This window comes from Pelophylax lessonae (assembly GCF_965119305.1).
Source record: "Pelophylax lessonae genome assembly, chromosome: 7".
Classification (NCBI taxonomy): Eukaryota; Metazoa; Chordata; class Amphibia; order Anura; family Ranidae; genus Pelophylax; species Pelophylax lessonae.
Window position 1 is genome coordinate 104,217,524 of NC_138774.1, and position 144,179 is coordinate 104,361,702.

The following is a 144,179-nucleotide window of genomic DNA, read 5'->3' on the forward strand; positions in this document are numbered from 1 at the left end:
GTCCATAAGAAATGTACAGCCAAATGAGCCTTGAGTGTCCGTCTCCTTTAACCTAATGAAGCTTTCCATACCCTTAATGATGGTCCTGCATTGTTGCTTCCTAAATATTACTCCACATAAGTCATGGTTTTCATACCTTGCACTGATAAACTCCAAGTAAAAAAAAAAAATCAGCTTGAAGCCCCCGTTCACAATAGGTCGCTCCGACTTCGGGGGCGACCTGTGAAGTCGCGTGCACCGCGACTTCGGCGCGACTTGCACGGACTTCATAACATGAATGTCTATGCCTCCAGGTTCCCCCGAAGTAGTACAGGACCCTTTTTCTAAGTCGGACCGACTTGTGTCGCTCCTATTAGAACCAGTCCTGTACTACTCAATGGACCCGACGGTGCGCGACTTGCCAGGCGACCAAGTCGCCTGGCAAGTCGTATTAGTGTGAACCGAGTCTAAAGGGTAAGTTTACTTTAAAAAAAAAAAAAAAGAAAAAAGTAAATGCACATTTTTTGCAGGTAAAAACAAAATGTGCATTTTTTTTTTTTTTTTTTGAGCCTGGAAAGTATTGCACTAGCAATAAGTGGATCACTGGTGCCATGCAGGTCTTCTGCAGATCTTTCTGTTCATCTGTGTACCCGTACATTCCTTACGAGCAAGCAGATAAACTGACCAGAATTATCAAACTACCATGGCGCTCCACAGTGCTAGTGCTGTGGTAGTTCATTGAGAACAACAAGTTGACAGCCACAAAGGATGCCGGGGCTTGTAGTTTATGTCAGCAGAGTCCCGCACGGCCACACTCATTTTAAAAACTGACAGCTAGTATAGGGAACTTCTCCACATACTGCTATCACGGCATTGGGCAGCAGCTGCAGCATTGGGAACATTTTACATGTTTACCCTAAAAATGGGTGAAACATGTATCATGCTCCCAAATGTGAACTTACCCTTTAAGTTTGACAGTTAGCTGTTTTAAGCTATCAACTAGCAATTTTGGAAACACAGCTGACCACTAGGACAACAAAAAGGTACAATTTTAATTTCTGTCTGCTGTCCCATGTGGATTACCCCAACCACTTAGAATTGTGATGAAGTAAGGAGACAACTTTTTATCTTCACTCTGAATTAGATAAAAAAAACTTTTGATGTTGTTATCTGTATTAGAGTGCTAGACAACAAACAGCACTAGAAATGATGCTATGATTGCTGAAAATATCTGGATTTATGGTGGTATCATTTATAACTTTTAGAACCCAATCACAAGTCAGTGTTTAAAACCCCTTCATTTAAGACATCTGCACTTGCTTAATGCTTTTTAAACGTGCTCTTTTGCATTTTAATTAATTCCAACCACGTGTCGGTCAGAAATGTACAGCTGGAAAATTATTCACAGCGCTTACATATAAAAATTCAAACACGTACAGTAAAGAACAGCTGTTTACAAGAACATTAAAAAGAAAAGCTCCATGTGAAAGATGAGGAAACATTTCTATTTCATCATATTTACCTGTTATGTTACATATTAGGATTTTTAGTTGCTTAGAATCCACTATTGGGGGGGGGGGGGGGGGGGGCCAGGTGTACCATGCTTGCATGATCGTCTTACTCTCACTAAATAATTTCCGGGTCTTCAATGTTTTCTCTGTCCATCACAATAGCCATGTTACCAAGGGTCTGTAATAAACAGAAACAAGCACAGGAATTCTTACTCCTGCCATACTGTTCTAGTTGGAGATTGCCCTCATATAACATTTGGCAGGCCATTCTTTCAAGGAATGATACTCTACGCAAAGCCTATACAAGTCCATTTGTAATGATAACAGCATAGACAGATAAGAGTGAGCATGCTTCACTTTGACTTACTGAGGGGGGAAGTAGTGATATTATAGAGCCGTAGTGAAATCGATATCAGGCGAATGGCATGGACTTTACAGAGCAGTAAGCCGAATTATATTATGAGAATAAGATGATCAGAAAAGTGCCTCTTAGGCTAGGTTCACACCTGTGCGGGCATGAGAGCCCTTCATTTGAATAGGCTGCTGTGCCCCGCAACATGTAGGAAAGAATTTCCTGCACTATTTTTGAAATCGCAGCCAAACACGAGAACCTCGGTTCCCGGTACGGTTGCGATTTCTAGTGCGGGTAGCATGCTTTATTTTGATCCCACAGGTCCTGCGTTTCTCTGTGTGGGAGGTTGCGGCTGCCGCCATTTTTGGGATGGGTCCCACAACGGCACCACCCGCACAGATGTGAACCTAGCCTTATATTCTCTGGACCCTCAGGTGTCAGTGGCTTCAAGACAACAAAAAATAATTTAACACAAAACAAAAAGTTACGTATAGTAAAAGCTTCACATGGATCTTTTTTCTTTAACATTTTTATAGATAACTCCTCTTAAAGATTTGTTTATGTACATGATGTGCTCATGCATATAAAAGTCAGCATGTCTTAAAACCAGGCAAAACATGGAGCATAGATGTAGTTTAGTTGGGCATGTGAAAAAAGAATGAGAAATGTTTCATCTGAAAATGCAGGCACAGAGCACTGCTAAAAATGTGGGGTTACTATAAAACTGGCTTGATTCTTGGAAATCCTCTGGAGAGAAAAAAAAAAATCTTTTGGACCATTGTTATTGCTTGAGTCCTATCAGACAACTTCTGCCATATCCCATGACACTGACACTCATACATGTAAACATCCCTGAATGCCAAACATGCTTTGCACCTTTGCCCATCTTTGCAAACTTTATCTCTTGTGAGTTCTTTGGTGACGGATGAGGCAGGATTTCTGACTGAAGCGCTTATTGCATTGCTCACATTTAAAGGGACGCTCCCCAGTATGGATCCTTTGGTGTTGGATTAGCACAGAGTTCTGGATAAAGCTCTTGTCGCACTCATTACACTTATAAGGACGCTCTCCTGTGTGAGTGCGCTGGTGGGTGATCAAGTGCGAGTTACGACTGAAGCTTTTCGAACAGAGCGTGCACTTGTATGGACGTTCCCCTGTGTGAATACGGTGATGTTTAATCAGGTTAGACTTGACCGTAAAGCTTTTTTCGCACTCTGAGCATTTGTATGGCCTCAGCTCTCCTGGTTTACCCTGTTTGGGTTCCATGTTAGAGTTCAAGAATGATTTATTAAAGAAGAACCAACTATAAGGACTGTCAATCTGCTGCACAGCTGTGATCGGGCTTAATGCTTTCCCATCAGCGCTAGGTATTCCAAAACCATTGGGGGATGTATCTCTTGCTAGCCACATAGTTGCAGGATATAATTCGCCATTTATATTTTCATTGAAACACTGTGAGAGATTATAGGTCATAGAAACAGGTTCTTGAAGGTGCAGTTGCTCGTTCCATTTCCCCAGGTTTTCTTCTTCAATGTTAGTGCTGAGAGGGATATTATCTGTAAAAAGGAGCACATAGTGTGTAATCACAGAGACCAAAAAACAGTATAAAATTATCTTTCTTTTTCCCCCATAATGAATATTCTTGTCTGGTGCAACCAATGCATTTGAGGTACATTTCATGATTGTACATTTCTTCTATTTGCCTTGTCAACTAAATGCAAAGTAGCTCATCTCAGCATTAAAAAAAACTGCACTCTCATCCTGCTCCATGCATGCCAAAGTGTGCTGTGTTGTGTACACATTGCAGTCTACATATATCAAACAGATCAATGCAAGGGGAATTTCATATGCAACACCAAATACCCCATACACAATCTGCCCAAATACATGGCCCATACAAAGACCAAGATGAGCGCTTATCTGCCGACATGTGCTTTGTAGACATTCCTACTTATATTACCATAAGGATAACACAGTGCCTGTCAAGAGTTTATAATATCCACCATGGTAATCAAAGTGCTAAAACCACCAACTTCCCCATTAGGGTCCATACACACTAGGTAGCTGGAAATATTCCAGAACTTCTGGCAGAAAAAGAAGCATAAAAAACAAAAAACACTCCTAGCGGCTCACATTGAACAAGAGTTTATGTGCGTTTATGGGTATTTGCTTTTATAGGCGTTTTTCCCACCCCCCAAAAACATTCCTCTGCTTATTTTTCACTATAACCACTGTAAACTTGAAAATGCTGAACAGTCCTAAGCCCGGCATCAAGTATTTCTCTCTGCCTGAAAGCTTCCCTCAAAAAAGGCACATGTGATTTTTTTTTTTTTTTACCCTGAAAAACGCTCCTCTGCACATGTGCCTATAAACGGCCAAATGTGCATGAACAAATCAGCTAACAGAATTATAAAGAAAAAAAAAAAAAGCCAAAAGCCTGTAAAAGAAGCATTTTTTATGCCCACGTGCAAGAGGTTTTAAAGTAGAAGTTCAGCTAATATCTATCCAACTCGAAAATCTACTCACAGCCACATTTTAAAACGAATCCATCTAGCCCTGTATAGCAAAAAAATCGCTGTACTTACCTTTCCTGCAGCCACTCCGGTCTAGTCTCACGCTGAGCTGTCAGCAGTGGCTTCAGTGTGTGGGAGTGTGCAGGAGAGGCAGCCGACAATAAAGCCCCATAGTAAATCTATGGGTGACGCCACTTTCCAGGTATTTCACAACTGTTGTTGGTTCTCTCCTGCAGACAGCATCCATCGCTGGAGACAAGACCAAATCGGCTTCAGAAAAGAAATGTATAGAAATTTCTTCTTTACAGGGATAGATAGATTTGTTTTAAAATGTGGCTGCGAGTAAGTTTAGAGTTAATGAGGAAAATGATGCAGAGAGCTGTAATACCACCCAATAATTCATACACGATGCTCATGCGACAAGTCGCGTCCTATTAACGGCAATGGAACAAATCTAATTGGTGTGACTTAGACACTTGGAAAAAGGTTTCTGCACTACTTTGGGGCAACTTCAACATGACTTGCATTGACTTCTGTTAAAGAAATTGTATGCAAGCCGCGATGAAGTCACGCAGGGATGTCCGCAACAAAGCCACGCTGGTGTGGACAGGCACTTAGTCCCCAGCAGCACTAAGCAATGTATACATCTGCAGGACATTCACATCTACTAAATATACAATTCTTTTCCCTTTACTCCTCAAAACCAAAACCTTAAGTTCTCTTTTGTGCTTTGGGGAGCTAAACATAAATACAGTACCATCATAAATCCAGCACACAATTAATTACTCACATGAACTACGATAGCTATTGGTTTCTCCTTCTGAATCCGGGCTGGCCGATGAATATTGATCCTCATCCTGTTTTATTCTTGAAAGATTTGCATCCATCCCGGAATTATCTAGTAGAAATATGAGCAGGTAAGAACACAGCTTTTTATACTATTGTAAGTGAACTGAAGAGTGTAACAAGCTTCTTTTTGCAACCCATATGACAGCCTTAAGGTTTCATGGTGTTCCTTCTTGAATGAGAAGACCACTTAAAACACATCATGAAAGTATCCACATCTGTCCAACCTGTCTGGAAGTAAGAGTTAGTGCCCTTTAGAACGGAGAGAGGAAAGCTGAATTGGTTTAGACATAATGGAGCTCATGAGGTCCATAGGCTATATCGGGCGCAAGGGTATTCCTAAACAAATTCAAGACAAGCTAATAAAATATCTTCAACCTAACCTCAACAGGACTTGTAATTCTCCCAACAATTATTTTATTGAACGAACAAATCAAAACTTCTAGTTCTGCCATAGGAGGAGCCTGATGGGAAGAGTTAGTCTCTAGCTTCTTACATGTCTTGTATACTCCGACAGCGAGATCTACCGGCTGTAGTTCTCCTCTCTGCTCCTGTCCACCTGGAGCTTTGAGTATTTCTGCCTATCGTGGTATGCTCCAGCTCTTTCCATGGAATTCTCCAGAATATAAAATACATACAGTATATGATAGTTAAGTAGTTTAGGCAGTGCCAGGGGTAGCAAGCAACCACACTATTGGCGCTTTTCCACTGCATGGTACGGCTCGGTTTGGTACTTTCCACTACATGGTACCGCATGGTACGTGTTAAAACGGTTCGGTACGGTTTGGTACAGCGGCGCTTTTCCACTACATGGTATGGCTCGGTCACACTATTGGCGCTTTTCCACTGCATGGTACGGCTCGGTTTGGTACTTTCCACTACATGGTACCGCATGGTACGTTTTAAAACGGTTCGGTTTGGTACAGCGGCGCTTTTCCACTACATGGTATGGCTCGGTACGGTTCGCTTAAATAGTACCACATCGGTTGGGGTTCCAAGCGGGCCGTACGTATACTATATCCCACAATCCTTTGCATGCAGCCTTGATTGTTTGTCACTACTAGCCACTGATTTGTCAGAGAATTGTTGTAATCCCACCCACTTACTACTTTAGTGGAAAAGAAAACCGAGCCGAGTAGAACCTATACAGTGCGGAAACGTGCCGACTCGTACCACGCAGTAGAAAAGCAAACTGAGCCAAGCTGGGCCAAGCAGTGCCGAGTGAGCCGAGCCGGTACTTGCAGTGGAAAAGTGTCATATGTGTGAGGTAAATGCCCAAATTCTCATCCACATAAAAAAAAACAAAAACAAAAAAAGCACAACAGAGTTAGGTACCTGGTAACTTTTTTCTAAGAAATCTTCCAGGGCAGCTCCTGAGAGATAGGCTCCTCCCACCTGAAACAGGAAACAATAGTCCACCATTAAAAAACCTCAAGTCATACCTGTGTGCCTAAATAATAGAGAACCCTCAGTTCATGAATCTGCAAACCCCTTTTTGGTATTGTTGTTTAGGGTGGGAATGAGTGCTGCCCTGGAAGACTTCTTAGAAAAAGAGGTACCAGGTACCTAAGTGTTTTCTCTAATTGTCTTCCAGGGCAGCATACGAGAGGATGTAGCAAGCAATACTTACTAGGGAGGGGATAAAGTCTGGAGCACCTTGCGACCAAACATCTGGTCTTGATTGGACAGCTGGTCGATGCAGTAATGCCTTGCGAAGGCAACGAAGCTCAACCATGTCACTGCCCTGCAGATCTTCTCCGGCGTTGCCCTGGCTCTTTCTGTGCTTGATACCCAAGCTCTGGTCGATTGGGCTTTGACTCTGCTCAGCGGGACAAGGTTTTCTGCTTGGTAGGCTGTCTGAATAGCAAGCTTCATTCATCTGGCTATTGTACTTCGAGGCCGGCTTCCCCTTGTTGACTCCTGCATGGAGAATGAATAGCGTGGTAAATTTCCGCCAATCCTTAGTTCTCTCAAGGTAAGCTATCAGGATTTTTCTTACATCTAGCTTGTTGTATGGGTCTCTTTTCTTGCTATGCATCGAACTTGGAAAGGAGGGGATAAACACATCCTGTGTTCCATGGAAAGTTGGAGACTTTTGGTAGGAAAGCTGGGTGTGGTGCTAGGATAATTTTACCCACCTGAATTAATACTGACCGTAAGGTTCTATCATGGATAGAGCCTGAATTTCACCGACTCTCCTAGCTGACACAAGGGCCACTAGGAGTACTGTTTTTAGTTTAAGGTATTTATCTGAGCACTCCTCCAATGGTTCAAAGGGTGCCGAGGGGAATCCTTTAAGTACCATGGAGAGGTCCCATGTCAGGGTTCTGCTGAACTTTGTGGGTGTGGCTCTTTTTAACGAGAGAAGGCATCTTCTTATGAGCGTGTCTTTTGCCAGCCTGATATCTAGGTAGGAAGATAGGGCTGCCACTTGGACCTTCAAAGTGTTATGGGAAATGCAATTTTCCACTCCATCCTGTAAGAAATCTAAGAATACTGGAATAGTCCCCTTGTCGGGGGTCTCCTTTGTTCCCTTACCTTTTCGTAGATGGCTCTGGTCACGTGTTTTCTGCTGGCTAAAATGGTGTCAATCACCCTGTTTGACATACCCTTGCTCTGTAGCCTCACCCTTTCAGGAACTAGGCAGAGAGCTTCATGACCTTGTGGTTTGGGTGGTTGACTGGCCCCTGCGATAGGAGGCTCGGCATGTCTGGAAGTGTTAGATGCGGTCAAACACTGAGGTTTTCAAAGAGACGGAACCATGGCCTCTGGAGGCCAATGGGGTGCAAAAAGTATCACTATTGCCCTTTCTTCCTTGATCTTTTGTACCAGTCTTGGTATTAGAGCAGATGGAGGAAATGCATAACAGCTGGTGTGCCCAGCTTTGGTTGAACGCGTCCACACAATGTTTCCATCTGTGGGGGTTCAGGGAGAAGAATTTTGGAGCTTCGTATTTATTTTTGACGCAATCAGATCCACTTCGGGCACCCCCCAGACTCGGGTGATCTACAAGAAGGTTTCTCGATTTCAGAACCATTCCATCTGTTTTTTTACTTTAAAGACGTCTGCCAGTGTGTTGTCCGTTCCTTTCAGATGGATCTGAGGTTTCTCTCGCCCCATGACAGTGTCGTTTCTGTCAGACCCATTAGACGAGTCAATTTGGTTTCCCCTGGTCTGTTCAGGTATGCCACAGTTGTGCCGTTGTCTGACTGAATCTGGACATCTTTGCCCTGAATGGCCAGTTGGAACGCTTTTAGCGCCTCCTCTACGGCTTTTAAATTCCCTCATGTTTGAGGATGCTTGAGACCACTAGGGGTTCCATTTTCCTTGTACGCAGCGATCTGCCATATTTGCTTCCCAACCCAGAGTGCTGGCGTCCGTAGTGATCCACACTGGATTGGTCTGTGTCCACCTGCATCCCTTGAGGTAAATTACCGGGCTGAGCCACCACTGGAAGGTTCTTTTGATTGAACGAGGAACCAAAATATTTGTCTCTAGGGATGATGGGTTGCCATTACATCGAGCCAGAATGTGATTTTGTAGAGGTCTCATATGGAGCTTTGCCCAGGTGATGGCCGGGATTGAGGACGTCATTAGTCCCAACACTGCCATACCCAGTCTGATGGTCCTGAATTTGGCCCCTATCAGGAAAACTATCGCTTCTTTGATTTTCTTTACTTTTTCCTCTGTCAGGAAAATCTTGGTTATTTTGGCATCTAGTATGTAGCCCAAGTATATGACTTTCTGGCTTGGGGTTAATTGCAAATTTTCTTCGTTCACAATCCATCCTAAGTTTTTTTTTTTTTTTTTTTTTTTTTTTTTTTAGGCAAGAAATGCTCTCATGCAGATTGGCTTTCAGTCTGTCTGCTGATTCGGCAAAGAACAGTAGATCATCTAGGTATGGAACCACGCCTATGCCTTGCTGTCTTAGGTTTATTCGGGCTACTGCTGAAGAGATGCCGAAAGGTAGAGCTGTGTACTGAAAATATAGAGTGGAAGTCGGACCCTGGAACGCAAATCTTCGGTATCTGATGACTTTATCGGCACATGTAAATATGCATCTTGCAGATCAACTGTGGCCATGAATACTCCCGCCGGAAGGATATTCCTGACCTCCATCCTGAATCTCTTGTACCTTATCTTTCTGTTGAGTGGGTTGAGGTTCAGTATGGGCCTTAGCTTGCCTGATCTCTTCTTCCTCGCAAATATGTGCGAATAAACGCCTGTCTTTTCTTCTTCCCGCGGTACATGGCGCCAATCACTTTTTGTTTTATTAGGTTTTCTAATGCAGATAAAAAGGCCTCTGCTTGATTGGTGCCTTTCGGGAGTGTAGCCACCAAGTACTTAGTTGGGGGGGGGGATGAGTGAAAAATTCTATCGAGTAACTTTCTACTATTGTACCATGAACAAATCCGTTTTTGTGATTTTCTTCCACTGATGAGCAAAGGACACCAAACTGCCCCCCACCTGGAGACAGTCATTGCTTTCTGTTTCTTGGAATGGAAGGCTTGAGGATAAAATCTCCCTTGCCTTTTTTGTTTTGTTGTGTCCAGCCCTTCTTTGGTCCGGTTTTATTAAATCTCCTGGACTGACGAAAGGGCGCTTCCCTCTGCTTCAATTTGGTTTGAGGAAACCATTTATTTTTGGCTGCAGTTCTGTCCAGAACTGTTTCCAAGTAGGGTCGAAAAAGTAAATCGCCAGTGAAGGGGATGCCACATAATAAATTTTTGGAAGCGATGTCCCCTCCCAACGACTTCAGCCACAAGGCTCTCCTGGCCGAATTAATTAGGCCTGTGCGATACCCTCACCGATTGAGCCGAAGCATCCACGAGGAATGCTGCCATTCTGGTTAGTGTGGGTATGGTTTTTACTAGTGATCCACCGATATAGTTTTTTTTAACGCCGATACCAATATTTTGGTCATCGGATATCGGCCGATATTTTCGGACATTATATATATATATATATATATATATATATATATATATAAAATATATTATATATTTTTTTTTTTAATGTCTACAGGTACTGTGGTGGAGGGATCTGGGGGACTAAAAGACCCCAACCCCCTGCTCTACACTTAAAAGCATTCAAAACGCCAAGTTTGGCTGTTTTGAATGCTGTAAGTTTTTTAAATTCAGCGCCGCCAGTACCCGGAAGTGATGTCATATCATGACATCACTTGCGGGAACTCAGCACCAAATTAAAAAAAAAAATGGAGACCCGGTCAGACGGTGGCGGTGCAGGTAGGATGCCTGGGTCTCCCGGTGGGACGGGAGACGTGGGGCGAGCCGCGGAAGAGGGGATGTCTCCTCCCGCTCCTTGTAACAACAGCCGAGCCGCTTCTCAGCCACATCGGTTGTCATTACAAGTCAGATGACCGTCGCCTATGGACACCGGTACCAGGGTGATGCCTCTAGCTGCAGGCATTACCCCGGTACATGGACTTTCCCTAAATATCCGCAATATTGGTAAATCCAAAGGCCGATTCCGATATATCGGGGAAAGTGCATATATGCCACCGATATATCGGTGTTGCCGATAATCAGTCAATCTCTAGTTTTTATTAATTCTTCTCTTAGGGTATTTCCTTCTAGCCGCTCTTGCAGGTGCATTAGCCAGACTAACAAGGTCCTAGCCGTGCAGGTGGAAGCTTTAGCTGGATTTAGATTTGCTGCTCCAGCTTCCCAAGCTCTCTTTAGAAGTGCTTCTATCTTTTAATCCATGGGATCACGGAGGGTCCCAGAGTCCTCAAAGGCTAAGTCGGACTTGTTTGCAACTCTGGTGAGGGAGACATCTACTTAAGGGCATTTTGCCCAGAATTTTGTATCCTCTTCTGCAAAAGGATATCTGTGCTTAATCACAGCTGGAGTGAAGAGCTTCTTTTCCAGCTCTTCTCATTCTTTGACTACGTTTTTCAGAGTCTCATGTAACGGAAATGTTCTTGGTTTTCTTTTTAGTGTAAGGATTTGTACATCTTATTGTGTAAGGAAAGCGCTGCGTCTTTTTGCCCTTTCATACCCAGTGTATCTGCTATGGTTCTCAGTAAATTGTCCGTGTCTTCGGAGGGAAAAAGCATGCCTTCTGATGCTGTGTCTTCATCATCTGAGTCTGAGCATAGGCAATCTTTGGATCCTGATTTTGGGCTATCTGAATCAGTTTTCTGCTCCGCTGGGTCCACCTCTTCCCTGCTGCATGAGGGGATGGATGGCTTACCGGTAGATGGAGTTCTGGCCTGGCTGGAACTTGCTGGAACCTCCAGCTTCTCTATGGCCGGACGTAGTGGCCCAATCGTGCTTTTAATGTCCTTCTTGAAGGAGTTAAGCATTTCTTTAAAGAAACCCCTGTGATTCCTAGGCCACCATTTTGTTGATGCATTTTTGGCATAATGTCGTTTTTCCATTCTGGAGGAAACCTGTGACTGAAAGTGGCGCATGCCTTGCTGCTGGTCTTTGCCTATAAATAAGCACAAAGGACCCAGTGAGACAGGCGGTTGCCATACACAAACACGAATAACCATTTGTAGTGAGGTAAAGACAGAGGAGATTCCAGAATGCTCTTGCTTACCTTGGAGCTGTCCTGACCGGCAGGATCTGCAGGGCAGGATGGGGAAGCATCAGACATGGTCAGCCCCAGAACAAAACCTCTGCATATGGGCCTTTTAACTGCTTCCTGCACAGTTTCACCCCTCCCCCCGCCGACCCCATGCAGGTTGGTGGACATACCTGCACTGCCATCTGCTCTTTTGGTAACCTTATAGCCTGCTACTTCCTTGGGAAAGAGAGCCCATTTATCCTTTTCCTCATTTTTCTTTTCGGTTATTGTCTCCTAAAATTCGTGCCACCGCCCGGAAGTGACGTCAGTGGAAGTTCCCCACTCGGTCACGCAACTTCCGCTTTCACCAAGATGACTGTTGACCGGAAATGAGTCACCGAAAGTGCTGTGAGGTTTCGGAAATGATGCGCCCACCACCATCTTGCTCCTCCAGCAGTGTGGGACGCTTGTGTGCTCTGGCGGCCAGAGGGATAGTCGTAGACAGCCGGCACCGGTGCCCGGAGGATGCAGTGGCAGGATAGCTGGCTCAATCCAGGTGCAGACTTTTACCGGAAATGCCATTGACATCCTTTACAGCTGGTGGGATGGTTGAATAACCCTCCCAAAAGAGGGGAAACCTCAGGCAGGGGACAGCTTGCCCCAATATGCTGCCCCCGACCTGCCCTACCCAAAACCTGCAGAGCTGGATGGGAGGCTGGCCAGGGAGTCCCCTGCAATTAGCACAGAGAATAGGAAAATAATAAACAGTTGCAGCTCCTGTGGATCCAAGGGAAACACAATCAAACTGAGGCATGACTGGCGTTTTTATATAGTGGTGGACTATTGTGTTACCTGTTTCAGGTAGGAGGAGCGTATCTCTCAGATGCTGCCCTGGAAAACGATTAGAGAAAAATATCCATACAAATGCAAACCAAGTATAGAGGCAATTTACAGGTCTTGTGGCAGAGATAAATCAAAGCAACAGCATTTTATTGTTAATGTTTCTAGGGAGCACAGTCCATCGTTCTTAAGACAGAAAAACAACAGTATTTTACATATCCATGTATTAATGTCTTGAAAAAGACATCAAGCTCCCTCAAAACATTGACAAAAAAATTCTGTGAATTCCTATGAGTGCCTCTATACCTGTTATGGATTGCACTCTGACTTGTTAAAAACAGAAGCCATCAGAGGAAGAAAGTAATGCAGAAAACTTCCTCCACTGGATTCAGACAAGGCGCCTTCCCAACTAGGCTCGGGGCCGCGGTTCTCCTGCAGCCCTCGCTGGCACAGGGAACTTTTCCCAGGTAAGTAGTAGCGGCTCTTTTGCATCAGATCTCCTCGGTGTTCTTTTGTGGTGGGAAGGGGATGGGGGGGAGCTCTGTACTCAAGGTAAAGGTGGGAAGAAAGGGAGGGGGAGTGCTGTATTGGAAAGTAGGGGGATTAGCAGGAGAGCGGTGTAGTAAATTTTGGTTGTACACTGGCCTGTGTTACCCATTTCAGAGCCTTGCACCTCGTGTGATACCCACTTCTGAGCCCTGTGCAGGGAATTGGCAGGGGCGATGATGCAAGTACCGGAGCCTATTTCCTGAAGAAAAAAAGTAATGTATGTATCCAAGTTTAGCTGAGATAATACTACTTCTTTTGATAAAAAAAAATATTTCAAATATCCAAACACATGGCGGCAGCAGACCTAATAAATCCAACACATTTTGGGTATAATAGCAAGGGTAGTTAATTTGCTACATACAAACATGGTGCATGTGTAAGGTTACATACACAAAAGATAACTACCTGTACTGGGACTGTCCGGTTGCTCCAAATCATCTGAAGAACAAGCTGTGTAGCGCATAACTTCTTCCTGTTTGATTTTCCGTAAAATGTTTGGATTGACTGTGGGGTAACCTGAAAACATAAAAAGATTGCGTTATGGAAAATTACTTTCGAGGGCATGTTCATCATTAAAAGGATCTATATAAACATTAGTGTTACACTAAACAAGAAAAAAAAAATTGATTTTTGTAAGAACTTACCGTAAAATCCTTTTCTTTGAAGTCCACTTACAGACGCAGCTCTCATACTTCTTATCCATTGGGTTATACTGCCCCCTGCAGGAGTAGTTCTAGGCAGGAAAAAAAGCAATTCTCCATACCCACAGGGTTGTCCCCATAGGAATAACCCCACACCCTCTGCTCCAGCAAACCAGTTTAGTTGTAAGCAGTGAAGATACCCATATCAGAGGGGCGTGTGCTGCGTCTGTCAATGGATTCAAGAGAAAAGGATTTTATGGTAAGTTCTTACAAAAATCCAGTTCTCTCTATCGTTCATTGACAGACGCAGCCCTCATACTTATCAATTGGGACGTCCAAAAGCAGTGTAGGCATGAGGGGTGGGAAGAACGCAAGCAGATAGGAACGTAAACTCTAAAGGCTAAACTTAGCCAACTGGGTAACATGAAGCTCAACCAAGAACAACGAAAAAAAACATCTATGAGCGGTAAAGGAGGGCCCCTGCTTATTACAGTGTGCTTTACCTTTGGAGGATAGAGGAAGAAGAGTACTCTTCCCACCAGTCAGACCCTTGATCAACTCATCCAGGGAGTCGTCAAATAATCGCTCTCCCAGAAAAGGAAGATCTGTCAGGGCTTTATTGGAAGCCTGGTCAACCGACCAGCTCGTCAGCCACACCATGCTTCATAAGGCTGTTTATTTTGTTATTACTGTCTGCCTTTGCAGTTTTATCGGTTTCAATAAAGTACACATTTTTATTCACCATATGCCTTTGTTTGAGCCTCCCTGCAACTTCTTTTTCATTTTACTACATGTTTCCAGTTGCTCGGCTCACCGGCCATATGCCGTTAGGTATTTTGATGGTTAAACACATATATAGTGTCACATCCTCACACCTAATAATCTTCAAGATGTTTGAGTGATCTTACTGTGGTCCTCTTCCCATTCCCTATCCCCCATTTCTGTGTATACCCCTTCAGAACCTTAACCCATTCTGTAATTGTCTGCGATACGAAAACTAAAACAGTCACAAAAAACGGTTTTAGAAAAGAACCCTGCCGGCGTGGGCTCATCTGCCATTTTAAAGTTTCCCTTACTGAAACATCAAAGCGCATCCCCACACTGCAGCTGAAGACGACAGGTCCTCTTCACCATCTGATTGCGAGGACAGTGCAACCTCATGCCGGGGGGTGTCCGTAGCGACTATATCAGCCTCTGAATCAGAGGACCCCACCAATGATGGACAAGGTAGCGACTTGTTTTCAGCTAGCAAACATTTTTATTACAAAATCGATCTTGGTCACCAGGCTTTCAAGAGCTGCTGAAATCGCGGCCAGCGACTGCGATCCGGAAGGTCTCAGCGTCGCACTAAGGGGGTCTGAAGGTGAATTCACTGCCTGGGACTCCATATTCAATGCAACTGAATAAAGGAGTACTGTCACTTTAAAAACCCTGATCCCGGTTCTCACTGCCGATCGCCGCGGTATGTGGAGTCCCCCTTAAATATATACCGACAGCAGAGTGTGCAGGGATATGTCCACAAAGACACCCGTACTTTACCACCTTCAAAGGAAACCTCCAAAATTGGACTGTGCAGCAGGAAGTGGGAGTCACAGGATATGACCTTGGCCTGGAATGTGAAAGGTCACGCTGCCTGTGTAGCTCTATAGGGCTACACAAAAAAGGACTGCCAATGCAAATCAATAGGAAGCACAGGGAAAATGGCTGCCCCATACAAGCCAATGGGAAAAATATTTTACATTGCACACACTAAAGATGGCGGAGCCCACGGCGTGCCATGCGGTCAGATACCCCCAACAGGAAGGAAGGATCTGCAACCAGACCCAGCAGGAAAAAAAAAAAAAAAAAAAAAAAAAAAAAAAGGGCACGATTGCCCCCCCCCCCCCCAACAGGCGCCACAGCACCCCCGAGGGGACGGGAGAGGGGGACAGGGCACAAGGCTGGGTAACCAGACAGGCCAGGGGGGAATCTTTTAGGAAGTCCAGGTCATTATCCCCAGGAGAGGGCCCACATCCCCCCCCCCCCCCAAGACCACCGAGGGGCAAGGGGGGGGGCCACATTTAATCACCATACCTGGGTGGGCTCCGCTCCGGCAGAACCACCTCCCACCCACCTCCCACCCAGAGTGGGGGTGCTGCCAGCCGAGGGGTACGCTGTGACTCAGGGCGTTCCAGGTTGTCGCGTCCCTGCGAGGCATCCACTCGCAGGCTCGTCCCCATCCAGAAAGGAGCTCCGTTGTGGCGAGGCCTAGTGCGGGACTATAACCTGCGCAAGCTCAAAGGCAAGACTGGGGAGACCTTAAGGATCCAGATTATCCAGTGCAAAACCCCAGCCGGCATTGCTTGTAGATCACCAGGAGAATCCCCCTGAACACTAACTAGCGAAGTGAGTAAAGATAAACAAAAAAAATACTTTCAAAAGAATAAAAAAAAAAAAAAAAAAAAAAAAACTGAGACCGAAGTCCCAGCAGGAAACCTAGGTCCTTCTTCTCTAGGCAGAAACCAACTGGTTTGCTGGAGCAGCGGATGTGGGGTTATGACTATAGGGACAGCCCCACCCCGTGGGCGTGGAGAATTGCTTTTTTTTTCCTGCCTAGAACTACTTCTGCAGGGGGGAGCATAACCCAATGGATAAGAAGTATGAGAGCTGTGTCTGTCAATGGACGATAGAGAAAGATATTCTAGTCGAGTATGTATTCTTAACTCAGAAAAATATCTTCCAAATTCCCTTTTTCTCTGCAATAATCCAGCTTGCTGTTAAGAGGATTGCTATGTTCATTCTCCATGGTCCCACTGTAAGTGGGAACAGAGCCACCCTCTTACTCCCAGGATAGGGCATTGGTGCTCAACCTGTGGCCCTCCAGCTGTTGTGGAACTACAAGTGCCATGATACATTGCAAGCCACTGACAGTTACAAGGCACTTGTAGTCCTGCAACAGCTGGAGGGCCACAGGTTGAGCACCGATTTAACTTTCGTCTACGGGATGTTAGTGTGCATAGAGTAGCGCACATGACAAACTACTGTGCACTGCTTATTTCAAATAGATGGGAAAAAAAAAAGGAGAGGTTCAGGAGATCACTAGGGATGTTACAAGGAGACAGAAAAACAAAGTAATGAACTGTTTAATGAAAAACAGATAACAGGGCCATTAAGTAGTAAATGTGTATGGATTATTTTTGAAAAATAAGCATATCATTTAGATTCACTTTCAATAATAACAAACATTGTATAATACCAAAGTTTGGTGCTAAAGACTTTCTTATATTTAAATCCACTAAATTCTGAAACTGCTTGCTTATTTTACACAAACATTTGAATCATAAAATGTATACATACAAGGTTTCAATACACATACACAGTAAAACCCATGCTTATGGTGGGTTTCTCTTTGAATTGCAAACCCTCTCTCCCTGCTGCGACTACAGAAGGTTTTCATAGAAATTCAATGGGATGACCATTACTGATACGGACTGTCTACTGTTCTGTATGTGAAAAGGTATAGAAATCTATAAATATTTTTATGTACACTGTTACTATATGTACAGCAACAACAATATAGATTTCCTTTTTAGTGCTGTTATGCATTTAGAATTGCTGCCACCTAGTGGCTCTCCTATGGAAGGCTCTGGTTTTGAACTGGTAAACAAGTTGAGATCTTCCAATACAACAGGTTATTGCAAACACAAGTATAGAAACAAAGCATTCTATGAAATGGTCCTTTGAAACTATTCATATTTTCAGCGGTAAACAATGAGGATAGCTCCAATGCACATGTGAAAAGTTATGGACCATTTCTTTACCATGGGAAAAAAACAGTTCCGTAAAATCGCGCACTAAGCCCCACGCCTTTCCCAACTGTGACTGGCTGACTGGTGCCGAAAGCTGTTGCTCTATTTAATACATATGAAAACATATGTACAGTGCTACAGATTTTAATTGTTATTCTCACCAAGTGCTATTAAGGCTTCATAGTTCTCCTTCATGATTTTCTTGTAGAGCTCTTTCTGCCATTCCTCCAGCAATTCCCATTCTTCATCTGAGAAGTATACAGCTATTCGGTTTAGAGCTGTTGGTGTCTGAAAGACAAAAACAATATGATGCAAATAATTCCTGAACACAAACAACTAATACCAACACCCTGCCACCACGAAAAGACAAAAACAAAAATACAGATGACAGAAAAAAAAAATGGTAGGCTTTTTAATTTATCTAAATAAATAAAATCCCAGAGGAAGTAGGAGCGGGTACCTGACAGATTCCCAGATTCTGCACATCCATTGGTCTATTAGGTAAGCCCCTGTAGTTAGATCCCAGCCAAAAAAAAGTTAGGCGGGGCGGTAAGTAGGATTAGAAGAAACAGAGCTTCCCTTTTAGGGTGAAGTTCTGCTTAAAGTTAACCCTAAAGTTACATTACAGGTTTTGAACATGCAGTGGTCTACTGGGTAAACTCCTGCACCTACATCACAGGTTCTGGACATGCAGTGGTCTATTCAGTTGGCTCCTACAGTTACATCTTAGGTCTGGACAAGCAGTGGTCTACAGGGCATGCCCCTGAAGTTACATCCCATGTTGTTGACTTGCAGTGGTCTATTAAGCAAGCCCCTGCAGTTACATCCCAGGTTTAGGACATGCTATGGTCTACTGAGTAAGTCGCTGCAATTAAATCTCAGATTCTGGGTGGGCGTGGCTGCCATGCAGCGAGATGGCAGCTTAGCCAAGGAGCTCCGCAACGGTGCCTGGAGAAAGCAACAAAGGCAGTGAGCCACCTACTGCTCATATCGCTCATACTTGCATCCAGGAGGTTGCCCACACGCCCGAGCCATGCCCTGTAAAAGAAAAGACGTTCCTAGCCCTGCAAAAGAAAAGACGTTCCTAGCCCCCGCAAATTACAACACAGGAGAAGACCCAAGATGGCGGCGGCAGCCGCTCCCTGGGCATGTCTGCCGGCTCCTCTTCATTCTCTCCAGGCCCTAGCACACCGCAGAACGCATCACAGGGCTCTCAGAAACCCTCTCTGCAGGCCCCCACTCCTCTCCTGGGCAGCCCCGCTAAATCCAAGCCCAGGATAGACAACGATTCCCCGGCCTTAGAAACCCACAGAGGCCATATTACTCTGGATGACACCAGTGAACTGACTGCATCTATTAACTCTTTCCCCACCACAAATCAACCTAATCTGGATACTACAATGAAAGATGCAAGTCTCTCTCCGCAGTTCCCTCCACACTGACATGATGACCTGTGTCCAGAGTTTTAAGAAAGAGCTAGGGGACCTGGGTGACAGGGTGGATCATGTGGAGCAAAAGATGGGGGAATTTGACACTTCTTATAACTCCCATCTTGGACTCCCATAATGGTCAGATTGATGAAGCAGACTGGCTTAAAAGGCAAAGGTTGCCGACTTAGAAGATTGTTGCCGCAGGAACAACGTTAAATTGCGGGGAGCCCCTGAAACCGCTGGGCCTGACCACCTTCATCAATACGCAACAGATCTCATGACAGAATGCCATCCCAGAGTCCCGACTTAATGAGGTACTGTTTAAACTTTTTCCCCTTCCTGGACTATGGTGATTAGGTTTGTTTCATATAAGGTGAACGGACTATATTATCCGGCCAAACGTTCGGTAATGTGGAGAGAAGCCCTTAAGTTGGAGGCTGATGTCTTATGTTTTCAAGAATCACATTTTCAGGCCTCGGCCACACCACTCTATGCTCATAGACTGATCCCTCATGTGTTTCTAGCCTTGACGTCCACAAAACGAAGAGGTGTGGGAATAGCGATCAAAAACATAGTGGCTTTCTTACTGTTGGAGCATCATGAGGACCCAGAAGGCCGCTACTCAATTATTGTCTGAACTGCACAACGAACTGTTCACGATCGCCAACTTGTATGCCCCCAATGTTGGCCAGCTCTGCTTTCTCAGGAAACTGTTACACAAGATCACTTCCCTTCAGAAGGGTACTCTACTCATCTGTGGAGACTTTACCACCATATCAGATCCCAGTTTAGACACTACGTCTACTAAACGCACCGTGCCTTTAATTAAGTCTGTCTTGCATAGTAATGGTTTTGTATGATGTCTGGAGGTGTCAGCATGCTAGCGAGTGTGACTATTTGTTCTACTCCTCCAGACACCATACGTATTCTCGTATCGATGCTATTGTTGTAGATAGAATGTTGTTGCAGCAAGTGTCTTCCTCTTCTATCCATTCAATATCCTGGTCTGATCATGCACCTGTGTCCGCGTGGTGCGTGACGAGGTCAATACCCCCTCTGACTTTCCAACCTAAACAACTGACTGATTCTTTGATATCGATACTCTCTTTGTCTCCAGTCCCTCTACTCTTTGGTGTGCCCACAAGGCCTTTATACGTGGCATATTAATCCAAATTGGCTCTCGGGTTAAGAGACAGAAGACACAGAGATTGGATACCCAGCTTTCTGAAATCTGGCAGCTAGAAACTTAAATCGAAGCCGGATGCAATATTAAATGCAAAGACTTTCTAGCTTACGAATGAACTAAGACTTCTGCTGCTAGAACAATAGAGCAAACATTTGAACTACCTAAAATTGACCCACTATGCCTCTAGTAATAGGGCAGGAAATTTTTTGGCGTGCAGAGTCCAGACTTATAAATTCAAAGCCAAAATCAATTATCTACTCCACCCAATGACAAAATAAAAAATGATGAACCCCACAGATATTGCTAATTCTTCTGCTGAGTATTACCACTCCTTATATAACCTGTCTGCAGAAATGCACACCATTCAACCCTCTGACAGTGCAATTCAACAATTCCTGTCTAAGCTTAATCTCCTTAGCTTATCTGCCTCCCAATTGGAATCTTTGAATGCCCCTATTACAGTACAAGAGATCGCCAAAGTTATAAAGACGCTACCAAAATGACAAGGAGTCTGGCCCGGATGGCCTGACAAATGACTACTATAAAACGTTCCAAGCCCACCTGTGCCCAGCACAGGCCTCTTTGCGATCTCCGATACTTCCTTCCCATCTGAGATGCTTAAAGCCCATATTGTAGCTATTCCCAAAACTGGAAAAGATCCCACGACCCCGGCCAATTTTCGGCATATATCCCTGCTAAACACGGATGTTAAGCTTTATGCCAAGATTCGTGCCCTTAGGTTGCTCCCAATCATCCCCCTCCTGATCCATCCTTACCAAACGGGCTTCACAGCAGGTAGTCAGGCATCAGACACTACTCGCAGAATTATCAACATGATTCATCACTCCAGGGCCAACCGCATGCCTTCTCTGCTCTTGTCACATGACGCAGAGAAGGCATTTGATAGGGTCCACTGCGGTTATATGATTCAGACCCTGAAAAAGTTTGGCTTCTCCGGTCCCATTCTCTCAGCTATACTAGTCCTATACTCCCCCACACCAGCACAAGTTTATCTCTCCAACACTCTTTCAAAAACCCTACCCATCACTAATGGAACGAGGCAGGGATGCCCTCTATCCCCTACTATCTTTAATCTGCTTATCGAACCCTTCACGGCCCATGTCCGAGCGGATCCAAATATCTATGGTTTTCAATTCCATGGTACGGTGCACAAACTTAGTCTCTTTGCAGATGACGTCATTTTATGCTTCACTAGTCCTGCTTTATAATTAGCTAATGCCCATCTATTCTTGTCCGCCTTTAGTGAAGTCTCCTATTATAAACCTAATTTCAGTAAATCAATAATTTTGAGAATGAACATCCCCCCACCTCTAAAAACAACCCTTCAAGCGCAGTTTTCATATTCCTGGGCGGACTCCACTCTACCATATCTAGGATTACACTTGATATCTGACCCCCCTGGCTCTTGCAGAAGCCAATTACGGACCTTTAAAATCAAGAAAATTTCTCAAGAGACTAAGCGCTTGGCTAAGATGGAACTTTCGATACCCCTAAAAAGGACCTGACTGCCTTTCAAGACTTACTCAAACATTATTTGTGGAACTCCAAGAGACCTAGATGCGCTCATAAACTTCTAGTGAAACATAGATTAGCGGGGGGAGTATTGATCTTACCAATTACTATCGTGCCTCTATACTAGCACAACTCAGACACTGGTTTAGACCCACACCAGATATATTATGGCCACAGATAGAAGCTTCCCTTGGTTCTATGACTGACCTCAAATCTTTTCTACTTGCTGATCTCTGGAAGCCTCATTCTCTCCACCACCTGCCACTACACTTCAGGCATCGCTGCTTGCCTGGCGCAGATTGCATGACTCCAGTTTCTCCTTGGCCGCCCTGAAGAAAATCCCTATACCCGTTACAACTTTAGAAACCTTAATTCCTAACCTGTCTCTGGAGCGCTGGGGGGCAGGGGGTGCACGTCTGCTCTCGGATCTCTTGGTGGATGGACATATCAAACCGTTTTAGAATCTAGCTCTGAAATTTGACCTTTCCCACAAAGATTATTCTTCATATTTTCGAATCTCTAATTTCCTGAGATCCGTCAGGGTGGACGGCGCCTCTCTCCCTACGGTGGCTTGGAGATTCTATTATATTTCCCCCCCCACCCCCGAAAGGTATCTCCCTTTTTTACAATCTCCTCCAAGATGAAGATAAGGAGGTGATTTGTCAAAATTAAGTTAACGGGAAACGGACCTAGGGTCCCAATTTACTCACTTGCAATGGCAAACGGCCCTTGAATCTATTTACAAGGCATCACACTGTATAAACCACTGGGAATTGTCCCAAAAAAAAAAAAAAACTGCCTTGCGGTGGTACCTTACCCCTCTTCATATTTTCAAATTCCTGCCCTCATCGCCCCTTTGCTGGAGGGAGTGTGGGGAGGTTGGACATCTCTTACAAATGTTTTGGACTTGTAAAAGTCTGCAAAGTTTTTGGAGAAGCATGTTCTGCCTTATATCGGAGATCATGGGCATCCTCACCCACCTTACCCGGGGCTTGCAATATTGAGCTTCGGTATCGACAAGTTCCCCCTCTCTGGACAAACCATTGTCACCCATATCCTCTTGGCAGCCAGACTCATTCTGGCACGGAAGTGGAAGGAGCTCAATGCCCCAAAACTTGGGGAAGTCGTTGAGTTTGTCCTTATACACTCTAAATATGAATGTATGATAGCAACTAAGCAAGAAGCAAGGACGTAGAAAAAGTTTTGACTCCCAGTGGCAACTATAGACAAACAGATTCCCAATTAAATGAACCTGTATAAAATAGTGGTTAAATCATTATTGGAGCTAGACTTGCTCATTCCAAACTTCCAGTCAACCAGGAGCCCTACTTGGCTCCATCTTCCAATTCCCCCCCCCTTTTTTCTTCTCGTTTTCCCCCCATAGTTCTATATGTTTGTCTGTATATGTTCCAATACTATGTTTGCATTGACTAAATCCATGTTACTGTGTTATGCAATGTTCTGCTGTTCTGTTGGAACTTTTTGTATTGTTTTCTATTAAAATTATTAAAAAAAGAAATTGGGGGGGGGGGGGGGATTGCAGATCCAGGGCATATAAACTTCTGGAGGATTTATTTCACATGGCTTTTGTTTCTGTACACACAGTACAGGCGTCTATTTATCTATTCCACGTTGATCAAGGAAATGTCAAAAGGAAAAATGGACAGCTGCCAAAAAACACAAGCTGCTGGATACTGTATAATAGAAGAGAATCACAAAGCTCTTTTCATACCTTCCTTTGTAGTGCTCGGGGGACCTGGCTGTAGCTTTTCTTCAGAAATTGGGACTTGTGAGGGAGTAGTTTTCTTCTCCACAACTGAGGTTTCCTTGAACAATTGTTTACACCATCAGTATCCTAAGGGTTTATTGTAAAGAATATTATTGTCTATTTACAGGTCATAAAGCCTAGCCTAATTCATGAATCACACATTCTAAGCATTAGTTTTCAAGCTTTCATTTTACTACTGCACCTGAAAAGGCCTGGCCAGAGATGCATACAGTGGGGATCGAAAGTTTGGGCACCCCAGATAAAAATTTGTATTAAATGTGCATAAAGAAGCCAAGGAAAGATGGAAAAAAACTCCAAAAAGGCATCAAATTACAGATTAGGCATTCTTATAATAGGTCAACAAAAGTTAGATTTTATTTCCATCATTTACACTTTCAAAATAACAGAAAAAATGGTGTCTGCAAAAGTTTGGGCACCCTGCAGAGTTAATATCTTGTACTGCCCCCTTTGGCAAGTATCACAGCTTGTAAACGCTTTTTGTAGCCAGCCAAGAGTCTTTCAAATTCTTGTTTGAGGTATCTTTGCCCATTCCTCCTTACAAAAGTCTTCCAGTTTTGAGATTTCTGGGCTGTGTCATGCACTGCTCTTTTAAGGTCTATCCATAGATTTTCAATTATGTTGAGGTCAGGAGATTGTGAAGGCCATGGCAAAACCTTCAGTTTACACCTCTTGATGTAATCCCCGTGGATTTCAAGGTGTGTTTAGGATCATTATCCATTTGTAGAAGCCATCCTCTCTTTAACTTCAGCTTTTTCACAGATGGCATCAAGTTACCATCCAAATTTTGCTGAAAATTTTATTGAATCCATTTTTCCTTCTACTCGTGAGATGTTCCCTGTGCCACTGGCTGCAATACAACCCCAAAGCATGATTAATTCACCCCATGCTTAACAGTTGGGATGAGGTTCTTTTCATTAAATTCTGTGCCCCTTCTTCTCCAAACGTACCTTTGCTCATTTCGGCCAAAAAGTTAAATTTTAACCTCATCGGTCCACAGAACTTGTTTCCAAAATGCATCAGGCTTGTCATTTCATTTGCAAAGTTCAAATGCTGATTTTTGTGGTGAGGACGTAGAAGAGGTTTTCTTCTGATGACTCTTCCGTGAAAACCATATTTGTACAAGTATCTCTTTATAGTGGAATAGTGTACCACAACTCCAGTGTCTGCCAGATCTTTCTAGAGGGATCGTGCAGTCAAACGTGGGTTTTGAATTGTTTCTCTTACAATCCTGCGAGCGGTTCTGTCTGATATTTTTCTTGGTCTTCCAGATCTTGCTTTAACTTCCACTGTTCCTGATAACTGCCATTTCTTAATTACATTCCGAACAGAGGATATTGACATCTGAAAACTCTTTGCTATCTTCTTATAGCCTTCTCCAGCTTTGTGAGCGTCAACCATTTTCAGTTTCAGTTTTCTAGACAACTACTTAGAAGATCCCATGGTGCTGATTGTTGGGGCAAGGTCAGATGAGTCTGGGCATTTAAAACCTTTGAGATTGACATCACCTGGTCTTCCCAGACGATGATTGAGAACAATCCATGACACTGGCAGGTCTCAGCCTTGCAAAGGGGGCAGTGCATGCTATAAATTCTGAAGGGTGCCCAAACTTTTGCAGACGCCATTTTTTTTTGTTTTCTGTAATTTTGAAAGTGTCAATGATGGAAATAAAATCTAACTTTTATTGACCTATTATAAGAATGTCTAATCTGTAATTGATGCCTTTTGGAGATTTTTCCATCGTTCCTTGGCTTCTTTATGCACATTAATACAATTTTTTACCTGGGGTGCCTAAACTTTCGATCCCCACTGTATGTATTTAAAACAGAACTTGTACTTAAACAGTATTTAAACAGTCAAGTCTTCTATTCCTTTCTCTCCTACAGCACTCTGATCTTCTGCCAGGCTGCCTAGGGTCCTGTTCACACCAGCAATTTTTTGTGAGGTGTGTTTTTGCTCTCTTCTTCCATCCCCCCACCCCACAAATGTGAAATTATGGATATGTGACTCAAAACGCACCAATTAAAAACTGTATTGTATTTGAACGCATTACCAATGCATTACAATTGACTAAAATGTAATCTATCAGATATTTTTTAAGAACTACACAAAAGGATGCAGCAATGCACTGTACTGTAACACACCACACTATGGAAGAGTTGCTTTTCTTTTTAAAGTAAAGAGTTTCTAAGATTATGAAAAATGGGATTTTTGACTTGCCATAAAAATTATTTCCTTGCTTTCATTGACGGCCACCGCTTCTTAGGATTCTTGACCATTGGGTTAAACTGTCCCCTACAGGAGTAAGACACTAGGCAGAAAAAGAACTTGACTATGCCTATGGGCAGTTCATACTCCGTTTTGTTACAAGCGGTGTCAGAAGTATTACAACTCCATAGAGGGGTGGATGCTGTGTCCATCAATGAACGCAGAGAAATGGATTTTACGGTAAGTCAAAAATCCCATTTTATTTTTTTGTTCATTGACCGGTAGAGCTCCTTAGGATTCTTGACCATTGGGACGCACCAAAGCAGTGTCAAACATGTGTGGTGTGGGAACAGCAAAGAATTCCCAAGGCTAAACATTAGCCAAACAGGTAACAGGAGCTCAACAAAAACAACTGGAGCCCACCTAAACAAGACACCCCCAAAGAGGGAACAAACCCTCTAAACAGCAGCCTGCAAAACCTTGCGGCCAAAAGGAAACATCCGCAGATGCCAACTCATCCACTTTATAGAATTGATTGAAAGTGTGCATCGATGACCAAGTGGCTGCCTTACAAACCTGCATCACTGACGCCTGATGATGGAAAGCCCAAGAAGCATTAAGCGCCCAAGTAGAGTGCGTCTTGACAGTAGGGTTGAGCGAACACCTAGATGTCCGTGTTCGACGGGTTCGGCCGAACTTTAAAAAAAAGTCCGGGTCCGTGTCCCGGACTTTTACCGAACTTTTCCCGGACACCGAACCCCATTGAAGTCAATGGGGACCCGAACTTTAAGGCACTAAAATGGCTCTAAAACACCAAAGGAAAGGGCTAGAGTGCTGCAAATGGCAGCAAAACGTAATTAAGAGCATGGCAAGTGCTCTGCAAACAAATGTGGATAGGGAAATAACTTAAAACAACAAAAAAAAACAGAAAAATAAAACAATGTTCTTCTTCATCTCTGAAGGACGAGGCCCATATGGAGTAGGAGGGAGGTTGAGGTGGTGGTGGATGTGGCGGTGACTAGACATATGCCGGTTTTCGGTAATTCGATATATCGCGGTATTGCATAGCCACGGTATTGTTATTGTGGCATTTTTAAAATACCGAGTTTCTCTGTCAAGTCTGCCTGACTTGTGAATTGATACATTTCAGTGAGCTGGATGACTCATTCACTCACTCAGCTAACACCTTTCAGCATTAAGTCTCCTAACTATAAACAAAAATGATTACATTTGTATCTTTTCCTTCCCTCTGCCAGGGAGAAAGGAAGTTTAACCTCTTAAAGACTGGATCTTTTTCTGACACTTGCTGCTTGCAAGTTAAAATCAGTTTTTTTTTTGCTAGAAAAGTACTTAGAACCCCCAAACATTTTATATATTTTTTTAGCAGAGACCCTACAGAATAAAATGGCGATTGTTGTAATATTTTATGTCACACTGTATTTGCGCAGCAGTCTTTCAAACGCAATGATTAGACTTTAATGAATAAAAAAAAAAAAAAAAAACGTAACAGTAAAGTTATCCCAATTTTTTTTTTTTTTTGTTACACAGAGAATCGTGAGAGAATCGTGATCTTTATTCCAAGCTAAAAAATCGTGATTCTCATTTTGGCCAGAATCGTGCAGCTCTAATAAATATATATATACACACACACACGCCTAGCAGCCCACATTACATTATTATATAGCCATCAAGCAGTGTCTGGCCTACCTGGTGATGACTGGTCCTGGCGCTCTGATCCGATGGCCTGGTCTTTAAAGGGGCAAATCCTTGCGATCCAGAAGTGGTTAAACCTGCAGGAGGACCGGTGTTTTTATCTATTAATGACTTTACTATTGCTTTAGGCCTGGTTCACATGTATGCGGGTTGGTGGTTCACATGTATGCGGGTTGGCGGTTCACATGTATGCGGGTTGGCGGCCCACATTTGCACAGGCATAGCAGCCCATTGATTTGAACGGGCTGCTATGCCCTCATTTTCCGCAGAAAAAAGGTGCATGCAGCATTTTTTTTAAATTCAGTGGCCTTGAAATCCATCCTGCTTTTGCACCATGCGACTAACCTGCAGTTCCTGCTCTGGCAAGCTTTCTGCATTTTTTGTATACGTGGGCACGGCATTTAAAAATAAACAGTTTGCGTGTGCAGCAACGGCAGGTAAGTCGCATGGTGCAAAAGAAGGATGGATTTCATGGCCACTGCATTTTTTTAAATTCTGCATGCACCTTTTTTCAGCTGAAAACGCAGGCATAGCAGCTCAAGCCCATTCACATCAATGGGCTGCTATGCCTGTGCAAATGTGGGCCCCCAACCCGCATACATGTGAACCAGGCCTAAAGCAATAGTAAAGTCATTAATAGATAAAAACACCGGTCCTCCTGCAGGTTTAACCAATTAATGACTTTACTATTGCTTTAGGCCTGGTTCACATGTATGCGGGTTGGGGGCCCACATTTGCACAGGCATAGCAGCCCATTGATGTGAATGGGCTTGAGCTGCTATGCCTGCGTTTTCAGCTGAAAAAAGGTGCATGCAGAATTTAAAAAAATGCAGTGGCCATGAAATCCATCCTTCTTTTGCACCATGCGACTTACCTGCCGTTGCTGCACACGCAAACTGTTTATTTTTAAATGCCGTGCCCACGTATACAAAAAATGCAGAAAGCTTGCCAGAGCAGGAACTGCAGGTTAGTCGCATGGTGCAAAAGCAGGATGGATTTCAAGGCCACTGAATTTTAAAAAAATGCTGCATGCACCTTTTTTCTGCGGAAAATGAGGGCATAGCAGCCCATTCAAATCAATGGGCTGCTATGCCTGTGCAAATGTGAACCACCAACCCGCATACATGTGAACCAGGCCTAAAGCAATAGTAAAGTAATTTATAAACAACACCTCCTTCAGGTTTAACCACTTCTTGACCACAAGGATTTGCCCTCTTAATGACCAGGCCATCGGATCGGAGCCGAGCGCCAGAACCAGTTATCACCAGTTAGGCCAGACACTGCTTGATGACCTATTTTAGGCCTGGTTCACAGAGTCTGTACTGACTGACTATATAATAATGTGCATAAGTGAACCAAAGCCCCTAAATTCAGCAATGAAATTGAAGTGAGGTGGAAATTTAATAATTTAAATTTAATAATAGAATACCGTGATAATACCGTATACCGTGGCAAAACCTTAATCAATTAATCGCAGCATGAAAATCTGATACCGTCACAAGCCTAGCGGTGACATAGGCGTGCGCACAGGGTGTGCTGGGTGTGCCTGGGCACACCCTAATCACCTAGGGCACATAGCATTGCCAGTGAGGAGATGGGAAAGATCTCCCTGGGACCTGCTCTGCTCTATTTCTCCTTGCCTACAGGTACATGGCCCCGATACATTACTCTCCCTGCTGGCAAACACATGCATGTGTATTTCAACTTTGGGGTGCACACCTTAATGCAATAGGCTGCGCACACCTATGGGCGGTGTAGGTGGAAGCGGCGGTGGAGGAGGACCAGGGCCGGATTAACAGCATCATGGGCTTGGTGCTGAGGATTTTGAAGGGCCTTAAGGGCCGTGCCTTGCCATGCACCCAGAGGAGGAAGGGTGCAGCCATGCATGCCTAATTCAACATGGGATGCTGTCTCTGAAGCCCATAAACACATCCATGCATCGCCAACTGTCCCTCCTTGTCCGGCCTTCACGCTGTGTGGGGAGGTTCTGAGGGTGCTGCCTGGGGAAGCGAGCATAGAAGCCAGACTTCTGTGTTTACAAGTGACAGAAGAGCGGTAACAGTGAATATGGCCAACCCGGGGCCTATATAAAAGGTAGGGGCCTGGAGCTGCAGCTCCAATAGCCCCTACATTAATCTGGCCCTGAGGAGGAGGACGAGGTAGCCAACACTGCTTCTTTTCAAAAATTTTAAATGAGGGTACACCCCAAAAGAGTGAGAAAGAGCAAAAATGGAACAATGGGTGGGTAAGGTCGGTATCCATTGCTATTCTGCATAAGGTACGGAAAAGTCCCGTGGGATCCATGCCTGGTTCATTTTAATGAACGTGAGCTTGTCCACATTGTCTCTGGACAGGCGGCTGCGCTTGTCTGTTATAACGCCCCCAGCCGTGCTAAATACCCGTTCAGATAATACACTGGCTGCAGGGCACGCCAGCACCTCCAAGGCGTAAAGGGCAAGCTCAAGCCATGTGCCCAATTTGGAGACCCAGAAGTTGAAGGGGGCAGACCCGTCATTCACTACATGTAGGCGTGTGCACACATACTGCTCCACCATGTTGGTAAAATGCTGCCTCCTGCTAAGACGTTCCATCTGAGCTGCTGGTGCTGCTGTTTGTTGTGGCGTGCTGACAAAGCTTTTCCACATTTCGGCCATGCTAACCCTGCCTTCTGAGGTGCTGGCGGTGCCCTGGTTGCGTTGGCGACCTCCTCCTCCTCCTCCTCTGCCTTGTGCTTCCACTGTGGCCCCGCTGTCAGATGGGAATGCCAGCAGCATGGCGTCTACCAGCGTGCGCTTGTACTCGCGCATCTTGCGATCGCGCTCCAGTGAGTGAATTAAGGACGGTACGTTGTCCTTGTAACGGGGATCCAGCAGCGTGGCCACCCAGTAATCAGCACAAGTTAGAATGTGGGCAACTCGGCGGTCGTTGTGGAGACACTGCAGCATGTAATCGCTCATGTGTGCCAGGCTGCCCAGAGGCAACGAAAGGCTGTCCTCTGTGGGAGGTGTATCGTCCGTGTCCTCTGTATCCCCCCAGCCACGCACCAGTGATGGCCATGAGCTGGCCTGGGTGCCACCCTGCTGTGAACATGGTTCCATCTCCTCCTCCAGCTCCTCCTCCTCCTCATCCTCCTCATCCTCCAGAACTGTGCCCCTGCTGGACAATTGCGTCCCTGGCGTTTGCGTGTGCAGGAACCCACCCTCGGAGCCCCTTGCGAATGACTGCCCTGAAAGCCTTGGAAATGTTACCTCTTCATCCTCCTCCTCCTCCTCATCCTGTGCCACATCCTCTTCCATCATCGCCCGAATTGTTTTTTCAAGGAGGCATAGAAGTGGGATAGTTAAGCTGAGAACGGCGTCATTGCCACTGGCCATGTTGGTGGAGTACTCAAAACAGCGCAACAAGGCACACAGGTCTCGCATGGAGGCCCAGTTAAATTAAATAGCGGAATAGAAAATATGATCCAAAAAAAGTGTATGTATATCACACGTACACAACCACACTGGGCCCCAATTACTATTGTTTGTACCCCTAAAAGGCTAGATGAGGAGTAGGGGGGGTATGGAACAGGCAGCACCCTCAAACCTTCAGAAGTATGAGATGAACCCCAACAACTTGGAAAGGTGGATCTCTCTCACACGTACCAACACAGACTATCCCCCAATTTAACTGATCCCCAAAGGTTTTTGATTAAATAGCGGAATAGAAAATATGATCCCAAAAAAGTGTATGTATATCACACGTACACAACCACACTAGGCCCCAATTACTATTGTTTGTACCCCTAAAAGGCTAGGAGTAGGGGGAGTATGGAACAGGCAGCACCCTCAAACCTTCAGAAGTATGAGATGAACCCCAACAACTTGGAAAGGTGGATCTCTCTCACACGTACCAACACAGACTATCCCCCAATTTAACTGATCCCCAAAGGTTTTTGATTAAATAGCGGAATAGAAAATATGATCCCAAAAAAGTGTATGTATATCACACGTACACAACCACACTAGGCCCCAATTACTATTGTTTGTACCCCTAAAAGGCTAGGAGTAGGGGGAGTATGGAACAGGCAGCACCCTCAAACCTTCAGAAGTATGAGATGAACCCCAACAACTTGGAAAGGTGGATCTCTCTCACACGTACCAACACAGACTATCCCCCAATTTAACTGATCCCCAAAGGTTTTTGATTAAATAGCGGAATAGAAAATATGATCCCAAAAAAGTGTATGTATATCACACGTACACAACCACACTAGGCCCCAATTACTATTGTTTGTACCCCTAAAAGGCTAGGAGTAGGGGGAGTATGGAACAGGCAGCACCCTCAAACCTTCAGAAGTATGAGATGAACCCCAACAACTTGGAAAGGTGGATCTCTCTCACACGTACCAACACAGACTATCCCCCAATTTAACTGATCCCCAAAGGTTTTTGATTAAATAGCGGAATAGAAAATATGATCCCAAAAAAGTGTATGTATATCACACGTACACAACCACACTAGGCCCCAATTACTATTGTTTGTACCCCTAAAAGGCTAGGAGTAGGGGGGAGTATGGAACAGGCAGCACCCTCAAACCTTCAGAAGTATGAGATGAACCCCAACAACTTGGAAAGGTGGATCTCTCTCACACGTACCAACACAGACTATCCCCCAATTTAACTGATCCCCAAAGGTTTTTGATTAAATAGCGGAATAGAAAATATGATCCCAAAAAAGTGTATGTATATCACACGTACACAACCACACTAGGCCCCAATTACTATTGTTTGTACCCCTAAAAGGCTAGGAGTAGGGGGAGTATGGAACAGGCAGCACCCTCAAACCTTCAGAAGTATGAGATGAACCCCAACAACTTGGAAAGGTGGATCTCTCTCACACGTACCAACACAGACTATCCCCCAATTTAACTGATCCCCAAAGGTTTTTGATTAAATAGCGGAATAGAAAATATGATCCCAAAAAAGTGTATGTATATCACACGTACACAACCACACTAGGCCCCAATTACTATTGTTTGTACCCCTAAAAGGCTAGGAGTAGGGGGAGTATGGAACAGGCAGCACCCTCAAACCTTCAGAAGTATGAGATGAACCCCAACAACTTGGAAAGGTGGATCTCTCTCACACGTACCAACACAGACTATCCCCCAATTTAACTGATCCCCAAAGGTTTTTGATTAAATAGCGGAATAGAAAATATGATCCCAAAAAAGTGTATGTATATCACACGTACACAACCACACTAGGCCCCAATTACTATTGTTTGTACCCCTAAAAGGCTAGGAGTAGGGGGGAGTATGGAACAGGCAGCACCCTCAAACCTTCAGAAGTATGAGATGAACCCCAACAACTTGGAAAGGTGGATCTCTCTCACACGTACCAACACAGACTATCCCCCAATTTAACTGATCCCCAAAGGTTTTTGATTAAATAGCGGAATAGAAAATATGATCCCAAAAAAGTGTATGTATATCACACGTACACAACCACACTAGGCCCCAATTACTATTGTTTGTACCCCTAAAAGGCTAGGAGTAGGGGGAGTATGGAACAGGCAGCACCCTCAAACCTTCAGAAGTATGAGATGAACCCCAACAACTTGGAAAGGTGGATCTCTCTCACACGTACCAACACAGACTATCCCCCAATTTAACTGATCCCCAAAGGTTTTTGATTAAATAGCGGAATAGAAAATATGATCCCAAAAAAGTGTATGTATATCACACGTACACAACCACACTAGGCCCCAATTACTATTGTTTGTACCCCTAAAAGGCTAGGAGTAGGGGGAGTATGGAACAGGCAGCACCCTCAAACCTTCAGAAGTATGAGATGAACCCCAACAACTTGGAAAGGTGGATCTCTCTCACACGTACCAACACAGACTATCCCCCAATTTAACTGATCCCCAAAGGTTTTTGATTAAATAGCGGAATAGAAAATATGATCCCAAAAAAGTGTATGTATATCACACGTACACAACCACACTAGGCCCCAATTACTATTGTTTGTACCCCTAAAAGGCTAGATGAGGAGTAGGGGGGAGTATGGAACAGGCAGCACCCTCAAACCTTCAGAAGTATGAGATTGTGTTCACTGTACCCCACAAAGATTGAGTTCACTGCACCCCACAATGATTGTGTTCACTGCACCCCACAAAGATTGTGTTCACTGCACCCCACAAAGATTGTGTTCACTGCACCCCACAAAGATTGTGTTCACTGCACCCCAAAAAGATTGTGTTCACTGCACCCCAAAAATGATTTTGTTCACTGCACCCCAAAAAGGATTTTGTTCACTCCACCCCAAAAAGGATGTTGTTCACTCCACCCCAAAAAGATTGTGTTCACTGCACCCCAAAAAGATTGTGTTCACTGCACCCCAAAAAGGATTTTGTTCACTGCACCCCAAAAAGATTGTGTTCACTGCACCCCAAAAAGGATGTTGTTCACTGCACCCCAAAAAGGATTTTGTTCACTGCACCCCAAAAAGATTGTGTTCACTGCACCCCACAAAGGATTTTGTTCACTGCACCCCACAAAGATTGTGTTCACTGCACACCAAAAAGGATTGTGTTCACTGCACCCCAAAAAGATTTTGTTCACTGCACCCCAAAAAGATTGTGTTCACTGCAGCCCAAAAAGATTGTGTTCACTGCAGCCCAAAAAGATTGTGTTCACTGCAGCCCAAAAAGATTGTGTTCACTGCAGCCCAAAAAGATTGTGTTCACTGCAGCCCAAAAAGATTGTGTTCACTGCAGCTCACACACAGAAAAATGGATGTGGATCACTGACACCTGCCTATCTCCAATCCCACACCACACAGCAATATCGATTGTAGTTTGTAGAACACAGTTTCCCTAAAATTCAGCAGACTCTGTCCCTAACAGGATTGAGAAGAGATCGTAGATCAGGATTGAGTGCAGACCCCACCCCCCACACAGCAATATCGATTGTAGTTTGTAGAAGACACTGACCCTATAATTCAGCAGACTCTATCCCTAAAATGCCTACAACTCGCCCTGCCTAAACACTCCGACCTGTCCCTCAATTCTATCCGGACACAAATGGTTTTTTCCTGCCTATCTTTCCCTAATCAGCAGCCAGCACGTTGATGTGTGCTCTGTCCCTGAATCTAAGCAGCATAATGACGCCGCTGCGGCTGCCTCGAACTTATAAAGACTTGGTCACATGCTTCAGACGGCCAATCACAGCTACTGAGACATTTGCAGGCATGGCTGGGATGGCTTAAGGCACACCAGTTAAACGATTGTTGATTGGCTGTTGAAAGCCCGCCATGAAAAGAGCGCCAAAGCATGCAAAACCCGGAAATAAAACGACCGAACACGGATTTTTACCCGAACATACAGTAAAGTGTCCGTGTCCGTGTTCGGGTACAAAAAATCCAATTATTCGGTACGAACACGAATAATACAGTCCGTGTTCGCTCAACACTACTTGACAGAGAAAGGAGGAACCTGACCCTTGATCGAATAGGCCTAAGTCCCCATCTGTCTGATCTATCTTGCTTAAAATGGTTGCAGAAAAAGTGGCCAGTCCTTTTCTTGGCCCATCTGCGAGCACAAATAGTGAGTCTGACTTCCAAAAAGACACCGTAGCTGCCAGGTACACCCGAATCACCCGAGTCACATCCAGGGCACGCAACACAATTTCCTTAGTATATTTAGACCTGGGACAAAGGATAGGCAACTCAAGGTCTTCATTCAAATAGAAATCAGAGACCACTTTTAGGGAGGAACGAAGGACAGGGGGCGAAGAACCACATTATGTGAGACCACCAAGTAAGGGGTACGATAAGATAACGCCCTCAATTCCGACACCCTAAAAGCAGAGGTGATAGCCACCTTCTGGGACAGCGTAAGCAGGGGAATCGCCTGAATATTTTCAAATGGAGGCTTCTGGAGAACTGAAAGCACCAAATTCAGATCCCAGGGCGGTAGAGGAAACCGTATTGGTGGAGTCAAAATGTCGAACCCCTCAAATAAAAGATATGCACCAGGGTGTGCAAGGCCAGGGGTCATTGAAAGAAGACCACCAAGGCGAACACCTAGTCCTTGATGGTACTCAAGGCCAAATTCTGCTCAAAAGGTCAAGACCCGAGCCACCGAAAAACCACAGACGATGGTAGATCTTTCTAGAGGTAAACTTCCTACCTCTAGAATGTCAGAATCACTGACCAAGGCAAACCTCTATCCTTTAGCACCTGGCTTTCAACAGCCAAGCTGTCAAAACCAGCGACTGTAAAGCAGGATGGAAGATTGAGGAAACCAAAAAATGCTATTGCACGAAAAGTGGACTTTACTGGCATAACATGACACCAAGTCGTAAAAATACATAATTTTACTTCAAAAAGCTTAAAAATTCCTTTTCACAGAATACATATACAAACGAACATTGTTTTAAAAACGTGACATGCAACAAACAATATGCTCAATTGATCATAGATGAACCCCACCATACCACATGGTACCAATATGTTGAAACCACTAGAAGCCCTTTGGCCTAGACTAGAGTCATGAGATAATACAGGCTTTTGATGGTGTAGTTCCAGTGGTGGCGGTGTATTCACTAGGAAACGACAGAATTCTCAACATGTTTCGCGCTGTAGCGCTTCTTCTGGAGAGTGTGGTTAAATACAGCTGCAAGAAAAAGTCAGCTGCAAGAAAAAGTATGTGAACCCTTTGGAATGATATGGATTTCTGCACAAATTGGTCATAAAATGGGATCTGATCATCATATAAGTCACAACAATAGACAATCAGTCTGCTTAAACTAATAACACACAAAGAATTAAATGTTGCCATGTTTTTATTGAACACACCATGTAAAAATTCACAGTGCAGGTGGAAAAAGTATGTGAACCCTTCAATTTAATAACTGGTTGAACCTCCTTTGGCAGCAATAACTTCAACCAAACGTTTCCTGTAGTTGCAGATCAGACGTGCACAATGGTCAGGAGTAATTCTTGACCATTCCTCTTTACAGAACTGTTTCCGTTCAGCAATATTCTTGGAATGTCTGGTGTGAATCGCTTTCTTGAGGTCATGCCACAGCATCTCAAATCGGGTTGAAGTCAGGACTCTGACTGGGCCACTTCAGAAGGCGTATTTTCTTCTGTTTAAGCCATTCTGTTGTTGATTTACTTCTATGCTTTGGGTCATTGTCCTGTTGCAAAACCCATCTTCTGTTGAGCTTCAGCTGGCAGACAGATGGCCTTAAGTTCTCCTGCAAAATGTCTTGATAAACTTGGGAATTGTTTTTTTCCTTCAATGATAGCAATCCGCCCAGGCCCTGACACAGCAAAGCAGCCCCAAACCATGATGCCCTCACCACCATACTTCACAGTTGGGATGAGGTTTTGATGTTGGTGTGCTGTGCCTCTTTTTTGCCACACAGTGTTGTGTGTTTCTTCCAAACAACTCAACTTTGGTTTCATCTGTCCACAGAATATTTTGCCAGTACTGCTGTGGAACATCCAGGTGCTCTTGTGCAAACTGTAAACGTGCAGCAATGTTTTGTTTGGACAGCAGTGGCTTCCTCTGTGGGATCCTCCCATAAAATCCATTCTAGTTTAGTGTTTTACATATTGTAGATTCGCTAACAGGGATGTTAGCATTTGCCAGTGATTTTTGTAAGTCTTTAGCTGACACTCTAGGATTCTTCTTCACCTCATTGAGCAGTCTGCATTGTGCTCTTGCAGTCATCTTTACAGGACGGCCACTCCTAGAGAGTAGCAGCAGTGCTGAACTTTCTCCATTTATAGACAATTTGTCTTACCGTGGACTGATGAACAGCAAGGCTTTTGGAGATACTTTTATAACCCTTTCCAACTTTTATAACCCTTTCCAGCTTTATACAAGTCAACAATTCTTAATCCTAGGTGTTCTGAGAGCTCTTTTGTGCGAGGCATCATTCACATCAGGCAATGCTTCTTGGGAAAAGCAAACCCAGAACTGGTGTGTGTTTTTTATAGGGCAGCCGTAACCAACACCTCCAATCTCATCTCATTGATTGGACTCCAGTTGGCTGACATCTCACTCCAATTAGCTCTTGGAGATGTCATTAGTCTAGGGGTTCACATACTTTTTCCACGTACACTGTGAATGTTTACATTGTGTGTTCAAAAAAAACATGGCAACATTTCATTCTTTGTGTGTTATTAGTTTAAGCACACCGATTTGTCTATTGTTGTGACTTAGATGATGATCAGATCCCATTTTATGACCAATTTGTGCAGAAATCCATATCATTCCAAAGGGTTCACATACTTTTTCTTGCAGCTGTATAACACTTTATCATAAGATCTATAGGAAAGACAAGGAGGAATATATGCATGAAAAGTCATACACTATACAGCCTCATTTCACTGAAACAGTGCTCTAAGAATATGCAAACTATATACGATGACCGTCTATAATTGTACATACATATATATAAATTAGTCAAATTTCTTACCAATAAACAATGTGTTGCAGAATACATTAAATAGTCCAAAAGGAACCACATCAAGATAAAAGGATGGAAGCTTGGCCCTTGGGACAACAGATCCTCCCTGAGAGGGCAGCCTCCAAGGGACGAAAATGTTTTACTCTAGGAATGTGGTTCCTGCGCTCTCTCGGATAAGTGTGTAACCCTGATGCAGCATGTACAATACAAATGAAAATACAATTATAATAATATAAATTATGTTAAAAAGTGTCCAATCTGTTAGATAATTATTCCCAGTATTGTGTATATTCGTTATCTTCCTCCATCTTTAATATCCGTGGGGGATTTCCAGTGATATCACATCTAGGCGTCAAACGCTCACCTCAGTGAGGTCAATAATACGCCTGTATTATTAGACCCGCAATGGATGCGGCTCCTTTAATTCCTTATCTCCACGCAGTCCTATTATCTCTGGGGGGGATTCATGTCCGTCCCAGCTGTGGGTCCTTCCGGAATCACTCTGATAATATGTCCCTCTGCTCCTTACAGCTCATGAAAACAAGGGGGCCATCATGGTGTAGTACGTCAAATATTTATTTCAAAAGATTATAGCAGACTTGCATATAAAATCGATGCCGACTGTATGCAGTAAAAGCGCTGTGGGACCTTCGTCACGTCACTTCCGGGTTTCCTACGTGTTGCTTCACGATACCACGTGACTTCCTCAGGGAATCAGGCTAAAACAAAATGAATACCACCTGAAGGAGGGGGGAAAACGAGCACAGAGCGCCCACACAGGCACAGCCCCCCCCAGCTGATAGCCTAGTCGCCGGTGGTGCCCCAGATGGGGGGGGGGGGGAATTGATGGCTATTGGACCCACAGGGACCACCAGAATACAGGGGGGGCCTAACAGGAAAGAGGGGAACCCAGGAGTCCGACTGCCCCAGGGAGGGGTCTGCGTCCACCCCAAAACCCTCCAGGGGGAGGGGGGGCGGACAACTACTCAAGTATAACCCAATGGTCGAGAATCCTAAGGAGCTGTGTCTGTCAATGAACAAATGAAACAAGTTTCCCTGCAGTTTTAGGTCATTGTGAATACACACTTAAAGTGGTTGTAGACCAGTTCTGCTGTGTGTTAAGGGGAGTCCCTTTCCTCCAATAAGCTCTCACACACTAACTGCAGCCTATCCACCCCCTCCTCAGTGATATTAACAAAATGGAGAAGAATTTTAACACATTGCTGCCCTTTTGAAGGGGTGTAGGGAAGAGAAGATTGTATATAAACAAGAAACTTTTGTAGGATTGGTTTTATCTCTATATCATCAGAGGCTGATTACTGTATGTGGGGGTTTACAACCACTTTAAGCTAGGCACACACTACTGTAGACGTTTGTTTTTTCGTTCAATCCAGCGGGCCGAACAACTGAGCAGAAAGACTCAGGGGGGGTCACTGTAATAAGTGATGTTTGTGCAGCGATCTCCCAGGCTGTGCTGTTGTGTTCTGGCACCGGGACTGCCTCCATTGATTGCCAGCGTTGATCGAATGCTGGTTTTCAGTATGCCTGCTCAACAAAAGCCAGTTTTGAACCTATGTCATACAGGCTGCTGCACACACTGGCCAGATATCAGTCTGTTGCTGGAATTAATCTTAAAAGACAATACAAATAGTTTACTGAGACATACCACAACTTTTACATACCACCATATGAGCAACTGGAGAAACATGTTTCCACTCAAATTCTTTGCCATGCTAGCAAATTGATAATTTTCCATACAAGGCAAGAATGTTGCAAAAGTAAGTATATTGCAGATGACCACCCTCTGTGTCTTGCCATCTTTAGCAATTACTGCAGGTGTCCCATTTTACACATACCAGGTAAGTGCAAGCCAGGAATTAAATGTGGGTACATTTTTCCTGGCTTCTTCCGTCTGGCTATTGAATTCTGCAGTATTTAATCCAGCTGTGAAAGGAAAGCCACTCGTACCGTTTGCTTTATGGCATCCTGTGTTGTGGACTGGCTGATTGCCTGGTCTGCTTCCAACTTGGGGCGCTTCTGCTGCTCAAGAAGGTTGTCCAATAACTAAGTCAAGAAAAAACAAAATTATTATAACATATCAAATTAACGTTCCTCTTTTATGTGGTTATTAATGACGCTATTTGTGCTATTATCACTTTTTAAAACAGCAGCAGCGCCACTTGCTTTCAATTGCAATTACAGCTTAAAGCATACCTACACTGCATCTCAGCACCAAAAAACAAATGCTTCTTAATTCATTTTTAATATTCAAAGCAAACTCATCCATCAATGGGGGTTGATTTACTAAAAGTAAAATAGTCTGTGCACTGCAAGTACAGTTCTAGATCTGAAGGGGAAGTGCAAGAATGCAAGGGAAAAAAAACGCATTTTTTGCTTGCACATGATTGGATGATAGAAATAAGCAGAGCTTTCCTTCAGATCTTGCAGTACACCTACACTGCAGACAATTCGCCTTTAGTAAATCAACCAAAGAGCCTTCATGCTTTATTTTGCTGAAAAAATATTTTGAAAAACAATCCCTTAACATTTCTGGCTGAAGCGATCTTAAGTAAGGGCAGATGATTTGTGTAGCATTTACTTCTTGGAATCCACCTGCCCTTAGCTCATGCATGCCACAGGAGGGTGTGCTTAGCTGAGAAAACCCCTCCTCCCCTCCTGAAGACTCCTGGGATGTAGGACAGAATTTACCTAGGCCTGGAAACCAGGGAGTAACTGAAAAAAAATGTAAAAAAATAAAAAATTAAAAAAAAAAAAAAAAGTAACTTTCCTATCTTTTTACTATTGCTTGCAGCATAAGGATTAAAAACAATCACCCATGCTGAATGAGAAAGCAAAGTTCTACTTTAAGCTATAAACAAAAAAACTATAAAACAAGCAACTCTGGTCTTTCAAAGGCTGCTAAATCCAATGCGATATTTTAACCAGGCCTGAGAAATGTTTACAACCAAGTGTGCAAGTTAAAACCCAACTCTAGACACTAATTTTTCCATGGCTTCAGAGGAGAAAGTTTGGAACCTCCATCAGGTGTTTAGTTTAAAGAATTCTGAGCTCCCGTTGATCAAATATCTTTTAAATTCCTTACCCACACACAGGATGTCCAATGCACAGTAAGTGAAGGGTGATCTCTCCTGTGTGGGCAGCAATAACACCTAAAAGTGGCTTAAACCTCATTACACTCTGCTAAAAAAAAAAAAAAAAAGTGCTTTTATTACGATTTGTCTCCACGACAGAGATATCTTCTCACTTTATGCACTAGCGACAAGAATCTGAACAAGGACACACCACACCAAAAGAAAAAGAGAATATTGGTTAAAATTCCTCTTAAAAAAAAAAAAAAAAAAAAAAAAAAAGTTTCAACAGCCAGCAGAGTTTTTATGTTTGATGATATGATTGACTGCAGAGAATTTACATGTGCTGAGAAATCTTTATGGACATTACCAAGCACTAGTCATTTCTGTAAATATTTCTTAAAGTTTCACTAAATCCACACAATAACGATCGATAGATGCTGTATTACATGCTGTTCATACTCACCAAGTCACTATGGGACTCATTTTCTGTATTCTGCAAAAAATCCTGGTTAATCCTGCTATTCTCGGTCTCTTCCTCCTGTTCACATTGCAGTTGGTGATTTTGCAGGGCAGTGTTGGCAGCTAGTACACATGCTCGGTTTTCAGTGAGTTTCTATGCTGAGCACTTACTCCCCATCACTTCTGAGGAGCCCATGTTACTATAGTCACACATGTGGGTGTATGCACAGTGATAAATGACAAGCCACTAACCAGTTAAACACAATGGGGGTGGGATATTACATCTTGATTGATGGAGGTTTCACCTCCCTCTATTTTAAGACACAGGCTGGAGGGGAGCAACACAGCCTGTGACTGGCAAAAGTCCGTCCACACCATGTTTTTGCCAAATGATAAAGATTTCAAATATATATTTTTATGACAATTTAAAATACACATTTATAACTGGATTTTTGACTTACCGTAAAATCCTTTTTTCTTAAGCTCATTGACAGACGCAGGACTCCTATCTTGATATCCGTAGCTGCCTCCTACAGGAGTAGGACACTAGGCAGAAAAAGACTTCTGGCTACACCTATGGGCAGTCCCCAAGGGGTATACCCTCTTCTCTTCCTGCTATAGGATGTCAATTATGTAACAAAGCAGAGTCAGAAAACCACACCAACCCAACTCCAAGAAAGAGGGGCGGGTGCTGCGTCTGTCAATGAGCTTAAGAGAAAAAAGGATTTTAAGGCAAGTCAAAAATCCAGTTTTCTCTGTCGCTCATTGACAGACGCAGGACTCATATCTTGATATCCGTAGGGACGTACCAAAGCAGTGCCATAATTGAGGGGTGGGATAGCAGAAGAAAACATTCCATAAGGCCAAAAACATAGCCAACCAGGAAACATCGGAACAAAAAGAGGAGACCCACCTGAAACCCAAAACAGAACCCTGGGAGGTAGACCAAGGGTCCCCTCGGACAGCAGCCTGCAAAACCTTGCGGCCAAAAGAAGCATCCACAGATGCCAGCACATCAACCTTATAGAAAACTTTGTAAAGGTATGAACAGACGACCAGGTAGCCGCCTTGCAAACCTGAAGCACAGACGCCTGATGGCGGAAAGCCCAGGAAGCACTAAGTGCCCGAGTAGAGTGCGCCTTAACAGGGAATGGGGGAACCTGAACCTTAAGCCCCGTACAGACTAGTCGAAATTCGGCCGGGAATTTTCGTCCGACGACCTATCTGCCGATTTTCGGCTTGTTAGTATGATGCTTCCGACAACCGACTCAGACTTTTCGGCCGAAAAAATTCTGGTGTGCAGGCTATAAAATTTTTGATTTTCGTGCAGTCAGTACAGATTTCGACAGGGAAAAATCTTATGAGCAAGACTAGGCATGCTCAGAGAAGAAAGAACACAAAGAAAGCAAACCAACACATGACATCACTTCTGAAGTAGAATTCTGTCGGTCGACAAAATTCGGTTGCAGTCTAGAGCACATTCCAACCAACAAAACACCACTCTGGACAAAAGACGGAGGACCGGTCGGCGGAAATTTGTTGTGTGTGTACTAGGCTTTAATCGAATAAGCCTGCACCACCGTCTGCCTGATCCATCTGGAGATAGTCGCAGCAGACGCAGGCAACCCTTTCCTAGGCCCATCCGTGATCACAAAGAGCGAATCTGCCCTACGAAAAAAAAGTCAGTAGTGGCCAGGTACACCCAGATTACCTGAACCACATCCAAGGTGTGCAGTGCAAATTCCTTAGGATGGCTGGGCTTAGGACACAGGGAAGGCAACACAATATCCTAATTTAAGTGAAAACCGGAGACCACCTTAGAAAGGAAGGACGGATCCGGACGAAGAACCACTTTATCCCTATGAACCACCAGATAGGGGGAGCGACAGGATAAGGCAGCCAGTTCCGACACCCTGCGCGCAGAAGTAATAGCCACCAAAAAGGCCACCTTCTGGGATAAGGCAAGCAGGGGAATCTCCCTAATATTTTAAAAAGGGAGGTTTTCGGTAGAACCGACAGCACTAAATTAAGGTCCCAGGGCGTTAAGGGAGAGCGCACCTAAGGAACCAGGTGCCGCACCCCCTGGATGACATTTCGCACCAGGAAATGAGTGGCCAGTGGCCTCTGGAAGAAAATCACCAAGGCTGAGACCTAACCCTTGATAGTACTCAAAGCCAGCTTCTGCTCAACCCCCCGTTGAAGAACAAGACCCGAGCCACCGAGTAAGAACGTGGAGGAAACCCGAGGGACTCACACCACGCAATATAAGACTTTCAAGTACAATGACAGATCTTTCTAGAAGTCGCTTTCCTCAGTTTAAGCAGAGTAGGAATAACTGAAGCAGACAATCCCCTGTCCTTCAGCACCTGGCTCCCAACAGCAAAGCCGTCAAAACCAGCGACCGTAAAGCAGGATGGAAGATCGCCCCCTGAGACAGCAGATCCTCCCTGAGAGGAAGCCGCCGTGGAGCGTCTGCGACCAGCCTGACTAAGTCGGCGCACCAGACGCGATGAGGCCAGTCCGGAGCCACAAGAATGACTGGAATCCCTCGGCAGCAACTTGAGAGGAGGAAAGGCATACAGCAGCTGATACTGCCCCCACGGGGCCACCAGCGAGTCTGTGGCATCTGCCAGAGGATCTCGGGATCAGGCCACAAACCTCTGCACTTTCCTGTTGAGCCAGGACGCCAACAGATCCAAATCCAGGGTGCCCTGACGAAGGCACAACTGGTGAAACACCTCCGGATGAAGAGACCACTCCCCTTGATCCAAGGTCTGTCGGCTGAGAAAATCCACCTGCCAATTTTCCACGCCTAGAATGTAAATCGCGGAGAGCGCTGGAACAAAGCGCTCCGCCCAATGGAGGATGCCGGCCACTTCCAAGGCTGCAAGGACACTATTGGTGCCTCCTTGGTGATTGACATAAGCCACTGTCGTGGCACTGTCTGAATGAATCCGTACTTGACAGCCCCGAAGATGCTCGGTCCAGTGAACCAGGCAAAGCCTGATCGCTCTCAGTTCCAATACATTTATCGGCATCCTGGATTCTTCTAGGGACCAGATACCCTGAGCAGAAAACCTGCCAAGAACCCCTCCCCACCCGGATAGACTGGCATCCGTGGTGACAATCGTCCAATAGATCGGAAGAAAGCATCGGAGACCAAAGCCACCATATCAGGAACTCCCTGGTCCGCTCGCTCAGCTGGACCAGATTGTCCAGGGAATCAGGATTCCAGTTCCATTTGAGAAGGATCTCCTTTTGGAGGGTCCTCGCATGAAACCGAGCAAAAGGTACCACCTCGAAAGACGCCACCATCAGTCCCAGAACCCTCATGCAGGTCCGAAGGGACGACCATTTGGCGGACAGCAACAGCTGAGTCGCAGTTTGGATTTTCTGAAGTTTTTCCGCAGGAAGAAACACCTTGGCCAAGGACGCATCCAAAGTCAGGTCCAGATAGTCCAGTCTTCTGGAGGGGACCAAGGACGACTTCTGCAGGTTCACAAGCCACCTGAACTCTGCCAGAGAGGTCATGGTGATCTCCAAATTTGAAATCAGAGCCTGCGGAGACTCCGCACAGAGGAGGAGGTCGTCCAGGTAGCCCAGGACCGATATCCCCCATTGCCGCAACAGCGGCAGAACAGGAGCCAAAACCTTTGTGAAGACCCGGGGAGCAGAGGCGAGACCAAAGGGTAACGCCACAAACTGATAATGGTCCTCTCCCACCGCAAAGCGCAGAAAAGCTGGTGTCCTGCGTAAATGGGAATGTGAAGGTAGGCATCTGTGATGTCTATTGAGGCCAAAAAGTCCCCCTGATGCAGGGAGGCCACCACCGGGCGAATGGACTCCATCTTGAACTTTTGCACCTGGACAAAACAATTTAGCGCCTTTAAGTCCAGAATCAGATGCACCTTGCCCTTCTTTTTGGGCACTGTGAACAGATTTGAGTAAAAGCCCCGAAAACGTTCCCCACACGGAACCAGAACTATTACACCCTGTTGTACCAAGTCCTGTACAGCCCCCAACAAAGCCCTTAGGCGATCCGGGGACAGTCTCACATTGGAAGGAAGAACCTTACCGGTGGAACTGATCGCAACTCGATCTTGTAACCCGACCCTATGACCTCATGAACCCATTTGTCTTGAATCCTGGAGAGCCACGGATCCGGGAATCGGCAAAGAAGGCATCTTCAGGCCGAAGCGGACTTGTCCTCCGGTCTGGAGGAACCTGATTTCTGCTTACCAGACCAGGGTTGTTTGGAACCCCCCCGAGGAGGCCTTGAAGAGTTTCGCCTTGTCGACCGCTCCAGAGGAACGAAAAAACTTCTTGTGGCTGAAAAGGAGGGTCCCCATCTGCGTCGAGGGTCCTTACCCTTGGCAGCCTGTGGGAGAAAGGTGCTCTTGCCCCCAGTGAGACCTTTGATAATATCATCCAAGATAGCACCAAACAGGCGATCCCCCTGAAAAGGGAGACCAGTCAAGGCTTTTTTTTTTAGAAGCCTGATCCGCCGACCAGGACTTCAGCCACAGCATGCGCCGGAGGACCACCGCCGAAAATGACAAACGTCCCAGCATTGGAGCAGTATCCAGTGCGGCGTCGCAAACAAATTGCAGCCCCTGCACCATCTGGTCCAGCAACTCCGACACGGCAGGGGGGAGGTTTCTCCCCTCCAGGTCACGGCGTAGTAACTTGGTCCATTCCGTTAATGTTTGCGAAACCAAGGCAATGGTAAACACCGGTCTGAAGGCAGACCCCGCCAGGGAGAACATAGTGCGGGACACAGACTCCGCCCTACGATCAACCGGATCCCTAAAGGATGGGGAGACCTCCCCCGGGGTCACAGTAGCTTTATTCAGCCTGGAGACCGGTGGATCCACCGTAGGCGGCACCGTCCACTTTTTAATGAGGGACTTCTCAAACGGCAAGAGCAAGCGCTTACCAATCTGCTTAGGCATCCCAGAGGGGCGTTTGCAGGCATTCCCACTCTTTCTTCTTTTCAATAAGTTTTTATTAAAGATTTTCAACATACAATAACATATTTCGTTAGCATTGCATAGAACAGGATAATACAACATGAGAAAATATAGCTCATATCACAACTTGTACATACATTACACAGAGCCCCTCAGAGTTCTAGCCAATTCCCTAGGGAACCTCAAGCCCGTGCCAGGCGACATAGCCGGGTTGCCCCAAAGGGCCCAGGTGAGAAACCCAAGGAGCTCGGCACCCCTTCGGGAGCATACTGTGCCCATGCCCCCCGGGCTCCCACCCCCCCCAGCCAAATCTCCAGCAAGTGTCCATGGGTCCCCAGTACACTAGTCCTATATCCCATATCTCTTCCTCCCGGCTAACCGGGAGCATGGGATAGAACCGGTCTCCGAAGACTCTGCTGTGATAGGATACATAACAAGAATGGAGTAGATAACACTCAAATGTTGAAAACCAGTAGACTATCAACTGGACAGTCCAAACAAACAAAACCTCCTGTATTCAGTAAACAATCAGCAATACCAATTCACAAGCAAGTGAATAGCAAACGTGCTCAATTAGGGTATTTATCTAGCCACCCCCTCCATTGCTGCTGGAATGTCTGGAAATTATTTCCCGAGCTAAAAAAAAAAATTTTCATATGAGTGAATTATTTTCACTCGGTTGATGACTTCATAGACCGTAGGGATTTTGGTAGACTTCCATGCCGCCGCTACATTAGTTCTAGCCGCCGTTAAAATATGTGAGATAATACATCTATGTTCATTCGGGACGGACTGAATGCCTAAATTCAGTAGGGCCAATGACGGCGTCATAGGTATTTTTAGTCCTGTAACCGTGGCCACCAAAGCGTAGATGGCCACCCAGTAGCTCCGTGGTTTCCTACATTCCCAAAAAGTATGGAGTACAGTGCCCCTCGCTCCACATTCTCTCCAGCAAGCATCTGAAGAGTCCTCGTACATATGGACCAGTCTGGATGGAGTAAGGTAGCTCCTATGCAATATTTTAAGAGCCCCTTCCCAGTGGTTAGTGCAGTGCGTATATTTAAAAGAGGATTGTACAGCTGCCTGCCAATCCCCAATGGAATATTCTGCATCAAGGTCCCTTTCCCATGATAACATACACTTCAGTTTGGACTGGGCCTTAGGTTGCCTCAATACTTTATAGAACCAAGACAACCCGCCAGCTCTCGGTTTCCCCGAAGTGAGGTACTCCCACACCTCCTGAGGTACCTGAACTCGCAGTTCCGGGAACCTCAGGTGGTAATGTCGCAGTTGTGCCAGAAAAAAAAAATCATAGGGGGTGGAGGAGGACAGGACCTGGGAATAGGTAAGGGAGCGCTGGGCACCAGGGCTGGGACACCTCAGCGAGGGAATGAGAAATTCGTAGGAAGCCAGTGTGAGGTCTTTAGGCAAGGTAGGAATTCCAGACACCTGTCGCAGAGCCCCCCATCCATGAACTGTAGCCTGAATGGCCGGAACTCCAGGAAGTTGGAGACTCCGCCCAGTTTGAGCCGCTATTAGTAGGGAGGGAAGGTCTCTATTAGCTACCAGGGCCCTCTCAATGATAACCCACAACTTATCGGAGTGGGGAGTACACCATTCCTTAGCCTGATCCAGGAGGGCTGCTGCCTGATAACTTCTAAGATCCGGCATTCCCACTCCCCCCCAGCTCCTAGGCCTGCGCAGGGTAGAGTAGGAAAGCTTGGGTACTTTCCCGTTCCACAAAAACTTCCTAAGCTGCTTGTCCATGTCATTAAAGAAATGTTGCGGAACGATTATAGGTATCGCTCTAAAGTAGTACAATACTTTGGGTAGTACCAGCATTTTGAACGCCGCCACTTTGCCCACCCACGACAGTTCGTGTTGGGCAATGTGAGACAGATCCCTATGCACTATCTTAGTTAATTCAGAGTAATTAATCAAGTATGTAGAGGCTGTTGGAAATGATAACTGTATACCCAGATATAACAAGGACTTAGAAGCCCATTGAAAGGGATGTTCTGTTCTCAACGCCTCTAGATCTCTAGAGGGGATATACATCGGGAGGCACTGGGACTTGGTAGTATTCAATTTATAATACGAGACCGCCCCGTACTCCTCCAGCACCCTAGCCAGGTTGCGCAAGGACGAGGGCGGGGAGGTCAGAGTGAGTAGGACGTCATCTGCAAATAACCCTATTTTATGTTCCCTGTCTCCCACCCTAACACCCAATATGGATGGGTCACACCGAATGGCCTCCGCCAGTGGCTCCATAACTAGGGAGAAGATCAGGGGAGACAGAGGACACCCCTGGCGGGTGCCATTTGTGATCGTAAAGGTGTCCGACATAGCTGTGCTAGTAAAGACCCTAGCTGAGGGAGTAGTGTACAAGGCCGAAATGGCCGAGCAGACAGGACCCCGAAGCCCAAATTTCGTTAACGTCGCCTTTAGGTACCCCCAGTGAACCCTATCAAACGCTTTTTCCGCATCGAGCGTCAGGAACACCGAGGGCACCCTGCGACTTTCCACCACAGACAGAAGATCAAACATCCGTCTAGTTCCATCGGGGGCCTGCCTGCCCGTAACAAATCCAACCTGATCACTCCGCACTAGTAAGGGTGTGACCTTCGCTAGTCTTTGCGCCCATATCTTTGCATAAAGCTTCAGATCAGAATTCAGCAAGGATATGGGGCGGAAATTCTGTGGAGCATCAGGCGGCTTCCCCGGTTTCGGCAGCGCCACTATGACAGCCTGGAGCATCTCTGCAGGGAAAAACGATCTGGTCATAGCGGCATTAAACACCCGGCCTAAGTATGGCGTTACGATAGAGCCGAAGATCTTAAAATATTCAGCTGAAAAGCCATCCGCCCCCGGTGACTTACCAGGAGGCAGAGAGCCAATAGCCATCTCAATCTCCTGGTCCGTAATAGGGGCATTTAAGCTCGCCAACATCTCTTCCGAGACCGTGGGCAGGCTCAATCTTGCCAAGAACCTCTGTATGCCCTCCGCCGACGGTTGCGGCGAAGTCGCATCGTCCTTTAGATTATAAAGATCAGTATAGTACTTGGCAAAGGCATTAGCTATCTCAGACGGGTGGTAGACAGTGCGAGAGGTGTGAGGATCCTTTAAAGAGGATAATTTAGCCTGTTGTTGCCTCTTCCGAAGATAGTTGGCCAACATCTTACCCGCGCGATTTCCAGAAGCATAAAACCGCGCTTTAGATCGAAACAGCAAAGATTGGTGTTCCTCCAGCAATTTAGTTCTCACCTGCGCTCTACAATAATTAAGTTCCAGCAGCAATGTAGGTGTAGGAGTGGCCTTATGTCTCGTCTCTAGGTCCTTAAGTTTAGACATGAGAGAGGACATAGCCTTTGCACGTTCCCTTTTAACTCTAGAGGCCAGCTGTAGGAGCAGGCCCCGAACATACGCTTTATGTGCACACCACAAGGTAAAAATGTCCGTGTCAGACCTATCATTATGTTGGAAAAAGTCCTCAATCTGACCCCGCAACCGCTCCCCGTGGCCGGGGTCCCGGAGAATAGAAACGTTGTTCCGCCACAAGTGTACAGGCACCTCATTGTGCTTCTCCGCGACCACCACAGAGACCGGGGCGTGATCAGACCAGGAAATGGTATGAATAGTGGCGGACTCCACCAGACGCAGTACAGACAGGTCTGCCACAAAAAGATCCAGTCTGGAGTACGACTGATGGGGTGCCGAAAAATACGTGTAGTCCCTCTCAGTGGAATTGACACATCGCCACAGGTCATAGAGATCAGAAGAGTGCAAGAACCTCTGTAGCGTGGTTCGTGCATGCCTCTGAGGGAGGGTACAGTCCAAGGAAGCGTCAGTTATACAATTGAAGTCCCCACAATATAGCAGGAGACCCTTCTTGACTCGATCCACTTTCTTAACCAGTGATCGTAGAAATTTGATTTGGCGTTGGTTAGGCGCATATACATTAACGATAGTATATGTGACATTGTTAATGTCACATATGAGTACTAAATAACGACCTGCGTCATCCACAATCGTGTCATGCAGCTGAAACGCCACAGAGTGAGATACCGCTATTAGAACCCCTTTTCGCTTGGTCGCCCCAGAGGCCGTGAAAATGTGGGGGTATCGCTTATCTGAGCATTTAGGCTGTTTAGATTTCGCAAAATGGGTCTCCTGCACACACAGAACATCCCCCCTAAGACTGCGAGCCTCCCTCCAAAGAGACCGCCGCTTAAAGGGGCTGTTCAACCCATGGGCATTTAAAGTAACAAACTTTAGTGGCATGAGAATTTAAAATATAAACGAGTAAGGGTCATCCCAAGGATGAGGCCAACGTCATAAAAGAGAAAATGGTCATCAAAAAAAAGCAGGGAGTCACTGAGTATACTCTCACCATACCCAGCAAATCCGTCCACTGGAGCAGAGCCATGAAACCTCCCTACTGCGGGAGTGTACTGAGCACATGAGGAAAGTCCAAAGTCCACGTTCAAGTCGGTGCTTGTAAGGAGGCTGAAAAAACAAAGGAAAACAAAAACACAAGTCCAAAAAACATCACAAAACATAACACAGGTAGAGTATGGGGTAAACCCCATCATGCGAACTCAATCGCAAGTAGTGGGTAGGGGGGAAACAGCTCCCACCCTCCAGTTCCCTCCTGTACACCAGCCCACAGAAAAAGCGAGGATTATCACCCCCTTCTATGCCACAGACCCCCTGTCGTAGGGGTAGTGCAGGATCACTTTACCAAGGACCATTCCGGATCCAAGTGTGAGGGAGAGTTGGACACTTGCATAGAAGCCTCCGGATCAGGCAACAGGCCCCAAGTCTTAGCCAGGCGAAATCCCTCCTCCTCTGTACGGATAGCATAAGTGCGGCCTTCTCGTACGATAAGCAATTTCATGGGGTACCCCCACGAGTAGACTACCTTGTTGTTCCTGAACAGTTTCGTCAATGAAATCAGTTTCTTGCGGGCAGCCATCGTGTACTGAGAGAGATCCGCATACACAGTGATCCCTTGGTATGGGTCAGGGAGAGGGGATGTCTTCCTAGCCATTCTCATGAGGTCATCCTTCACATGAAAAAAATGGATCCTCGCTATGACATCCCTGGGCACTTTTTCAGGCAGATGCTGGGGCTTGGGCAGGCGATGAGCTCTATCCACAATAACCTCACCAGTTAAGGTGTCAGGCAGCAGGGCCATTATGAAAGCCTGTTCAGTAGGAGGAACAGTTTCCGCCACTCCCCGCAGCTTAATGTTGTTGCGCCGATTTCTGTCCTCCAAGTCGGCCAATTTAGCTTTAAGTGTCTCCACCTCATCCGATGTGTCGTTGTGAGCGTCCACCAGCTCGTTATGAGCCACCGAGAAATCGGCCATCTTCACCTCCACATGATCTACTCGGTCTCCCAGGCCTGTCACATCGGTTCTGAGATGTGTAACACAGGACATAAGATCTCTGTATAGCGAGCCAGTGAATGTTAGGAGCATTTCCTTCATCCTGGTATCGTTGAGAGGCTGCCCCGTGGTAGGAAAGTCTCTGATATGCTCATAAAATTCCAGAGTGCTGTCCTGGGAAATGTCTCCCGCCCTGCTATCCCCCACATAATGATGTTCGGAAGAGCGCCGTGGAGCTGCCTTCTTCGGGCTGTCAGATGGAGAGGGACCCGGGGGAGACCTATGTCCAGAGCCCGGGGATTGAGGAGCCTGGGAAGGAGAGCCCGCCAAGCCACCTCCCCGGGGCTCGTTAGCCCCGCTGCGCTGTGAGCAGGCCGCGGCGCCATTTTGAGAGCGCGGCGTGCTGGTGGAGGCAAAAAAGTCTGTAAGTTTGCGGGGCTTCCCGTGGTTTTTTCGCTTCCCCATGGCCAGCGGGTGTGGAGAGAGGGTTCAGGTGGGTAACCAGGCTGGTGTCGCTTACCCTCGTCGCTTATGCACGCTGGAGAAGAACCGAAGGATACGGAGCTCTACTCTCACGCGGCCATCGTCCTCGGCTGCCGGCCACGCCCCCGCCCCCACTCTTTCTTAATGATATCGTCAAAGCATGCGGGAAAAAGGAAAAAAACTTTTGTCACCCTGGAGGGCTTGCGAGTGCCAAAAGGCAACCTGCGTATCAGTGCGTCCACCAGCACCTTGTCTTGCGCGACAGCGGAGACAGAAAGGTCATCCTCACTATCAGAGGACACGGGGAACGAGGGGAGACCTGTGTCAGCAGCTAACGGTTCAGATTCCGAATTTGAGGCATCAGACGAGGACAGGCAGAGGTTGTTTTTTTAGCACCACGCCCCTGAAACCTTCACCCGGGACACAAATGACTCCAGGACCGCCGAAAGTGCATCAATAGTGAGGGGGCCTCCGGGGGCCCCACTCCTGACTGACAGGCGAACGACCGGCAGGTGGGCCCTGGGGAGCCAGGTAGGAACCCCCCCCGCACAATGGCCGTCCGCATCGGCGGGACCCCACGCCCCCTTAGCGGCCTGCACGCAGATCCAGTCTCCCCACATATCCCCATGCGACAGAGACCCACCAGGAGGGGGGAAAAGGGGGGGGGGTGGTAGGAAGGGGGGCACCATAGGTGGGGGGTGCACAGTGGAACAGAGGGGAACCCGGAGAACGGGGGTCCGACTGTCCCAGGGAGGGGCCCGCGTCCACCCCAGAACCAGACCACGAGGAAAAGGGGGAACAGTTACTTACCATACCGGAACAGGCGGGCGCCAACTCCTGACAGAACCCCTCGCCGCTGTAGTGGGGGGGGGGGGATGTCGGCCAATAGAAACGCTGCGACTTGGTCACAGACCGGTCGTATGCGACCAGGCGAGACGTTTAACCCGTGGGCCAGTCCCCGTCCAGTGGGACTATGTCGCGGCCGACCCAGCGTGAAGCTAGGGCCTGCACGTGCTCGTAGGCCGGCTGGGGTGACACTGGATCTCAACATCCAGCCCGTCGCCCAGATCCGGCATAATTGCTTGTAGATCTCACAGGAACAACTGGAGAAAAAAATCTAGCTAAAAGTAAATTATCTAAAAAGCTTGCCAGAACCAGATATCCCAGCAAGGAACTTAGGTCCTTACTCCTGACTAGGCAGAGAAAAACTGACATCCTATAGCAGGAAGAGAGAGGTTATACCCCTTGGGGACTGCCCATACATGTAGCCAGAAGTCTTTTTCTGCCTAGTGTCCTACTCCTGTAGGGGGCAGCAATACCCTACTGATATCAAGATAGGAGTCCTGCGTCTGTCAATGAGCGACAGAGAAATATAATTTTTTTGAATTATTTATATTAATCTCTGTATCCCAAAGCCTTTTTTCTTTTTTTAATTATGTGACCAGCAGCAGAGGACAGGAAGCCCCTCCTGTCACGATTTCTCTACAGACAGGCTGGGTCATGCGACAGCTGTATATACAATTTAGGAAAGAAGGCTCAAATTAAAATAAATAATTAGTGTCGTCATCCATATGCAAAAATAGAAGGGACAATGTAAATTAAAAACAGTGTGTGTTTAGGATCACTTTAAAGGAGGAGATTTACAAAAACTGGTGCACACAGAATCTGGTGTGGCTCTGCATAGTAACCAATCAGCTTCCAGGTTTTGTTAAAGCCTTATTGAACAAGATGAAGATAGACGCTGATTGGCTACCATGCACAGCTGCCCCAGAATCTGTGTGCAACAGTTTTACTGTAAATCGCTCCTTAAGAGTCAAGTTGCTGCAAACACTGCTAAGAAGGCTTGCAAACGTGAAATTAAGCGTGGTCTGTTTTACATGACAACCGCATTAGTATGTAGTTCATTTACAAAAAAAAAAAAAAAAGGCAAAAAAACTATGATGCCTAAAAAGCAGAGAATGCAAAAAAATAAAAAAATAAATTCTGGCCTTCAATGCTCAATCACATTTAATATGTACCTTTTATACACTAGGAATAAATATGAAAAAGCAGCAACCTGACTGATAGCTACAGACAGTCTGTCCATTCCACCAGACTATAAATTCATGAATCAGTAGGCTATATTAAAAACAAACAAAACATGGTAGCCGTGTAGATAATGAAGTCTAACTAAGGCCCCTTTCACACTTATGCGACGCGATTTTGCCGCGATTTTGAGCAATGGCTCAGGGCTATATACCTCAAAACGCATTAAAATCGTGCCAAAGTAGTGCAGGAACTTACTTTGAAGTTGGTGCGACTTCAAAACGCACTGATATGAATAGGGCTCATTGAAAATAATGGAAAATGACTTATGCGATTTTGAGGTCCAAAATCGCGGGACAAGTCGCACTAGTGGGAAAGGGGCCTAAAAGGCCATTTTTTATTCGTTTTGGACAGAGTGGAGATGCATTAGAACGCCAGTTGGGTTTGTATTGGCGTTTGTGTCCCCGGTAAGGAAATTCACCCCATTTGTTCTATTTAACCTCATCATTCACGGTGAAAGTAAAAGAAAATTCCAAAATTTGGGCTGCCCTCATACTAAATGTGAAATCTTCCCAAAAAAAAAAAAAAATGGTAGTTCTGGTGGTCTGGGGGGCCCCAAGGGATTCCCATAATTTGAAGAGATTTCCTCCCACTTCCTGTTTTAGCCGTGGGGCAAAAACAAGAAGTGGTAGGAAATCTCTTCAAAATTATGGGAGACAGATGGCAAAAAAAAACTGATTGGTTATTACCCTCCCAAACTCTTATCCAAAAGTAAAAAAACAAAGTTTTGCCTAAAAGTCTACTTTAAACAAGATGGCCATCAAATTACCTGTTTTCTTTCATGTATTTTCAAGTGATAAGCTGCTTGTCTGCGCAGCTTAGGAGCACCAGTAGCAAAAACTGTAGGCACGGCATTCACCTTCAGTTTCCGTCTCGTCCATTTATGGTTTGGTTCAGATGAAATCAAAGGAGTATCACTGCTTAATTCAAACATTTCCTCTTCAAAGTGCTCTGAACACAGTACATAATGCCCGGGGTTCTTCATTAAGGTGTCCTGCACAAACTCCCTCACGTTGCCCACATCGGTGCGACTGTGGTGTACCCATGTCTCTGCTAGTGGCAGCTCTTTGGGGAAAGAGTGCATGAAGACCGCCAATGGAAGCTTACCACTATGGTTGGTGCAGCCATAGGCAAAGCAGTGAGGCATTTCCAACCTGTGAAATAAAGACAATATACTTATCAGTGTAAAGTTTAGAACATGTTCACTTTCTGAAATGTGTATGCATGGTTACATCTGAAAGCGTGAAAGCTAAACTCTGGGAACAACACCAATTAGGTAACCTAAAAGTCCAACTACATGTCTACCAATGAGTATTATTATCTAAAGAAATGTCTGGTCATCTTAACCATCTCAATTTAATATAAAAACTAACAGTCGTACTATGCCCATCCTCTACTTGGGAAAATTATGTATCACTTAGAGCTCCTATTAATGGATTTCATGGTCATAACTGTTGCTATGTGCTAGAATGGCCTTTTCTTACGAAGAAAAAATATGATTTTTGTAAGATCTTACCGTAAAATCTTTTTCTCTGATGTCCGTCGACAGACGCAGCCTCATCTCCATGAGCTGAGTGGGTTATGCTGCCACCTGCAGGAGTAGTCTAGGCAGTACGTTAGTACAAAACCTTTAACATGTACACACCCACAGGGCTGTCCTTCCAGGCGTAACCCCCACTGCCACAGCCTAGCACTGCCACAGCCCAACACATCAGTTTAGTTGCAAGCAGTGAAGACAAAAGAACCATCCCCATACAGAGGGGTGGGTGCTGCGTCTGTCGACGGACATCAAAGAAAAAAAGATTTTGCAGTAAGATACAAAAATCTTATTTTCTCTACCATCCATCGACGGACGCAGCCTTATCTCCATGAGCTGAGTGGGACCTCCCAAAGCAGTATAGGCATGAGGGGTGGGAAAAATGCAACCAGGCAGTAACGTCAACTCCAAGAGGCTAAACAGCCAACTGGGCAACATGGAGTTCACCCAGGTAAAAGACCCCTAAGAGAATAACAAAAAAACATTCTCTTAAAAAAACAGCAGCCTGCAAAACCTTGTGGCCAAAAGAGGCATCCGAAGATGCCAACAAATCCACCTTATAAAAGTTTATAAAAAGGTGTGCACAGACAAGACAGACAAAAAGACAGTACTGTAATAAAATTAAAAAGGTGCTTCAACAAACTGTTAAGTTTATGGGTGTGAACACGTATGCAACCATATTATTTTAGTTTTTAATTTTTACTTTCCTCCACTTAAAAGATTTCAGTTTGTTGTTCAACTAAGTTGTACACTTTATAGGTCACATTAAAAAGGTGGAAAAAGTTCTGGATTTATCGTTGACTTTTTTTTTTTTACATCACAGAATCCTGACCTTTTAACAGGGGTGTGTACACTTTTTATATCCACTAGGTCATGCTACGGTTTTGTTACTCTGCCATGCCAAACATTGTTCTCTTCTTTGCTAATTGTACTGTGCTGGTTTTATACCTTTCTTTAATAAATAAATCTTGTTTAGGAAAAAAAAAAAAACCTCTAACAGTCCTCTTTGGCCGCAGTACCAAATTGTCTCCATTTATGGACAATTTGTCTGTTGGATGCCTCATCACTTTGTATCCGGTTCCAGCCTTATGCAGATCAACTATTCATCGTATGTCTTCAGGGAGCTCCTTTTTGCAAGGCATGGTTCATATCAGCTGATGTTTCTTATCAACAGCAGTCTTAAAATGTTTAGGTGCCTTATTTATATAGCTTTAAAGAACACCTCTAAACGAATATTAAACAGTTGGATTCCAAGTGTGCAGACTACTACCAACAAAAGCTAACTGGAGTAATAAGTTAAGGGCTTGAAAAATCCCAGGTGCCAGGTCTCCATGGCACCTGGAATTTTTGTCAGCCCATTCACTGTTGACACCAGGCAGAAAACAGGGTCGCATTTCCTTGAGGGGCCAAAGGCAGATGCAGCAGCTGGGCTGCTCCTTGAGCCCATGCTGCTCACCCGGCCAGCCACCCAGTCGATTCAGCTGTCGGGGCGGAAACTACAGGACAGCTTACCCATTACCTTGAAGGGGGAGGAGCTGAATGAGACCCCATCGCCTGATGTCAGGATAGGTGTCACTGCTGCTGCCTTTCACAGACACCAGGAGCCAGACCGGTGAGAAAGTGAGTGCCTGACTGCCAATGGTGGCATGTTCATTTACTTTTCAAAAATGTATAGGAGTGGCTGCATATAGAGTAATTGGATCTCTAGTCTCCTAATGCAGCCTTTAAATGCCTGTGGGAGGGAAGAGGAGGAGAAGCAGGCTTGCAGAACTTGTAGGAGGAAAATGGAGAGATCGCTTCCTTCATATGCAGCAGCCCCCACAGGTCCTCCTATCCAGCTTCTTTCTGCAGTTTTATCACACAGCACAATGCCACAGATGTTGCAAGTTTAGAGGGAGAGTGCAATTGGCAGGCTGACTACAGGAAAGTCCACCAGAGCTGTTGCCCATGAATTGTATGGTAATTTCTCTACTATAAACTGTCTCTAAAGGAGTTTTAGAGAATTTGGCAGTACATCCAACTGGCCTCACAACCGCAGACTACGCATACCCACACCAGCCCAGGACCTCCATATCCAGCATCTTCCACCTCCAAGATCGTCTGAGACCAGCCACCCAGACAGCTGCTGCAACAATCTGTTTACATAACCAAAGAACTTCTTCACAAACTGTCAGAAACCATCTCAGGGAAGCTCATCTCCATGCTCGTTGTCTTCACCTGGATCTCGACCTGACTGCAGTTTGTTGTCGTAACCAAATTGAGTGGGCAAATGCTCACATTCGATGGCGTCTGGCACTTTGGAGGGGTGTTCTCTTCACGGATGAACCCCAATTTTCACTATACAGGGCATCATGTGGGTAAGCGGTTTGCTGATGTCAATGCTGTGGATCGAGTGGCCCATGGTGGAGTTGGGGTTATGGTATGGGCAGGCGTATGTTATGGAAAACGAACACAGGTGCATTTTATTAATGGCATTTTGAATGCTCAGAGATACCGTGACGAGATCCTGAGGCCCATTGTTGTGCCATTCATCCACGGCTATCACCTCATGTTGCAGCATGATAATGCATGGCGCCATGTTGCAAGGATCTGTACACAATTCCTGGAAGCTGAAAACATCCCAGTTCTTGCATGGCCAGCATACTCACCGGACATGTCACTCATTGAGCATGTTTGGGATGCTCTGGATTGGCGTATACGACAGCGTGTTCCAGGTCCTGTCAATATCCAGAAACTTCGCACAGCCATTGAAGAGGAGTGGAGCAACATTCCACAGGCCACAATCAACAACCTGATAAACTCTATGTGAGAGAGATATATTGCACTGCATGAGGCAAATGGTGGTCACACCAGATACTGACTGTTTTTTGTAGAAAAGAAACCTATATAGAGTTCTACTGGGAATTTTGGACTCCATTTTAAGATGGTTCAACTTCATCCCTAAAGCTGCGAAAACACGTGCAGTTTTTTTTTTTTTTTGTTCAAGAAGCGGTTGAGGGGTATGCAGGAATCTCTTCCACTGTACTATTGTTATCTGACAGCCGGGACTCCAAATACGAAGATCAGCGCTACAGCCAATGGCTGTTTGAATGCTGGTTTTTGCAGCAGCACTGTTTGAACAAAGAGGGGTACACTCCGATCGAAATTCCGCCAACTCTTGCAAACCAGGCTTAATTCTGTTTTACCAATTTAATCGATCATTAGCTGTCAGGTACTGGCTAGTCCTATTTATTTCCCTTTCCTCTTGGGTATGGAAAACAAGCAGACATAAGAAAAAAAAAAAAATGCTGTAGAAGCTAGACTGTAGACATTGTTTATTTCACAGCAGATTATCACCTTCATCATAGACTTTACTTTCTTCACATGATCTGTTCCTGGAATGCCTGAGGCTTTTAGGTTTGAGATTATCTTTTACAGCTGCTGCTTCCTTGCCAAGAATAAAATATCCATTACATAAATTAAGTATATTTTCAATTACTGTTAAGACCTATTACTGTAACATTAACCAGAAAGTAATCTTGGATGTGATCTTCACATGCTAAGCTTAATGGAGGAAGAAAGAAAAAAAAAAAAAAAAAAAAAAAAAAAAGGTGTATGGCCACCTTTGTACATCTCGAACAGTTATGCAGGACAGTGTAACTTATCAGTACCGACATCCAACAAGTACTCAGCCCACATTCTCGCCCTGTTATGGCAATTTGTTCACAGGGAACCCGGAAGTAGCAGAGGCAACTCTGCCTGTAATCGTGGCATTTCAGGCTTTGAAATAATGAAATGCCAGAAGCAGAGGATGCTCGTTGACTCCTGGGGGATTGAGGACATCAATATCCCAGGAGTCAACGGGACATCCTTTATACATACATCACTTTGATGGACCAATACAAAGGTGGTGGGAAATTATAAAACAAAAAAGGTAATTATAAAAAAAGGCAATTTCTAAAAATTTAAGAGAGAGGAACTACCTTTAAACATGGGACACGCTTATGAAAGAGGGTAAAGAGCTGCTTAAGGCCCCTTCCACACAGGATGGACTGCTTGCTCAGCAGGGAATATGTCCTCTGTTTCCTGCTGAGCAAGCAGAAGGCTTATGCAGAGCGGACACAGAGACAGACCCACTCTCCTCTATGGGTGGTCGGATGTAAATTAACTGCCTGTCCGTTTACACCCGACTGCCATCCAAATGGGTCCCCATCGCCCACCCATTTACACCCACCCTCTACAGGAGAGAATAGAGGGTCCGATCAGCCTGAAATATGGACCACTCATGTGAAAGGGCTTTAACTGTCCACACAAACCATTAAAATCGGAAAAATGCTGCTAGAAGAGCATAGTAAAAAAAATACCTACAAAAATGGGGGGGGGGGGGGTGGGTTGGGTGAGGTAGGCAATTATAACCAAATAAGAAAACACAGCAAACCTGTGGCAGATAATAAATATGGGAAATGTGAACCTGGACTCAAAATAGACACAAGACAATTTGTCGTCTGATCCTAATAAAATACCACAAATCCCAGAAACAAACATTCTAACAGCTCATACTGGAAGTGATATGTTTTTCTTGTAAGGCTTTTATCTGCACAAAATGCCAGCTCCAACATTCCAGACACATTAAGCATCCAAACCCTATTTTCTGGCACATATGCGCCTGCAGGCCGTTGTTTTGAGATGTTGACGTGTTCATAAGAGAAGCAGCCGATTAGCAAATGATATGTACGTATATTCTGCTAAAATGCATCACATGTCTGAACTCCTGACACTGGATCTCGTGCTGCAGCCATATTTCCCCCAGGCTCCTGGTGAAGTCATCAAAGACTAACTCCATGACTAATTAGACCATCAGAAAAGACTTGTGACCAGTAAGACAAAACGGTCTAAATTTAATGCAGAGAACTGCAGGGATACAGATACTTTTGTCTATTCCTAAACTTTGTTAGGAAATATCATGCCCCTTTCCTCCAATAACAAAAGGAAGTATCCATCTTTAAATGATCATGAATGGCCTGATAAAAGCAAGGGATGTGCCCAATTCTGCAAGTTTCCAAAAATGTTAACGTTATTGAATAAAGGAATTATTCATTTGCCTATGGGTATCAGTAAGAGTTTTTTCCTCACTCCTGCAAATTGGACCATGTTTTGAGGGGATTTTGCTTTGCTGCGGTTTGGGAGTTTAGAGACCATGTTTTTTTTTCTTCATTAGTTTTTATAGTTTTGGATGGCATATAAGTAGGAATGATAATTGTAAGGCTTTAAATTCTGTCTGTGTCCCCACACAGGCAGGACAGGACACAGATAACATAATATTCTGACAGTGGTTTTAAACCTACCAGAAAATGTAGTCTTTACTTCATGTACAAATTATATGTATAATCCCGTGCTATGGATCTGTGATAAATATAAATATCTAGCTGCTGCCCCCACTGTAACTAAGTGCCATTAAAGTGCTTCAATAGGGAACAGCTGCAATAAACTAACAATTTCAGGAAACACCCCGTGGTGCCATGGCTCTGAGTGCTCTCACGCATGTGCCCTATGGGGTTACACTTACCAGATAGCAGGCCCCTTTGCAGGGGTATTTCAGCTTTATATATATATTGCTTTCAAGGGCAACTCCTCTCCCCTCGCCTTCCCTCAATGGTAGGGACTCCACATGGATATAGAAAAAAATAGCCTCCATAGTGCAGTATCGTTAAAACTGATATTTTATTGAAGAAAATATTCAATACATGTCAGACAAGGCATTCAACCGTGGATACAGGCATTGCAGGACGCAAGTGAAGCAATGACACTAGACACCGCCCTATGTGTTTCGTCACATTGACCAGATGTACTGAGGCTCTCACATGTTCAGTGAATATTTTGATAGCAACAAGTAGAGACAAGTACTTGTTTTTTTTTGTTTTTTTTTAAATATGGGGTCTAGTAGACTCTAGATCTCTCCTCTGCCCTTAATGCATCTGACCACACCAAGATTGGTGTGATAAGATGATTTCCCCTATTTCCCAATGGCGCTGTTTATATCTGGCGAAACTGAAGTCATGAAATGCTCGTAGCTTCCGGTATCTTAGGCCATGGAGATGATCGGAGCCCTTCTGGTCTCCAATCAGCTCTACAGTCAGCGGACTGAACCAAATATCAGGGATATTTCAATTCCCTGTGATAACACATAAAAATGATGATGAAAGGGAAGGTGCCAAAAATAAAATCAAGCACCCCTGCCCCCCCCCCCCGTGTTTGTGTGCAAAGGCGAACGCAAGCATTGGACTGGTGTCAGATGTAAACAGCAGTTGCAGCATGCATGTGAGGTATCGCCGCAAACGTCAGATCAAGCGCAGTAATTCCTGCAGGAGACCTCCTCTGTAAATCTAAAGTGGTAATCTGTAAAGGCTTTTAAAAATGTACGTAGTTTGTTGCCGCTGCAAAATTTTTTTAAAGCACGTCATGTTTGGCATCTATGTACTCGGAATAAGATCATCTTTTATATTTTACCAAACAATTGGGCTATATATATATATATATATATATATATATATATATATATATATATATATATATATATATATATATATATATATATATATAGTGTCATTGTGAATTAATTTTTTTTAAAAAAAAGTGTTTTTTTTCCCCAAATAATTGCGTTTGGGAAATCTCTGCCGCCCAAAAACTGTAACAAACAGAATTGCAACACCCACCATTTTGTTCTGCAGGGCCCCTGCTTTAAAAAAATAAAATAAAAAAATGTTTATATATATATAATAAATGTTTGGGGGTTCAAAGTAATTTTCTAGTAAAAAAATAAATAAAAATAAATAAATTTTCTCATGTAAACAAAACATGTCAGAAAAGGCTTGGTCTTCAAGTGGTTAGAAGAGTGGACGATGTGTGGCATGAGCTTCTAATATTGGGCATAAAATGCCAGGACAGTTCAAACACCCCCCAAATTACCCCAAGCTATTTGCGGAGAGGCGTGTTGAGTCCATGGAATATTTTATATTTAGAAGTTTCAGAAAAATGTATGAATATTAATGATATATTGCTCGCACATGCCATGGGTATATGTGGAATCACGCCCCAAAATACATTCTGCTGCTTCTCCTGAGTACAGGGATATCGCAAGCGAGACCTTTTGGGAGCCTATCCGCCTACAGGGCCCCGAAAACCAATCACCACCTTTAGGTTTTTTTAAGGGCGTAAATAAATTGCTTATTTTACTTCCTCACTGCCTATCACAGTTTTGGAGGCCCTGAAATGTCAAGATAGCACAACCCCTGAAATGACCGCCCCCCCCCCCCCCCCCCCCCCCCCGAAATGACCCCATTTTGGAAAGTAGATACCCCAAAATATTTGCTAAGAGGCATGGTGAGTATTTTGCAGCTCGCATTTGTTTTAGAAAAAGAAAGAAAAGGAAACATTTTTTGACAAAAAGTAAGATCTGCAATCTGGGTGTCATTTCACATACACTCATGGCATGTTTGAGCAATATATCATTTGAGTGTTTTTTTTTTTTTTTTTTTTTTTTTTTTTTTACAGAAAAAGGGATTTTTGTCTTACCATTAAATCCTTTTCTCTGATGTTCATTGACAAACACAGCTCCATATCTTCTTGACTGATGAGCAGCATAAGCCATCGGTCACGAAGATATGGAGCTGTGTCTGTCAATGAACAAAGAGAAATTTGTAATTTACCCAAAACTTGTGGCGAAATATAAAATATTCCATGGACTCAGCATACCTCTCAGCAAATAGCTTAGGCCGCAGGGGTGTCAAAATGGCAGCCCTCCAGCTGTTGCGGAACTACAAGTTCCATCATTCCTCTAGTGGAGTCATACTTGTAACTGTCAGCCTTGCAATGCCTCATGGGACTTGTGAAATCAACAATTTAAGCCCTTAGAAAGCCTGAAGGTGGCGATTGGTTATCAAAATGTAAATCTTGCAGAATATACTCTTATATTCTGCAAGATTTACATTTTGGTAAACTTATTCAATGAATCCAAGCTCTGCAAGCTAAGAAAGCATGCACTGTGATGCATTCACAAAATTTCATAGTAACCATGAGATAAAACAAAGTTCAGGAATATTCCTTTATCCCATTGTTTTGCAAATCTATGTACACTACCAAACTGTATGATTATGTTTTACTAACCTGACAGCTTATTATTCTAAGCCCCCGTTCACACTGGGGCGACGCGGTGCGAGCAGCGCGCCGCGACCTCGGAGCGGCCGCCACGGACTTCATAACATTGAAGTCTATGGCGGTCGCCTCCTGGTCGCCCCAAAGAAGCTCCGGACCCTTTTTCTGAGTCGGAGCGACTTGTGTCGCTCCTATCAGAACGGGTCCGCAGCTTCCCTATGGGAGGCGACCTGCGGCGACCTGTGAGGCGACCAGGTCGCCTCACAGGTCGCCCCAGTGTGAACGGGGGCTAAATGGGTAACCTTCATTTTGTTTGCAAATATTAAAGATTCTAACTACCAGCAAGAATAAGTTCTTACATTTAGCCCACGTTCACCTTGGTCCAATTTGACATACGATTTGACATGTCAAATTGCATGTCAATTCTGAGCCAATTGCCATCCCGCACCTTGTTGTGTCACTGCTGCCTCACCAGCCATCCCATTAAAGTGAATGGGACTGTCGGTGAGTCAACAGTGGGTCAGAGGAGTTGCTATGGGACAGAGTTGACAGTTGCTCTTTAAAAACGGATTTAAATCGACTTGATTTAAATCAAATCCACCCTAGGTTCAGCCTCCCATCTCCCTAACGCGGAAGAACTGCATTCAGGAAAGAAACGTTTTGACTGCCGGCCGTGAGAAAACACAGCTAAATTGCATCAAAATTGTGGCACTGTTTTGCATTTTCCTGCGGCCATGGTAAATGATAGTCAAGTGTACGCAAAGCCTGATCTTTTTCCACATTGGGGTTTGGGGTGAATTCCTCATAACTTCCTGTACCTACATCCACCAAATTGACAGAATGTAAGCCAAAAGAGGGGATAAGGCAATAATACTGGCAGCATAGTGGCTAAATGGTTAGCACTTCCACCTGGCCGCACTAGGGTTGTCAGTTCTAATCTCAATCACAACACTCTATGCATGGAGTTCTTCCTGTGCCTCTATGGGTTTCCTCTGGGTACTCCACTTTCTTTCCACGCTCCAAAGACATGCTTGCAGATTATTTGGCTCCTATATAAATTGACCCTAGTATGTGCATGCATGAAGTTGAGTTAGAGACCTTTGATCAGGGCTCGACAAATCCCAGGGCCCAGGTCGCGAAGTGACCAGACACTACGTCCCGGGTGCCTAGGCGCTTGGCAGCCCATTCACCACCGGCATCAAGCGTGAGCAACTCCCACCACCCGAGCGGATAGTTCCTGTTCTGATCCCCTCATACTGCCCACTGCCAGAGGGCGCCGATCACACAGTACACCGCTTCCCTGTACAGGCCAGAAACCTCTATTATTACCAGCTTTGCTCTATGTGTGAGCGCACTACCAGCTACAGAGATTATTGGAGAGCATGTGCACAAGTGGCATATCAAAGATCAAGGTATGGGAGATTTTAATTGGGGGGGGAGAGAAGGGGTATCCTGTGGTGTCAGCAGGTGTGGGGGATTTTGTGTGTTACGGAGGGGGGTGTCCTAAAGCGGTTGGGGGGGCTAGTTTGTGTTGTCAGTTACGTAGAGTTATCTATAGGCATCAAAGTGGGGGGGGTTGGGTATCCTGTGGTGTAATGTGATGTCGGCGGGGAGTCATGTTGTGGCACAGAGGAGGGCAGGGACTGATGTGAATGTACAATATGGATGTAAAGGGTTGTTTAAAATGTTGGTGCTATAGAACAGTGTTTTTCAACTCCGGTCCTCAGGGCACACTAACAGGCCAGGTTTGCAAGAAAACTGAAATACATCACAGGTGATATCATTTGCTGCTCAGTGATTGCAGTATACTAGTTTGCATCTCCCCAAGGTAATACTTAAAATCTGGCCTGTTAGTGTGCCCTGAGGACCGGAGTTGGGAAACACTGCTATAGAAGTACCTATAATAAAATTAAAAGATCACAGAACTCCAAAGATTGTAGCTGGACATCCCATTTTACCCTGGCTATCATGCCACTTCCCAATATTCTAGTGATGAGGATTACACTTTAGGAGACAGATAGAAAAGCTCATTTCCAGAACAGGTTCACACACCAATAAGCTCTTGAGGTAGCCCCAAGGTTTTGCTACATTTACTACATGGTGAATCCTTAATCCACAATATCTATATTCACCCTACATGTGCTGATAACAGGATCTGCAACTAACTGCAGCTATGACCAACAACCCAGGAAACATGGAACCACCACAGCTCCTAATAATTAGCACAAACTGGAAAACATGGAACCACCACAGCTTCTTATGGCACTTTTCCACTGCAAGTACCGGCTCGGCTCTACTCGGCCCTGCTTGCTTTTCCACTGCTGGTACCGCATGGTACGGTGTTGGAACGGTACGGTATGGTTTGCTTTTCCATTAAAGTAGTACTAAAGTTAAGTGGGTGGGATTCTCTGAGCAGTGACTGCATGCAAAGGATTGTGGGATATGGTACCAGGTATGGTACCTCTTGGAACCACAATCGAGGTGGTACTGTTTTTGAGAGTCGTACCGTTTGGTTCCATGCAGTGGAAAAGCGCCGCAGTACCGTACCGAACCGTTCCTACACCATACCATGCGGTACCAACAGTGGAAAAGCACAAAAGCGAGCCGAACCGTTTGGTTCCATGCAGTGAAAAAGCGCCAATATAATTAGCACAAACATGGAACCACCACAGCTCGTAACAATTAGCAAGCCTGGGAAACATGGAACCACCAAAGCTCCTAATAATTAGCACAGTCCTGAAAACATGGATCCACCACAACCCCTAATATTTAGCACAGCCCAGATAACATGGAACCACCACAGCTCCTAATAATTAGTACTGTACAGCTGACATGGTTCTCTGTGACCCATGCAGTCAGGTCAACTGCAGGAAATTAATAAAACCACCATTGGTAGGAAGCAGAGGCAATTCTCAATCTTTTAGAATCCCTGCAGGGAATCACTATTCAACCTTTTCACAGAAATGAAGGAAAACTGTTATAGAGAAAAAAAATAAAAAAAAATAAATGTATATTCACACCACACAAACTCAACAGAAAGAAAATGTGATTAGATTCCCTTTGAGGAGCTCAACAATCCAGCCTTCCCTGCCCATGGCAGCTGCTGACCTCCTTCCTCGGTGTCTGCCACCAACTGTGATAAGCTTCCACAGCTCTTCCCATTATTGTGCCCATCTGTCAGCGCTTCAAGCTTCTTTGGGCAGGGAACACAATTTTACTGGAGATTTCCACACTAAAATACACAATTAGACCTCATCCTAAATAAGATTAACAGCAATATTCTGTAAGGTTCCAAAGTGTAGGATGTCTTCACAAAGTAATTGCAGCACAACTAGAATCATAGAAGATTACCCAGAGAATAAAAGAAGCCCTTGCTGGAACCGGTTAATCTCAGATGGGGATTAGTCAACCTTCCCTTCTAATCAAAACGCCTCGCAACAGTTTATTAACCGGTTTGCTGCTAACACTACAAAAATGTAAACTGAAATTAAGGAAATTGTTTGAAAACGGATGGTAAGCAGGCCCTATGTGTTGACAAATGAAGAAAAGGACAACTGAACCAGATTGACTTTTCCACTATGGTTGGATTACTTCCACTGAAGGGCTCTTTCACATGGAGTGGGGTCTGATCTGATCTGAAAAGGGGATCTGTGAACCGATCCCCCGCTGAATCAGAGCTCAACGGTACTGATGTCCGTTTTCTTTACACCCGTGTCTGTTCAGTTTGTGCCCGACAGACACGAACGGACCTGTGAAAGATCTATGGTTGGCCAAATGTAAACCAATTTTGATGTCCATTTACATCAGGCTACCTCCAAATCATTGTGTTTAGGTTTGCAAATCTAGAAAAGAATGCAGACCTTTTCAGGGTTTTATTTTTTGAACTGGACTAACTCGGGGGTAGGCAGGTGTAAACAGACCATTTCTGTCCACATGCTGCCTGGCGCTTTCAATCAGACCTGCCTGAAAAACTGACAGCCAGATCTGACCAGAAAGCCAATATGAATGTGCCCTAACAATTGTTTGTAGATTTAAACAACTATGCAATACAATTGTTGGCTGGAAGACAGAATCCTTTAATAAGGGCCTGGACTAATGCACGCAGCCAGGTGGCCAAAAATTACAGCTGACACCTAAGACCCGTTTAACCACTTAAGCCCCGGAAGATTTTACCCCCATTCCGACCAGGGGGTATTTTGCCATTCGGCACTGCGTGATTTTAACGGACAATTGCGCGGTCGTGCAACGCTGTACCTAAAAAAATTTGGCGTCCTTTTTTTCCCACAAACAGAGCTTTCTTTTGGTGGTATTTGATCACCTGTGCGATTTTTTGATCACGCGCTATAAACAAAAAAAGAGCGTCAATTTTGCAAAAATAGCAATATTTTTCACATTTTTTATATGAAATTCCCCCCCAAAAAAATGTAAAAATCAAAATTTTTTAACATTTTCGGCCAATTTGTTTTATGCTACCTATGTTCGGTAAAAGAAAAAAAAAAAAACGCAAAAAGCGTATTTTGATTGGTTTGCGCAAAAGTTATCGCGTTTACTAACAAAGGGAAAGATTTTTGTCATTTTTGTTGTTTTTTTTTTTAACGCGTAATGGCGGCGATCTGCGATTTTTTTTGCGGTACTGCGACATTGGGGCGGACAGATCGGACCCTTGACTGACATTTTTGACACTTTTGGAGTTACCAGTGACATTTCTACAGTAATCAGTGCTATACATATGCACTGTTACTGTAAAAATACACTGGTAGTGAAGGGGTTAACTTTATTTGGGAGGGAGGGGCTGTGTGTGTCCCTAGGGGCGTGCTTTCTACTGTGATTGGCTGTGGCTTGAGCTGTAAGGACACTGATAGTACATAGTAGATCCGTGTGATCAGTGTCTTTACACCGAGGAGAATGACAGGTCGCTTGTTTACACAAGCTCCCTGCCTTTCTCCCTCTCCCCCGCCGATCGCCGAGTGACCGGCGGACATCGGGTCCGCTGGTCACACGCGCGGGGGGGGGGGGTCCGTAACCACGCGGGGGCGCGCGCTCGCTCCCTAGACCCTCACAAGCTAGTGACGTAGCCCTACGTCACTTTGCCTGTGAGGGGCTGACTGCCGACGTAGATCGCCGTTAGGCAGTCGGCAAGTGGTTAACATGAACGGACGGATTACGTCCACCTGTCAGTTTTTCAGGCGGACCTTCCATTTTCCTCTATGGTGCAGTGGGTGTAAACAGGCATGTATCTGTTTACAACCACCGACATCCAATCTAACCCTCTAAAAACAGATGGATGGGGATCGTTCCCCATTAGTCTAGCGGATCAGATCAGAAGGAAGTTAGGAATTACAGACAGGCAGTCCGTTTACATCCGACGACCCATAGAGGAGTGCGGGCTAGGTCTGTATCTGCTCTAGGATAGGATACCCTTCTTTATCCAGTCATCTGCCTGATTAGTGGGGATCAGCGGATATGTTCCCTGCCAAGCACACAGACTTCTGGAGTCCGCTCCCTGTGCAAGGGGCCTTCTGAGGTTTTTTTTTTTTTTTCTTGTCAATAGAAGATGGCTTTTTACAAAAAAATAAAAACCTGCTCGTTCCAGATCGGACAGACTGGCTCCTGAGTTCCATAATAATTTGTGCACCCTTCTACAATTGTTACATTAACCACTTCCCGCCCGTTATATTGTAAAATGATAGCCGCAAAGTGGTTGTCCCATCCTGACTGGGCATCATATGGCATCCAGCAGGAAAGGCCACTCTCCGTGCCCCTGGGGGGTGCGCAGAGCAGCAATCGGTGGTGCGGTGTGTCACTCTGACACACCGCATCTCCGATCCCGGTAATCGGAGTATCTCCTGACAGGGGGGGGGGGGGGTCTGTGCTGGTAATTAGAGCATGGATTACCAGTGCAGACCCTTGGGGGATGCCACTAGAGCCACCAGGGATGCCCACTCTTGGCCACCAGGGATGCCCACCCATGGCCACCAGGGATGCCAATCAGTGCTCAGGGAGCCTGTCAGTGCTCTCCTCATCAGTGACGTCCATCATTACCATCTATCAGTGACGCCCACCAGTGCCGGTCATTGCCATCTATCAGTGCCGCCCACCAGTGCCTATCATTACCCATCAGTGCCGCCTATCAGTGCCACCTATCAGTGCTGCATATTAGTGCCATCCCATCAGTGCAGGAAAAAAATGTATTTACAAAATTTTATAACAAACAAAAAATGTTTTGTTTTTTCAAACTTTTGGGTCTTTTATTTGTTAAGAAAAAAAGAAAAAACCTTGCGGTGAACAAATACCACCAAAAGAAAGCTCTATTTGTGGGGGGAAAATGACATAAATTTGGTTTAGGCACAGTGTTGCATGACCGCGCAATTGTCATTCAAAATGCAACAGCACTAAAAGCTGAAAATTGGCCTGGGCAGGAAGGGGGTGAAAGTGCCCTGTATTGAAGTGGTTAAACAAAAATATTGTTACATATGTGAGCAACATAACCGAACAGAACAAAAATGTTACCCACTTACTTGTAAAATTCTAAATTAACATGGCTTTGTTTATGTGCTACCCCCCAAATAATGTAAAATTTATCAGAAATTCTAGTCTTTAGTTACATCAGCAGCAAGATCACTGTGAGACCATTCTAGAACAAACTGCCGCAATGCAGAAATCACTTCTTTCCTTATATTCATACTGCTATTATCAAGCAAGGTCCGCCGGACTTTCAGAGCGCATGCGCCGCTCGCGTCAGCGGCTGCATGCAGTGCAAATATCTTCTAAACCGTGCCGGTTTAGGAGATATTAATTGTACCTACAGGTAAGTCTTATTATAGGCTTACCTGTAGGTAAAAGTCAACAAAATTACTATACAGTACTACCGCTTTAAACTGCCCTCACTTACAGATGGAAGTTCATTCTTTTGATCTAAAATAACAAAATGATACATTGTAAAACATTGTGTTTTATAATGATATAGCAGCCTAAGGGCTCTTTCACATGGGCGCTCCGTATTTCCGCAAATCATCCTATTTTTTGCGGATGATTTGCGGACATAATGTAAGTCAATGGCATTGCGGATGTCAGCGGAATACCATCCACTGACATCCGATTTTCTTCCTTTCAGTTCTGTTCCGTTTTTTGTAACGGAACAGAACCCTATTTTTCCTCCGTTCAAAAAACGGAAAAGGAAGGAAAATCGGATGTCAGCGGTGTCATCCGCTGACATCCGCAATGCCCATAGACTTACATTATGTTCGCATATCATCCGCAAACGGATGGGATGATATGCGGACTTACGGAGCGGATGACAACTGTCATCCGCTCCGTGAAAAAAAAAAAAAGTCCCGCAGCGGACAAAAATAGCGGAGCGGCCGTGTGAAAGAGGCCTTAATGCTGATAAACACTTGGGAGGCTCTTTTTTTTTTTTTTTTTTTTTTTTTTTGACGGTGTGAGTGAGCAGAGAAGGCTGCTGTCTTTGGGATTTTGGTGAGCCACTGTACAGTATTTCCAGAACAATACAAGAGGCAAATTAAAGTGGTTGTAAACCCTTACATATACCCAGACTGGTCTCAGATAATACACAGAGATTAAACAAATCCTCCTCTTAATTGTACTTGTCTAGCTGCAGCCCTTTCTTCTCTACATCTGTTCAAAGTTCAAAATTTATAAAGCTTATCTGAGCTGCTAGAAAAAGGGGGCGGAGAGCTGAAATCGCACTCTATAGAGCTCAGTGAGCAGAGCTCCGAGAGCTGATTGGAGGGAAGTGATCCACCCCCTTCAAACAGCACACAGGAACAGAGATGAGGCTGTCAATCAGCTGGAGGTCCCTCCCCTGTCACCATTTTTCTCTTGGTGTCAGGACAAATTGTCAGAAGTGATTAACACTGATAGCAGATTAACGAAGCGAAGCAACATACAGAAATGAGACTAATGGCCCGTACACACGTGCAGATTGTCGACCGAAAATGTTCGGCCGCCGAACGATTGGCCGATTTTCGGCTTGTTAGTATGATGCTTCCGACAGCCGACAGCGCACTTTCGTCGTGCAAGCATTAAAATTTTTGTATGCCGACACCAGAGCGGCCGATTGTTCGCCAGTCAATACAGAATTCGGCCGACAGACAGCAGATTTGCAAGACTGGGCATGCTCAGAAAAGAAAAAACACAGGGAAAGTTAACCATCACATGACATCACTTCTGCAGTCGGCGGACAAAATTCTTGTGCAGTCTTTTGCACTTTTCAACAGACACAACAGCCCTCTGACAAAAGACGGCCGATCGTTCGGCCGACGATCGGTACGTGTGTACGGGGCATTATGCCTCGTACACACGCAACGATTGTTGGCCGTGAATTTTCGGCCAACGTCCGGTCGGCTTGTTAGTATGATGCTTCCAACAACCGACAGCGACTTTTCGGCCGAACAAAATCTGGTGTGCAGGCTATAAAATTTTTGTTGGCCGTCAACAGACCGGCCGATTTTCCGTCAGTCAGTACAGATTTCAGCAGACAAAATTCAGATGAGCAAGACTGGGCATGCTCAGAGAAGAAAAAACACAAGGAAAGTAAACCAGAACATGACATCACTTCTGAAGTTGGTTTTTGTTGGCCGAGAAAATTCGTGTGCAGTCTAGAGCACATTTCAACCAACACAACAACGCTGGACAAAAGACGGCCGATCGGTCGGCCGATAATCGTTGCGTGTGTACGAGGCATTAGTCCCGGTTTACACTATTGCGATGCGGGAACACTGCGAATATACTGCCATATGCGATACGCTGGGGGTGTCAATTCAAAGTTAATCACACCCCCAGATCAAATCGCATATGACAGTTCGCACATGAATCGGATCGCACTAGTGTGAACCACCATGTGATCCGATTCTGCTGCGTACCAAAAAAAAGGGTCATGTGCGAGTTCACTGCGATTGCGGTGCGAATTCAGGCATACAAACTGTATGACTAAATTTGCACCGCACAGACATCGCATGTGATTTTAGGAGCATACGCGATGTCTGTGATTGCATTAGTGTGAACCGGCACTCTGTGTCCCTAATTGAGACAAGTATGCACTATAGCGGGATATGTCTGGCTCATGTCTGAGGTTTAGAACCACTTGACAACAAGACTGTTGTGGTGCATTGTGGTAAAGTTAGCCCACTCATTTTGAACAGGTTGCCAACGCACCACAATGTGCACGAGAGCAGTGGCTCTCCCGGGTCTCTCTCTCCTCATTGGCTGAGACAGCAGTGGGAACCATTGGACGGTGCTAAGCGGAGCTCTGACAGTACATGGACAATGTCTATTTGCAGGATGGCGGCTCAAGAGCAAGCCTGCTTGAGTGCCCCCATAGCAAAAGGTTTGCTATTAGGGGCACTCAGACGGGAGGAGAGGAGCCAGGAGCACTGGTTGGGGACCCAAAAAGAGGAGGATCAAGACTGCTCTGTGCAAACCCATTATACAGAGCAGGGAAGTATAACAGGTTTGTTTTTTAAAATAAAATCACAACCTTGACTATAACTTTAAAAGTGCGTTTGGTAGCTTTAAACAGGCGTGAATGGAGCCTTCAAATGGCGATGCAATATTGCTGAAAGCAAGAATGATAATGCACTAAATATCAGCATACAGAATGAATGGAGCACCCTTAGTGTCCGAGGAGGGGGTCAGTAAAGATCAGCGTGATCTGAGCAGACAATATCACACAGACATTCACAGTTATGTACTAAACTAAAGTCCCGTCATCAACTTCATTTCAGGGGGAGAATATAATCACACTTCAGCTATTGTTCGATCTGAAAGATGGTAATGCGTTTGATGGGTTTAAGAAAGACCATACACTATATAATCGGATTGTACAATCTCCTTTAGATCTACCATCAGCTATGTCATAAGGGGACACAACTAAACAATCCCATCAATTTGTATTGAAATAAACAGACCCTTACACTGAGTGCCGGTTCACATTTGTGCGGCTTGTGAGATCGCATGTAATATCGGAGCGCACTGCTCCTTCATTACATGCGATCTCATGTGCGGATGCGAATTCAGCCATACACTTTGTATGGCTGAATTCGCACCAAACATGCACATGAGGCATTTTTTCAGCCGCATCAGAATCGGATAGCACAGTGGTTCACACTTGTGCGATCCGATTCTGTGCGAACTGCCAGATCGCACTGCGATATGCGATCAAACTGGGGGTGTCTTTAACATTTAATTGACACCCCCTGCGTATCGCATATGGCAGTGTGAACTGCCAGATGTGCGGATGCGAAGCGGGATCATGCTGCATCGCACAAGTGTGAGCCGGCACTAAATGGTTGATGTAGTAATGATCTAGTGCAGGGGTCGCCAAACTTTCTAAGTAAAGGGCCAGATTACGGTCCTTCAGACTTTAGGGGGGCCGGACTGTGACCAGTGGGAACAGAAAATGCGCCAGCATCAGTGGGCATAAGCAACGCTCCATCATTGGTTTCGTTGGGAGGAATAGCGCCCCATCCATGGTGTCCGTGGGAGGAATAGCGCCCCATCCATGGTGTCCGTGGGAGGAATAGCGCCCCATCCATGGTGTCCGTGGGAGGAATAGCGCCCCATCCATGGTGTCCGTGGGAGGAATAGCGCCCCATCCATGGTGTCCGTGGGAGGAATAGCGCCCCATCCATGGTGTCCGTGGGAGGAATAGTGCCCCAAGGGCCAGATAAAAGTAGACCAAGGGCCACATCTGGCCCCCGAGCCGCAGTTTTGAGACCACTGATCTAGCAGCATGTTTACACTTGTTTGACATTCCTCTGAAAAACAATCCACAGTAAACCACCACTCAAAAAGGTAGCTGGAAGGCAATATATCACCTACACTACAGAATGCCTGTTTAACCCTTGAAATCCCACAACACCGCGATTCAACATACTCATTTGGTGTGTGGCCCTATTCACTTGACTAGGTCATGTTTGGCAGCAGTGCTGCCCACCAAATAAGACCGGCGGTATCGGCTTTGTTGTGCCGTGGCAGTGTGTATTAACAGGGCTGGTGGTCATGCTAACATTCAGCCGGTAAAACCTCCTAATTGTAACACTATCTGGTTAAACAAGGCATAAAAGAGATCATATAATCAGACTGTATAGTGGTATTAAACCCAAAACCAGAAATGGAACTTATTGCAGCTTACCAATCATTACATGTGATGGCATTCCTTTTCTTTTTTATGCATTTTGCCCTCTGCTTTCACCTGGTATCCTGGCCAGTAGCACACCTCCTGTGTTAGAGTGCCCCCACTCTGGATGAAGGAGCACAGGGGGCCCCCTTTAGACAGCAGCATTGTCAGCCAGGGGGAAAGGGAATATTAGGCTGGCCATACACCGTTTAAATCTCAGCCGCATCATCCGGAACAGGCCGAGATTTTACCAAGTTGATCAAACGACTTGGGTACAACCAGCCTGCCAGACTCGCTTGCAATTATCGTAAGTGGCTGCTAGCGATAATCATGGTCTTCTCCCGGCAGAGGCGGCTTCCCCCGCCCGCCCCTGCCAGAAGACAATTGCTTAGCCGGAGGGATTCCCCTGTCAGCACTGTCTGTGTTGATGGGGGAATTGTGCAAATTTTGTTTCTGGAACCCGTGGTTGCAGGAAAGAAATTAGCACCATGTACTGGCATATTTAGATACACTGAAGGCTGAACTCCAGCTGACACTTTATAAGAAGTTATAACAGTTTTGTTCCTTTTGGGATAAAGGTTTTATACAAATAAAGCGGATCATTGTAAGCACCTGTTTCAGTGGTAAAAGGTTTGTCTCATCTCTCCAACTGCTACATCAGCAGGACAGCTTGTTCCATTTAAAAACAACAGACTTACTGGCTGGATCGTCAGGTAAAAAAAAAAAAAAACAAATGCAGCCATCACATCTAAGAATTGGTAAGCTGCAATATAATAAATGTTTGCTTCTGGGTTTAACCACTTGTCGACCGCTCACTCGAGCTCTACTGCGGCAAAGTGGTTAGTTATCGTCCAGCGACGTAGACCTACGTAGCTGGACTCCTCCCCTTGTGGGCGAGGCTCACTCCCGCTGTATTCAGTCACAGCAGGAGTCGGGCCAGGGGAGGAGCGGCGGTGATCACCGCTGCTCTTCCCCGATCGTCGGGGAATCGAGTCTGGAGATCCGCCCGCTTCTGTAAACAAAGTGGGCAGATCTCCTAAGTGACAGGCAGGGTCAAATTGCAGGGTTCAGCATAGCTGAACATGCGATCTGTCCCTGTGTCACTCAGTCACCTCCCCCCACACGTTAGTAAGAACCAGGCATACATTAACCCCTCCCTCTCCAATAAAATTAACCCCTTCCATGCCAGTGTCATTTTTACAGTAACAATGCATATTTATAGCACTGATTACTGTAGTAATGTCACTGGTACCCCCAAAAGTGTCAAAGTTCCAATCTGTCCGCCGCAATCCGGCAAAAAAAAAAAAAATCACAGATCGCCGCCATTACTCGTAAAAAAAAAACACCAAAAATTACATAAATCTTTCCCTTAGTAAACGCAATAACTTTTGCGCAAACCAATCGAAATATGCTTATTGTGATTTTTTTTTTACCAAACATAGGTAGTAGAAAACAAATTGGCCAAAAATTTAAAGAAATTTCGATTTTTACATTTTTTTGGGGGGAATTTCATATAAAAAAAAAAAATGTGAAAAATAGTTATTTTTTCAAAATTTACGCTATTTACGCAAAAAGTAAAAATCGCACAGGTGATCAAATACCACCAAAAGAAAGCTCTGTTTGTGGGGAAAAAAGGACGTAAATATTGTTTCGGTACGGCGTCGCACGACCGCACAATTGTCCGTTAAAGTCGCACAGCGCCGAATCGCAAAAAGTGGCCCAGACGTAAGACAGCAAAATCCTCCGGTGGTAAAGTGGTTAAAGGGTTACTAAAGCCAGGACCCTGCATTCACTACATCTGGTCTCCCACAGTACACAGAACATCGAAATTCAATTATTTAAAAAAAATATAAACTGATAAACACCTTTTCTCATCAGCAATATATAGCAGCCTTGTGACTTCTATCAGTGTCTGGTTAAAGCTTGTAGGAGGAGTTTTCATTCTCCTCCGACTGTCCTATGAGGCTGCAGGACCCCTGACCCTCTGCCTGGACAATGCTGATTGGTCCTGTGCTGATCACATGCACTCTCCCAAGAAAAACAAAAAAAAAAAACTTTCTAGTAGAGATGAGCTCAGGCTAGTCTGATCCCGCCAGGAAGCAGACAAAGCACCCCGCCAATCACAGACAGTGAGACCCTTCCTGGTGTGCAGCTGCACAGATCAGAAAATGTCTCACTGCCTGTGATTGGCGGGGTGCAGGGTCGGCTTCCCGGCCGGATAGGGCACCTGGGTTGGGACTAGGATCCCAAACATGCCTGAGCCTCTCTACTCTCTAGCAATAAACACCAAACTGAGCATGTGAAGCTTGTCCCCTGACTCTGTACTATCAGGAGATGGATTGGGGACAGTGGAAGAAGGGGAGGATCAGACAAGACAGGATCAAACAGCCTTTATACACAATGCAGAGGATTAACCCCTTAGGTTCCACAGTGAGTATAACAAGCATGCTTTACTGCATATACAGACTGATCTTACGGTCGTGGGTTTAGGAACACTTTAACTATTTTGGCGATATGAAAATGCTGGTTGCCTGGCCTGCATACCTCTGAGGTGCAGACAAAGCCTAGCATGCCAGTCACACCACCACATTTCTATACTAATTCTAAGTCAATGGCTCAGAAGGGATAAGTATGACAGACAGGAAAGCAGCACGTTCCCAGTGAGGGCAGACTAGAGGGACTGTGGGCATGCTGAGCCTTGTAGTCCTCCATACATAGAGCTGTGTCAGTCTCACCTGCTGTCCTCAGACTCTCCTGTAGATGACACAGCGGTACCGGTCCTGTTAGTATATGGCTGTGCAGGCGCTCCCTCTATACCACCCACACCCAGCACACAGGAGCGCTCCTCATTGCTCCGTCTCCCCGGGACAGTCCCGCTGCCTCCTGCCACCTCTATATTGTTGTTACAAAAAGAATCCAAACAGGAAACGGAAAAGAGGATTATACCGCTCTCCAATCACAGCGAGGACTCCCCTGAGTAGCGGGCCGGCCAGCCAATCAGTGGAAGCAGTTTCTGTCTGGTCCTTCATCCCGCTGGGTCTGTGATGGAAAGCAGCGCGGAGAGCGCTCTCAAATCTGCTAGCCTCGGGGAGGAATGCAGCGCCGGAGGAACGAGCCAATCGGAAGAAAGGGGTGAGGGACGTCACAATAGGAGGGGCGCGGCTTGGGTGGGTCTTTAGGATAGGGAGCCGAAGAATGAATTACTGGAATACAGTCTGGGCGGGGCTCTCGGTGTTTTGGTAAGCCTGAAGAGGGAGGAGCGGGGGTGACACATGTCACTTCGGCTCACCCCGCCTCTGTGTCCTCAGGATGCTGCTCTGTTAAAGGAGCACTCCATCAATTCCCATCGCGGTGTGTGTAATGAGAGTGCTCAGTGTATTCATTCACTTCCAATTCACCCAACTTTATTAACACTGCTGTGACTCTAAGCCCAAATAAAAAAAGTAACATTCCATCCACTGTGTTCCTTTAACCACTTGACCTCTGGAAGGTTTACCGCCCTTCATGAACAGGCTATTTTTTTGCGATACGGCACTGCGTTACTTTAACTTACAATTGCGCAGCCGTGCGATGATGTACCTAAATACAATTTATACGCTGGGTGTGGCGGGAGGAATATATTAGGAAGTCGCCCGGTCAGCATTTCTGATCGGCGGGGAAGCTGTGAAAGTCATGTTGATGCTGTTTCAAGTGTATCTGGGGAAGCAAAAAACTCCTTAACCACTTCTGGACCGGAAGGATTTGCCCCCTTAGTGACCAGGCCTTTTTTTGCGATTCGGCACTGCGTTATTTTAACGGAAAATTGCGTAGTCATGCGGCGCTGTACCCAAATAAAATTTTTCCCCCACAAATAGAGCTTTCTTTTGGTGGTATTTGATCACCTGTGCGATTTTTATTTTTTGCGCTATAAACAAAAAAAGAGCGACAATTCTGAAAAAAAAAAAAAAACAATATTATTCACTTTCTGCTATATAACCATAGGCATGCGCAGGGGGTGTGCGGGGTGTGCCTGGGCACACCCTAATCTCCCTGTGCAGCACATTTTTCACCAAAGCCCTAAAAAAAGTTGTAAAAAATAATAAAGAATGAAATAATAAAAATAAAAAATACTGACACCAACCTCTGCCCTACTGAGAACTCCACTGCTCTACTGACAAAAGCCACTGCTCTACTGACACCAATTAATGTTTTAAAACATTTGGGTGCACACCCTAATGCAATAGGCTGCGCACACTTATGTATATAACATACAAAATGTAAAAATAAAATGTTTTCATCCTCTTAGGCCAATTTGTATTCTGCTACATATTTTTGTTTAAAGAAATCGCAATAGGCATATTTTGATTGGTTTGCCCAAAAGTTATCACATCTACAAAATAGGGGAAAGATTTATGTCATTTTTATTGTTTTTTTTTTTTTTTACTAGTAATGGCGGCGATCTGCGATTTTTAGCAGGACTGCGACATTGCGGCGGACAGATCGGACCCCTAACTGACATTTTTCACACTTTTGGAGGGGACCAGTGACATTACTACAGTAATCAGTGCTAAAAAAATATGACTGTTACTGTAACAATGACACTGGCAGGGAAGGGGTTAACCTAGTGGGTGATCAAGGGGTTAAATGTAAGCCTAGGGGAGTGGTTACTAACTGTGGGGGGGGGGGGGGAGGTTGGGCTTTTGAAATGATCACAGAGTCCTATATAGAAGGATCACAGGAGCTCTATGATCATTCCAGAGAGAAGAAAAATCAGCTGTGTTTTCAACATCTGACCGTTCTTCTCTCTCAGCGGGGAGCGATCGCAGGTGCCAGACGGCAATCGCAGCCGCCGGCCCCATGCATTGGCATCTCCGCTGCCGAGTGGGGACAGGAGCGCACCGCCAGCGGCATGCGCTCGCCCCCTAGCAGCAGGCACGCAACCGACATAGTACTACCTCGGGAGGTGCTGCCTGCTTCAGTAAAACTGTGGCAGGCAGTCTGGAACTGGTTAAACACTGAAGTGGACACCTACTAGATGACTATGTCTGGTGCACTCTGCTGTTAGCATTGAGAGTCATCTCCTAGATCTGATTTGTTCCTCCTGCGGCCAGCACATGAGAGCCCTACCCTCAATTCTATTGTCGGATCTCTGCTTAAATCAATGCGATTGGTTCCTAATCGATTTTTCTCTACAGACACTGGAAATCTGGATGATTATCATGTGCTCTAATGCACAGTGGTGTGATATTACATTATCCCCTGAAGAAGCTCAATTTACAGGCGAAACATGTTGGGATTATCACCCACGAAGTGTTATTGACCTTGGACTATGTTAATCAGTTTCCAGACTACCATGTTAGAATCATTTTAACATTGCTGTTTGTTTTGTCTTCACATTTTAAATTAATTAAAATAAAATATGTAATTTTACTTTTTCTCTCAATACTTTATTTGCACCTTAAAAATCCCAGCTCCCACGGGAGCATCTCTTCCTGCGTCCTAAATACAAGTTATGTCCTTTTTTCCCCACAAGGTGGTATTTGGTCACCTCGTTCTTTGCGCTAGAAACAAAAAAAGGCCGCCAATAACAAACAAAAAAAAAAATATTTTGTACTTTCTGCTATAAAACACATGCAATAAAAAGTGAAAAAACAAATTTCTTCATCAATTTAGGCCAATATGTATTCTGCTAAATATTTTTGGTAAAAAAATCAGAATGAGTGTATATTGATTAGTTTGTGCAAACGTTATAGTGTTATAGTGTCTACAAACTATGGGATATTTTTATGTATTTATTTATTTTTTACTAGCAATGGCAGCGATCAGCGACTTATAGCAGGACTGCGATATTGCGGCAGACAGTCTGGACACTAACTGACACTTTTGACACTTTTTGGGAACCAGTGACACTAATACAGTGCTAAAAAATATGCACTGTCACTGTACTAATGGCACTGACTGGGAAGGGGGATAACATCAGGGGTGATCAAAGGGTTAACTGTGTGCCTAGCTGGTGTTTTACTACTGTGGGGGAGGTGCTTGGGGGGGGCCTGGATCGATGCCCCTGCAAAGACACAGGATCCATGTCTGCTGTACTGACAGAACGCCGTTCTGCCTGTGTACTAAAGCATCAGCGGGTGCCAGGGGGGATTAAGTCCACCGTACCCACCAATCAGCTCCCGCTGTGTTTGGTCACCCCAGACCAGGAAGTGCAGGATCACGTACTAGGTACCTTGCTGCCGTATATGTAAGTTATACAGTCAGCAAGCGGTTAATGACAACTGCAGACAGCGCCTCCCTGAAAAACATATTTGTATTTTCCTCTGACCCAACTTCCTTTAGGTTATTTGGACACAGTATTCATGTATGAACATCAGATTCCTGGCAGAACATTCCTGCATGAAAACAGATGGGCAGTATAGTAAATGCGCATATTCACGCCTTATGTGCGCACACAAGCATACAAATTCTTTTTGTTGGAATGTGTAAACCGGACACTTTATTAGGTACACTTTGATAGTACCGGGTTGGATGCCCTTTTGCCTTCAGAACTGCCTTAATTCTTCATGGCATAGATTTAACAAGGTGTTGGAAACATTCCTCAGAGATTTTGGTCCATATTGCCATGATAGCATCACACAGTTGCTGAAGATTTGTCAGCTGCACATCCATGATGCGAATCTCCCGTTCCACCATATCCCAAAGGTGCTCTATTGGATTGGGATCTGGTGAGTGCGTGGAGACCATTGGAGTACAGTGTCATGTTCAAGAAACCAGTGGTGAGATGATCTGAGCTTTGTGACATGGTGCATTATCCTGCTGGAAGGAGCCATCAGAAGATGGGTGCACTATTCATAAAGGGATGGACATGGTCAGCAACAATACTCAGGTAGACCGTGGCATTTAAACAATGCTCAATTGGTACTAAGGGGCCCAAAGTGTACCAAGAAAATATCCCCCACCAATGGCGGCCGGTGCATTGAGGGCGCAGGGGTGCCGCCCCCCTTCCATGCGTCCGGCCCCCTAATCTGCATGTAGGGGCGCCGGATGCATGGAGCTTAATGGGTTTTTTTTTAAATCACCTGATTAGAGCCAGAGGCTCTAATAGGGTGATGCAAAGGGTGAAGCCGGGGCGCAGAGCAGTGCGCCCTGAGCCCACCCATTGTGTGACAATAGCGAATGAAAATTCGCTATTGTCACACCGATCCTCCTCCTGGCCAATCAGGAAGCGCGTCCGATACGCGCTTCTTCATTGGCCGCAAGGCAAACCCCATACCATTGGCCGAGGAGGAGGCGGGAGCGGGAGGACTGGAGGAGACGCGCCGCCGGGACTGAGGAGAAGCCGCCGCCGGGGGACTGAGGAGAAGCCGCCCGCTGCCGCTGCTGCCCCAGGTAAGTAAGGGGGCACACACGCTGATCTCTGCATTGGGGGCATGTATGCTGGTCCCTGCATTGAAGGGGGCATGCACGCTGATCTCTGCATTGGGGGAATGTACAGTATGCTGGTCACTGCATTGAAGGGGGCATGTATGCTGGTCACTGCATTGGGGAATGTATGCTGGTCACTGCATTGAAGGGGACATGCATGCTGATCTCTGCATTGAAGGGGGCATGTACGCTGGTCACTGCATTGAAGGGGGCATGTACGCTGGTCTCTGCATTGAAGGGGGCATGTACGCTGGTCACTGCATTGAAGGGGGCATGTACGCTGGTCACTGCATTGAAAGGGGGCACGCTGGTCACTGTGCACTGAAAGGGGGCACGCTGGTCACTGTGCATTAAAGGGGGCACGATGGTCTCTCTGCATTGAAAGGGGGCACGCTGGTCTCTCTGCATTGAAAGGGGGCACGCTGGTCTCTCTGCATTGAAAGGGGGTACGCTGGTCTCTGCATTGAAGGGGGCACGTTGGTCACTGTGCATTGAAAGGGGGCACGCTGGTCACTGTGCATTGAAAGGGGGCACGCTGGTCTCTCTGCATTGAAAGGGGGCAAGCTGGTCTCCCTGTATTGAAAGGGGGCACGCTGGTCTCTCTGCATTGAAAGGGGGCACGCTGGTCTCTCTGCATTGAAAGGGGGCACGCTGGTCTCTCTGCATTGAAAGGGGGGCACGCTGGTCACTCTGCATTGAAAGGGGGCACGCTGGTCACTCTGCATTGAAAGGGGGCACGCTGGTCTCTTTGCATTAAAAGGGGCTGGTCACTCTGCATTGAAGGGGGCAAACTATACCTTAATTACTGAAGGCCCCTTTCACACTTTTGCGACCTCAAAGTCACGCAATTTTTTACAGCGTTTTTTGCCCCAAAGTAATGCATATTACATTTTTCTGTTTGCGCCCCCCCCCCCCCAAAAGAATTTTGAGCACCAGCCGCCACTGTCCCCCACATTATAATACCACCACCACCAGCCTGAACTGTTGATACAAGGCAGGGTAGATCCACGCTTTCATGTTGTTTACGCCAAATTCTGCCCCTACCATCTGAATGTCACAGCTCAAATCGAAACTTATCAGACCAGGCAACGTTTTTCCAATCTTCTATTACATAATTTTGACCTGTGCGAATTGTAGCCTCAGTTGCCTGTTCTTAGCTGACAGGAGTAGCACCCAGTGTGGTCTTCTGCTGCTGTAGCCCATCTGCTTCAAGGTTCGATGTGTTGTGCATTCAGAGATGGTATTCTGTATACCTTGGCTGTAACAAGTGTTTTTTTGAGTTACTGTTGCCTTTCTATCGTCTCGAACCATTGTGACCATTCTCCTCTGACCTCTGACATCAACAAGGCATTTTCGTCTACACAACTGCCGCTCACTGAATATTTTCTCTTCTTTGGACCATTCTCTGTAAACCCTAGAGATGGTTGTGCATAAAAAATCCCAGTAGATCAGCAGTTTCTGAAATACTCAAACCAGCCTGTCTGGCACCAACAATCATGACATGTTTAAAGTCACTTAAATCCCCTTTCTTCCATATTCTGATGCTCGGTTTGAATTCAGAAAGTTGTCTTCATCACATCTAGATGCCTAAGTGCATTTAGTTGCCGCCATGTGATTGGCTGATTAGCAATTTTTGTTACCCATCAATTCAACAAGCGTAGTTAATAAAGTGGCCGTTGAGTGTATACCGTATGTGTATGTCCGAGTATATGCACATAAAAACTGCAGCAATGCAGATTTTTTTTTTCTACTGATCTATATGAAGCCCATGTTTAGACACATGTTTGCACAGTCACATCAAAAACAATGGGCTGAATTTACATCAGTAAAAAAAAAAAAAAAAATGCACATTCGCCTAAAAACATGCGTGAGCAGGAAGCCTTATGAGGGCGGCTACATTTGCTCTATGTGGCCTCACTGTATCCAGGAACGTAGCCACACTACTGAGATGGACTACATGAATGGGATCCTATTGCGCACGTGTCCTTAACCACTTAAGCCCCGGAAGATTTTACCCCCTTCCTGACCAGGGGGTATTTTGCGATTCGGCACTGCGTGACTTTAACGGACAATTGCGCGGTCGTGCGACGCTGTACCTAAACGAATTTGGCGTCCTTTTTTTCCCACAAACAGAGCTTTCTTTTGGTGGTATTTGATCACCTGTGCGATTTTTTGATCACGCGCTATAAACAAAAAAAGAGCGTAAATTTTGCAAAAATAGCAATATTTTTCAAATTTTTTTATATGAAATTCCCCCCAAAAAAAATGTAAAAATCAAAATTTTTTAACATTTTCGGCCAATTTGTTTTATGCTACATATGTTTGGTAAAAAAAATCGCAAAAAGCGTATTTTGATTGGTTTGCGGAAAAGCTATCGCGTTTACTAACAAAGGGAAAGATTTTTGTCATTTTTGTTGTTTTTTTTTAACGCGTAATGGCGGCGATCTGCGATTTTTTTGCGGTACTGCGACATTGGGGCGGACAGATCGGACCCTTGACTGTCATTTGTGACACTTTTGGGGGTCCCAGTGACATTTCTACAGTAATCAGTGCTATACATATGCACTGTTACTGTAAAAATACACTGGTAGTGAAGGGGTTAACTTTATTTGGGAGGGAGGGGCTGTGTGTGTCCCTAGGGGCGTGCTTTCTACTGTGATTGGCTGTGGCTTCAGCTGTAAGGACACTGATCAACGGATCTACATAGTAGATCCGTGTGATCAGTGTCTTTACAGCGAGGAGAATGACAGGTGGCTTGTTTACACAAGCTGCCTGACATTCTCCCTCTCCCCCGCCGATCGCTGAGTGACCGGCGGACATCGGGTCCGCTGGTCACACGCGCGGGGGGGTCCGTGACCACGCGGGAGCGCGCCTCCGGCGGCGCGCGCTCGCTCCCTAGACCCTCACAAGCAAGCGACGTAGACCTACGTTAGTTTGCCTGTGAGGGGCTGACCGCCGACGTAGATAGTCGTGCGGCGGTCGGCAAGTGGTTAAGATCATTCGTGTTGGTTCCTCCCACAAGTATATTAATGGTAGGATGAACCAACACACATGATGCCAGGGATGTGTGCACAGTAAGACCACCTGTAGTAGAGCTGCACGATTAACTGTTAAAAAATCCTAATCCGGCACTTCCACGATTCATACAGTGCAGAGCTGTTCTCTGCTCACTCACAGCTTTCCAAAAAAAAAAAAAAAAAAGAGCCTCCAAATGTTTATCAACATTGCTCAGCGCTGAGACATAACTATAAACAATGTATCATTTGGTTCTTTTAGATCAAAGGGATGAGCTTCGGTCTGTAAATTAGGTCAGTTTAAACACCTAAAGACAAAGGCTTCATTCACATATAAAAGAGACAGGAGAGCAGCGCCATCTAAGTGCAGTATAAAAGATGCATTTATTAACAACAGACAAATGCATACTCACAGGAGGGTCATGATAAACCGGCATGTAAAGGGTTCATCCACTCCAGTGGGAGGACGGGCAGCGGGGATCTGGGGAATCTTCACTGGTTCTGGCTATGCTGGTGGCTCCCAGCACTTCCGGGGTACGCGCTGTCCCTCAGAGAACAGTCGCTAACTTTGCTTCCGGGTAGAAGGTGGAGTGGGAAGTGCGTGCGTTCGAAACATGCATGCTACTTCTTCTTGCCGAGGAAGAAGCACGCATGCTTCGAAGGCGGGCACCTCCCACTCCACCTTCTACCTAGAAGCAAAGTTAACGGCTCTTCTCTAAAGGGACACCGCGTACCCGGAAAGTGCGATCCCCGCTGCTGTGAGTTTGCATTTGTCTGTTGTTATTAAATGCATCTTTTATATTGCACTTAGATGGCGCTGCTCTCCTTTCTCTTTTGTTGTAAATTTTCTCAGAGTTCCTTCTAGCTCTCATCAGAGCCTGCAGCCTTCTACAGCCAGTATTTCTCAATTGACCAGCAATCAGCCCATGCTTGAACTTTATGGACATTTTAACCAGAACTTACTCCTGCATATGGCCCTCCTCTTCTCAGCCTATAGAGCACTTATGTTTTTGTTGTTTGTTCCATTCACATATAGGCGTCTCAAAACGTTTGCAGAATCGCCGCGATTCTGCCCGCAATCCCGAATCATTGCGGGTCGCCCGTGTGATTCCTGTGACTTGCAATGGCACCCCAAACATGGCACGGTTTTGCGGTAAACAGAATCGCAGGTTGCCTGTCACCCAAAAGAAGTTCTTGTACTTTTTTTGGGCGACAGGCATCCCACAATTCTGTTTGCGCAATTTTCCCACGATTAGTTGGGCGACAATCGCAGCAAAAGTGTGCTGCATTTAGGAGGGGCCATTGCAAGTCACAGGAATCGCACAAGCGTCCCGTGATTTGCAGGGATTCGAGATCCTGGGCAGAATCGCCGCGATTCTGCCCATGATCTGAGAAGCTTATATGTGAATGGAGCCTAAGCCTTTTTCTGGCATTTGTTGCTTACAAATTAAAATTAGTATTTTTTGCTAAAAAAGTTACTTAGAACCCCCCAAACATTATACATATTTTTTTTTTACCAGACACCCTAGAGAATAAAATGGCAGTCGCTGCAATATTTTATGTCACACTGTATTTGCACAGCGGTCTTTCAAACACAATTTTTTGGAAACAAAATACACTTTAATTTAAAAAAAAAAAAAAAAACGTAAGCAGTAAAGTTAGCCCAATTTTTTTGTATAATGTAAATGATGATGTTTCGCCGAGAATCGTGATCTTTATTCTAAGTAAAAAAAATTGTGATTCTCATTTTAGAAAGGTGTGCATTATCCCAAATATACTGCTCTTACTCAGGAAATGGAAGGTACAGTAAAAGAACTGCAAGCCAGGAGGGTGCAGAGGTCCTAAATAACAGAACAAAAACGTTATACAAAAAGAGTGCGCAAAACCACAAAATATAAAATTCAGAATAAGGGAATATAAATAATATCAAAATATGTTAATGTGTACAAATCACCAAAAAGTGTCAAAATTTACAAAAAATAACATGCATAGTAAATCAATATGAAATAGCAGTGATACAAGTCCACTCCCAAAACCAACGCTCAGGGAGCCAATGAATGAAGAATGAATGAAGATCAAGACCAATGTTCCACATGAGAATGTTCCAGACCATCTTAGACTCAAGTGTGCGAAATCCCTTACCAGATATACAGTATATCTTCTCTAACTGATAGCAGTGCTAACAGAATTAAAACAACTAAAATGTAAATTATTTTCTCATTTTCAATAAAAGGATGTTTTTTAGCGCCATGCAGGATTGGGGGTTAATTCTAACTGTATCAAATAGTGACACTTTAGAGTGTTACTAAACCCACAACAGTAAAATCAGTCTGTATACGCAGTAAAGCATGGGTGCTCAACCTGTGGCCCTCCAGCTGTTGCGGAACTACAAGTCACATCATGTCTCTGCCTTTGGGAATCATGCTTGTTTAATTGACAGCCTTGCAATGCCTCTTGGGACTTGTATTTCTGCAACAGCTGGAGGGCCACAGGTTGAGCACCCATGCAGTAAAGCATTCTTGTTTCTGTGAAACCTAAGGGTTTAATCCTGCACATTGTGTAAAAAGGCTGTTTGATCCTGTCTTCTCTGATCCTCCCTTTCTTTCACTATCCCCAATCCATCTCCTGATAAGGCAGAGCCTTTGGAGTCACTCTGAACATGCTCAGTGTGGTGTGTATTGCTAGAGAGTTTTTCTTGTTCTTGGGAGAGTGAATGTGATCAGCACAGGGCCAATCAGCACTGTCCAGACAGAGGGTCAGGGGTCCTGCAGACTCATAGGAGAGTCAGAATAGAATGAAAACTCCTCCTACAAGCTTTAAGGAGACACTGATAGAAGTCATAAGACTGCTGATGAGTAGAGGTATTTAGCAATTTATATATACTTTAACCACTTCAGCTACCCCCCTCATGACCAGGCCGTTTTTTGTGATACGGCACTGTATTATTTTAACTGACAACTGTGCGATCGTGCAACACTGTATCTTAATAAAATTGATGTCCCTTTTTTTCCCACAAATAGAGCTTTCCTTTGGTGGTATTTCATCACCTCTGCGGTTTTTATTTTTTGCGCTATAAACAAAAAAAAGGCCAACAATAATATTTTTAACTTTCTGCTATAAAACATTCCCAATAAAAAAAAGTAAAAAATCAAATTTCTTCATCAATCTAGGCCAATATGTATTCTGCTACATATTTTTGGTAAACAAAATCCCAGTAAGCGTATATTGATTGGTTTGCAAAAAAGTTATCGCGTCTACAAACTACAGGATAGATTAATTGAATTTTTTTTTTTTTTACCAGTAATGGTGGCGATCAGCGATTTTTAGCAGGTCTTAGACAAATCTGACACTAAAGGCCCGTACACACACGCAGATCGTCGTCATACAAACGTCGGCGGACGAAAGATCTGCCGATTGTATGCGTGTTAGTATGGTGCCTCCGACAGATGTCTGCACACAATCTGCGGACAAGAGTCTTTCTTGCAAACATGAAAATTTTTGTCTGCAGACACCAGAACGGACGATTGTTCGCCTGTCAGTACAGAAATCAGCCGACAGACCGCAGATTTGCAAGACTGGGCATGCTCAGAAAATAAAAAACACAGGGAAAGTTAACCATTACATGACATCACTTCTGCAGTCAGCTGAAGTCTGCGGACAAAATTCTTGTGCTGTCCTTGTGCTGTCTTTGCACTTTTCAACAGACACCGACATCCCGGGGAGAAAAGACGAACATTTGTATGACGACGATCTGCGTGTGTGTATGGGGCTTTAGGGGTTCATTTACTAAGCTAGAGAGGGCAAAATTAGTCATGATTCTGCAGAGAAACCAATCAGCTTCTAACCTCAGCTTGTTTAAAGTGGTAGTAAACACAGACAATTAAACCACATTTAAGCCTTTGATAAAGCTATACATTAGCGAAACATGTAGTTGTGGCAATCAGAGGCTATACAGAAGCCATCGCATCATTCTTTCCATCCCGCTCGGCTTCTTGTTTACCTCCGCGGTGCACTTCCGGCCCCTCTCAGTGACGTCATCCAAGCGCGACTTCCGGTCCTCACGGAAGACACGGCGGTAGTCAAACGCATTGGCCCCGGTCCCAGGAAGCGGCCGCACACTAGACCGTGCGAGCCATTGTCATCGGAGGTCGGCATTTTCCATCAGAGAGTACCCTTCTTTCCTCCCATTTGGGTTTTTGAGGTACTGTAATCCCATGATTTCCACCAGGGATCCCCATGGCATCCTGAGGAGATACAGAGGCTTCAAGGTTTGGCTGGAAAGTATGCCAATCGTTTTATTTTAACTTGCATGTGCATATTAAATTTCTTTAGACTTTACATGAGAACACTTCTGGGGTGTTTATTCCATTTCATACACGCCAGAGCGCCATCTTTTTTTTCTGTTTGAACTAAAAAATGATAGAACTCACAGTACTGTACATATTTGGCCACATGCAATATAATCTACATAGGTGTCCCGGTCCACGGATTATAGCAAATCAAAGCCGCTGGAAGTGCTCATAGGGCTGGAGGAGATGTAGAGACGGTCCGCCCCCAAGTTGACATCACTTCTGCCCTATACCCATGGGATCCTGGAACTTCTCCTTCAGCTCAGTGTGCACCTCCAGCGGCCCTGACTTGCTATTATCGGTGGACCGGGACTCCTATGTAGATTATTTTGCATGTGGCCAGATACAGTGCCTTGAAAAAGTATTCATACATCTTGAAATTTTCCACATTTTGTCATGTTACAACCAAAAAGGTAAATATATTTTATTGGGATTGTATGTGATAGACCAACACAAAGTGGCACATAATTGTGAAGTGGAAGGAAAATGATAAATGGTTTGCCACATTTTTTACAAATAAAAATCTAAGAAGTGTGGCGTACATTTGTATTCAGCCCCCTTTACTCTGATACCCCTAACTAAAATCTAGTGGAACCAATTGTCTTTAGTAGTCACCTAATTAGTAAATAGAGTCCACCTTTTGTAATTTAATCTCAGTATAAATGCAGCTGTTCTGTGAAGCCCTCAGGGAATTGTTAGAGAACCTTAGTGAACTAGAAGCATCATGAAGGCCAAGGACCATATCAGACAGGTCAGTGATGAAGTTATGGAGAAGGTTAAAGCAGGGTTAGGTTATAAAAAAATATTCCAAGCTTTGAACATCTCAATCTGTTCAATCCATCACAAGAAAATGGAAAGAGTATGGCAAAACTGCAGACCTACCAAGACATGGCCGTCCACCTAAACTGATAGGCCAGGCAAGTAGAGCATTAATCAGAGAAGCAGCCAAGAGGCCCATGGTAACTCTGGAGGAGGTTCAGAGCAGGGATCAACCGATTATCGACAAGGCCAATATATCCAGGGCCAATATGTACTTTCCCCGATATATCGGAATTGGCCCCGGAAGTTATACCCAATATATATTGCCAATATTTTCATGACATCATTCTGCTTTCTTAGGCCGCCTCCCTCGCCTTGGACAGCCTCGTCTGGAGTCGGGACTAGTCTCGCAGGAGTGTATCACAGCCATACACCCAACCACAGCAGCCCGGTGCCAGCCAGCCACCCACACCTACAGGCCCTGTACCAGCCACAGGCACTGTACCAGCAAGCCAGCCAGCCACCCACAGGCCCTGTACCAGCCAGCCAGCCACCCACAGACCCTGTACCAGCCACCTACAGGCACTGTACCAGCCAGCCAGCCACCCACCCACAGGCCTTGTACCAGCCACCCACATCCCCTGTGCCAGCCAGCCACCCACCACAGGGTGCCAGCCAGCCAGCCACCAACCACAGGGTGCCAGATAGCCAGCCACCCACAGGCCCTGTACCAGCCAGCCAGCCACCCACAGGCCCTGTACCAGCCAGCCACCCACAGCCCCTGTGCCAGCCAGCCACCCACCACAGGGTGCCAGCCAGCCAGCCACCCACCACAGGGAGCCAGACAGCCAGCCACCCACCACAGGGTGCCAGACAGCCACCCACCACCACAGGGTGCCAGCCAGCCAGCCACCCACCACAGGGAGCCAGACAGCCAGCCACCCACCACAGGGTGCCAGACAGCCAGCCACCCACCACAGGGTACCAGCCAGCCAGCCACCCACCACAGGGTGCCAGACAGCCAGCCATCACAGGGTGCCAGACAGCCAGCCACCCACCATAGCATGCCAGCCAGCCAGCCACCCACCCAACACAGGGTGCCAGACAGCCAGCCACCCACCACAGGGTGCCAGACAGTCAGCTATCCACCACAGGGTGCCAGAAAACCAGCCACCCACCACAGGGTGCCAACCAGCCAGCCACCCACCCACCACAGGGTGCCAGCCAGCCACCCACCACAGGGTGCCAGCAAGCCAGCCACCAACCACAGGGTGCCAAACAGCCAGCCATCCACCACAGGGTGCCAGCCAGCCAACCACCCACCACAGGGTGCCAGCCAGCCAGCCACCCACCACAGGGTGCCAGACAGCCAGCTATTCACCACAGGGTGCCAGCCAGCCACCCACCACAGGGTGCAAGAAAGCCAGCCACCCACTACAGGGTGTCAGCCAGCCACCCACCACAGGGTGCCAGCAAGCCAGCCACCCACCACAGGGTGCCAGCAAGCCAGCCATTAAGCATTAAACAAAAATTAACATGTTCAGTACCAGATTTGTATCAAAAATTGTCCACTTTCTTTCTTTAGCGTTCACGCATTGGTTCTAACCAAACATTTCAATACTGCGTTTTTCTGTCTCCTTATGGACATAAGGCTTGTTGGTCCTGATATCGACCTAATCTTCCGTTTACCAGTCCTGGCTACTCCAGCAGCCACCCCTTAGCCCTGTCATGAGATACTACAGGGGACATATACAAGTACACTGTATTTGGTAAGTCCTCCTCCTACTATGGAGCTGACATATACAAGCATGTATGCAATTATCCAATTTTGATTATATATTTCTCATTATCTAGAATACAGTCACTTTAAACGTTTTGATTTGGACCCCTATTTGGTGTGGACTGCTCCCATGTCCGCCGGGGGGGTACTAGTCCCAGTCGTGATCCCCTAGGTCTCCAGTTGTTTTTAGAACCGGCTATACAGGTGGGTTATATGTTAGTTGGCGCTTACCTCTGTTCTGACCTACCATTATTAGATTTATTATGTGATATGTCTCCCAAATAGATATGCACTGACTTTGCTTTTTCTTAAAATTCTAGTAGCATTGTTGATATACATACCCACGTTATTTGCCCCTGAGGAAGCGGTCACCCGCGAAACATGTCGGGCTGGGTTTGGGTTTAGACACCCAGGTCCATCACACCAGACCCACCAGTCATACCATCTCTGGCATAGGTCTGCAGTGGACAGCGTGATCTACACCCACCCTCCGTGGATATTTGGCTCTCCTAAGCCTGTATATTGTATGTACTGCCCAATTGCTCTGTATGCTGTAATATTATTGGTGTTTTGTCAACACGATAATAGTTACTTTTAATGTTTTTCTTCTTTATTTTTGGTTTTGTATCAATAAAATTTGTGTATTTTTACATATATGTGGATTTTTTGCTATTTGTCTTGATGACAGTATCCCTTTAAAAGTCCCCTCGGCCCATCCATTTTCCTTCTTTACATTTAATTGGGACGTGGATACTTGTACTTTTTTACAAATCCTCTTGTTGGTTAGCTGTCCCCTTTGTCTATACTACGTATATTTGGGTGGACAACACACCCGGGGCCTTTTGTTCTCTGTTTGTGACAGCTCCATTTATCTCTCTTTTTTCAAACCTAATCAGTCTACACACTTATTTCTTTATATATTTTACAATTAAGTAACTGTTTATCATGGATCTTTTAGGACAGGCTTGGACAGGTTTTATGTCTCACATTCAATCTACCTTCACATCTAATCGTAGGGATGAGGAAGAGCTCAAAATCTATCTACAAAAAATATTTGGATTACTTAAACGTAAATCTCACTTATATTGGCATATCGAGTTTTTTGAAAAGTACATTACTGAAAATGTGAATCCTAGGGGTCTTAGACTACACACCTTCCCGACCGTCCGGAACCCCACCGAGACGTTTAGGAAGACGTGGGAGTCAGCCTTAGACAGATGTAGCAAGGAATTAATGACAATCCTTGTACAACAATACAATTTGGATATGTCTGGGTTGGATGCGGAAATTGACACTTTAAACATCCAATACAGACATGTTATGGATCACCCAAATTTTGCAGCCAAATGGCAAGAAATCAAACAACAACTTGAGGAAATTAATCAAGACATAATACTCAGGAAACAGGCTAAATACAATCGGGATAAATTGGCCTTTCTGGGTGGATACGCTTATAAGTGGACCCCCAGATTGACCACTCCCATTAACCAAACACTCAGAAATGAGAGATCATCACACATTGATGAGTATCCTGAATCGGATTCTTCTAACACCAATCTTCCTCACTCACAGGCTAGTTCACGCCCCTTTAACTCAAGGGCTGCACGCACACGAGTCACTAAACGCACCAGACACAATGGTGGATATTCGTCTGATGACCCTTTGGGCAAAAGACGACCACAGACACCCACAGCTAGCACTTCAGATTTAACACCAACACTCCAGAAAATCCTTACCACTAATATTTTACCTAATACTAAACAACCTAATACTAACGAGAATGGTTTTTTAGATGTCTCACTAGGAGCCATCCCGAAAACCAAAAAACAGACCAAACTAAAAGACTTTGTCACACTGACACCGACACAAACCCCACCATCACAGAAATAAATCAAGATTGTTTTAATATTATCAATCTCACAGATACACCCCTCACCCCGGATCAGACTACCGTTTTACAATTAGGTTTGGGATTTTGTCCTTCACAATCAATCAACATATATGACACTATTAAAGATTTGTACCTTTTTGCTCGCAACTTGACTTACAAGTACATTTTTGATGCTGACCGCCAAAAGAAAAAGCTTGAATTGGCTCTCACCGAGCAAATCAAGCATTTCTCAATGGATGAGTTCCGGGCTCTCCGGGATCTGATGCTCCTCTATGAAGAGGGTTCCTCAGATCCCGGAGAGCCTGGTACCACATCCATTGCTACACCTTCCCTACAATCTGTTCCTCCAATTTTCAAACCTAAATCCACGAAATTTCCTGATCTATCTATTTGTCCAAAGATCTGGGCATTTGTTTGCCAGGTGATCCGTGATCTTAAACGGAAACGCTGGCAACCAATGCCCCAGAATCTAACCACCAATTTAAAAGCAGCTTTAAAGCAACTACAATCCAATCATGATATCATCATTAAACCCTCTGATAAAGGGGGAAACGTGGTAATCATGACACACCCACAATACCAGATGATGTGCTTAGATGTGCTCAACAATGAGTCGTGGTATCTCCCTATACAACCTGAACTAACAAATACTTTTCAAAACGAACTACAGAATTTATGTCTGAATGCCTATCTTGTAGGCACTATAGACAAAGACACATATGAGTATCTGCGCGTTCAATACCCCAGAACCCCAACTATGTACACACTCCCAAAAATCCACAAGAATTTATCTAGGCCTCCGGGGAGACCCATTGTCTCCGGCATCGGATCCATGTCAGAGCATGCCAGCCGATATGTGGACGCTTTTTTGCGCCCCTTTGTGCAGAGTTTACCATCTTACATCCAGGATACTCCCGATCTCTTACGCCACCTTGAGGACATTTATACACCCCCGGATGCCCTCCTCGTGGCGGTTGATATCGAGGCTTTATACTCGAGTATACCGCACGAGGAGGGCATCCGGTCGGTTAAGTCTTTCTTGTATGAGCAAGATCGTTCCACTTGGTCTCACAATGATTTCATTCTATCCTTATTAAGATTCATTTTGACTAGGAATTTCTTCACGTTCATGGATAAGACCTATTTGCAGATTCAAGGGGTCGCAATGGGGACCTGTTGCGCCCCCTCCTATGCTAATCTATTTCTTGGAAGTTGGGAAAGATACATTTTCGCCAATGAACAATATGCACAGTGGCTAAAATACCTACTGTGCTGGTTTCGTTATATTGACGACCTCCTAATTATATGGACGGGTCCACGCAGCGAACTAGACGCTATGCTATCTGCCATGAACGTGAACGAATTCAACCTCAAATTTACCCACAACATACATGACAGGCAAATTGTCTTTCTTGATGTCGAAATCAAAAGAGAAGATGATGGACACATCATCACTAATCTCTATAGGAAGCCAAGTGCAGGCAATATGCTACTGCATGCATCTAGTTTACATCCTCAACCCCTAAAGAATAGTATCCCCTACGCACAATATCTGCGAACTCGTCGCAATTGTACATTAGACGCAGACTTTTTGGCAGAATCTAAAAAATTACGGGATAGACTCCTACAGCGAGGATATTCCCGTAAGATTCTGCGAAAAGCCTTCAACCGAGCGCAAGCTCAATCTAGAGCTGACTTGCTATATCCTAAAAAAACACATGAGAATACTCAGACAGTGAGATTTATCACGCAATACTCTAGTAACTAATTGCAATTACGGAACATTTTGGAGAGAAATTGGCATATACTGGATGAGGATCCTATCCTCTCCAGGTATATCAAGGACTCTCCTGAATTGGTATTCCGAAGAGCAACATCACTACGTGATCGGTTGATTACCAGTCACTATAGGGAACATACCACTATAGTCCCACAGATTACGGGGACATATGCATGTGGGCATTGTCCCAGATGCCCCTGGATCAGGGAAGGCATTGTCACCTCACTACCCAACGGTCAATCACATAGACTTAATGGATATGCTAACTGCTCTACACGGGGAGTAGTTTATTTGATGCAATGTCAATGCTCTGCCTTCTATGTAGGCAAAACCATCCGTGAACTAGGCCAAAGAATAGGGGACCATCTTTACTGTTCAGAGGGTGGCAAGATACTCACTCCTGTCACACGCCACATTGGCCTCAGACATAGATACAACAACACATGTATATCCTTTAGAGTTTTAGAAGTAATCCCCCCAGACCCCAGAGGGGGTAACTGGGACCGTCGCATTCTCCAACGAGAAACACTTTGGATTGAGAGGCTCAATGCCCTCTCATATCCTGGTTTGAATGAGGCACATTCCTACAAGTCATTTCTATAGTTTTATGGTTGGTAGTTTGACTGACTGTTCTCTTTCTTGCTACATTTTTTCTCTTTCCCCCCTCCCCCGTCTGGGTTTCCCCTTCATTTCCCCCCCCCTTTTTTTTCCCCCCTTTCCCCCCCTCCCCCCCCTTCCCCCCTCCCTCTTCTTTCCTTTTCCTTTCCTTCTCCCCTTCCTTTTCCCTTTCCTCCCCCTTTTCCCTCCACCTCTCCCCCCCCCCTTTATCTTCCCTTTTCCTTCTATCCCCACCCTGTTCCTCCAATTGATCCATTATCCTATGATATTTAAGAGCTTGATTCCCATCATGGGAATTATCAGGCTCCATACCTGGGAAGCAGCTTCTCCCAGAATGTTATGCAATTGTCTGAAACCCCTTATCATTTGAATTAATGTTTATGATAACTATGTTGTTTTGCTCATATGTTGTCAGTAATAATATTTTTCTATATGATCTGATGTATACATGTAAAATCTTGTATGTATATTTATTTATTGTATATCAATTATCTGTTGGTTATGGTCACAGAGGTATAGCGCCATTTGGCATTCATCTCCCCTGGTTATCCCTTGTTCAGCAACCCGGACCAATTTCCATCACCATCCACGGATGGGAGGATCCTGCTGGATGTTCCCCATGGCGGGCATGTGACGCCCGTCTGGGTACACATTCAATATGTGTCCCTGAGCCATGGTGTAGTGTCTGGGTACCGACACTGCTGACAGTCACTGGACATCCGGTGATTCGTCTGCGTCGGCGCCGCAGACACACCCACTGGCTATGCGCAGTACGTCACATCCGGCGCATCTTGATGAGCCGCTTGTGTACAAGCGCATTCGGAGCGTCTGCCCCGAACACAGCTATTACGTGGCCGGCTGATTACCGACCCAGCTGTGTTTGGGGTGGAGCGGTTCCTCATATAGGCGCCATCCCCACTGAGACACTCACTCGGCTACGGGATACCGGACTGCGAGGAGTGTTAGGTAAATATAGCACATGGCTCTATTTTGCTGTTCTTCTCATTGGACTCTCCACTGCTTATGATTCAAACACTATCACTCTTTGAGACGCCTGGGCTCTTGTCATCCACTTTATGGGTCTGCTTTCTGCCGTCCTTATTTCTTCACATTCTCATTCTTCTATGTTCACCATTGCTACACTTCACGTTTTTTGTGATCATTTCACTCTCACTTTTTGGTTTTATTCACTTACTTTTGGTGATGCGTGCACTTGGTTTTGGATCTTTGGTATAGTTCTTGGCTTACTCACAGCACGAGGTGTTTATATGCTATTCTCAAATTACTGAGATGGGTCTATCCTTCTTTCCACTTTCTTTCTTTAGCGTTCACGCATTGGTTCTAACCAAACATTTCAATACTGCGTTTTTCTGTCTCCTTATGGACATAAGGCTTGTTGGTCCTGATATCGACCTAATCTTCCGTTTACCAGTCCTGGCTACTCCAGCAGCCACCCCTTAGCCCTGTCATGAGATACTACAGGGGACATATACAAGTACACTGTATTTGGTAAGTCCTCCTCCTACTATGGAGCTGACATATACAAGCATGTATGCAATTATCCAATTTTGATTATATATTTCTCATTATCTAGAATACAGTCACTTTAAACGTTTTGATTTGGACCCCTATTTGGTGTGGACTGCTCCCATGTCCGCCGGGGGGGTACTAGTCCCAGTCGTGATCCCCTAGGTCTCCAGTTGTTTTTAGAACCGGCTATACAGGTGGGTTATATGTTAGTTGGCGCTTACCTCTGTTCTGACCTACCATTATTAGATTTATTATGTGATATGTCTCCCAAATAGATATGCACTGACTTTGCTTTTTCTTAAAATTCTAGTAGCATTGTTGATATACATACCCACGTTATTTGCCCCTGAGGAAGCGGTCACCCGCGAAACATGTCGGGCTGGGTTTGGGTTTAGACACCCAGGTCCATCACACCAGACCCACCAGTCATACCATCTCTGGCATAGGTCTGCAGTGGACAGCGTGATCTACACCCACCCTCCGTGGATATCTGGCTCTCCTAAGCCTGTATATTGTATGTACTGCCCAATTGCTCTGTATGCTGTAATATTATTGGTGTTTTGTCAACACGATAATAGTTACTTTTAATGTTTTTCTTCTTTATTTTTGGTTTTGTATCAATAAAATTTGTGTATTTTTACATATATGTGGATTTTTTGCTATTTGTCTTGATGACAGTATCCCTTTAAAAGTCCCCTCGGCCCATCCATTTTCCTTCTTTACATTTAATTGGGACGTGGATACTTGTACTTTTTTACAAATCCTCTTGTTGGTTAGCTGTCCCCTTTGTCTATACTATCAAAAATTGTCTTTATTTTTCAAAACTTTAAATGTACAAAATATCGGCCCATATCATCCGATACCGATATGCGATGGCCAAAATATCGGTATCGGTATCGGCAATGAAAAAATGATATCAGTGGATCCCTAGTTCAGAGATCCATAGCTCAGGTGGGAGAATCTGTCCACAGGACAACTGTTAGTCATGCACTCCACAAATATTACCTTTATGAAAGAGTGGCAAGAAAAAACCTATTGCTGAAAGAAAGCCATAAGAAGTCCCGTTTGCAGTCTGCGAGAAGCCATGTGGGGGACCGAGCAAACATGTCGAAGAAGGTTCTCTGGGCAGAAAATTGAACTATTGGGCCTAACAGCAAAATGCTATGTGTGGCAGAAAACTAACACTTCACATCATCCTGAACACACAATCCCCACCGTGAAACAGGGTGGTGGCAGCATCATGTTGTGGGGATGCTTTTCTGCAGCAGGGACAGGGAAGCTGGTCAGAGTTCATGGGAACAGGGCAATCTTAGAAGAGAACTTGTTAGAGTCGGGAAAAAGCCTTAAGACTGGAGCAGAGGTTCACCTTCCAACAGGACAACGACCCTAAACATACAGCCAGAGCTACAATGGAATGGTTTAGATCAAAGCATATTCATGTGTTAGAATGGCCCACTTAAAATCCAGACCTAAATCCAACTGAGAATCTGTGGCAAGACTTGAATTAAAAAAGACAATAATTGCTGTTCACAGATGCTCTCCATCCAATCTGACAGGACTTGAGCTATTTTGAGAAGAAGAATGGGCAAACATTTCACTATCTAGATGTGCAAAGCTGGTAGTGCAGCTGTAATTGCACCAAAAGGTGGTTCTACAAAGTATTGACTATTGGGCTTAATACAAATGTACGCCACACTTTTCACATATTTATTTGTAAAAAATGTTGAAACCCATTTATCATGTTTCTTCCACTTAATAATTTTTTTACCACTTTGTGTTGGTCCATCACCTATCCCAATAAAATACATTTATGTTTTTGGTTGTAACATGACAAAATGTGGAAAATTTCAAGGGGTATGAATACTTTTTCAAGGCACTGTATTTACTGTGAGTTCTAACATTTTTTAAACTGCTAGATTGCACTAGATGGCACTTCCATTTCTATATACACACACACACACACACACACGAGCAGTGGGGTAAATTGTGTGCGATTCGGACAGGAATATCACCCCATTTCCTGTTCATATTGCATATGATTCTTTGCAGTGCAATTTTCGTACTTTTTTTTTGTATCACAAAGTATTAGTACCTGGTATAGGTGAGTACTTGACCAAAAGTATCAGTGCTCTTACTCGCTGATAAAAAAAACGGTATCATTGCAACTCTAGCAGGAACTGTTCAAATTTTAGTACATGCGTACCCCTAATAAACCCCAAAAAACTTTCTGTGCAACCATAGGTAAAACCGCGGGTGGACAGCTGACCAGCACTTGGCAAGTGTCTCACACCCTATAACTAATAAAAGATTTGGAAAAAAAATTCAGCGCTATCTGAAAAATGTATCAGTGCAATACAAAATACCTTTTTTAGGCTTTTTTTCCTTTATTTTTTTCTGGTGTTCCAGCCAGTAACATATAAATAGTAGAAGATTGACACCCCTGTGTATGATGCACATAAAATCGTAATTATTACATACCCATAGAGATACAAAGGGATCCAGTACTCAAACAGATGCTGATGAATTTCCACCCATACGGGCCTTAGTGGTAGTCATCCGGCCAGTAATAAACTTCCTGTCTAAAGCTGGCCATAGACGGTTGGAATCTCAGCCGGTCCAGCAGGAACCAGCCGAGATTGGAACCATGTATGGGCAGGCTGAATGTGCCCAAGTTGATCCATGGGCTTCCTCAGAACTTTTTTCAGGGGGGGGGGCATCATTTTAAGGTCACCCATGCTCCGCCCCTTTTTGACAATGACATGAAGGGGAGGGGCTTAGTTATTATCATACAAAGCGCAGGAATACAAAAGTTTAGGAAACCTGATGCAAAAGCTTAACAGAAGGATCAGTCTGCCATTCTCTGATTAGCAATTTCTAATCTGTTTTTATGTTTCCACTAATGACACTATTCATGTACATATGATCAAGGTACCACAATTGAATAAAAAAAAAAAAAAAAAAAACACATATAGAATCTGCATTTTGTGTTAACAAATGACAAATAAAATATATATTAAATGTATTTATTTTGAAATGTATTAACTTAAATATATTAAAATAAATAACATTAAGTATATTATCTTAAATATATACATATATATGGCTGGGTGGCTGGCACCTCTGGTGGCTAGGTAGCACCTGTAGTGGCTGGCACCTGTGGTGGCTGGGTGGCACATAATTTTGTTAAAAATTGGTTGGCACATTTATTTAGTAGTATATACAGTATATTTTCGATATGTATAATATAGAGCCTGGATCACACATTTTCATTAGAGAGATTTTGTATTGCACTGATACATTTTTCAGACAGCACTGAAACCCCAATTCCAAAAAAGTTGGGACAGGGCCATGTTTACCATGATGTAGAATCCCCTCTTCTTTTAAAAAAAACTCTGTAAACATCTGGAAACTGAAGAGACCAATTGCTGGTGTTATGGGAGAGGAATGTTGTTCCATTCTTGCCCGAGCTTATGCTGCTCTAAACCTGGATATATCTTTTGACATTGATGGTGCCCTTCCAGATGTGCAAGCTGCCCATTCCATACGCACTAATGCATACCATCAGAGAAGCAGGATTTCAACTGAGCACTGATAACAAGCCCGAAGGTCACTCTCCTCTTTGTTCCAGAGCACGGGGCACCCATGGTTGCCAAAAAGAATGTAACATTTTGATTTGTCTGACCACAGAACAATTTGCCACTCTGCACCAGACCTACAGTATATTAACTTCACCTCCAACTCCTATGTCCCCTCTTCTACACATTTCTCTCAAAGCTAATATCCCCTCATTTTATTATCCAACTCTTCTATCCCCTCCTCCTCACTTATACCTCCAACCACCTGCTCCATACCTACTCTTCTAATGCCTATGTCCCCTCTTCTACACCTACCCCCTCAAAGGCAAGCCATCGATTATGTGATTTTCTTTCCTGCAACCAGGGGTTGCAAGAAAGCAAACTGCTTTATTCCCCCATTAATACAGTCAGTGTTGATGAAGAAATCCCTCCTGCTGTGCTATTATATTCTGTCATCAGGGAGCCTTCCCTGCCAGCAGAACACAATAATTACTGCTTATGCTTATAGCTGTCAGCAGTAAGCACATGCAAAAGAATGAAAAAACACATTTTTAACTCAGATAGGTAGTGGGATGCACATACTTACACACTTCATTGTTTTTGAGTTTTATGTGTCTATGTGCTGATGCACATTGATTAATTTTCACTTTATTTTATTATTCAATTAATTTATTTAGCACGCTGATTTTTTGCATGTGATTGTGAAAAACCAAAATATAACTGACAGGCTGGTTGTACTAAAGTCGATCGATTGATCAACTTCAATACAGCCAGCCTGTCCATGCTTGGATCAAATTATGGCTGGTCCCTGCTGAACCAGCTGAGATTCAATCCATTTATGGTCGATTTAAGTCTCATATCCCCTCATCTACACCCCTATAACTACTATATTCCCTTCTACACACCTACATCTTCAATACGTATATCTCCTTATCTTTACCTCCAACTCCTAAATCCCCTTCTCCACACATCTCCTTCTTCAAACTCTGTAAGTTTTTTCTTTTTATTGTAACGTGTGCCTATTTCTATTAGTGAGATTTCTTAGGACAGCAAGCGATGAGTAATGTTCAATGTGGGCAAAAATTTAGGAAAGTTGAGATGGGTTGGAACTTTTGAAATGTTTTTTAAACGCTTCCTGTGCCTTCCTGTCCCATTAACACCTGTACCCCCATCTCCATTTCTTGTATGGCCATCAGAGTATAAAATTCCTCAGGAAGGGTCACAGACAGAAATGAATATCTGGCAAAAGTTTTAACACTTCCCTGCTCTGGATTTTGGCATTAATTACTAGACAAACAGGAGTAGTCCACAGCAGATTAGTTGTCTTTAAATTACAGAGACCAATTTATAGGATTCTACCACCTCCTTCATCTCCTCTTAACCATTAGGACCTAGATTCTTTTCCTAGATGAACCTTTTGGCATACACCAGCTTGGTGGCATGGGGCAGTAACAGAGTTCTGTATTATTTGTTTTCCAGAAGATTCAGCTTCTGATATACCTACAACAGAATTCTTTTAAGCCCAACCTACTAGAAAACCATAGTTCTGCAGCATGACTTATTTGGTTACATCTAAGGAACATACTGCAGCCTATAACAAAAAGGAAATATGATGGGTTGTATGGTAAAGGGTGGCAAGATGCAGCTGAACTGAGTAAGAGTTGGTCAACCTAGAAAAGGAAACAAAGGCGTAACTAGAACCTTCAGGGCCCCGGTGCAAGAAACCATGAAAGGCCCCCCGGACCCCTGGCCAGGGCCCTTTCTTTTCAAGCCTGGGGCTCTTCCCATTGATCCTGGGGCCCTTTACTTTCATTGCAGGACCCTTTCACAAGTTCTGCAGTGAGCCCCCTTCCTGCTATCTTGGGGCCTCCCCACAGTGGTGAAATGCCAGGGCCTGCTCGCAAGTGTGACCTTTGCGATCCTGGAAGTTCACCCACTGGTGTCAGTAGTTTTTATTTTTTGGTATTTTAATTGCATTATTTTTTATCATTTTATGTTATTTTTTTAAAATGTCACTGACTATGACTCTGTCCATTCAGAAAAGGAAGGAGCTGGTAAATTACATATTTACCGACCCCTTCCTGGTTCTCTATTGTGACACATCCCCTGCAGCAGTCGGCAGGAGAGGGGAGGGAGCACAGTGGGGGGGGGCAGCACAGTGGGGGGGGGGGGACCAGTGGAGCACACAGGGGCCCAGAGACAGCAGAACACAGGTGAACTGGATAGGAGGAGTAGCGGGGGCAGCATAAAGAGGAACCAATCTCCTACATTTTCCTCCTGCAGCTACAGAAGGAAAAAGGAGGACAGTGATTTCTCTACATGCTGCCCCCATCACCCCTCCTATCCAGGTGAACAGGGGAGCCTCACAGGCCCCCTGGAGCATGGGGCCCGGTTGCAATTGCAACCCCTGTAGTTACGCCCCTGAAAGGAAATGCTTTTGGATACACTTTAATTGTATGATTTTATTAAAATCAGGACATATAAAAATCATTCTTCTGTATGACATGACAGGATATTTTTAACAGCACATTTTGCTAGGGTGTTTGGATTTGGTAACACTAAGTTCATGAATGGTTTTAAAGTAGAACTAAAGGCAAATCATTTTTTGTTTCCATTTTGGATAGTTTATGACCCCTGTAAAGTTTTTTGCCATCTGTGTTCCATAGGGAGATTTCCCTTCACTTCCTCTCACATAGCCAAAACAGGAACTGAGAGTAAATCCCTCTAAAGTGAGGGAATCCTGCACTGTCACCAGAACTAGTGTTTCCATGGAAGAATTTTAGTTCTGGTGTCAACCCAAAATGTGGGATTTTTCTTTTACTTCCACTTTTGATGATAACATTAAACAGGACAAATAGACAGGGTGAATCTCTCTAACAGGGGCGCAGGCAGCAATAAAAACTGACAGGTTTTCTAATCCTTCTCCACTCTATCCAAAAAAAGAGAAGGTTTTGCATTTAGTTACACTTTTTCACACCTTCTATATGTTGATGCTACAAATATGATCATACCTGTGCTAAATATGAAATTTAGAGGTGCGGCGCTGGTCCCACCTCGATTTGCACACTATAGCCCTTTCACATGTTTAATTTTTTGTGAAGTCTCTTAGTGCCTTGTTGTTTCTCCTTCCCCCTCCGGCTCCTGCAGTACGATCGACCGCCGGGAGTTATTGCTGTTCCCCCTCTTTATTTCCTGTGATACTCTGTTTTGTTGTTACATGACTTTTATTTTCTTAAATAAAGATTACATAAAAAAAAAAAAAAATGAAATTTAGGGATGTTAAAAAATGAATGTAAAATAAGGTTTTCTCTCAGTGTAGTGCAAAAGGTTTGGTATTTAGGTGAAACCTAGTCTACTAACCAAAGTTAATAAAGATGCAAGCATTCTGAAAATGGTTCCGGCCACTATAGCACTGAGCATAACAGTATTTGCATTCAAATGGCACAAGCGTTGATTGCACCTGCCTCTCCTAATGCAGTTCTGGGTGTAGAGGGACCAAGCACTGTTCTGGTAGAGGTATTCAAAGCCCCATGAAAATTAAAGCATTTCAAAAAGTTGTAATGGATGGCAGGGAAGAATGCAAAAGCTATGTAGTAAGGGCTTTAAATAGGTTTTCAACACCTGGTGTTTTGGAGGAATTAACTGACTGAAAAGTGCCATATGCCATATAGAAGATGTGCTTCCAGAGGAGTGGAGAGCATAGGTGTAAGCATCTGAAGTTAGTCTTCCCACCTGCAGGTGGCCTAGTGCCATGGTTGCTTGGGAAGGGATGTTCCGGGAGGGGATTGATCCCTTACTGATTCTGTCCTGTGCCTCAAGATTGGAAGTGGTATGACTGGACACGGAACTCTCAAGACACTTTGGTGGCAATCTTGGGTGATTGAACCTTTTGAATAAGAGGACCCACATCATTTTGTCAAGTTTCTGGCAAATGAATAGTCAAAGATAGGAACCTGCTTGTGAGGGACAGTACCTAGCCGGGTACCTGTTACCTGGACCGCGACACCTTGAACCCCACTACAACAAGTAGTACACACCGGACCTGTATACCTCTGAAAGTCCCTGGTTATCCATATCCAGGTATTCCAGATCTCTGACCCAGCAACCCAGGCTAGTAACTGGATACTCTCGAGCCCCTCCATCCAGCACCAACATTGAGAGCGTCCCACCCCTACTTACCCTGTGGTGACGCAGGACTTTTCCCCGCCGCTCTCCCTGGATGAACATCTTATTAAAATTGTTACCTATTTACAACTATACCAAGGAAATTATTTTCAAGTTGGAAACACACATCTTGCAATTGGAGCCTTCTTAACACTCCTCAACAAACGTGCTGACACACTCTATAAGAGACGCCATCGTGGCCTCCTCATTTGGCATCCTCGCTGAAGCCCCCTGTGAGAGGGATACCACCTGGCGGGACCCCCTGGTACATCGACAGCACTCCCCACAGCAGACTTTTCTTCATCCTTTTGATCTTAACTGCTGCGACTCATTCCGACTATTCAATTGGAAATCAATATTCTCCACATCCAGACCCCTGAATAAAGGCTTATCCGCCTGAAACGCGTCGAGTTGGAGGATTTCCTCAAACCAACATATACCCCACAGTATATGTATTATCACCATTTCCATTTCTTTGGTTTTACACCCACACACTGTATTTTTTTATATATTGTATAAATTGTATACCATCAGATCTTCTATAGATCGATTTTAGCTTTTTGTCACTCAATAAAATGACTTAATTTTACTACTCGTGGAAGTGTGTTTGCCGTTAAAGTCCCGCACCCAGGGGGAACCCCCTTCTTCCATTAAAGAAGATATCTACAATGGGACCCACCTACTTAGGTGAAGTGCTAAAGTGGAACTAAAGTTCTGTTGTTACAAACAGCAAGCAGGTAGGGTCATTATTGCAGAGGAGACAAGTAATGTCTCTTCTGCAATAAGACGCACCTACCTGCCTGCTCAATGTCTTCTCCGGTATGCAAACTTAGCTGTGCATGCACAGCTTAGGCTTACGCCGCCACCTGTGCATGAACAGCTCAGCTTACACCGCTGCCTTAGTCTCTATGGGTATGCTCAGGAGTGACATCATCCCATGCCAGCCAATGAAGATGGCGAAGACTAGCACACAGCAGAAGGAGTTAAACAAAGAGAATGAAGTAGCACTTTAGGAGTGAGAAGGGATGTGAAAGAGCAGCATGAAAAAAAAAAGAATATAGTGTTTCTTTTCTCATAATTGGTAGGCCGCAGAGGGTATGTTTCATGCAAGAGAAAGAGACAAATCCAGAAACATTTTTTAGCAAAGTAAATTGTGGCTAATGAAAGTGACAAAAAAGAATGAGAATGATAAAAGGTGACAGCGGGACAATGAAATTGATCAACAGTAACTGAAGCCAAAAAGAAGAAAAGATAACCTACTTATGCCACAGAAAACCTGATGAACTGGTTGCTTTGATTGAGGCAAAGCTTGAGGCAATGTCATCTGTAATTAATGAAATGAAACATTTCACAATTTTCTGTTATGCAGTATGAAGCTAAGTGCAGAGTCAGACTATTGTTCTGTTACCAGCCATTTTGTGGCTGGTATAATATACAAAAATGACAATATTCTAGATTGCTGGGCAGGAATTGAGTTGTTGCGAGGATTATCTCTATCTCCAGGACTCTTTTACATATTAATATATTTGAATAAAGGTTAAATCCACCCAAAACTGATATTCCAATTTTGACTGGAAGCTGGTGGGATTAATAACCCACTAAGCTGTTAAAACGTTTGGTTACTCCAGCATGGAGGATTCATCCCGGAAAACTCAGGTCCCTCACCATCAGCCCCTTTGTCACCTGCTCCATTTGTGAACCTTCCAAAAAAATGTGTCAGCCATGGTAGACCAAGGACCACTGCGTCAGCCATGGTAGACCAAGGACCACTGCGTCAGCCATGGTAGACCAAGGACCACTGCGTCAGCCATGGTAGACTAAGGACCACTGCGTCAGCCATGGTAGACCAAGGACCACTGCGTCAGCCATGGTAGATCAAGGACCACTGCGTCAGCCATGGTAGACCAAGGACCACTGCGTCAGCCATGGTAGATCAAGGACCACTGCATCAGCCATGGTAGACCAAGGACCACTGCGTCAGCCATGGTAGACCAAGGACCACTGCGTCAGCCATGGTAGACCAAGGACCACTGCGTCACCCATGGTAGACCAAGGCAGAAAAAGTGGTAGGATGTTTTTTACATTTACAGTACATTTGCCTTTAAAAAATTGTTTTCCCTACATCAAGGTAAAAAACATCCCACTACTTTTTCTATCCCTCCATTCCCTAAACATGCACCTGCCTCCTCTCACACTATAGCGCTGTCCCTGACTGCAGTGCACCGCTCTCTCTTTCTGGATTTATAGGACACACTGAGAGCAACAGGAGCCATAGGGTCCTGCTGCTGTCAGTCAAATCCTGTGAGGAGGCTGCAGGGAGGGTGGCCAAGCCATGTTGTTTGTTTATATGGACGCACACAGCTCAGGTCACAAACACACCTGCACGGGTGCCCCTATTGCACGCGGCTTGCTATGGGGCAGCAGGAGGGAGAAGGAGTGGACAGCACCAGCTGGGGACTGCCAAAGAAGAGATAAATAAGTATAACACCTTTTTTTGTTTAAATAAAAATGATTGACCTTAATATCACTTTAAGGTAAAACATTTTTTGACTTTCTAACCACTTTAATGTTGATTGAGAGTGTTTAATTCAGCTTTAATATAAAAAGTAAAAGAAACCCCCAAATCCATTAGAAGAGCCTTTAGAGGCATATAGGGGTACTGACATTCCTGTGATGATATCGTATATGTTTTTTGGAGATGTTTTAACTGTTTGCAAGCCTAGTGACAAAAAAGTATGTTTTATAATTGAAATGTTTAAATTAAACAATGGTCCAAATATAACTGTTACACCAAATTTTCAAGTGCTGTAATGCTGTGTATGAACAAAAAGCAGTTGATCAAAAAGTTGAACAAAAAGTTAGTAAAAAATAATTTTACACATTGTTTAAGACTTTGGACTTGTTACCAGTGATTTGTTTTACATATATAAACCTATTTAAAGTTAGATGTATTACTGATAGGCAATAATAAGACATCGACACATAAAAAATTTAATGAAGGCTTAAAACTGATGAAGTGAAACGCTGGACAAATATAAACAAATTATTTAGTGTAGTTAGGTTTTCAGTGATAAAAAATGAAAAAAAAACTAAAAATCTTTTTATATTGCTAGTATAACTGGTTGAACCCTGTTTTTATAGTATCTTCTCATATTCCCTGCAAAACAGACATCAGACTAGGGGAATATTTATAAAGCAGTAAATGTGACATTAACCTCCCTGGCGGTATGATTCTTTTGGATTTTAGGTGCTGAAAGCGGTACCATTATTTTAGGTGCTGAAAGCATGTAATTCTTGTGAATGAGCAGCCCAAACCAACTGTATACATTTATTATACATATTATATATATATATATGTATGTATACATATATTATGTATACATATATTATATATATATATATTATATATATATATATATATATATATATATATATATATATATACGTATATATATATATATATATATATATATATATATAATGTATACAGTTGGTTTGGGCTGCTCATTCACAAGAATTACGTGTATATATATATATATATATATATATATATATATATATACGTGTATATATATATATATATATATATATATATATACATATATATGTGTATATATACATATATATGTGTATATATATATATATATATATATATATATATATATATATATATATATATATATATATATATATATACACGTATATATATATATATATATATATATATAATATGTGTGTGTGTATATATATATATATATATATATGTGTATATATATACGTATATATATATATACGTATATATATGTATATATATATATATATATATATACATATATTTACATAAAAAGTTCAGTAAAACTGCAGGAAAGGGCACTGGGGGGTAATGTAATGTGATTTTTTTTTATTTTGAACGATATCAGTGTGTTTGGTGCATTTTACATTCGAATTTGCCGCCGGTTCCACCCCCCGGCGGACGTCACGTCGCCGGAGACGGAAGCCGGGGCTCGCAGACGATCGGGAGGAAGCTCCGCCGCCGCACACCGCTCGCAGTCTTCGCTGGATCCCGGAGAAAAGGTAAGTAAAACCTCCTCCAGCATCCAGCGATCTTCCTAGCGCTACCCCGAGTGTGACTCGGGGTTACCGCTTTTGGCACTAAAATCTAACCCCGAGTCACACTCGGGAATACCGCTAGGAAGGTTAACCAAACACTCGCTCTAGTGTAGATTAATCTTTCTGATAAAAGATTTTTTATATATATTGAATGATTCACCACCAGTGAACATTTGGTGTCACATACAATGTTTTATAAATATGCCCTTTAAGAGAAGAAAGGTGTGCTGCACTATGGGCTAACTGTGGCTATGTTACTTTTATAGTTCGGTCAGTTGCATCTTATAGGGGCTGGAGGCGTAGTTGAAGGCTGGAGGCTGAAACTAAAGTTGGCCATGCACTAGTAGACTTTGTATAAATATTCGTACAAAACTTTCATCAGTACATTCAAAGACATGATCAATGTTGTTCGAATGTACTAATAAAAACATTTTTCTCAACATTCGATTTTGAAGTTAGTGGACTTTCCTGAGCAAAAACCACATTCAGTGTAAGAAATTTATTCTTTAAAAAAACATTTTCCATCCTGCTCCTTTGAATGTTCCCATCCTTGCGGATGACAAGTTGACCCCTCTAATGATTGGAAAATCAAACAAAAGTTCTTAACGCTAAAATGTTAAAATGCTAAACGCTAAAAGTAAACTCTACTAGACCAGCCTAAGAACTGTGACACTGTAAAAAGGGTGGCTGAACAGAATTAGGTTTAGGAAGGCTGTTTACACATATTTATTTAAATTGTGTATTGTGTTTGATTAAAGCTCCACCTTCCTTTAACCACTTTACCGCTGCTCACTAGAGCTCTACTGCGGCAAAGTGGCTCTTGTAGGTCTGACGACGAAGACCTACATCGCCAGACACTCCCCCTTCTCTCCGCCGGAGGCTCGCTCCCACTGTATTCAGTCACAGCGGGAGTCGGGCCAGGCGAAGAGAGGCGGTGATCACCGCCGCTCTTCCCCGATCGTCGGGGAATCGAGTCTGGAGATCCGCCCGCTTCTGTAAACACAAGCGGGCGGATCTCCTAAGTGACAGGCAGGGTCAGATTGCAGGGTTCAGCATAGCTGAACCTGCGATCTGTCCCTGTGTCACTCAGTCACCTCCCCCCACACACGTCAGTAAGCACCAGGCATACATTAACCCCTCCCTCCAATAAAATTAACCCCTTCCCTGCCAGTGTCATTTTTACAGTAACAGTGCATATTTATAGCACTGATTACTGTAGTAATGTCACTGGTACCCCCAAAAGTGTCAAAAATGTCAGTCAAGGGTCCGATCTGTCCGCCGCAATGTCGCAGTCCCACAAAAAAAATCGCAGATCACCGCCATTACTCGTTAAAAAAAAAAACACCAAAAACAACAGAAATCTTTCCTGTAGTTAGTAAACGCAATAACTTTTGCGCAAACCAATCAAAATACGCTTATTGCGATTTTTTTTACCAAAAATATGTAGCAGAAAACAAATTGGCCTAAAATGATAAAAAAATTTTGATTTTTACATTTTTTTTTGGGGGGGGGGGAATTTCATATAAAAAAATGTGAAAAATATTGTTATTTTTTCAAAATTGTTGCTATTTTTTTGTTTATAGCGCAAAAAGTAAAAATCGCATAGGTGATCAAATACCACCAAAAGAAAGCTCTGTTTGTGGGAAAAAAATGACGTAAATTTCGTTCGGGTACGGCGTTGCATGACCGCGCAATTGTCAGTTAAATTCGCACAGTGCGGAATCGCAAAAAGTGGCCCAGACGTAAGACAGCAAAATCCTCCAGTGGTAAAGTGGTTAAAGTGGAGCTCCAACCCAAAAGGGGAAGTTCCGCTTTAAGGCCTCCTCCCCCACCACCGTTTGTGAAATGGCACTTCCGGGGGGGAATTTGACAGGTACCGATCCCACTTATGCTTCAACCGCCTAGGCGATTGGATATGGAAGTTCTCAACCCCCCTCCCTGCAGTCTTCTAGGACACGTGACAGGTCCCAGAAGACTGTGTTCAATTTACGTTGATCAGCATGGCTTGTGCATGCACAGTGGGTACCCGGCTGTGAAGTTGAAAGCTGTCACAGCCAGGTACCCACAGTTAAGATGCTGGAATTAGGGACAGACGACAAGACAGGAAATGGCTGGGGTGAACCCATCACTGGATTGTGGGACGGGTGAATGGCTGTTTATTAGAAGTCAGCAGCTACAGTTTTTGTAGCTGTTGACTTTTAGTTTTTACACAGGAAACTGGAGCTCCTCTTTAAGTTTGGGTGAAAGGTGGCATCTAATTTTATACCTACTAGCTAACAGTGAAAAAGTGCCATGAATCCACCAGAAATTAAACTTTATCAAGCTACTCCCTTAGATCTATTGCTGCCTATTTCTTGTACAGCAGTACAAAGGATATCAGTAAATACATCTCAGAAACATTGAGGGGTTGATTTACTAAAGGCAAATAGGCTGTTCACTTTGGAAATTAATTTTCCCCCAAAGCTTAGTGTATGTGGAGAAAATTCACTTTGCAAAGAATACCCAATGATATCCAATGATGGAAGTCAGCAGAGCTTTACCTTATTCTCTAAGCTCTGGTAAAAATTTCCTTGCAAAGCAAACAGACTATTTGCCTTTAGTAAATCAACCCCTGAGAATCATAGCATCCGGAGCAGTGAAAAGAGCAGATAGAGCAACGTCATGGATATAGATCTTGATTGCGATGCTCCGCAGACAAGTGCATCTTCAAACTCTGGAAGCACTTCTTGCCATCAACCCAAAATAAAACTACATTTATCTGGATTTTCATTAATCCTCATCATCAAAGGTCTGTTTAGCTTTTGAAAATGTAAAACACCCCACTGTACGCTTTGGACTTTTGCGCAGTTGTGTTTCAGGTGTTTCTGAAAAACTTTTGATAGTTTCGTCTTCACTCTCAAAGGTGCTGTGGCTTGGTATTGGTTTTGGTCTTCTTTTTTCAACTTTTTTGGAGCCAATTCTCCATATCTGCAGACATTGGTTCCCAGAATCCTTGGCTTCTACCACTGCCTGATCAGTTAAATCAGGGAACCACCTTTTGATCACTGATATATCCTTAGGCCAAATTGGGTTCCCAATTTCTTTAATTTTCACATCTTCTTTAAAAGCAAGGTCTCCAAAACTGCCTGCAGACAGGCAGTATGAAGAATTTAGTGGATATGTTCGGAATGTTATAAGGTAGCATAATCTTTCTTCAAACAACTCATGGCAAGGAAATACATCTGCCTGTGTCAGAAGTCTCCACAGTTTTAGAGTGGTGGCACAGCATCTCTGTCTATCTCTTGCATTTAAAAGTTCAAGAATATAACTGACACATGTTTCTCTGTTATTGATAATAATACTCGAATCCAGTTGATAATGTAAGTATCGATTAGTGTTGATACACTTTTCTGCTGTTGACCTGGAACAGTATTGTGATCTATTAACGTCCGAATAGTATAACATAGCAGAATGTCCAGAATTTGGCTGTCTTTGAATTTCCATGGCTGATACAATTGGCTGTCTTCGACATCTGCTTTTGGTTTCATGTTGGCTTTTGCTGCCAGTATTTGATGTACTCTTGAATTTAGAGTGATTTTTTGCTACATCGTCAGTGAAATTTGGATTTTGGAAATCACCAGTCTCTAAGCGTGCTCCACACTTTATCTGGAACACCATGGCATTCAGTAGAGGCCTTAATTGAGTGTAGAATTCAGCATGTATCAGACGCTCATCAATAAACAAATTGCTCCATACCTCTTCACACAAAAAAAGAGCTTTAATGTCATTAAGTAGCCATTGACAGGCTGTCAGGAGCACAGTCTTCAACCCCTCATCATGTCGGGTACAGACACATTCCACAAGCTCTCTGGTGTTAATGACATCTGCCAGTTTGACAGCCAAGAAACTTTCTGACAAGGCATATTCAATATCACCATATAATTGTACAACCTCACCTGTACCACGAGGACATTGAGTTTTAATTAGCATTGCCAGACTTCTACAGGCTTGAGACAGGACTTCCTTTTGGGTGACACTTCCATTCTCCCAAAGCTTCAGTTGTACATTGTTTAAAATATCTTCAGCCAATGCTTTACAGGCTCCTGGTAAAACATCTTTTGTGCCATCCAAAGGTACGAGCTTCTGCTGCAAACTTTGTTGAATTGCATTCTTCCCAAGGTTTGTACAAGCCAACAACAAAGATTCCTCTACAAGACGATGCATTGTCTCTACAGTGACTTTGCAGGTCACTGTTAACAAGTTAGTGCATATAAAGTTAAACAAGGCACAGGTATATCAGACTATGGTTTCGAAATAACCCACAATGCTCTGAATTTTGGAAGCATTCCATCCTCCTCCTTAATGATAAACAATCTAGGTTCTTGTTCCTGACTTTGCTTTTAAACAAAAAGTAAATACTGTGAGTTCCTGTGAGTTCTATTGCCAATCAAAAGTAATCACTGGGCTGTGTATGAAGAATTGTTCAACTATTTGGGTGTTGGCTCAGTTTAAGTTGATGTTTGTGACAACATATAACCACTGAAATATCAATTAACCATTGACTGATATTAGTTTACATAAAATACTACAAAAGTGCGCCCGTTTGTAGAACAGGATAAATATGGAAGTGTGCACCAATGCAGTATTGGTAAGTGAATAATTTCAAGCAGGTGCAGTGGTGACAAGTGAATAAGTAAGCTTTGCTGCAGTGTTAGAGAGGGGAGTTTTGCACCTTGGTGTAACGACAGTGGGTGAATAAGTGCACTGGTGCAGTGGTTGTTAGTATATACATGTGACCGCTCCAGTAGATGCAAGTGAATAGGTGCACATGTGTACACTAATAGAGAGAAAATATGGGAATGTTGATGCAGTGGCAGCAAGTAAATATGTGAGCATGAGTGCAGCAATGGAAAGAGGGTTCTTGTGTGTCAGTGTAGTGATTATGAAGGAGTTAGTGTGTAGGTGTGGTGATAAGATTGGGGCAGAAGGGGGGGGGTGTGCAGGTGCAGTGGTGGGGCATACAGAGGCAGTGGTAGGAGTGGGAAGAAAGTGTCCGAATAGGAATAGGAAATAGGATTAGGAGGAATAGGAGAATAGGGGAACGAGGAACAGAAATGGGGGAATAGGAACGGAACAGGAATGGAGGAATAGGGGAATAGGAGTGGGAAGATTAACATGCAGACCGGGAGGACATGATGCAGATATGGCGATAAGAGCATGGTGAAGGCATGCAGACGTGGTGATAAAAGCGGGGAGGTTGCAGGCAGAGTCATGGAAGAGTGGGAAGCATTCAGGGGCTGGGGGGAGGATAGGGGGTGAGAAAGGGAGTCAAAAAGTGGTGCAAAGTTGTGTAGATAAAGTGTTGAGGGCAGGGGTGTGTAGCGATTCAGTGGTTGGGGGGGACAGGGCCTTCATCTTAAAAAACTATGCTAGCATTGGCAGCTCTCATATTTGTATACTCAAGGGTCCACATTAAAATGTATGCAAGTGTGTCATGTATGTAGGAGGGAATACAGAGAGTATACAGTATGACACACTGGGATTAAACATCTTTTACCATATGTGAGTCAGGAGGAGCTATGGGTCAGTGGCTTTCAACCACCAGGCTGTGGCCCATGAATGGGCTGTGGCATCCCTCCTCCTGGGCCTCCATCTAGCTGCAGATCCTCTAATTTACCACAGTGCCTCCTGGCTCCCATTGTGCCTCCAACCAGCCATAGAGGCCTACAATGCCCCTAGAAGCCCACAGTCTCCATCCGCCTACAGTTCTGCCTAGCCTCCCACAGTGGCCCCCTCCAGTGCCCCTGCCTGCTGCAGAGCTTCCAGTTCCCCACAGTGCCCCCAATCTCCAACAGTGTCCAATAGCATCTCTGAACCTCCCACAGTTCCCCATAGCAATTAGGCTATGGGTTATTTATATTTGCACATTACTTCTGTTTTCTTTCATGAAGGTCAAAATGAAGCACAGAGGAAGGTGTTCTTCTCACAATTCACACCCTGTATGTTGCATTCATGGGTATATGTATGAAGAATGTAATCCTGCAACTTTTATTACCACACATCCCTGCAAGCGATAATTTGATTTATATTTCCTAAAACTTTTTATTTCATTTGCAAAACATTCAAATGACTTTTAGAATATGTTCAGTACTCTGTCTAATGCCTCCATGTCAGGGCTGATGTTGTAGCACTTGGCCTGTGACCAGGACCCTGAGTAGACTTCAAGTCATCCAGCTGTTTGTACAATAACAACCACTTTGCTAGCATTGCTTTCATGATCGACTGCTTATTCTAGCAAAAGCACCAAAGAATAATAGAGATTGTGCATTTTCATGTAATTGGAAAAGCATCATCAAGCATGACTGAGCACCTCTCATTCTTTTTATTTAAGGCAGAAAGATTTGGGATGTTTAAGTTTATTTCGTTGCTGTTATTTTTTGATTGTTTTTTTTTTTCTTTGTTATATTTTACGAGCTGGGGTATGTCCAGAGACTCTGTACATGTACCCTCTCTTCTTTTAAAAACCATAAAAATATAAAAAAATAAATAAAAGGGAAAGCATCATTGCTGCGCCATAGAAAAAACATTTTGGAGAGTTTATTTACCTACTTCTGGACCGGAAGGGTTTGATTGGTCGGCACAAAAGTTATTGTGTCTACAAACTAGGTGAAAGATTTATGTAATTTTTATATATTAATTTACTTTTTTACTAGTAATGGCGGCGATTTGCGATTTTTTAGTGGGACTGTGACATTGCAGCGGACAGATCGGACCCCTAACTGACATTTTTACACTTTTGGGGGGACCAGTGACATTACTACAGTAATCAGTGCTAAAAATATGCACTGTTACTGTAATAATGACATTGCCAGGGAAGGGGTTAAGCTAGGGGTGATCAAAGCGTTAATTGTGAGCCTAGGGGAGTGTTTACTAACTGTACAGGGGATGGGCTTGTGGAATGACCACAGGGATTCTGTGATCCTTTCAGAGAGAAGAACGCTCTGTGATCATTTCAGAGGGAAGAACGGTCTGTTGTGTTTACAACTGCTGACTGTTCTCTCTCAGCAGGGAGCGATCGCGGGTGACCGGAGTCAATCGCGGCTGCTGCCTAGTGGGGGCTGGAGCGCCGCGCTCGCCTCCCAGATCGACATAAGGCTACGTTGGTTTGTGCAGGAGAGCCACCCTGCAGTGAATCTGCATCCATATTTTTTCCCTAGCTTGATATTAAAAAAATATCAATACCATTTCACAATATAAAACTAAATATAAATCTTACAACTTTCAGCTATCATTTATAAACAAACTAACAAAATAGTGGTTGTTGCAATTTTTTATGTCGCAGCAGTGTGACAAATGCAATTTTTTCAGGAAAAAATGCACTTTAAAAATAGAACTTCACTCTCCCAATCAACAATGATTATTTTTTACCCCTTATGCTGCTAGCATTAGTAAATAGTATGGAGAGTATATTGTATTTATTTGTTTTAAACTTTCTTTTAACATTTCTTCAGTTACCTGGTTTCTTGCCTAGGCAAATAAAGTCATACATCCCAGGAGTCTTCAGGAGGGTAGAATGGGTTTTCTTAGCTAAGTACACTCCCCTACATGCAAGATTCAGCTAAGGGCAGATGGATTCCAGGAAGTAAATCCTACATGAATCCTTTGCCCTTACTCAAGATGGCCACAACCAGAAATGCTAGGAAAGTATTTTTCAAAGTGAATTCTCAACAAAATAAAGCATAGAGACATGGATGGATGGGGGAGTTTGCTTTAAATATTAAAAATGAATTAAATAGAGTTTTTGGTTTGTAATGCTCAGATGCATTGAAGATCCGCTTTAATGAATTTTAGTGTACACAAACACAATATAATACCAATTTGTAGGTAAAATACAAAAGATGATGGTACACCAAGCAAATAGACACATAACATGTCATACTCTAAAAGTGCACACACCCATAGAATGGAGACAAACTTCAGTACCTAAATATCTCCATAGGCAATTCTTTAAAAGCCTTCACAGGTTACCAGTTTAGAGTTAAACAGTGCTAGGATTATTGCTCTCACTCTAACGTGCACAGCAATACCTCACATGTGTGGTGCAATCACAGTTGACACATTTGATTGCATTTGCAAATGTTATTTATTTTATTTTATTTATTTTTAAACACTGTCATGTTTTGTTTTTTTAATCAACTACATTGCAATCACAAGGAATGAACAACAGTTACAGGTACTCTTGACTGAGACATCTGGGGTCTGTTAGACCCCAGATCTCTCCTCTATCCTCAAAAGCATCTGATCAAACCGAGATAGATTTGACCAGATGCTTTAAGCTATTTATTTTGCCGCGATTTTGCCTGGACTTGAAGCAATGCCTATGTCTATAGACCCCAAAACACTTAAAAAAGGCCCAAAGTAGTGCAGGGACTACTTTGAAGTCATTGCGATTTGAAGTCGTACAGATATGAATGGTACTCATTGGAAATCATGGAGTATGACTTGTCATGCGACTTTTCAGTCCCAAGTCGCAGGACAAGTCGCACAAGTGTAAAAGGGGCCTAAGCCAGTAGTGGCTTGTAAACAACAAACCAAAACCCGAAGTGACAAAATCCCCATCGCTTCTGGTTTCATACACAACGGAAGTTTCTCTTTCATCTCTATGGTAAGTCAACCTGACAGCTCACATCAGTACCGGGCTCTCCGGTAGAATGGGAGAGCTCGGGAAAGGCAGGGCGGTGGCAGGGGGACCCCCTTTTGCCCCCTGTAAAAGTGATCAGGCAGCTGTATAGCCATTCAATCACTTTTACAATAAAGAGCATTGCTGGCTGTAAAAAATGCTGCAACCATGACCATGCTAGAACCAATTAAGCCCCAGTACAAACAGATACATCAATTTGCAGGAAGTGGTTAAAGTTGAATTCTGACCAAAAAACGATTTTTCAATATTGTAAAAATAAATTAAAACTAATGAAATGTGTGCCATGTGTGGTTGCTGCTTCATATAGGAAAACTCCTACTGTCATTCAGCCTCCATAGTACAATAAGAACTTAATGTCCTGTACTGAGACTTAGACTTCCAGCTGCAATACACAGATGATAGCAGGTCACACTCTACACCTCCTCCATTCATATAATGTCTTGTTTTCTTTCAGTGAAAGGAGGAGATGTGGATAAACATCACAATCTCAGATTACCTTGCATTCTGTGAAAAGAATGCAAGCTGTTTTTGTGAATGGATGAGGTGCAGAGCACAGGGCCGGGAAGGGGGGGAGGGAGCAGAAGGGGAATGTGCCCCGACACTGTGTTGAGGGGGGGAGTGCTGCAGATTCAGCGCTCTCCTCCCACTTCTCACTGACAGGAGTGATGGCAGCATCACTCCTGTCAGAAGGAACAGTGGCCGTTAGCTGCATTTGGCTTTCTACTTCCTGCAGCCTGAAGGGGGCAGAAGAGAGTTGGCGCTGAGGCTGAACTCTCAGGTCTCAGCACGGTGTCACTTAGTAGTGAGGGCAGATTGCCCTTCTTCCTCTCTCTTCCTTTGTCATGTGACTTATCACAAGACATTACAAACTGTGTGAGCACACAATAAGTTTAGGTAAAGGGGGGGTTGGGAGCGGATTCAGCCCTAGACCTCCCCTCTCTTCCCCAGACCCCCTTAGCTACCTCCTTCTATTAGGCTAGGTTTACATTTGTGTGCTGCAGTAACACGGCACGCATTCCCGCATCACATTAAAATACACAGCTCTACAACAGTGCCATTCATTTTTAATGGTACCCGCACACAACTTGCTAACAAGTGCTTTTCACACTCATTAGCCTGCACCAAAACGCATGGTATCAAAGTTCCATGCATTTTGGTGTGGCACAATTTTAAAAAGGGTAATACACTTCTTTTGTGCATTTTTCATTTATAGGCCAGCCCATTGAAATAAATGTGCCATGCAAACACTTGTCTGCTCTGTTGCACCTGCAAGAATGGGAGTGGAGACTTACGGCTAGATTTTACTTGCAGTAGCCCTAGAAAGAGCAATTTACATTGGATCACTTTTTAGATGGTGTTTGACAGCCAGTGAGAAGGCATTATGTCACCTCCTTACCGCCTGTTTTGACCCCCTAAAATTCCGCACCATCGTGCCAAAAGGCATGCACTGCATGTGGTTGCAACTCAGCTTCACTTGCATTGGCCACATTCAGTGGGCAGTACTGCCCATCATACGTGATGAGGATGATTTTTGCTGTGCATGTGTATATCCCCATATAGCTGCCTTTGTATATCAGAGGGAGGTTGGGAGGCAATAAAAACAGATCAAACGCACTTTTATACTCAAGTGTAAACAAGGCCAAAGGCCCTGTTCACACCTGAGCATTTTTTAGCTCATAAAGCGCTCATCTCTGAAGTCTCAAAATGCCCAACAAGCAAAATCCTATTCATTAATGGCCCCTATTCACATATGAGCGATTTGTCCCTTGAAGCAAAACGCCTGAAGCTCAAAAAAAGTACATGAGCTTATTCGTTTGGCAGATTACCAGCGTTTTTGTTAGATGTCAATGCCTGCCTTCAAACACCTGCAAAAAATGCCTGAAAATGCCCAAAAAAAAAAGCCTAAAAACCGACCAAAAAACGCCTGAAAAACTCCTACAAAAAACGCCTGAAAATGATACGCTCGGGTGTAAATGGAGTCTTAGGGGTCTCTCACATTGGTGATGGATGGCAGTAAAAGGAAACTGTTGAGCCACGCTTATACCACCTCCTAATTACCCACCCGATCAAGAAGATGCAGCTGCTCAGGACTGTACACATGCCATGGACCGATGCTTGCTTCACGGCCATGGCAAAAATGAAATGAAACAGGGCCAGACTGCTACAGCGTGCAATGCACAAAGCTGCAGCATGGTGGGTCAGCAGGTTAAAGCAGGAAGCGAGGAGGTGACATATGGCCTCTGCACCGCCTGTCAAACCCCCGAAAAGTGATCTGCCATTGATCGGTTTTGGGAGAGGCTGTAATGATAGCCACATGTCTAAATAAACCATTTTAACTCCCCTTCTTCCCTCAGAGTCCTCCCTAATATATCACTTTAGTTCTATGCACCCCTCATAGCTCACCCCCCCTTCATTTACACTAACAGTCCTCCTCAAACTGACACCAGCAATGCAGCGACATATTTTTCCCACTGACACTGATGCACCGCTGACACAAGGACATTTTCTCCTTTCAGTGACACCACCAATGCAGGGACATTTTATTTCTTTAACACTGTTAGTCCTGTGTTTGTGCACCAATTTTAAACCCTTGCATTTTAAGGAGATGCCAGAGATGGCAGCAGAGAGCAGCAAGGCGATCTTTGCCTGCAATAAGACAAGGCTGGGTTCCACTGACTGGTATGTACATACTGTATATACTTTTTTCTGAACTCTCATGAAATTCAGAAAACCAATAAACCCTCGCACATCAGAAGTTTCAGCATTTCTGCATCTCCCGGTAGGGGGCGCGCATGGGCGCAACCACCCAACTGGCTGTGCTGCCAGTGCCACTGGCATAGTTGCCAACATTTGAAAAGAATTTCCAGGGACACTTTGCAGCACAGCTATCAATTACTTACCACACCCACTTCCCTGAAGCTCTGCCCACTCCGCATAATTAATCTCTGCCTACTGATTATAGGGTCTACTCAATAAGGAGAGAATTACAGGAAATTGAAAAGGGAATTTCAAACTTAAGGCCAAAGTAGCAGAGTTGGAATAATTCTCCCATTCAGTTGCACTACTTCTGCCTAAAGTTTAAAATTCTCAGCACAAGTTCCTGCATTTCTAAAGTGTCAAATGTGCTCAGGTGTGACCATACAAAAAATATAATATGTAAATATAAATAAAGCGCAAGGTGTAAAAAAGTATGATAAAACCTAAATATACTATCTGGTATAATTAGGTTTTAATGGCGCCAGGTGGCGCCATTACGTAACTGCGCATAGTGCCCACCCGCCCGAGCTTGTACGAGCTTTTCCGAGCCTGGCAGGCGTCGGAATGGTGCATGCGCAGTTAAGATGTCGGCCCGCAACCATTTTTTTTACAGGCACCGGCTGCCCGTAACGGGACAATGTAAATTACCCGGGACAGGCTCCTATTGTCCCTGCGAAAATGGGACAGTTGGCAATTATGCACTGGATCCAGCACATGCCGATCTGCAGTTCCCTGCCAATAATTCATGGGCAGAACCCGCCGATTGCCAGAGCAAGTGACAGGAGAGAGCTTTGTGTATGCATAGCTCCCAACTGTCCCTGATTTCGAGGGACTTTCCCTGATTTGAAACAAAGCCTCTCTGTCCCTCTTTCCTCCTCATTTGTCCCTCATTTTAGTCTGATGTATATAGTTGTATATTAAATTCACTTTTTATCTTTCAAAAGGTGTTTCCCAGTGCTAAACTCCATAAGCCAATATAAAGGAATACTACTGATAAAAAAAACACTTGTGGGTTTAACTAATCATTTTTTAAATGTAATTCTCCTTTAAGGGGGGCATGGAAGGGGGTGTGTCCTATGCCTGCGCACTTTTTCTTATAGGCGTCCCTCGTTTCCATCTCTAAATGTTGGGAGGTATGCTTCTGACATTGTCAATGTGCCAGTTTTTGTTTCCCTGCAAAGGGAATAAAAACCAGCACATCTCTTAGTAAAATCAGCACACGTTACAAATAGTAAACATGGTTACACCCTCATTTAACCCTTTGATCGCCCCTGATGTTAACCCTTTCCCAACCAGTGTCATTGTATATTATTTTCACTAATCACTGTATTAGTGTCACTGGTAATGTCAGCGATGTCAGTGGCAGTTAGCCAGTTCCCACAAAGTGTCCATTAGTGTCCGATTGCCCATCAGTGGCGTAGCGTGGGTTGTCAGCACCCGGGGCAAGGCAAGTAATTTGCGCCCCCTAACCCGTGGGATTTTAGCACTCAAGTCTCTTCCACTAGATTAGTTAAAGAAACCCTTACCCCCTAAGCACATGTATTGTTTGTTAAGAAAATACTGATGTAATTAAAGTAAAATGCATCTAAATACAAGTTTGAATGACAAGCATGCCCCCTTTCAATGCAGAGTGACCAGCGTGCCGTGCCCTCTTTCAATGCAGAATGACCAGCGTGCCCCCTTTCAATGCAGAATGACCAGCGTGCCCCCTTTCATTGCAGAGAGACCAGCGTGCCCCCTTTCAATGTAGAATGACCAGCATGCCCCCTTTCATTGCAGAGAGACCAGTGTGCCCCCTTTCAATGCAGAATAACCAGTGTGCCCCCTTTCAATGCAGAGAGACCAGCGTGCCCCCGTTCAATGCAGAATGACCAGCGTGCCCCCTTTCAATGCAGAATGACCAGCGTGCCCCCTTTCAATGCTGAATGACCAGCATGCCCCCTTTCAATGCAGAAAGACCAGCGTGCCCCCTTTAAATGCGGAGAGACTTACCTGCAGCGGCGGCCTCTCCTCAGTTTCCCGCGTCTTCTCAAGTCCTCCCGCCTCCTCCTCGACCAATGGCATGCGTTCCCCTTTCAGCCAATTAGCGGGTCTTGGGCCCGTTTCCTGATTGGCCAGGAGGAGGATTCATGTGACAATAGCAAATTTTCATTCGCTATTGTCACACAATGGGTGGGCTCGGGGCGCACAGCTCTGTGCCCCGGGTCCACCCTTTTTTGAAGCCTATTAGAGCCTCTGTCTCTAATCAGGTGATTAAAAAAAAAAACCCACTCTGTGACAGCGCCAGGCTGCTGACTCACTCGCTGCTAAACTTACTGAGCAGTGAGGAGAGGCGGTATAGGCAGGGCTTGGCTTGCAACGCCACCCCACCCTACACCAATGGACAGGTGAGGCACAGTCCAGCCCCGCCCCAACCCGCCATTTTCATCCATAGGGCGGCTGCGCTGGACGTCTCCCAGCCTAAAGATGGAGGCAGCCGCAGACAGTGTGTGAACTGTGTATGTCAGAGTCAGACAGACAGAGTGACACTGCGGATGCGCCCCCCCCAGATGCTGCGCCCGGTGTGGCTGGCACCCCCTGCACCCCCCACGCTACGCCACTGTTGCCCATCGTTCCATTATAAGTCGCTGTTCAGCGCTATTACTAGTATCAAAAAATCAAAGAAATAAATAAAAAATTCAAGTTTATGTTTCATAGTTTGTAGGCGCTATAACTTTCATACAAACCAAATAATACACAGTACACTTATTGGGATTTCTCTTTACCAAAGACATGTAGCAGCAGAATACATTTTGGCCTGAATGTATTTTGAAATGAGATTTAAAAAAAAAAAAAAAAAATGTTGGATATGTTTTATGACAGGAAGAAGATAAATATATATATATATATATTTTTCAAAACGTATGTTCTTTTTTGGTTTATAGCGCAAATAATAACAAAAACCGCAGAGGTGATCAAATGCCACCAAAAGAAAGCTCTGTTTGTGGAAAAAAAATATATACATTTTATTTGCGTACAGCAATGCGTGACTGTGCAATCCCAAGTAGTGCAGTGCTAAATAGAAAAAAAAATGGTCTGGTAGGGGTAAAACCTTCTGGAGTCTAAGTGATTAATTATAGTGGCAGAAACTGGTACATGAATTAACCCTTTCTACTTTAACGCTAGTCTTTGTTTTGTATTCAGCTACCACAAAACCAATCTAAAATACACATTAAGGGGCCCATTTTTAAATTTGGGTCACTCTAGGCAACAGCTGCTTGTCTGGAGTTTTATGGCTCATTAAAAAATGTTTGCTGGCAGCAATCCATTATCTATAACACGTTGAACATGAAGCCTACAAACACATCCCTTTGAATTGGATAGTAATATAGACATTCCACCAATAGATGGCAGCAGTGCAGCAAAAACGTTCTTAACCACTTGAAGACCAGGCGTTTTCTGGCCCTTTTTGTTTACAAGTGAAAATCTTTTTTTGCTAGAAAATTACTTAAAACCCCCAAACATTATATATATATATATATATATATATACACACACACACACACATATATATATATATATATATATATATATATATATATTTAAAAGCAGAGGCCCTAGAGAATATACTGGTGGTTTTTTTTTTTTTTTTATTTGCTCATTTTAAAATGGAATTTTTTTGGAAAAAATACACTTTTTAAAATTTTAATGCAAAAAAACACAATACATAACCCAATTTATTTGTAAATATAAAAGCTGATGTCACACGGACTAAGTAGATACCAAACATGTCATGCTTTAAAACCCGCACAACTGCCATAGGCGATGCTTTAAAAGCCTTTCCAGGTTACCACTTTCTCTTACAGAGAAAGTCTAGTGCTAGAATTACTTCCCATGATCTGACATTCGCGGCGATGCCTCACATGTGTGGGACGATTGCTGTGTGCACGTTAACACAGGGGGAGAGAGGGATATAAAAAAAGTTTTTTATTATTAATTTTTTTTTTTGTTTTTGTTTACGCTGTTGCTTTACATTTTATATTTTCACTTTTATTGCTGTCACAAGGAATGTAAACATCCTTTTGACAGCAATAGGCATGTGACAGGTACTCTTTATGGAGGGATCTGGGGTCAATAGGACCCTAAATCCCTCCTTTGCACTTGCCAAGATCAGCATTTTTTAATACTTTTGGATTTCCAAAAATGGCACCGTCACATTCCTCTAAATCGGAAATTATGTAATGTCATCACTTCTGGATTACCATAGCAAAGACCCAATCAAAGCCTATTCTGGCTTTGTATGGGTCTCCGAGTAGCTGGTGGAAGTGCTGGCTAGTAGATCGGCTCTCCCGGTGGGACAGGAGAGCCCAAGAGAGCGGCAGAAGACGGCTGGAGGGAGGGATGTACTCTCCCACTGCTTGTAGTAGCAATCGAGCTCCGATTACTATTACAAGAGAGCCAACCTTTGGTACCTGGATGATGCCTGAAGCTGCAGGTGCCACCCCGGTACAACCACCAGGTATGTGATTTGGCGACAAGTGGTTGAGGTACGTAACACTATGCATTGTAATCTCCTTGTTTTTCATGTATGTATTCCCTATGTATGTATTCTCCATGTATATATTCTCCATATACAGTATGCATTCATTGTATACAGATTTGCAACAGATTTCCCAGCACATCTGCGTCCGCCCACTGCTCCACCCTCCTGAAGCGCCCACTTTTCTCTTCTTGCTCTGCCAGCAGCTTCTGGGAGCAACGTGAAAAATGTAGTTTGCCTGCTACGGGGCACAGAAGGCGGTGGCACCCCCGATTGATGTGCGCCATAGACCGGTGCCTACCTTGACTTTAGGTAGCGCCGGCCCTGCCCAAGATGTACTCTCACCTGGGATATGTGATCGTACGATTAAGTATGGGCTATATAGTCTTGCATCCCTCTCATAAACTGGAATAAACTGAGCTCCTGAAAGTGGATTTTAATTGCCTATGCTGATGCATAATCCCTTGATATCTCCAGTCAGCAGCACATGTGGAAAGGGAAACCGACAAACATAGTGCTTTATCTTGTAAAATATTTTATTGTCATAAAAACTTTCAGATGTACACACTTGTTATGGGTGCTTCCAGTGTACCACACTATAAATCGCACATAACATACACCAACGGTAGAAGATCACCAGTACACAGCCTAATCAATGGTATAGTTACCACACTCACTTGTTCGTAGGATGTCATGACATCATCAAGCCCCTCCCCTATGCCTTATGCCACAGAAAATCACATGGCTTCATCAGGAGGATTCACTGGTCACTGATTTCTCCTGAGCACTATCTAGTGGATCTACAAGGAATCACATAAAGAAACATACTACTTTCCATAACTACACATATGGAGTATGTTTGCATGGAATCCCCCTGGGGGGGGGGGGGGGTGCTAGCGCTAAAATCTGAATCCTCAGGGGAGGAGAGAGGGCACAGCAAGGAAGTTTTAGTTTGCCTGCTGTAAAGGCATGGAGAGCTCAGTCTCAGAGCCCTGAAATTCCCCCTGAGAAAGTCACGTGTCCCTGTGGCGTAACGCGTAGGGGAGGGGCAATAGGGTGGCATGGCACTTGTACCCGGTGGGAGAACCTGTATCCTACGGACTAGTGCGGTGTCACGGATACAACAGATTGAACGATTTTTAAGCAACGTCAGTGTGGTGCGTGTCCGGCATCCTAAAAATGTGAGTGGCTATTTTGTTGAACCAAAAAAATAATACCTGGTTTTAAGATATAAGCATTATTGGAGATTATTTCTTTTATATACACGGATGTTGGGGAGATTATTTAATGTGAGGCAGCAACACTAAGGAGGAGGCATAAGGAGATAAGGACATCAGTATACTTTAGTCTGGATGGGACTAGAAAGCATGTTTTGACCAAACTTAACTGTGAGGTCACTGTCATTCAGGTGAGAATTCACCCAAAGGGGTGCAGGAGTGAGGTGTTTTACTGGCTTAAACTAATTGAGCACTTAAAGAAGCTCAGAGTGGATTGGTGGTGATGGTCAGCATGGCAATAAGGAACTGGACTCTCTATACTGAATAACATTAAGGACTGTATATATATATATACACATAATTAAACTTTCACAAATATTTAGGGATTCGTTTATATTTATTTATATCACTAATTTATGTAGAATTTGCATATGTTATTTTTTAAGGAATTTTTGTGGATCGATATTATACTGTATTTTCAGGAGCTTAGTGTGGGTTGTCAGCACCCGGGGCAAGGCAAGTCATTTGTGCCCCCTAACCCATGGACTTTTAGCACTCCTTGAGTCCCTTCCACTAGTATATTAGTTCTGATCTACCTGACCATTACACTGACCTACCTACACTGACCTACCTGCCCCTACACTAACCTACCTGCACACTACACTGACCTACCTACACTGACCCCTACACTAACCTACCTGACCATTACACTGACCTGCTCAGTGCTAACTGTGCAAATGTATATATCAACACTGCCACTGGTAACCAAAATAAATAAATAAATAATTTATGATATATGCTGTAAAAGTGCTCAGTGCAAAACTGTGCGAATATATATTCATGTACCAATCAATAACAATATTCTATACAAAAATAAATGTCCTTCAAATACAGCTCCAATGTGATCATTTCAATATATGCAATGGTGGTGATAAAGTGCTTCAGTGCTCCACTCCAAATCAAAAGTGCTCGTGCTCCCCTCTTGTTAATCCACTCACCAGAACATGGAATAGAGATGACCTGTGTAATAATATGGAGAAGCCTAAAGCCCTGTACACACGCACAGATTGTTGGCCGTAAATTGTCAGCTAACGTCCGATCGGACGATTGTAGGCTTATTAATATGATGCTTCCGACAACCAACTGCGACTTTTCGGCTGAAAAAAATCTGGTGTGCATGCTATAAAAGTTTTGTTGGCCAACAACAGAACGGCCGATTGTTCCTCAGTCAGTACAGATTTCGGCAGACAAAAATCAGATGAGCAAGACTGGGCATGCTCAGAGAAGAAAAAACACAGGGAAAGTCAACCATTACATGACATCACTTCTGAAGTTGGTTTTTGTTGGCCAACAAAAGTCCAGTGCAAGTCTAGAGCACATTTTAACCAACAAACAACACTGGACAAAAGATGGCCGATCGGTCGGCCAACAATCTGTGTGTGTGTACAGGGCTTTAATTCGTATCCTCTTCCAAGCAGGCTATGCTCTAACTGCTGTGTCCCCCAATCTCCTCAATGTGAACGATATGTCCTGCTGCTGCTTGTATAGCTGGCAAGAATCCTCCTCATTAATATATAAGAATGATATCCGCCATGGTGAAGTATGTAAAAACCGCTTTATTTAATCAAAAAATATCCACTTACATTAAAAATAAGACGAACAGCAAAAATACAGCACGGTGGTTATACTTCCTGTAGCGTGCGCTCCACTGGCCGGATGTGACGTCAGACGCTTCTGATTTGCTAGACGCGTTTCGCCCTCCCCTTGGGCGTCATCTGTAGCTAGCGTCATTAGCGTCTGATGTAATGCATTGGATTGAAAACTGACATTTAAAGGGACAGTACATTTGACTTATGTCCTGGGATAAAGCTGCACTAAAAGCTGAAACAATGGAGGAGCTAATTAAACAGTTATCCCTGGCCAATATGCAAGTGCAGACTCGTCATGAGCAAGCTAATCAGTGCTTAGCAACCCAGCTGGAGGTACAACAAGCTCACAACAAAGAGGCTCTGGCTAAGCAGCAAGAAAGTACTCACCTGCTGGTAACCCAGCTGGCAGACCAGCAAGGAGCTATACAGACTCAGGTGAATGCCTTACAAGAGGTTGTACAGCACCTTTCCCAGAGTCATGAGCAGGCAGTGGTTACCCCTAGCAACCAGGTGACGGTGAGGGCTGTCATTTCCTTCAGAAGTTGTCTCTGAGTGATGATGTAGAGGCATTTCTTGCTACGTTTGAGTGGATGGCAGAGAGAGAAGGGTGGCCCCAGGACCAGTTCATTGCAGTTCCTTTCCTCACCAGAGATCCTCAAAAGGCCTACTTCGATCTGCCGCCTGATGAAGCGAAAGTCTATGAACGATTAAAGGCAGAAATTCTGGCTCATCTGGGGGTAACTGCGGCCGTTCGGGCCCAACGAGTGCACCAGTGGAAATATTGTCCAGACCGGCCACCGAGGTCCCAAATGCATGACCTGGTGCAACTGGTAAAGAAATGGCTGCAGCCCGAGGTGTTGTCTTGCCTCCATATTGTGGAACGAGTTGTGTTGGACCGATACCTGAGGTCCCTGCCAGACGACCTTCAACGGTGGGTCAGCCATGGAGACTCCAAAACAGTGAACCACCTTGTTGAGATGGTGGAAAGATATACGGTAGTGGAGGATCTTCTTGGCCCTACCAAGCGCCAAGGGCCCAGCACGGCTCGGCCTGTTTGGCAACTGCAGCCGCACGGAACCCTGGAGCACCAATCCCACAAAGGCCAAAAGTCACTCCTTGTGCCTCCTCAGAGGTCTGTTCCTGCTCAGAAAGTGGGGGATGTACAATGTCATTCCTGGGGCCATACCCGGGCACACTGCCCACTGCAAGAGGAGCCCATGGAATGCGGGGTTCTCCAAAAAGGGTCTTTTTACGCCCATAAAGCATGCACAACACATCTGGATATTGACGAGGGGAAGTTCGAGTGTGAAGTTCGAGTAAACCACCTTCCTGCCAGGGCTTTGTTGGACTCAGGAAGCATGGTGACCCTGGTTCATCCCAGAGTTATTGGGAGGATCGGCCTGTTAAGCAAAACCTTATGGGTTGTGTGCATTCACGGGGACACTAGAGAGTACCCTCTCATCTTGGTGTCCATGTCCATGGCATGTGGCACTGGTACTCAAGCGGTGGGGGTGGTGGAAAACTTAGTGCATGATGTGATAATAGGACGAGACTGTCCGTTGTTTGCAAAACTGTGGGAACAAGGATAACCACATGAGTGGCCCAGAGACTGGGGAGAAACGACCTCTGTTCCTGCTGTTGAGGAGAGTAACCCTGAACTGCCAAATTGTGTTGAGGTTGATCTGGATAAAAGCAATATTGATACTGTTGAGGACGCCAAAATACATGGTCCACAGACCGACCTGAACACTGAGGGGGGGGGGGGACCTTCTCCACTTCAGGTGATGCTGGGGGAGGAGGAGGAGGAGGAGGAAGTGGCCTCTACCCGTGTTCTACCAGATTTGGGTGTTCCCCAGGGGGCATTTGGTACTGCCTAGATGCAGGACCCCACTTTGGCCCGGGCACGGGAACAGGTTGTGGTGGTAAATGGGGTTCCCCAAGACCCAGGTGCAATAGAGCGATGGCCACACTTTGCAGTATGCAATGAATTGCTTTATTGGGTTAACCAAATAAGAGGAAATGTGGTAGAACAATTGTTGGTACCCCAACAATATCGACGGAAGGTTCTTAACCTGGCCCATAACAATGTTTCTCATATACCCTTCCAGGATGGCAACATGTGAGAGATAAGAGGCTCCACCCCTATAGAAAACAATCAATCAAGGCTCGTTAAAAGGCCCCACCCTTCCCCTTGTCCCTCAGTTAGATTGTGTTTCCAACCTAAAGCGAAACATTTGTTTTTTTATCTTACCTGAAGGCAGAATACTGTCGGATGGTACCCCTGTAAGTCAGGTACGGACGGCCTGCTGGAAGATTCCTCCCTATCTGCAGAGATGTATAGATGTATAGTAACTAAGTAGAACTACTTCACTACTGTACTTAAGTAACGAAAGGCGGTATCTGTACTTTCCTAGAGTAGAATTTTTTCTCCTACTTCCACTTTTACTTCACTACATTTTTTCAATGATTTCAATACTTCTACTCCAGTATTTTTTTTTTGTGCTGCATAAGTACTAGTTACAATTATAAAAATTACCACTGCCAGAACAGTAGATGGCAGGTTTCATGAAGCTCAAAACATGTGTATTATCAGCGCATACGAAAATAAATGCTACTGTATGCATAAATAAAAGCTGCATTTGAAATAATAAAAAACAATATGATGGCTATCTAAATCCTATGCAAATCCATTTTGCCATACCTGTATTAACAAGTTGGCAGGGCAGGAAGCCTCAGACTTGATGAAAGATTTTCTAAAATCCATTCAGGATTAAATGTTGGCTACCATCCAATCCTATCGGGCTGCAGTGGCCACCCCTCAGATGACAGAGTCACCCAGGATAGTCCCAAAAGGAAACCCGTCTTCCCAAGAAAGCTCGCTGTCCGAAGCTAGTCCTTCTATCTTCCTACCAGGGTCACAGGCTCTCCCTCTGCCTCAGGCCAGGGAAGAGGAGGATCCAGGGGAAGGTGGGAGTCAGCAAAAATCCCTGATTAGTTCAGGTGAGGACTCAGACAGGGACAGTAAAAGTGAAGGAGAGGTATCCACGGTAAATAGGAACCTCTTTTCTCTAGAGGACATGGATGGGCTCCTCCAAGCAGTGTATGCTACTGAGGGGATCTCAGTACCATCAAAGGAATGCTCTATACAAGACAAAATGTACAAAGGTCTAACTAGAGCACAGTCTAGAGTAATTCCCATTCAACCATCCATAAAAGATATAATCTTAAAGGAATGGACAACTCCCGGGAATACACTATCCAGGCCAAAGGCCTGTGTCAGGGCACCAATAGCAAGAGGGCTCTAGGACCCAGCATCCGTCAGAACAGGAGAAGGGCTCCAGGACCCAGCATCTCCGTCAGCCCCTCACCTGGGCCTTTATAAGGGAGCCAGCCCTTCTCTAAGTGCTGTTTTATCTTCAGCTTCTGCCAACGTCCTGTGTTTCCTGTTTCCTGTGATTCCTGGTTACTTACTCGGCTTGTTACACCTCTGTCTCCGGCTCACTTCCTGACTTTGACCTCGGCTTGTTTAATGGATCTCCTCTGCCTGCTACTTGTCCAGACCTTGGCTACCACTTGACCTTGTCTTCTATGCTACCCACCTGGCACTGAACCTTGGCTTGAATCATCTACCCTCTGTCTCAGCAATGCTAAGTACCACCTCCTTCATCTCACAGGTGCCACCTGCCTGCAGTAACCCAGCAGCACACCAGCGGCATCTCTGAACCCTTTCTACAAGCAACTCTGCAGGCGACCTGTGGGACTTTGGGCCTAACTCCTCCTGTCTCACCTCCAGGGGAGTTTGGAACTTAGCTGCAAGGGAAGCCCTCTCTCCATTGACCTCTAGCACTTGATACCTGATAGCCTGGAAAAGGAGATATCCCTTTAATGAAGAGGAGCTAGAAAATTTAAAAAAAATCCAAAATTAGACGCTCCTCTATCCCAGGTGTCAAAAAGATCCGATTTATCTTTTGAAGACATTGGAAATATAGGGGATGTAATGGATCGGAAGGCAGAATCACTATTAACAAAGGCCTAGAATGCTAACTCTCATAATATGACCACAGCCCTAGCAGCTACGTGTATGGCCAGAAACACAGATTTCTGGATTGGAAAACCAAGCATGTCTCAGTAAACAGAGGGTCTCAAGACATCCTAGACTCTTTAGCTGTGATTGGAAAAGCTGTAGCTTATCTAGCAGATACAGCAGCAGAGTCCGTAATAGCCTCGGCTAAAACAGTGGCGCTTGTTAATTTAGCCAGGAGGGCTATATGGGTTAAAACCTGGGAAGGGGATATTACCTCCAAGTTAAAACTCTTTGCATTACCCTTTGAGGGGTCCCTGCTATGTGGTCCCGGTTTGGATGAAGCCTTATCAAGGTCTTCAGAAAAAGGGAAAAAATTCCCTAGCGAGACTAGAAGAGAGAGACAAAAGAAAAACTTTTTCGTGCCCCCCAAGATAAAAATCAACAAAGACCTTTTAGAAGATCAACAACAAGGGGGGGCCTGGGAAGGGGAAGGCAAATAGGTAGTTTGCTTTTCCCCTCCTATGGCTCTAAAGAGCTTAAGTGACGCCAAAATCAGGGTGGGAGGCAGGTTATCCCATTTTGTTCCCCAGTGGCAAAAGATATCAGCCAGTCCCTACATTCTCCAAATTATTCAGGAGGGATACCGACTGGAATTTCTGTCTCAGCTGGCACCAGAGGTAACCCTGACGTATCCGACAAAGGATACACAAAAAAGAGAAGCCCTTTTGGGGGAAATTCGGGACCTGGCAGAACAAATAGTGATAACCCCTGTGTCGGTAAGTCAACATTACCAAGGCTTTTACTCCCACGTATTTGTGGTACCAAAACCTTCAGGAAAATACCGCCTGATTATAAATCTCAGGAACTTGTTACATATATATAAAAAAAAAAAAAACGTTAAGTTATTGAATAACTATGTGCCAAGTATTCATAGGTGTGCGCAGCCTATTGCATTAGGGTGTGCACCCCAAAACTCAAACTCACATGCGCACATGGAGGGGAAAAAATAACAGAAGGGGGCAGTATGGGGGGGGGGGCAGCAGTGGGGGTATAGTGTGCCAAGAGGGGGCAGTAAGGGGGGAGGGCAGCATGATGGGAGGGGACAGCATGGAGGGGACAAAATAACAGGAGGGGGCAGTATGGGGAGGAGGGCAGCAGTGGGGGTATAGTGTGCCAAGAGGGGACAGTAAGGGGGGAGGGCAGCAGGATGGGAGGGGACAGTATGGAGGGGAAAAAATAACAGGAGGGGGCAGTATGGGGGGGCAGCAGTGGGGGTATAGTGTGCCAAGAGGGGGCAGTAAGGGGGGAGGGCAGCATGATGGGAGGGGACAGCATGGAGGGGAAAAAAATAACAGAAGGGGGCAGTATGGGGGGGGGCAGCAGTGGGGGTATAGTGTGCCAAGAGGGGGCAGTAAGGGGGGAGGGCAGCATGATGGGAGGGGACAGCATGGAGGGGACAAAATAACAGGAGGGGGCAGTATGGGGAGGAGGGCAGCAGTGGGGGTATAGTGTGCCAAGAGGGGACAGTAAGGGGGGAGGGCAGCATGATGGGAGGGGACAGCATGGAGGGGACAAAATAACAGGAGGGGGCAGTATGGGGGGGTAGCAGTGGGGGTATAGTGTGCCAAGAGGGGGCAGTAAGGGGGGAGGGCAGCATGATGGGAGAGGACAGCATGGAGGGGACAAAATAACAGGAGGGGGCAGTATGGGGGGAGTGCAGCAGTGGGGGTATAGTGTGCCAAGAGGGGGCAGTAAGGGGGAAGGGCTGCATGATGGGAGGGGACAGCATTGGGGGACAAAATAACAGGAGGGGGCAGTATGGGGGGGCAGCAGTGGGGGTATTGTGTGCCAAGAGGGGGCAGTAAGGGGGAGGGCAGCATGATGGGAGGGGACAGCATGGAGAGGACAAAATAACAGGAGGGGGCAGTATGGGGGGGAGGGCAGCAGTGGGTATAGTGTGCCAAGAGGGGGCAGTAAGGGGGGAGGGCAGCATGATGGGAGGGGGCAGTTTGGAGGTGACAAAATAAAAGGAGGGGGCAGTATGGGGGGGGGCAGAGTGACAGTCACTAGGACACCAGGCTGGAACACTACACTCTGCTGTGGCAGACATTGTGTTTGTGTCTTACCAGGCAGAAGGGGCTAGGAGGCATTTCTTTTTTTTTTTTTTTTTGCCAAATAAGAAAAAAAGAAATTTTATTAGAAAATAATATACATAAATTTTGTGACATTTAATTAAATCTGAAAAATATGGAACGCTTCACGACAGGGCTCGACAATTCCCGGGCGCCAGGTCGCATTGGCGACTAGAAACTTAGTCCGGGCGCCTAGGATTTCAGCCATCTCCTGTCAGGCATCGGGACGCCGCTCTGTGATGCAGAGATTTGAAATCCCCGCGGCTCCTATCTCTGTGTCCTGACAAGGCATTTTAATTGGTCAGCATCGTCACATGGACGGCGCTGACCAATCAGAACCGGCTGCCTCTTCTCCAGTCTCCACTGTCAGCCCTCCTCGTTGCGGTCACCCGGCACATCAGGTAAGAGTGCTGGGTCCGCAGCTGAGCGGTGTGTGAGCAGGGCCGCCCGGTACAAGGGGTGGGCGGATCAATTTATTTTAGAAAGGGGGGCGCAGAGCAGGTGAAGTGCTGACAGTGTGTTACTTTCTGGGCAACAAGTGACGCCGGGCGCCGGTCGCGCTACAACACTGCAGAGCTGTAAGGAGGATGTGCCGAGTGCACTCCTGCATTCGGCACAAGCCTAGGACCCGGATTTCACTTCCCTGTCAGGCAGAGCCGCAGGGTAATCTCCGCCTGACAGATGCTTACGAGTCCCGGCAAGGCGCGACGTCACCGGGAGGCGGGATCGGAGAGCACCATAGAGAGCCGCCGGGAAGGAATCAGCCAGCCAGCGCATCCGAAAAGTAAGCAGATTTGCATTTACAGTTGAATTGGCATACTCTGGGGGGGGGGGGGGGGCAGAGGTTATATAATTACCAATGGTAATATGCAGCATGAGGGGGTTAATGTATTGCCACTGGTCACTAATGCATTAGTGACCAGTGTCAGAAAATAAACCCCTTTGTGCTGCATTAGTGGCATTAGTATCGGTGTTCATTTATGCTGCAGCATGTAGGGGTTTATAAACACTGCCACTAATGCAGCACAAAGGGGTTAATTTTCTGACACTGGTCACTAATGCATTAGTGACCAGTAGCAATACATTAACCCCCTTCATGCTGCATTTTACAAATACCATTGGTAATTAACCACTTGCCCACCTGCCGCAGTACATATACTGCAACAGGGCTGTAACTACAGGACCTGCAGTGTACCCATACATCGCTGCCTGTTTAAGGCGCATGCCCTCACCCGTCAACTCCCCTGGGAGGGCTCTGTACAAAGGGAATGGTTGCTTTGTTTCTTCTCCCTACTAAGCAGGGAAAATAAACAAATCAATCCGCATTAAAAATCAGCACACAATACATACATTGCACATTGTTATATACACTCTATAAATCTGCTTTAAAATGCATAGACGTGTGTGGGGGAGCAGAGCAGGCCATTTTCTGAGTGTATAGGAGGAAGGTGGAGGTGATGTAGTGCCACACTTCTGGAGAATTCTTCTGTACACACCATAGAGCTGTACATATACACATCTGCCTGAGACTTTCACTCTCTCCCTCCCTCTCTCTCCTTCTCTCTCTCTCTCACCCCTCCCCTTCTTTCCTTTTATTTCCCTTTATTTATTTCTTTCTTTTTTTTTTTCTGGGCGCGGGGCAGATTTTTTTTAAAAAAACTGGCTCCTAACTTTTTTAGCTGGCTCCTAGATTCAAAGAAAATTTGTCAACCCCTGCTTCACGAATTTGCGTGTCATCCTTGCGCAGGGGCCATGCTAATCTTCTCTGTATCGTTCCAATTTTAGTATATGTGCTGCCGAAGCAAGCACTAGGAGGCATTTCTAGCATTTCTCCTACCGTGCCCAGCGGCAGGAACAGCATTGACAGAAGAGGCGGGAGCTGAAGCTGGAGTCGGGGGGCGGAGCTAGGAGGCAGTCCTATCGTGGATAGCTAGCAGCAGGCTGGATAGGAGGTCCGGTGGGACGGCATACACTAACAACCGATCCCGCTCCTGCAGCCACTGAAAGCCCTGCAGGAGTCAAGAAGTGAATAAGGAGATCGGTTCTCCTATATGCCGCCCCGCTGGCTCCCCTATCCAGCCTGATGCTAGCTGTATCCACTATCCAGGATGGTGACAAGTAGTCATCTGTACCTAGAACCGACTCCAACACAGGTGTAGACAAATGTGACTGACAGTGGAGCTACAGGGGCCCCTTTCAGCACGGGGCCGGGTCGCACCCCCTATTGTTTTGCCACTGCGGCTGTTGCTACCTCTATAGTCCGGCTACAGCATACCTGACAGCAGGCGGCGGAGTGATATTCAGCTGTCAGCGATGCTGTAGCCGGAACTATAGAGGTAGCATCGGAAAATGCGGCCGCCTGCCTGCTTAATCCGCGGTCAGTGACTTCACATGTAGGAGGTATACAGCCTCGCAGCGCTGCCATTATACATTAGCAGAGGTGCTGAAATAGAGATTGATTCCCACACATTCTGCCAGCAAAAAAGCCCTGGGGTGTGCCAGATGTGCCTGGGCATTAGGGTGTGCCCAGGCACACCCGGCACACCCCGTGCGCACGCCTATGCAAGTATTCCTTGTTTATCTGTTGGAAAGCTACTTTTCCATTACTGAGGGACAAGGGGAAGGGTGGGGCCTTTTAACGAACCTTGATTAGTTGTGTTTCCTGTAGGGGTGGAGCCTCTTATCTCTCACATGTTGCTGTCCTGGAAGGGTCTATAGAAAATCCGTTACCGATACACTAACTGTAGGTTTTTAGGGGGACACCTAGGAATAGAGAAGACAGAAGCACGGATCAACGACCGGTTTTACTGGCCAGGTCTGAAAGCAGAGGTAAAGAAATACTCTGTTTCTTGTCCCACCTGTCAGTTAACCGCTCCGGTGACTCACTTCCATAGCCCTTTGGTCCCTCTGCCTATAATTGAGGTCCCATTTGAAGGGATAGCGATGGATATAGTGGGTCCCTTGGTAAAGTCTGCTCGAGGTCACTCCTATATACTGGTGATTCTTGACTATGCCACCTGATATCCTGAGGCACTACCCCTGCAGAATACCTTCTCTAAGACTATTGCTCGGGAGTTATTCCAATTGTTCACACAGACTGGATTTCCTAAGGAAATACTCACGGACCAGGGCACTCCGTTTATGTCGAGGGTTATGGCCGATGTGTGCAAGCTGTTTCGGATTAAACAGCTGTGAACATCAATCAGTCTGCAGACGGCTTAGTAGAGTGCTTTAATAAGACTCTGAAGTCAATGCTCAAGAGAATGGTACAAAGGGATGGGAAAGACTGGGACTGCCTGTTACCAGCTCTCCTATTTGCTATCCAAGAAGTGCCTCAGGCCTCCATGGGATTTTCACCCTTTGAGTTGGTGTATGGGCGCAGACCTTGTGGATTGCTTGATTTTGTTAAAGAGGAATGGGAAAGTGAACCTATTCAGCATAAGTGTGTTCTTGAATATGTCTCCCAAATGCAGGAAAGGATCATAAGTGTGATGCCACTGGTCAAGGAACATTTGCAAAAAGCCCAGGAGGCTCAATGGAGGGTATATAATAGGGCTGCTAAAATAAGGCACTTCCAAGTGGGGGATCGAGTGGCGGTACTGATACCCACTGTGGAAAGTAAGTTCTTGGCCAGATGGCAAGGTCCCTTTGAAATTGTGGAAAAAATAGGAGAGGTAAATTATAAAGTCCACCAACCAGGCAAGAGGAAGCCGTATCAAATATATCACGTAAACTTGTTAAAGCCCTGGATGGACAGGGAACCGGTGACCTCCCTGGCTGGTGCAAGACTTGAACCTCAGGTTGGCGTGGAGAGTGTCCAAGTAGCAAATACCCTGTCAAAAATCCAAAGTCAGCAAGCAAAGGAGTTCTTGCAGAGAAATAAAGAGAAATTTTCAGATTTGCCAGGTCTTACTAAGGTCATCGAGCATGATATTATCACAGAACCAGGAGTCAAAGATTGTGTCCGACCGTACCGTATCCCAGAAGCTCAGAGAAAGGCCATTTCAGAGGAAGTAAAGAAGATGTTAGACCTGGATATTATTGAAGAATCGCAGAGTGAGTGGTCAAGCCCAGTCGTGTTGGTACCAAAGCCCAATGGGACTCTACAGTTCTGCAATGATTTTTGGAAACTTAAGGAAGTTTCAAAGTTTGATGCCTACCCTATGCCCCGGGTGGATGAGCTTATTGAGAGACTAGGCCCAGCCAGGTATATCACCACCTTAGACCTTATTAAGGGGTATTTGCAAATCCCCCTGACTAAGGCTGCCAGAGAGAAAACTGCTTTTTCTACCCCAGAGGGGAGTTTTCAGTACAAAAGAATGCCTTTAGGACTACAAACTGCTCCAGCCACGTTCCAGCAAGCAATGGATAGGATTTTACGACCTCACCGAGACTATGCCTCCGTATATTTGGATGACATAGTCATTTTTAGCAGAGACTGGGAATCACACTTGTCCAAAGTCCAGGCAGTGCTGGACTCCCTTTAGAAGGAGAGGTTCACAGTGAATCCTGAAAAATGTGTGTTGGGAATGGAGGAGGTGAAATACCTGGGGTATATCGTAGGTAGAGGGATGGTAAAACCTCAGGTCAACAAGGTAGAGGCGATACAGAACTGGCCCCGCCCCCTTACAAAGAAGCAGGTACGTGCATTCCTGGGCCTATTGGGATACTACAGGAGGTTTGCACCCAACTTTGCCACATTGGCGGCTCCACTGACCGATCTGACCAAGGGTCGGAAGTCGGTCATGGTTGAGTTGAATGCAGACGCTGAAAGGGCTTTTTTGGAGCTTAAGTCAGCATTGTGCCAACACCCTGTCCTGATAGCGCCAAACTTTTCAAAAGAATTCATTGTCCAGACTGATGCTTCAGATGTGGGGTTAGGCGCAGTCCTGTTACAGGTTGTTCATGGCGAGGAGCACCCGGTAGTCTTCCTCAGTAGGAAGCTGACACCAGCGGAGAAAAACTATGCGATAGTTGAGCGAGTGTCTAGCCATTAAGTGGGCCTTAGAGTCCCTCAGGTATTATCTCTTGGGGAGGATGTTTAGGCTGATTTCGGATCATGCTCCTTTAACGTGGATGAGACAAAGTAAAGGGACTAATGCCAGGTTACCAGTTGGTTCCTGGCACTCCAGGAATTTAGGTTTGTAGTGAAGCACAGGCCCAGGAGACAGCATCAAAATGCAGATGCCCTCTCATGAGCCCATTGTCTTAGCTCCACTGTTGCCTCCACCTCCTTGGCGTTGGGGCAGAGGGGGGGATATGTACAGGTCGTCGAGGGTGGGTCCTGGAAGGACACTATATTTCCCCTCTGTTTGGGCTGTGGTCCCTTTAAGGGAAAAAAAAACTCATTGATCAGAGGAAGTGGGTTTAAGAAAGACAGGAAGTTGTAGATTTGTGTGGTGGAGTATAGAGGAGATTGTGGATGGTGGACTTTTGTACAGCCGAGAGCGTGCATGTCAGTGTGCTGACTGGGAACCTGTTGCAGGGGGAAGTTACTCTCTGCAAAAGTGGGAACTGTTTGACTGCAAAAGCAGATCTGAACTCTTCAAGTCGGTAAAACAGTTTTTCCTTGTTTTTTTTGTTTTTTTTGCTGCTATGAAGCCTGTTCAAGTTAATAAACATTTCTTTGATTGCAACGCCTGTGTCCTGCGATCCAGCTGATTCCCCAAACATTGCAGAGGATAAATGCTTGTTTCATTCTGAAATTGCATTGCTATATTAATTAATCTTGGCAGGTGAGCGTGTTGTGTATCCTTTGCAAAGTGAAATTTCACCACATCCACTAAGCTCTGGAGCAAAGTGCAAATTCTTTTGCAAAGTGAACAGCCTATTGGTCTTTAGTAACTCAACCCCATTGAGTACATTAGGATATATGCCATACAGGAACTAAAAACACAATAGACACTCTTATAACTATACAACAATGTTATAAAACAGCATGTGATACTACATGATTGCTGTGAAGAAGAACTTTTGTTCTATTCGGGAACTGTATGTGACTTGCATAGCTGTAAGAAAAGAACATTATACTCACTGATTTATCCGCCTTTATTATAAATGCATCCTTGACTTTATGATTATTTCCTTGTTCACTTATGATAATGTAATGAAGTGAATATATTCATTGTTTGAACATCCATGTACATATGGAGCAGAAGTTGTATATGGTCTCAAGGATGCACTTCGCTTGCACAATTATCATACCTAAGACATTAATGCTACAAGCCGGATTTAGACCTTGGGGGGGTCCGGGGCACTTCAAGCTCGGGAGACCCTCAACACAGAAATGTAATTATATGACAAATAAAAAAAAAATTAACAGAAGTGAAATGAATGATAAACCGCATTTGTTCCAAAAAAATGTTAAGGTTCTGAGGAAGACACTTGTCTGATTTTTTCATCTCAGTTTTATTGAATGTAAAGCCAGTCATACAGTAGATGGTGCAATTTTCTTTCCTGCCACCACGTGTAGCAGAAAATAAAATTGCTCGACTCCCCATCAACACAGTCAGCATCGATGGGGGAATCCCTCCCGCAAGTACTCGCTGCGGGGGGGGGGGGGTTCGCTAGGGTTATCTCTGCCAGGAGAACACAGTGCTATAGCTGATGGCAATATTCGCATGAAAAATCTGTCAACCTGGTTGTACCTAAGTTGATTGATCAATCAACTTGGATTCAATCAGTCTGTCCATACATTTGAATCTCGGCCAGTCCCTGTTGAGATGGACAAGATTCAAACTGTCAATGGCCGGCTTAAGAATAAACATTACACAGGTAATTTGAACTGGCAGTTATGCATCACACTTCAATATTTACAAAAAGTCTTTTTTCCTGCTCTTAACATCTGCAGAAACTTTAAGAAACTTATCAAACTGTATCATCTTAGGGACTCTGCTCTTGACAGCCAGTAAGCAGCACTAAGTAGAGCAACTAGTCGTTCATGGGTCTTCGTGGCATTGATAAATATAATTCTTTATCAATGCCAATTTGCTGAACAAACTTTCTCCTGAAAATCTAGTGACAGTCAAATATGCACAAATATATTCTAAGAGCTATATTAACACCTGGAAAGGTATCAGCAAGCTCTTCATTATGTAATAAAAACTACCTGCCAAAATGGTGTGAGACATGTCTGAAGCTTCACAAAGGCTGCAAAGAGAACAGTTTCCTTAACAAACACACTGTTTGAGTCTCTGGGGGAAATAAGGTTAATTTTTTGAAAAAAGTATGTCTGGGGCTCCCTCTGGCAGGGGTGCCTAGGGAAATTTCCTCTTTTGCCCCCCTTTTGTAGCTGGCAGTGGCTACAAGCTCCCTCCTTTTTGTCAGCTTTCATTCAGTGGATGAATTTGTTTATATCTGGGAGTTGTTGGCCCACAAGAAGTTATTGGTCCTTGGTATATGTGTATTGGAAGCTGTATGCTCATATACAATATATTACCAAAAGTATTGGGACACCTGCCTTTACACGCACATGAACTTTAATGGCATCCCAGTCTTAGTCCATAGGCTTCAATATTGAGTTGGCCCAGCCTTTGCAGCTATAACAGCTTTAACTCATCTGATAAGGCTGTCCACAAGGTATAGGAGTGTGTCTATAGGAATGTGTGACGATTCTTCCAGAAGCGCATTTGTGAGGTCAGGCACTGATGTTGGGCAAGAAGGCCTGGCTCGCAGTCTCCACTCTAATTCATCCCAAAGGTGTTCTATCTGGTCTAGGTGCAGGCCAGTCAAGTTCCTCCACTCCAAACTTGCTTATCCATGTCTATATAGTCTTTGCTTTGTGCACTGGTCCAAATCATTTGGTGGAGGGGGGATTATAGTGTGGGGTTGTTTTTCAAGGGTTGGGCTTGACCCCTTAGTTCCAGTGAAGGAAACTTCAAGGCATACCAAGGCATTTTTTGCAATTTCATGCTCCCAACTTTGTGGGAACAGGTTGGGGATAGCCCCTTCCTGTTTCAACATAACTGCGCACCAGTGCACAAAGCCAGGTCCATTAAGACACGGATGAGCACGTTTGGGGTGGAGAAACTTGACTGGCCTGCACAGAGTCCTGACCACAACCCGATAGAACACCTTTGGAATGAATTAGAGTGGAGACTGTGAGTCACATCAGTGCCTGACCTCATAAATCCATTTTTAAAAGAATGGTCAAACATTCCCATAGACACACTTCTAAACCTTGTAGACAGTTTTCCCAGAGAGTTGAAGCTATTATAGCTGCAAAGAGTGCAGGAAGCTCTATAGGGTATCCAGTCTACAGGCACCCAGTGCATAAACTGTCTGGTAAAGCAGGAGACATTACAGTACCCAGGGCACAGTAAGGCCCTGTTCACACCTGTTCATTTTTCAGCTCGTAAAACGCTCATCTCTGAAATCCCAAAATGCCCAACAAGCAAAATCCCATTCATTTCAATGGCCCTTTTCACATATTAGCGTTTTGCAGTGTTCTGGACATTTTATAGATAGGCAACTATCCTCATATTGATTAGTGGTTCCAAATGAATAGGGAACAGACACAAAAAGATACACTCCGCATCTTTCCAAAATAACTGTTCTGCTTTATTTGAAATTGCAATTGAAGGTTTTTATACACATGATTACGTAGGTATCATACTATTACTACTATTGTACTTTTATGGCAACAAGGGGCGTAACATAGGCAGGCTAATTCTAATCAGGACTCGAAAGAATGCAAACATGTAATGAAAACATTATTAGTGCCGTGTGCACAATTAGTGCAGTGTGCAATACATGCAAAATATAATACAATAATATACAGGATGTACAAATTTCCTTTACAATCTTCTCTCTTTTGATCAAAATTTTGATCACTAACCATACCTTCTATCACCTTTAACCTGGAACCTCCATACGCTTAGGTGGAGGTAATCCCGGTCAAAGAGGCAAACTCTATTGTGGAGAATAACAGCTGAGAGCAGCTTTTTCATTACAAAATGAATTTTCAGTGTAAAAAACAATTGATAAAAAATATTTACAGAGTAATTGGCTGTACACCCCTGTGGCCAAAATGGCCTTCTAGCTTAAACTGTGGACATGCTGACTTA

At 44.6% G+C, this 144,179-nt stretch overlaps 1 protein-coding gene across 1 annotated transcript; it reads right to left on the reverse strand.

The window, feature by feature from the left end:
* Positions 1-2,615: 2,615 nt before the first annotated feature.
* LOC309560856 (uncharacterized protein) lies at positions 2,616-78,056 on the reverse strand. Its single transcript, XM_082264541.1, has 8 exons — positions 77,895-78,056; positions 55,125-55,509; positions 39,846-39,941; positions 23,435-23,557; positions 17,715-17,841; positions 13,530-13,640; positions 5,146-5,253; positions 2,616-3,398 (listed from the first exon to the last, which is right to left on the reverse strand). Exons 2-8 carry the CDS (start codon positions 55,500-55,502, stop codon positions 2,740-2,742), a joined length of 1,602 nt encoding a protein of 533 aa, XP_082120667.1. The 5' UTR covers positions 55,503-55,509; positions 77,895-78,056; the 3' UTR covers positions 2,616-2,739.
* Positions 78,057-144,179: the final 66,123 nt, after the last annotated feature.

Excerpts from the sequence above, each read along its gene's own strand:
- LOC309560856 (XM_082264541.1), bottom strand. The coding sequence starts at position 55,502 with ATGCCTCACTGCTTTGCCTATGGCTGCACCAACCATAGTGGTAAGCTT. Across the intron at positions 5,254-13,529 it reads ACCGGACAGTCCCAGTACAG|ATAATTCCGGGATGGATGCA; the intron begins GTAGTTATCTTT and ends TATTTCTACTAG. Across the intron at positions 3,399-5,145 it reads CAATAGCTATCGTAGTTCAT|ATAATATCCCTCTCAGCACT; the intron begins GTGAGTAATTAA and ends TCCTTTTTACAG.